Genomic DNA, 144,179 nt, shown 5'->3' with positions numbered 1-144,179 from the left:
CACAATGATTGTTACACATGGACCCTATAATAACCTCACCTTCACACACGGAAGTATTTATCAAGCGAAGAAGGGAAATGAATGGTCTCATATACACCTTTGATTTCAGTCCTCTGATTATGAAGGCCATTAGAAGGAAATAGTATTTTGTGCAATTAAATAAATGGTTCAGAAATAATCACCTGGTCCCTTGAGCTATCTCCCATTGATGTGGGTGAAATATGCATATGGGGAAGGTGGAGGCTCTGGATGAGGTTACCCCCTCTAATTAAAGGAACATGTCCACAGTGAATCTGCTGTCATGGCAACCACATGATATATAGTGAATTTAAAGGTCCAGTCAGAAACCTATAAAGGATTCTCATGGGTATGACATGAAATAATACAGTAGGCCTTGACAGAAACAAGAACAACAAAGAAATAGAAAACATAGATTCTCCCACCCAGGTCACACCCTGACCTAACCAAACATAGAGAATAAATAAGGATCTCTAAGGTCAGGGCGTGGACTCCGGCCGCAAACCTGAACCTATAGGGGAGGGTCCGGGTGGGCATCTACTCTTGGTGGGTGCTCCGGTGCTTGACGCAGACCCCGCCTCGCTTTAAGCTCCCCCCACTTTGGTGGCGCCTCCGATGCAGGGATCGTCACCGGGACCTTCGGACCGTAGATCATCGCCGGAGGCTCTGGACTGCAGACCACCGCTGGGGGCTCTGGACTGCAGACCGCCGCTGGAGGCTCTGGACTGTGGACTGTCGCTGGGGGCTCTGGACTGCAGACCGCCGCTGGAGGCTCTGGACTGCAGACCGCCGCTGGAGGCTCTGGACTGTGGACCGTCGCTGGGGGCTCTGGACTGCAGACCGCCGCTGGGGGCTCTGGACTGCAGACCGCCGCTGGAGGCTCTGGACTGCAGACCGCCGCTGGGGGCTCTGGACTGCAGACCGCCGCTGGAGGCTCTGGACTGCAGACCGCCGCTGGAGGCTCTGGACTGTGGACCGTCGCTGGGGGCTCTGGACTGCAGACCGTCGCTGGGGGCTCTGGACTGCAGACCGCCGCTGGGGGCTCTGGACTGCAGACCGCCGCTGGGGGCTCTGGACTGCAGACCGCCGCTGGGGGCTCGGGACTGCAGACCGCCGCTGGGGGCTCTGGACTGCAGACCGCCGCTGGGGGATCGGGACTGCAGACCGCCGCTGGGGGCTCTGGACTGCAGACCGCCGCTGGGGGCTCTGGACTGCAGACCGCCGCTGGGGGCTCTGGACTGCAGACCGCCGCTGGGGGCTCTGGACTGCAGACCGCCGCTGGGGGCTCGGGACTGCAGACCGCCGCTGGGGGCTCTGGACTGCAGACCGCCGCTGGGGGCTCTGGACTGCAGACCGCCGCTGGGGGCTCGGGACTGCAGACCGCCGCTGGGGGCTCTGGACTGCAGACCGCCGCTGGGGGCTCTGGACTGCAGACCGCCGCTGGGGGCTCGGGACTGCAGACCGCCGCTGGAGGCTCCGGACTGTGGACCGTCGCTGGAGGCTCCGGACTGTGGACCGTCGCTGCAGGCTCCGTGCCATGGATCATCACTGGGCGTGACACACTGTCCTTTGTGAATATTTTTCTTACATTTCTCCTGAAACAGCTTTGTTACTAGTCTAAAATTCCACAGTAAGTAAGTTACAAGCATCAGATCTAGACGTCCCACAACTCTCCCACACGGGTTTATTTTTCTTGTTGGAAAATTATATCAATAAATAATGCCAGCGATATCAGCGAGTGTGACAGAAATGGAAATGAGATTTGGGTTCCCGCTGCCTGCCACATATCGCTGTGGGTTGGGTCTTCCAGGAAGTTATTTTTGAAGCAAATTTGGGTCACGACTTGCAAGGTGTTATTTTTAAGTATCGTCCTGTTTAGCTAACGTCTGCGAGCTACAATAAATGTAACCGTGCTTTGCGTGATTTGCATGTATAAAGGAAAGCAGAGGAGGGAGAATCAATGTGCTCTGTTGCTCTTATCTTTCCTTCTCATGTTTCACTGAAATGCTCCTCATTTCTAGGACAGCGGCTGGAGCAAGCCAGACATCTCCAGTCTCGGCTAGTTTCTCTCTGTGATGGGATGAAGCATACAGTATTAAAAGCTATTCTGTACCTCTGTACTAACCCTCTCTCTCCCTGGCCTGCAGACTGAACTAGATTGGTTGACTGGATGTTTCTATTGCATTGTGCTTCACACCATCATGCTGTTATTGATTTCTAAGCTCCCTGGTGCACCTCCTGTTGTCTGCTTAATGTCGATACTCACTCTCATGCTAAAACCATTGTCTGGCGCACCACACTTAAGGAGAAGGCAGCTGTATTCCATGTTATAAACTGGGTGGTTCGAGCTCTAAATGCTGATTGGTTGACAGCTGTGGTGTATCAGACCATATACCACGGGTATAAAAAAACATGTATTTTTACTGCTCTAATTACATTGGTAACCAATTTATAATAGCAATAAGGCATCTCGATGTGTCAATGCATCGTGCGTCGTGCCTAAGAACTTTGATGCGTCGTACCTAAGAACAGCCCTTAGCCGTGGTATGTTGGCCATATAGCACACCTCCTCGTACCTTATTGCTTAATAATAGCATTTCATTTGGACATATTGTCTAGCACTGGTGACACATTGGTGGAGAAAATACTCCCAACCAAGGCTTGGACGTCTCAAGTTTGGATTTCGGTTTCATTATGGAGTTAGAGTCCAATTACTGACTTTTATTGGATTATGAGACTGCATTTTCAATCCTTTTGGAGGAATTATCACAGATATTTGTGAGAGAACTAAATAAAATTTTGTCTGTCATACATTATAGTGGGTAATAATGAGAAAAGCACAAAATGAAATGTAGTAATTGTTGGGCTTACGTTATAATTTACTTCCCAAAACCCTAACTGAAAACACTGACATATTTAACAATTCAGCTAAACCTGTTCTGACACCCCTATCCAAGTCTGCCATTCGATTCTCACTGTTTATTGGCCTCATACACCACATCTTTCTATCCTAATATTTTATCCCAGTTTGTTTCTAGATGCTGTCAGACTTTACCATGGTAACACTGTTAGAGTGAAAAATGTCATCCAATCACAGTCCAAACTCGATTGGTAAATTGTAAATTCCATTTACACTGAGATCAAATATTTATAAACAGTATTGCTTTCCTATTGCCAAGAAAAATATCAAATTAGAAACCATATTGGCAAGGACTGCCAATATTTGTTTTTCATGCTATAGTAGATTTCATTTGTGGCATTTGAATTATATATTCATGAGCGTTAACAGCAGCCTTTGTTGGAGTCCCATTCCTGATGTGCATGGATGTCTCACCTTTCTTTTGCGTCATACGTTCAATAATTTGCTCACCGAATCACACATAGCCACTCTCAGTTCAATGAGCATCCCTTAGGTTCAGTGAGAAAAATGTGCTCCTTGGAGCACGACTTTCAAGTTCACACAATGTTCCAACATTTCCTTGTTTTATTTTTTGCAAGCTGGAGGAACAACGATTTGTGAATTCACCAATCACAAACAGCATGTGACAGTGGATATTCCAGCACAGTGGCCAGATGTGTAAAAAATCTGGGAATGATTTGCTGGCTCCTCAATGCCAAGCAGAGTGATCTGCAAGTATAATGGTTCATTTCTATCCAAAGAAGGGAACAATTTAATGAATTTCAAGAACCCATTTAGTACTAAAGCGTTTGGATGGGAGCATCCATCATTCGGCGGACTATTCCTGATGGTCTTGTCTGTTTGACCATGATGCTGCTATAGTGATGCCTGAAATGGATGCAATTAGAATAATCTCATTGGAAGGCGAAGCGTTTTGTTGGCCATGCATGTGATTCTTTCCTAAGGCGTGAGTGTGCTCCTTATAGTCAAACAAGCTCAAGGTGAATCTCACTCCCAGTAGTGTTTCAGTTGAAAGTGATTCATGTTTGCTCTGGACAAGCAGTATTTCACTTTGCCCTCCTCCCACTCAATCCCTGTCTGTTGAAGCTCATTAAACATCACTGTTTTCCCCGTCGGCTCGGGAACCGTACAGACTGCATACGTCCTGCAGGAGCCGTGTATGTTGTGTTCCAAAGGCATCACTGTAGCTGAGGAGGCACTTCCTCAGGGCACATTGGTCTGTTTGCTGTGGCCATGAGCTGTGTGTGTGTGTGTGTGTGTGTGTGTGTGTGTGTGTGTGTGTGTGTGTGTGTGTGTGTGTGTGTGTGTGTGTGTGTGTGTGTGTGTGTGTGTGTGTGTGTGTGTGTGTGTGTGTGTGTGTGTGTGTGTGTGTGTGTGTGTGTGTGTGTGTGTGTGTGTGTGTGTGTGTGTGTGTGTGTATTTACTATTATTATGGGAAACTGCCCAAAGGAACAGGAGAAAGGCAGGGAGGGCAGCTATTTTTACCAGCTGGTGCTCTGCCTTGATCCTCACTCCTCCCTTCCTCCTCTCCTCCTTCCCTCCCCTCATCCTTTCCTCCTTCCTCTCCTCCTTCCCCTCCTCCTTCCCCTCCTCCTCCCTCCCATCCTCCTCCCTCCGACACCTCCTTTTTAAAGCAAGGTGTGCCCGTGCCCTGTGGTGCCATGTGCTGGCCAGGCATGCCTGCAACATCTCTCTCTCTACCCCCTGTTGTCTCTGCATCCATGTCCACTCCAGGTTTGATGTAATGCTAAAGCACCAGGTGCCAGCGTCCCTGCCTTTCCTCTTTCATTTTCCTCATCAGCCAGCATGGACGGGAACATAAAAGGCTAGGGGAATCACTGTTCTACGCGATACGAGCTATTTTAGGGCAGCACTTTTAATCAGACCAAATCAAATGTTATTGGTCACATACACATGGTTAGCAGATGTTATTGCGAGTGTAGCGAAATGCTTGTGCTTCTAGTTCCGACAGTGCAGCAATACCTAACAAGTAATCTAACAATTCCACCTAATACACACAAATCTAAGTAAAGGAATGGAATATACACATGTAAATATATGGATGGGCAATTACCGAGCGGCATTGGCAAGATGCATAAAATACAGTTTATACATATGAGATGAGTAATGCAAGATATGTAAACATTATTAAAGTGGTATTATTAAAGTGACTAGTGATCCATTTACTAATGTGGCCTCAGCAGGCTCTCTTTGTTACTGATGGCTGTTTGACAGTCTGATGGCCTTGAGATATAATCCCTTTTTCAGTCTCTTGGTCCCAACTTTGACGCACCTGTACTGACCTCACCTTCTGGATGGTAGTGGGGTGAACAAGCAGTTGCTCAGGTGGTTGTTGTCCTTGATGATCTTTTTAGCCTTCTTGTGACATCGGGTGGTGTAGGTGTCCTGGAGGGCAGGTTATTTTCCCTCGGTGATGCGATGTGCAGACTGCACCACCCTCTGAAGAGCCCTGTGGTTGTTGGCGATGCAGTTGCCGTATCCGGCCGTGACAGGACGACAGGATACTCTCAATTGTTTTAGGTGACAAGCCAAATTTCTTCAGCCCCCTGAGGTTGAAGAGGTGGTGTTGCTGTCTGTGTAGATGGACCATTTCAGTTTGTCCGTGATGTGTACGCAGAGGAACTTAAAACTTTACACCTTCTCCACTGCTGTCCTGTCGATGTGGATAGGGGGTTGCTCCCTCTGCTGTTTCCTGAAGTCCACGATCATCTTCTTTGTTTTGTTGATGTTGAGTGAGAGGTTGTTTTCCTGACACTACACCCCGAGTGCCCTCAGCTCCTCCCTATAGGCTGCCTCGTCGTTGTTGGTAATCAAGCCTACTACTGTTGTGTTGTCTGCAAACTTGATGTTTGAGTTGGAGGCGTGCATGGCCACGCAGTCATGGGTGAACAGGGAGTACAAGAGGGGGCTGAGCACGCACCCTTGTGGCCCCCAGTGTTGAAGATCAGCAAAGTGGAGATGTAGGGCAGCCCGTCAGGAGGTCCAGGACCCAATTGCACAGGGCGGAGTTGAGACCCAGGGCCTCAAGCTTAATTATGAGCTTGGAGGGTACTATGGTGTTGAATGCTGAACTGTAGTCAATGAACAGCATTCTTACATAGGTATTCCTCTTGTCCAGATGGGATAGGACAGTGTGATGGTGATGGTGATTGCATCGTCTGTGGACCTATTGGGGCAGTACGCAAATTGAAGTGGGTCTAGGGTGACAAGTAAGGTGGAGGTGATATGATCCTTGACTAGTCTCTCAAAGCACTTCACGATGCCAGAAGTGAGTGCTACGGGGCGATAGTCATTTAGTTCAGTTACCTTTACATTCTTGGGTAGAGGAACAATGGTGGTCATCTTGAAGCATGTGGGGACAGCAGACTGGGATAGGGAGAGATTGAATATGTCTGTAAACACACCAACCAGCTGGTCTGCGAATGCTCTGAGGACATGGCTAGGGATGCCTTATGGGCCGGCTGCCTTGCGAGGGTTAATAGGTTTAAATGTCTAACTCACGTCGGCCACGGAGAAAGAGAGCCCACAGTCCAAGGTAGCGGGCCGCGCAATAGATGGTATAAAATACAGTATATACAGTTGAAGTAGGAAGTTTACATACACTTAGGTTGGAGTCATTAAAACTCGTTTTTCAACCACTCCACAAATTTCTTGTTAACAAACTATAGTTTTGGCAAGTCGGTTAGGACATCTACTTTTGTAATTGTTTACAATTGTTTACAGACAGATAATTTCACTTATAATTCACTGTATCACAATTCCAGTGGTTCAGAAGTTTACATGTAGTAATTTGACTGTGCCTTTTAACAGCTTGGACAATTCCAGAAAAGGATGTCATGGCTTTAGAAGCTTCTGATAGGCTAATTGACATCATTTGAGTCAATTGGAGGTGTACCTGTGGATGTATGTCACGCCCTGGCCATAGAGAGGTTTTTATTCTCTACTTTGGTTAGGCCAGGGTGTGACTAGGGTGGGCATTCTATGTTCATGTTTATATCTTTTCTATTTCTTTGTGTTTGGCTAGGTATGGTTCTCAATCAGGGACAGCTGTCTATTGTTGTCTCTGATTGGGAATCATACTTAGGTAGCTTTTTTCCCTCCTTCTGTGTGTGATCTTGTTCTTTCGGTTGTGTGCAGGTAGTTGGCACAACAAAGCTGTTCGGTCGCTGTGTTCTTTATTGTTTTTTGTTTTTTTCTAAAAAGTTTCACTTCATTATTAAATTATGTGGAACTCAAAGAATGCTGCTCCTTGGTTTCATCCTTCAGACGACACCCGTTACAATGTATTTCAAGGCTTACCTTCAAACTCAGTGCCTCTTTGCTTGTTATCATGGGAAAATCAAAAGAAATCAGCCAAGACCTCAAAAGTCTGGTTCATCCTTGGGAGCAATTTCCAAACACCTGAAGGTACCACGTTCATCTGTACAAACAATAGTACGCAAGTATAAATACCATGGGATCTCGCAGCCAGCATACCGCTCAGGAAGGAGACGCATTTTGTCTCCTAGAGATGAACGTACTTTGGTGCGAAAAGTGCAAATCAATCCCAGAACAACAGCAAAGGACCATGTGAAGATTCTGGAAGACACAAGTACAAAATTATCTATATCCACAGTCCTACATCGACATAACCTGAAAGGCCGCTCAGCACGGAAGACGCCACTGCTCAAAAGCCGCCATAAAAATGTCAGACTACGGTTTGCAACTGAACATGGGGACAAAGATCATACTTTTTGGAGAAATGTCCTCTGGTCTGAGGAATCAAAAATAGAACTGTTTGGCCATAATGACCATCGTTATGTTTGGAGGAAAAGGGGGAAACTTGCAAGCCGAAGAACACCATCCCAATCGTGAAGCACTGGGGTGGCAGCATCATGTTGTGGGAGTGCTTTGCTGCAGAAGGGACTGGTGCACTTCACAAAATAGATGGCATCATGAGATAGGACAATTATGTGGATATATTGAAGCAACATCTCAAGACATCAGTCAAGTTAAAGCTTGGTCACTAATGGGTCTTCCAAATGGACAATGACCACAAGCATACTTGCAAAATGGCTTAAGGACAACAAAGTCAAGGTATTGGAGTGGCCATCATAAAGCCCTGACGTCAATCCTATAGAACTGGGCAGAACTGAAAAAGCATATGCAAGCAACGAGGCCTATAAACCTGATTAAGTTACACCAGCTCTGTCAGGAGGAGTGGGCCAAAAATCACCCAACTTATTGTGGGAAGCTTGTGGAAGGCTACCTGAAACGTTTGACCAAGTTAAAGGCAATGCTACCAAATACTAATTGACTGTATGTAAACTTCTGACCCACTGGGAATGTGATGAAAGAAATAAAAGCTGAAATAAATCCTTGTCTCTACTATTATTTTGACATTTCAGTTTCTTAAAATAAAGTGGTGATCCTAACTAACATATAACACAGAATTGTTACTTGGATTAAATGTCAGGAATTGTGAAAAACTGAGTTTAAATGTATTTGGCTAAAGTGTATGTAAACTTCCGACTTCAGCAGTACAGATGAGATGAGTAATGCAAGATATGTAAACATTATTAAAGTGACTATTGATCATTTTATTAAAGTTTACAATGATTTCACGTCTGTATGATCGGCAGCAGCCAGCCTCTGTGTTAGTGGTTGCTGTTTAACAGTCTGATGGCCTTGAGATCGAAGCTATTTATCATGTCCTTTAATTCAGCTCAGGCTGTAACACTGTTCAGCAAATGGACACTGTTTCTTGGCTTTTAAATAGCTTCTTGCACAGAATATGCAAAAATCCATTCATACAGTCAGTGATATATAGTCCTCATTGACATTGCAGTGCTAATGCAGGGGAGAGACATTTCTCCCCTCCTCTGCAAGAGCCAAAAGGTAGTGTGGTTGACTGAGAACTTGAGCTTAGCTTTCTTTCTCTCTCACTCTCTCTCCATCTCTCTATCTGTCTCACTCTCGCTCTTTCATTCATTTGCTTGACTTGGGTTTATCTATCCTATGCCTCCTTTCTCCCTCTTGCTTTATGTCTTTATTTGCTCTCCTCTTTCTCTCTCTACCAACCCTGTCCTTTCTTTCAGCCCAGAAAAGAGGCAAAAACCTTGTTCTAAAGCCCTGATGTAAAGCCCTGATCTCTCTTCTACCCCATTTCAGCCCTCTCCCTGAGACTTAAAGTTATTATCTTAGAAATCTGCAGATAAGGTAATGTCATTATTACCTTGATCAAACTGTTTTGGGTGTGTTTCTGAAATAAACAATGACTTGGGAATGATATGACTGAGCTTGTTCTTCAACCAGTGTATTATTTTTAGTGTTGGATGTGACAGGTATAATTATGCCACCCATATGCTATTTTATTATTTGTGCTTTGACGGGAGCCGAGAGGTCATTGCGCTAAATATGTTCAGTGGTTCAAGTTAACTGTGCTGTCAAGGCTACCACATGAAGACTGTGAACTTGGTGCATTACACATCATTTTCTATGTTTGTTGTTTTGCCAGCCACAGCCTGGGCCTTAATGTGGACCATTCCCTTCGACATGGTAAAGCATTGTTTATGGCTCTGAACTCACAATCACCCTACGAAAAGCAATATAGGAGCGAGCAGTTGTAACTTGACTAATCATTTCAACTTAATATAATTTATTTGGTGTCTCCTCCATACTGCATTGCCAAGTGATCAAAATAAGTATTCTCCGATCTCCCATGGCAGCAACTTCTGCAGTGCCGTTTGCCAAACACTCTCCCAAGCCTGGTGGCATGAGGAGTGGCAGGCAGATATTATCTAGACGGTAGCAGAGGATGTCTCCACAGAGGGGAGGATGGAAAGAGAGAGAGAGAGAGGGGGGGGGAGACTGCAGAGCTGGCATCGTGCCAAGAAATCTGTCTTGTGGGCTCACAAATCAGTTTGTACCAGTGGTTCAGATTCCAGAACCTACCTTGAAATAAAACAGCAGTAGTCATAAGGTTGGAACCCAAAGATTAGAGGGAAATTGAACACACCCAACTGAGGAAACGTAATCAACTGGTTGCTATTAGATCATGTAAAGTTTCTCTAATAAATCCTTAGCAGTGAGTATCAACAGCTTATCCATGACATGATACTGAGATACAGTTCAATCACACATCAATGACAATCATTACCAGGTCAAGAGTTCCAGTCAATACAAAATGAAAGTACCAATATTTCTCATCCTGTGGATCTAATGTGGTGTGGGATTCATTCAGTGGGTAGAGTACAGGACGTATTCAAGGTATGTCATAAAGTATGCTTGTTACCTGTCTCACTGTGTGATGTTGAGCTGCTATGTTCATCAAGTGTGCAGCAACCGTGGCTCAAGGCACAATAATGAGCTGTGTGATATTTGGTGGGTGGCCCTCCTGACTAAAGCTTTGTGACAGGTTGCATGCTACGTTGTAATTTCCTTGTTAAGAAACTCGAGTTCAATGTCTAACCAAATTAGATGTTTGAATATATCATGTACCATAATTAATTGGGTAGTAAATGTAATGTGTTTTAGCGAATGCGTACAGCCCACCTTGTGCTGTATACAGTGTGCAGCATGAATCACCTCTGCGACAAATAGCAATGCTGTCTAGTTCACATGTCCTTTATCAATGGACAAGCCAGTTCAAGGCATTACAACATGATTACAACGTAATAGCTGTACTATGTATGTGCGCAGTGCATTCAATTGTTCTGCATAAATATATGATTTGTAATTCCATATTATCACAACTTTACTTCTCAGTTGTAACAAAGATGAACGCGACTGGCATCACCCCTATAGATTCCGATTATTTGTCACTTTATCTACTTGTCCTTCAATCCGAGTCTCAGGATTACTTTCCTCAATAAGATTAGTGGTAGCTAGTTCCGAAAGCACTTTCCTGCTCTTCCTGAATTAAACGTGATTGACTTATGGAAGGACCAAGCTGACATTATCATATTTATTACTTGTGGTATTTGAATACATGCATACCAAGTTTACTTCTCCATCTCCAAGTCAGCAAGCAATTCCCCAGAGGCAAGAGGTTAGCCTCACTCCTTCTGCCTGGCTATTCTTCCAAAGAACAGACATCAAATCATTATGAATGGTAGAATAGAAGCTTTCATGGTACGTGCAGCCTACATGGAGAAGTTCCATCAGGAAAGATCAGGAAGCTCATGAATAAACTGGGGTGTGAAAAAGGAGGTTGAAAGTCAGGATGGCACTAGACTGACACCTCAAATGCCTTGGACTGAAGTTATTTGATTTACTCCAGCATCCAGCAAGATACGACCAGGGCATTGCTGCTAAACGTCCTGATTTCTTCAGGGTGGAAAATCTATAGAGATTTCTATTTTTATTTTAGTTATAAATGAAACCTGTACACAGCCCAAAGGTCAGAGCTGGCTGAGATGGAGGGGGATTTGTGTCTCTGGCCATGGACTGTAAATCAAAACTATGATCATCTGAGATGAATTTTATAATCCATATGCAGTTAAAGTCGGCTGCTCCCTTTTGGAAATATGAAACAGGACACCGTTATACTCATAATCAACTACACACAAAATCAGATCATTAATATGACATTATTTATTACACAGCTAAAAAAACAATATCTATTTTTGTTTCATATAAGTGGAGAGCAAAATAAAACAAAACTGTGACCATCCTACTGTAATCCATTGACTGTATGTCTTTGAATAAGACACACCTTAAACAGTTTGTGTAATGTTAGTCCTGCTGGGCCTTGGGGATACAGCGGAGAGAGGGGAACAAAACCAGGAGGTTTGGTGACTTCATGAATGAAAGGATCAATTGATTGATTTGTTTAAATGCCTGGATGGTAGTTGCATGTGGATGTCTGCTGTGCCCCCAGCATGATTTACAGACACCCGTGGACAATGTTACACAGTGCTAACACATATACGCCTCACAGCTTTGACTGGGGGGAGGAAACTAGAGCCAAGCAACCTTTGGTATTTATCTAAAAGCCAATGCGTATAATTGTCCAGTAGCTACATTCCAAGAGACAATGTCACAGCACAGAGAAATCCATGGCTCCTTTAACCTCTGATGAGAACAGAGTCTATTTTTAGAGCTCTGCTGATATTTTAGAGTAAACCAGGCTCACTGAGGCATGGAGGTATAGCCTTTGTATTAGAGTGCATTAAGGAACATTAAGGAAGGCATATGATCATCCATATCAAAAAAGAATCCCTGCATGCAGGATTTTCTAGGTTACAGTGTTACATTGTCAGGATAAAGGGTATCATCTTTGTGCTACATTTTTCATGTCTTGTCATTCTTCTTTGGTAGGGGCTTGTCAAAGAAATTATCTTGCTTGGCCGGACACTGCGTCAATTACGCCTCAGTCCATAGTTGCTCTGGAAAATAGCCGGGACTTTAGATTAGTTTGCGGCTAGAGGCAAGGAATTTTCTCTGACCAATAAATTCTCCCTCGTTGAAAATATATTATTTATTTTCTGATTTGGAAGGTTATTCTGCCCTAAAGCATTACCATCGTAATCCCATATCTTTTCTTTTTTTTTGATTGTTCCAAAAATGTACGGTACATTTATCCTTCGGCTCTGTGTGTCCCCTTTTTTATATTGTGAGAGGCATTGACTCTTTATTGGAATGTGGAGGTTTTACTTAAGAGTACTAACCGTAAATGTCCTTCACATGGTAGATTATGTTCGCTTTTAATGATGAAAACACCTCTTCATCCCTTCCAATAAAAAATGCAGTGGTTTTGCCAATTTAGCAAGGGACAGATGATAACATCATTTGTTTCCACTCTTGCAATTATTGAGTTGACCTTGCCTTGTGTTATCTCCAAACTCTGCCTTAATCAAGTGACAGTGTATGAGCCTTAAGAAGGATTTCCCATGAACATCAAACTGCTCTCCTCATCTCCATCTACTGCATACCCATACATTTAAACAAGAGCATCTGGAGCATATATACAGTATATTCGGAAAGTACTCAGACCCCTTGACTTTTTCCAAATTTTGTTACGTTACAGCCTTAGTCTAAAATGTATTACATTGTTTTTTTCCCCTCACCAATCAACAAACATTACCCCATAATGGCAAAGCAAAAACAGTTTTTAAAAAATTTAGCAAATTTATTAAATATAAAAAACTGAAATATTACATTAACAAAAGTATTCAGACCCTTTACTCAGCATTTTGTCGAATCACCGTTGGCAGCGATTACAGCCTTGAGTCTTCTTGCGTATGACGCTACAAGCTTGGCACACCTGTATTTGGGGAGTTTCTCCTCCTATCTCCTCTGCAGATCCTCTCAAGCTCTGTCAGGTTGGATGGGGAGCGTCGCTGCACAGCTTATTTCAGGTCTCTCCAGTCTGAGTTTGCCACAGTCTGAGGTCCTGAGAGCTCTGGAGCAGGTTTTCTCTGTACTTTGCGCCGAACATCTTTCGGTCAATCCTGACTAGTCTTCAAGTCCCTGCCGCTGAAAATCATGGTGCCAGGTTTCTTCCAGACGTGATGATTGGCATTCAGGCCAAAGAGCTCAATCATGGTTCCATCAGACCAGAATCTTGTTGGTCTGAGAGTCCTTTAGGTGCCCTTTGGCAAACTCCAACTGGACTGGCGTGTCTTTTACTGAGGGGTGTCTTCATTGTGGCCATAAAGACCTAATTGGCGGAGCGCTGCAGAGATGGTTGTCCTTCTGGAAGATTATCCCATCTCCACAGAGGTCACTCATCGGGTTCTTGGTCACCTCTCTGACCAAGGCCCTTCTCCCCCAATTGCTCAGTTTGGCCGGGCGGCCAGCGCTAGGAAGAATCTTGGTGGTTCCAAACTTTGTCCATTTCAGAATGATAGAGGCACTGTGTTCTTGGGGACCTTCAATGCTGCAATATTTTTATACCCTTCCCCAGATCTGTGCCTCAACACATTCCTGTCTTAGAACTCTACGGACAATTCCATCGACCTCATGGCTTGGTTTTTGTTCTGACATGCACCGTCAACTGTGGGACCTTACATATACAGGTGTGTGCCTTTCCAAATCATGTCCAATCAATTTAATTTACCACAGGTGGACTCCAGTCAACTTGCAGAAACATCTCAAGGATGATCAATGGAAACAGGATGCATCTGAGCTCCATTTCGAGCCTCATAGCAAATGGTCTGAATACTTATGTAAATAAGAATCAGTTTTTTATTTTTTTTATCCGTTTTTTTGTCATTATAGGGTATTCTGTGTAAACTGATGAGGATTCTTTTTGTTTAATACATTTTAGAATAACGCTGTAACGTAACAAAATGTGAAAAAAGGGAAGGGGTCTGCATACTTTCCGAATGCACTGTAGAAGTAATTCTGTAAAAAATGTAATCTCACCCACCATGACCCAATGGACAGTGTTAGTCTATAGACTTACAATATAGGGGTAGGGGATTCACATAACAGATATCAAAGGGACTTTCACCTTTACCAGGCTTAGCGTTGTGGTGAACAAACAGTTGTATTTAACATCAGCAGAGTTAGGTGCCCTCATTTAGCAGCATGATTGATGTTGACCTGTGGAGAACTGATGTGTTCCCCCCCACCTGACATATGATGCAATTGAATTTTTTTATTTTTTATTTCACCTTTATTTAACCAGGTAGGCCAGTTGAAAACAAGATCTCATTTACAACTGTGAGGTGTCCAAGATAAAGCAAAGCAGTGTTACAAAAAACAACACAGTTACACATGGGATAAACAAAAGTACAGTCATTAACACAATTGAAAAATGAGCTGAGATAAGGCGGAGCTTTATCTAGCAAAGACTTATAGATGACCTGGAGCCAGTGGGTCTGGCGACGAATATATAGCGAGGGCCAGCTGAAGAGAGCATACAGGTCACAGTGGCGGGTGATACATGGGGCTTTGGTGACAAAACGGATGGCACGGTGATAGACTGCATCCAGTTTGCTGGAGTAGAGTGTTGGAGGCTATCTTGTAAATGACATCGCTGAAGTCGAGGATCAATAGAGTAGTCCGTTTTACGAAGATATGTTTGGCAGTGTGAGTGAAGGAGGCTTTGATGTGAAATAGGAAGCCGATTCTAGATTTAATTCTGGATTGGAGATGTTTAATATGAGTCTGGAAGGAGAGTTACAGTCTAGCCAGACACCTAGGTATTTGTAGTTGTCCACATATTCAGTCAGAACTGTCCAGAGTAGTGATGTTAGTCGGGCGGGCGGGTGCGGGCAGCGATCGGTTGAAGAACATGCATTTAATTTCACTAGCGTTTAAGAGCAGTTGGAGGCCACTGAAGGAGTATTGTATGGCATTGAAGCTCGTTTGGAGGTTTGTTAACACAGTGTCCAAAGAAGGGCCAGATGTATACAGAATGGTGTTGTCTGCGTAGAGGTGGATAAGAGAATCACCAGCAGCAAGAGAGACATCATTGATATGTACAGAGTAAAGAGAGCCTGAGAATTGAACCCTGTGCAGACAACAGGCCCTCCAATTTGACACACTTAACTCTATCTGAGAAGTAGTTGGTGAACCAGGCGAGGCAGTCATTTGAGAAACCAGTTGAGTCTGCCGATAAGAATACGGTGATTGACAGAGTCGAAAGCCTTGGCCAGGTCGATGAAGACGGCTGCAAAATACTGTCTTTTATCGATGGTGGTTATAATATTGTTTCGTGCCTTGAGCGTTGCTGAGCTGAACCTGTGACCACCTCGGAAACCGAATTGCACAGAGGAGAAGGTACGGTGGGATTCAAAATGGTCAGTGATCTGTTTGTTAACTTGGCCTTTGAAGACTTTAGAAAGGCAGGGCAGGATGGATAAGGGTCTGTAACAGTTTGGGTCTATAGTGTCACCCTGTTTGAAGAGGGGATGACCGCTGCAGCTTTCCAATCTTTAGGAATCCCGGACAATACGAAAGAAATGTTGAAGAGACTAGTAATAGGGGTTGCAATAATGGTGGCGGATAATTTCAGAAAGAGAGGGTCCAGATCGTCTAGCCTAGCTGATTTGTACGGGTCCAGGTTTTGCAGCTCTTTCAGAACATCTGCTGTCTGGATTTGGGTGAAGGAGAAGCTGGGGAGGCTTGGGCAAGTATCTGCGGGGGGTGCGTAGCTGTTGGCCGGGGTTGGGGTTGGGGTAGCCAGGAGGAAAGCATGGCCAGCTGTAGAGAAATGCTTATTGAAATTCTCGATTATCGTGGATTTATCAGTGGGGACAGTGTTTCCTCACCTCAGTGCAGTGGGCAGCTGGGAGGAGGTGCTCTTATTCTCCATGGGCTTTATAGTGTCCCAGAACTTTTGCCAGGAGTTAGAGCTACATGACGCACATTTCTGTTTGAAAGAGCTAGCCTTTGCTTTCCTAGCTGACTGTGTGTAATGGTTCCTGACTTCCCTAAAAAGTTGCACATCGCAGGGACTATTCGATGCTAGTGCAGTACACCACATTATGTTTTTGTGCTGGTCGAGGGCAGTCAGGTTTGAAGTGAACCCAGGGCTATATCTGTTAGTAGTTCTACATTTTTTGAAAGGGGCATGCATATTTAAGATGGTGAGGAAATTACTTTTAAAAAACAACCAGCATCCTCCCTTCCAGGATACCCAGGCCAGGTCGATGCGAATAGGTGTTTTACATTTACATTTAAGTCATTTAGCAGACGCTCTTATCCAGAGTGACTTACAAATTGGTGCATTCACCTTATGACATCCAGTGGAACAGCCACTTTACAATAGTGCATCTAAATCTTTTAAGGGGGGGGTGAGAAGGATTACTTTATCCTATCCTAGGTATTCCTTAAAGAGGTGGGGTTTCAGGTGTCTCCGGAAGGTGGTGATTGACTCCGCTGTCCTGGCGTCGTGAGGGAGTTTGTTCCACCATTGGGGGGCCAGAGCAGCGAACAGTTTTGACTGGGCTGAGCGGGAACTGTACTTCCTCAGTGATAGTACAGTTTTAGGGAGCGTTTGACAGTGATGAGGGGTGGTTGTTTGACCGGGGACCCATAAAGGATGCAGGCAATGAGGCAGTGATCACTGAGATCCTGACTGAAAACAGCAGAGGTGTATTTGGAGGGCAAGTTGGTCAGGATAATATCAATGAGAGTGCCCATGTTTACGGATTTAGGGTTGTACCTGGTGGGTTCCTTTATAATTTATGTAAGATTGAGGGCATCTAGCTTAGATTGTAGGACGGCTGGGGTGTTAAGCATATCCAAGTTTAGGTCATCTAACAGAACGAACTCTGAAAATAGATGGGTGGCAATCAATTCACATATGGTGTCCAGGGCACAGCTGTGAGCTGAGGGGGGTCTATAACAGGCGGCAACAGTGAGAGGCTTTATTCTGGAGATATTCATTTTTAGAAGCTATTAGAAGCTCGAACTGTTTGGGCATTGACCTGGAAAGTATGACAGAACTTTGCAGGTTATCTCTGCAGTAGATTGCAACTCCTCCCCCTTTGGCAGTTCTATCTTGACAGAAAATGTTGTAGTTGGGGATGTAAATCTCAGAATTTTTGGTGGCCTTCCTAAGCCAGAATTCAGACAAGGCAAGGACATCAGGGTTGGCGGAGTATGCTAAAGCAATGAGTAAAACAAACTTAGGGAGGAGGCTTCTGATGTTAACATGCATGAAACCAACCCTTTTACAGTTACAGCAGTCAACAAATGAAAGCCTCTGGTGACACACAGGGCCTGGGGCAACCTCTACATCACCCGAGGAACAGAGGAGGAGTAGGATGAGGGTACGGCTAAAGGCTATCAAAACTGGTCGTCTAGTGCATTGGGGACAGAGAATAAAAGGAGCAGATTTCTGGGTGTGGTAGAATAGATTCAGGGCATAATGTACAGACAGGGGTATGGTAGGGTGCGGGTACAGTGAAGGTAGACCTAGGCATTGAGTGATGATAAGAGAGGTATCTGAGGCATGTTGAGTGGTGCTAGGGGCTCCACAGTAAAATAAAACAATGATAACTACCCTAAACAACAGTGTACAAGGTTTATTGACATAAGAGGGAGACATAAAGCGAGGCATAAAGCAATCACAGGTGTTGATTGGGAGAGCTAGCTCAGACAATAACGGGTAGGACAACAACTGTTAATCAGCTCAGACACCAACAACAGATAAAATGGCAATTAATGGGCAGAGAAGATCAGTTAACTACACACAGGGCCTGAGTTCGAGGCTGGGGCCGACAGATAAACAAAATAAACAAAATGGAGTACCGTGATTAATGAACAGTCCAGCAGGCATCAGCTATGTAACCAGGTGATCATAGGGTCCAGTGAACAGCAATAGGGAAGCCGTTGGGTAGTTGTTACACCACTAGCAAGCGGGAGACACAGCGTTCATAAAGTTAGCAGGCCAGGGCTAGCAGAAGCATCTTCACTGACGTCCGGCAAAGGCCGGTTGAGGGCACATCGGACGGAATTACGTCGGCAGACCAGTCGTGATGGATCGGTGGGGCTCCGTGTCAACAAAGGGTCCAGGCCAATTGGCAAAAGAGGTATTGTAGCTGGAGTCATTTTGTTTGCTAGCCGGGAGATGTGCCTGGCTCGAGGTTAACTGGAGCTAGTTTCGGAACAAGGGCGTTAACCACTATAGCGACTCGGTAGCAGCTAGCTAGCTGCAATGATCCGATGCAAAGGTCCAGAGCTTACGGCAAGAATCCGGTGATGTAGTGGCTTCTAGTCGTGTTAGTGAAGAGTCCGGGAGGCATCAGCTGTGTAGCCGAGTGATAATAGGGTCCCCTGAGTAGGCCGGAAGATGGGCCTGGCTCAAGGCCAGCTTCTGGGCTGGGCCGGGCCTGGGCAACTCAGTAGCAGCTAGCTAGGTGCAATGATCTGGAGTAATGGTCCAGATTTTACGGCAGGAATCTGGTGACGTATTGGAGAAAAGCAGTCCGGTATGCTCAGGGTTGATATAGCGCTGTGCAGACTGGTATTATCCAGGCTAAAAGTGGCTGGTGTCTGAGCTAAAGGTAAAGGCTTTGAGCAGTGGCTAACAATGACTAAATAGCTAGTATCTAATTAGCTGGTTAGCATCTTGTGGCTAGCTTCTGATGGGGGTTCTAGCTATAAGGTCTGAAAACAGCAGATCTGTATCACATTGGGTGAGGCGGGTTGCCGGACGGTATATTTAATTTAAAAATCGAAAAAGAGATTGAAATATATACAAAAAAACTCAATCCACACGGGACTACAACAAACATGTCTGCACTGCTACGCCATCTTGGATAAAGCGCCTGTTGATTTACAATGGCTCTCCTAGCTGTGGCATGCGCCTTGGAAAGCCACACATCCCTCACTTCCCATTCCCTAGATAGGGAACACTTCATCAAGGGAGGGGTGGTGGGATTGGAGAAGGAGAGGGGAGGTGGCATGACATAAGCTACTCTTCCTGGGATCTACATCATCATCCATGACCAGCATTCACATGCATAGGCCTTAAAATGCAATGGAATCAATGCCAAGGAACACATTCAAAAATCCCAGGCTAATCAGCTAATTCATGGGGTTAAAGAAAGTATCCCAATTGGTGTCTGAGGATCCTCAAATGTCTTAATAGATACATAAAGATTGTTTTCTCTTTTCCCATTAACCACTTTTGCAGGGGGAAGAGTATGGGACAGGGTTGCAATATGGTACTGTTTCTCTTTGGGAGAAACTTCCTTCCGTCAAAAGAGGCTGCCCCTGTGGAATAGAGATGAAATGAAAAACAACAAAAAACAACAGTAGCTCTTTGGGGAGTGGAGAGGAGATACTGAGCCAGGCGAGAATTCATAAGCACCCATTTGCATCTCTTAGTGTTGTAAACGGGCTATGCTAACATAGTAACATAGTTTGCAGTATATCAGTCAATATCTCTGAATTAATGGTTCACGAAAAATTAAGGACAACTTCCTAATATTGAGTTGCAACCCAAGCTTTTGCCATCACAACAGCCTCAATTCATCAGGGCATGGGACTCTACAAGGTGTCGAAAGCGTTCCACAGGGATGCTGGCCTATGTCGACTCCAATGACTCCCACAGTTGTATCAAGTTGGCTGGATGTCCTTTGGGTGGTATACAATTCTTGATACACACGGGAAACTGTTGAGCGTGAAAAACCCAGCAGCATTGCAGTTCTTGACACAAACCGGTGTGCCTGGCACATACTACCATACCCCGTTCAAAGGCACTTAAATCTTGCCCATTCACCCTCTAAATGGCACAGATACACAATCCATGTCTCGATTATCTCACGGCTTAAAAAATCCTTCTTTAACCTGTCTCCTCCCCTTAATCTACAGTGATTGAAGTGGATTTAACAAGTAACATCAATAAAGGATCTTAGCTTTCACGTGGATTCATGGAAAGAGTCCTTAATGTTTTATACACTCAGTGTATATCCAAACAATCCGTTCCCCAGGTAGGCCGTCATTGTAAATAAGAATTTGTTCTTAACTGACTTGCCTAGTTAAATAAAGGTTAAATGTAAAATGTTTAAATGTTTAAATTAACAATCAAATTAGGCTAAATGTATTTATTTGAGTAATTATGAATATTTTTTATTAAGTTATGCTTTCTGGCTATAAGAGATTGCATTTTCCTGTGCCTAGTGGTGCTGAAAATACCAAGCAATGTTGGGGAAAACAAAACTTAATGTCGTGTGCAATGTAGTGGAAATTATTTTGAAAGAGATTGATCTGTTTACCTTGAATGCACCAGGCATTATAACACCCAGTGCAGAGGAGGCTGGTGGGAGGAGCTTTAGGAAGACAGGCTCATTGTAATGGCTGGAATGGAATTAATAGAATGGAGTCAAACTTGGTTTACATTATATGTTTGATGAGCTTGATACGGTTCCATTTATTCCACTCCAGCCACTACAATGAGCCTGTCTTCCTAAAGCTCCTCCCACCAGCCTCCTCTGACACGGTGGTATATTTTACCTCTCAAAGATACAACCATGAGATTCATCATAAACAGTGATCAAATTCGGCCTTTTTGACGATAATCTTCTGACTGATCCCTTTTGATCCATTCAAGCAGCTTACGAATGCAAAACAAAACATTGGTTCCAAGTTTGGCTCTTGATTCTGATTCAGTCATTTCCCTTGTCTTTAATCAGTGCATGATAAACATGTTCCGATTTTTCGCTCCCTCTCTGATTCTCTACCATGATGAAAGCTTCATGAATAAATTGAAAAGCAGACTCAGAGTAACATCTGCTTTTGAAGTCATTGGTCCTTTAACTGCAAGGAGTGTGCACTGTTCCCCAAATAAGATATGGGAATAACAAATGACAGTGAGTGAGTGAGTGAGTGAGTGAGTGAGTGAGTGAGTGAGTGAGTGAGTGAGTGAGTGAGTGAGTGAGTGAGTGAGTGAGTGAGAGAGAGAGAGAGAGAGAGAGAGAGAGAGAGAGAGAGAGAGAGAGAGAGAGAGAGAGAGAGAGAGCCAAACATTCACTAACCCTACATAGCAGTAATTGTGGAGCAATGCACATGCATCTGAACAATCACTTTTCCTCTTGCCATGACTACATCATGTTGAGTGAGGCAGTAACAAAGGACCTTTTGGAAGAGAATACATTCATGTGATTGGATTAAAATATGATGCCTGCATGTGGATGTAAGCATCACTAAAGGCCTGGCTGTGTTCTAGTACACAGGAGGGAATGCGCTTTACTGAGCTATAAACGAACATTCAACGTGGATCAATAGGCCGAGTGGCCAATGCTGACTCGGGATGCTGACCATAAATCTCCCAGGGCCACCCTCTCCCTCATTAAATTATAAAAGATCTATGAGCCGTGAAACACTGACGGTGAAGGATCCCAGCGGTGCCTAAAAATAGAGACCAACAAAAGATATTTTCAGTCCATATTGTTACTCAAGAATCCTTTTAAGTTTGTCTACAGAGCTCATGTACATCTGTGGTGCGTCAGCTTGTCAAGAAAATGCTTACACCTCTGTGTGATGTCACGACCACGGAAATACGGTGTAAGAGCGACCAGGGAACACTCGACAGGTACGTTCTTGAGGTCCGAGCTGCAGCTCAATGCTTGTTATATTCAAATTGAAAATCCACTGCAGTACATAAGTTAGGAGTGCTCGGAACTAAAACGGAAGCCATGTTATGTCTGAAGCTTTTAAAAAAATCATGGACTTTGCACTTATGGAGATTACATTTTCATGTGGTAAAATAAAAAGAGTCCCAACACATCACCATCATCATTTTTAAAGGGGGTCTGTTCCCACAAATGGAAACCTAATGCCAAAAGTTATGCCTCATACAATACCGGCTCTGGGGGAATGAACGCAAGGACAGAACGTGGCACATTGTAATGCTAGCTCACCAATCAGTGTTGACAAGGACCTGTTTCCACACTAGTGAGTTTTCAGGGCCTGTATAAATATCAGCCATCTGCGAGACCATCTGCATTAGGGTGCTATATCATTCACTAAGGCTAAGCCACCAAACATAGACAAGTTTGCTTCCATGGCGAGGTCTGCTCCCCATTTGTGATGGATGACCTGCTGCATGACCATTAGTGTCTACCTCGCAATGTTTCATCCAACTGCATTACATTTTACTATTACAGGAGCAATTAGGGTTAACTGCCTTGCTTAAGGGCACATTGACAGATTTTTCACCTAGTTTGCTCAGGGATTCGAATTATGTCTAAATAGGACACATTTATGAATACAAAAACCGTATCCGTTTGTTAAAATATGACAAAACTGCACATGCTATAGCACATGGACAGAGTGAGACAAAGAAAAGCACTTCTTCATACCTCTCCTGGCACATTGGCTTGATGTAGATGAAGGGGAAGGGGGGGGGCATTGTTTCAAGCTATCTAGATATTGTGATGGAAATGAATGGGGGTCTTGTGCTCAGAGAGCCACTTCAGAGAGAATCAGCAGTGAGGGGAGTGGAGTGGAGGGCTGGCCTGGTGGCCACTGGAGACCCCAGACCTGTGTGTTATTTAAATAGATTGTTCAGAGACAGAAGAGGGGATTCATCTCAATGGGACACTATGCTCCTTTGTTTATTTATCTCATGGGATGCACAGTCATTACATTCCTGCTACATCCAGGGAAACCATGAATGGTTACATAAATATTATCTGGATGTGAACTATGCCTCAGGGATAATGGACACTACAAGCCGATAGTTATGTAGACAGAAACACGTTAGAATGTTGTGTTGAGTAGTGACATTTGTTGCAATTGTTTATAAATGCAAATATACAGTACATTGAATATACAGTACCAGTCAAAGGTTTGGACACGCCTACTCATTCAAGGGTTTTTCTTTGTTTTTACTATTTTCAACATTGTAGAATAATAGTGAAGACATCAAAAATATGAAATAACACATGGAATCATGAAGTAACCTATTTTTTTCTAAACAAATCCAAATATATTTTAGATTTTTCAAAGTAGCCACCCTTTGCCTTGATGACAGCTTGGCACACTCTTGGCATTCTCTCAAACCAGCTTTACCTGGAACACTTTTCCAACAGTCTTGAAGGAGTTCCCACATATTCTGAGCCCTTGCTGGCTGCTTTTCCTTCACTCTGCAGTCCAACTCATCCCAAACTATCTCAATTGGGTTGAGGTCGGGTGATTGTGGAGGCCCTGTCATCTGATGCAGCACTCCATCACTCTCCTTCTTGGTCAAATAGCCTTAACACAGCCTGGAGGTGTGTTTAGGGTCTTTGTCCTGTTGAAAAACAAATGATAGTCCCACTAAGCACAAACCAGATGGGATGGCATATCGCTGGAGAATTCTGTGGTATCCATGCTGGTTAAGTGTGCCTTGAATTCTAAATAAATCACTGACAGTGTCACCAGCAAAGCACCCCCACACCATCACACCTCCTCCTCCATGCTTCACAGTGGGACTCACACATGTGGAGATCATCCATTCACCTTCTCTGCATCTCACAAAGACACGGCAGTTGGAACAAAAAATCTCAAATTTGAGCTCATCAGACCAAAGGACAGATTTTAACTGGTCTAATGTGCATTGCTCGTGTTTCTTGGCCCAAGCAAGTCTCTTCTTATTATTGGTGTTCTTTGGTAGTGGTTTCTTTGCAGCAATTCGACCATGAAGGCCTGATTCATGCAGTCTCCTCTGAACAGTTGATGTTGAGATGTGTCTGTTACTTGAACTCTGTGAAGCATGTATTTGGGCTAGAATATGAGGTGCAGTTAACTGTAATGAATTTATCCTCTGCAGCAAAGGTAACTCTGGGTCTTCCTTTCCTGTGGCGATCCTCATGAGAACCAGTTTCATCCTAACACCTGATGGTTTTTGCGACTGCTCTTGAAGAAACTTTCAAAGTACTTGAAATGTTATGGATTTACTACCTTCATTCATGTAATGATGGACTGTCGTTTCTCTTTGCTTATTTGAGCTGTTCTTGCCATAATAGGGACGTGGTATTTTACCAAATAGGGCTATCCTCTGTATACAACCCCTATCTTGTCACAACACAACTGACTAGCTCAAAGGCAAAAAGAAGGAAGAAATTAACAATGCACACCTGTTAATTGAAATGCATTCCAGGTGACTACCTCATGAAGCTGGTTGAGAGAATGCCAAAAGTGTTCAAAGTTGTCATCAAGGCAAAGGGTGGCTACTTTGAACAATATAAAATAAAACATATTTTGATTTGTTTAACACTTTTTTGGTTACTACATGATTCCATATGTGTTATTTATTCGTTTTGATGTCTTCACTATTATTCTACAATGTAGACAATAGTAAAAATGAGTAGAATGAGTGAATGAGTAGGTATGTCAAAACTTTTTACTGGTACTGTATATTTTGAAAAGAATAAGGAATTCCAGTCATTTATTATCCATTTCAATCTTTGCCAACTGCGCTGTCTCACAATTTATTCCATACAGTATACACTATTGTAAAAAATAATGCAAGAACATTAACATTTTCTTTAAAGCACTGAAAAATAGTAACCTATTACATAAACATTTTCATGCAGACATCTGTAGGGGGAAACATTGTTAACCTTTTTTTGCACTGCTAACGAAGTGGCCACCAAGTAGCCACCTCACAGTCAGACCAGTCCAAGATGCCTTTGTGGTCATACCAGGCGATGTGAGCACTTCAGACTCTAGAGGTCTCCGTCCAGCATGCAGCAACATCCACCTTTCCAGATTCTGCCCCTCACGTTCTAGTGCAGCGGACAAACGGTATAGGAGAAGACCGCTCAGAGCCACGGAGACAGAGGGAACCTGAGGGATGCACGCTTCCCGAACGAGATAGAAAGAACGGGAACTTTGATTTGACGCGAGGCTGATAAAATTACGATAATATAGAGCTGCATTCCTTAGTGAAGGGATGCATTGACATTTCGAGTGTTCAAAAATGATGTCCTTGGTTCCCTGCTCATTGTAGATTATATTTAATGTATCTCTCCTATTTCTGATGTGCTACTTCATTGTGACTGTACACTTGGGTCACCCGCATGAATTTTAAGGCAGCCGGAGCGCATTGTTTCCAGCTTCGTTTCATGGGATTTCCAGTCATGTCGGGTGCGGTGATGTCTGCAACATTTCTTTCTTTGTTTCTGGGTAAGTGAGTTCCCAATCGCAAATATGTAGTTATTTAATAGGAGAGTATCAATGTGACGATAAGTATTTAATAGGGTTTTTGTTATGAATTATTATGATTTATATAGAGACGTTATATAAATGTGTATTGTTCACAAAAAAATGTACCATAGCGAACAGCGCTCTATTGTGCGTAATTTTATCCAGAATTATATCAAAATTAGCCTAAAAATGATGTAACAAACTATTCATAATTGTTTATCTCACGTTCTTTTTGAATAGCCTAGATCACTTTGACAAATTAGCCATTTTGTCATGTGCAATCAAAAGTAAATCAGATGAGACTTAATTGCGATAAATTGGCTAATTCAAGTGAAGAATTAGTGTTAAGAAAAAAAAGTTCACTTCGTTTAAAAGAAGAAACCCTTACAATGTGAATTGAAAGCTGTGTTAATGATCACTGTACAAAGGCTACACTTCAGGCATTCACTTGACTGGTGCTGGACAAAGACTGTATGTAGTCTGAGTGTATTCTAGGCTATTCATTAGGCTATTCATTGTCTGTTAATGGCAGATTAAACACAACTGCTTCTTATCAGAAAGCACAAAGACAGGGCACGCCACATATAATCCGAATCACAAACTAATGTGATGTGACAGATTGGCTAACAGATATTTATAATAGACCACGGCGGGTGGAGAGCGAGTGGCTCGGCTGGTGCCCTTAAGAGGAATGAGGAAGCTGGATATCGTATGCCCGCGTGTGCCGGGGTCAGAGCTCGTAAGAGTGGTGCAAAGCAAACGTTGAAGATTCTCGGGCTCCTTTGGTTAAATTCCAACAATTCCGTCCATCTTTGTGATGGTGCATTCCTAGTGCACCATCACAACGTGGTGCATTCCTAGTGGTTAGAGCGTTGGACTAGTAACCGGAAGGTTGCGAGGTCAAACCCCCGAGCTGACAAGGTACAAATCTGTCGTTCTGCCCCTGAACAGGCAGTTAACCCACTGTTTCCAGGCCGTCAGTGAAAATAAGAATTTGTTCTTAACTGACTTGCCTGGTTAAATAAAGGTAAAATAAATCAATATTGACAGTTTGTTAGCTATAGCCTTCTGTGTGTAGCCTAATGTGTCCAGCAAACGTAGACCTGTAATATACTGTGTATTTTATTTGCAATAGCACATTAAATGCATGACCTCGGGTAATATATTTGGATGTTAAATTGGGCCCTAAAGTCTTATTTTGTCCAAATTCAATGCAACGTCCACAATTCTTGCAGTAACCTCACAATGTCTAAATTGCACTGTGAGGTTTCTAAAAATTCAGGAAATACCATAGCTAGAGCTTTACATGTTCAAAGTACAGTAGCTATGGCTGAATGAGGTCTCAGCAGCCTGCCCTGCAAGGATGGGCGTATGAGTGAGGCAGACAAATGATGTGGGTTGCCGTCCATTGACTGACTTAAATAGTTGGACTGAGGATGGGACACGCCATAGCACTTTAAGCCACTCTGTCACTGGGATAATGAGGATCATCATATAAACACTGCGTTCATTTTCTATAGCCTATAGGCTGGGGATCACTGGGTTGGCAGTCTAGACATGCAATAATAGCTTTAGTGAACTGTATTATCAGCTATTCATTTTGTTAGCTGGTGGTGATGATGGTGGTGGTGGTGATGATAGTGATGATGATGATGATGGTTATGGTGATGATGACAATGATAATGGTGATGATGATGGTGGTGGTGGTGGTGAGGATGATGATTATGGTGTGGTGGTTTTGGTGGTGGTGATGTTGAGTATGATGGAATTGGTACATTATATATACAAAAGTATGTGGACACCCCTTCATATTAGTGGATTCGGCTATTTCAGCCACACTCGTTGCTGACAGGTGTATAAAATCAAGCACACAGCCATGCAATCTCAATAGACAGACATTGGCAGTAGAATGGCCTTACTAAAGAGCTCAGTGACTTTCAACATGGCATTGTCACAGGATGCCAGCTTTCCAACAATTCAGTTCGTAAAATTTCTGCCCTGCTAGAGCTTCCCCGGTCAACTGTGAGTGCTGTTATTGTGAAATGGAAACTTCTAGGATCAACAACGGCCCAGCTGCAAAGAGGTTGGCCACACATGCTCACAGAATGGGACTGCCGAATACTGAAGCACGTAGCGCATAAAAATCATCTGTCCTCGTTTGCAACACTCACTACCGAGTTCCAAACTGCCTCATGAAGCAACGTCAGCACAATAACTGTTCATCGGGAGCTTCATGAAATGGGTTTCCATGGAAGAGCAGCCTCACACAAGCCTAAGATCACCATGCTCATTGCCATGCATCGGCTGGAGTGGTGTAAAGCTCGCTGCCATTGGAACCTGAGCAGTGGAAAGCTATTTTTCATGGTTCAGGCCCCTTAATTCCAGGGAAGGGAAATCTTAACGCTACAGCATACAATGACTTTCTAGATGATTCCGTGCTTCCAACTTTGGGGCAACAGTTTGTAGAAGGCCATTTTCCTGTTTCAGCATGACAATGCCCCTGCGCACAAAGCAAGGTGCATACAGAAATGGTTTGTAGAAATCAGTGTGGAAGAACTTAACTGGCCTGTACAGAGACCTAACCTCAACCACATCAAACACCTTTCAGATGATTTGTAATTAGACTGCAATGAATTAGACTGCAGGCCAGGCCTAATCACCCAAAATCAGTACCAGACCTCAGTAACGCTCTTGTGGCTAAATGGAAGCAAGTCCCCGCAACAATGTTCCAAAATCTAGTGGAAAGCCTTCTGTTATAGCAGGAAAGAGAGACCAACTCCATTATTTTGGAATGAGATGTTCAACAAGCAGATGTCCACATACTTTTGTTCATGTAGTGTATTATTGTTTGTATTTGGCAGATTAGTGTAGTGCTGATGTTATCGTCAGATGGCATACATGTAGTTGTTACATATCCCTCTGTATGGTCTCTCATAATGTAAAACCAGGTTGAAGGACATTTCTAAGAGAGAAGAGCTTATTCTATTATGGAATGATCAATACTCATTAATAGAGCTCATTTCCTTTTAATTTGTCTTTGGCCTTGGAAGTCCTGAGACATTCTTAATTTAATATCTGTGGGAGATATAATATCCAGTGTTCCCTTTATAGATAAGTACCACAATTAAACACCACAGAAAACCTCAACTGCCTTTCATCAAGGCATACATCACAAAATGAACAGAATAGTAAAAGGTCAAATAATGTGGTAAAGCCCTTAAAACTGCTGGAAGTAGAACCAGAGTAACCAAACCAAAGTAGTGGAGCTTAATGATGGATTGTCTGCCTGTCCTTCCCTCAGCAAAATATGGTATTGAATGGAAAATGTTAAATTACTGTCCATGAAGTAATAACAGATTGTAATTCACTTGACAGAAATGTAATGGGAAAAATGAGTAGCCATTCCGTTCGAGTTATTCATTTCCAACCCCCAAACGCCCTCATTTCAAATGGAGCTTATGCGCTATGATATTTAGCAGTCTTGCATCTATGCTGCACTATTTGAGTTACATCCTCACGTCTAATCACTGTTCATCTGATCCACTATGTATGGAGATAGATACAAGGTTTAAAATGGGTTTCTGTTCCCATTCTATATTTAGCAAGTCTCCAGGGGTGGACAAAGGATCTCCCAAATGTGGATATGACAGGAGCCTCCAGAGCCAGAGGTTATGAAGTGACATCTCGATGTGTTTGCTCCTAAATCACACTCCCACACATACTAACCCCCCCTATCTCACACTAATACAAACACACAGCCATTTCAAAAAAATCAGTTGACCATAGAAAGCATTAAGGCTGTAGTTCTAGTTATTGCATATTTAGTCAGTGTTCATCGACAAGGGGCTGTATTCAATCAAATCAGATGTTATTAGTCACATGCACCGATTATCACCTTACAGTGAAATGCTTACTTACGAGCCCCTAACCAACAATGCAGGTAAAAAAAATAATAATAATAATATTAAGAAGAAGATGAAGAAATAAAAGTAACAAGTAGTTAAAGAGCAGCAGTAAAATAGCAATAGCGAGACTATATATAGGGGGGGTACCGGTACAGAGTAAATGTGTGGGGGCACCGGTTAGTCAATGTATCAAATTTATTTATAAAGCCCTTCTTACATCAGCTGATGTCAGAAAGTGCTATAAAGAAACCCAGCCTAAAACCCCAAACAGCAAGCAATGTAGGTGTAGAAACACGGTGGCTAGGAAAAACTCCCTAGAAAGGCCAGAACCTAGGAAGAAACCTAGAGAGGAACCAGGCTATGAGGGGTGGCCAGTCCTCTTCTGGCTGTGCCGGGTAGAGATTATAACAGAACATGGCCAAAATGTTCAAATGTTCATAGATGACCAGCACGGTCAAATAATAATAATCACAGTAACAGCACCTCAGGAGTAAATGTCAGTTGGCTTTTCATAGCCGATCATTCAGAGTATCTCTACCACTCTTGCTGTCTCTAGAGAGTTGAAAACAGCAGGTCTGGGACACGGGTCAGGGATCTATAGACCCAGGCAGGACAGTTGAAACTGGAGCAGCAGCATAACCAGGTGGACTGGGGACAGCAAGGAGTTATCAGGCCAGGTAGTCCTGAGGCATGGTCCTAGGGCTCAGGTCCTCAGAGAGAAAAAAGAGAGAAAGAAAGAAAGAGAGAGAGAGAGAAAAAGTGAGAGAGAGAGAAAAGGAGAGGGAGAGAATTAGAAAGAGGCATACTTACATTCACACAGGACACCGGATAAGACAGGAGAAATACTCCAGTTATAACAGACTGACCCTAGCCCCCCGACACATAAACTACTGCAGCATAAATAATGGAGGCTGAGACAGGAGGGGTCAGGAGACACTGTGGCCCCATCCGACAATACCCCCGGACAGGGCCAAACAGGTAGGATATAACCCCACCCACTTTACCAAAGCAAAGCCCCCACACCACTAGAGGGGTATCTTCAACCACCAACTAACTATCCTGAAACAAGGCCGAGTATTGCCCACGAAGATCTCCCCCATGGCACAAACCCAAGGGGGGGCGCCAACCCTGACAGGAAGATCACATCAGTGACTCAATCCACTCAAGTGACGCACCCCTCCTAGGCACAGCATGGAAGGGCACCAGTAAGCCAGTGACTCTGCTCCTGTAATAGGGTTTGAGGCAGAGAATCCCATTGGAGAGAGGGGAGTCGGCCAGGCAAAGACAGCAAGGGTGGTTCGTTGCTCCAGTGCCTTTCCGTTCACCTTCACACTCCTGGGCCAGACTACACTCAATCATAGGACCTACTGAATTCATGAGTCTTCAATAAAGACTTAAAGGTCGAGGCCGAGTCTGCATCTCTCACATGGATAGGCAGACCATTCCATAAAAATGGAGCTCTATTAGGAGAAGGCTCTGCCTCTAGCTGTTTGCTTAGAAATTCTAGGGACAGTAAGGAGGCCTGCGTCTTGTGACCCTAGCGTACGTGTAGGTATGTACGGCAGGACCAAATTGGAAAGATAGGTAGGAACAAGCCCATGTAATGCTTTGTAGGTTAACAGTAAGCCAGTGTAGAGAGGTTAGCATTGGAGAAATATGATAATATTTTTTGGGTTCTAGACAAGATTCTAGCAGCCGTGTTTAGCACTAACTGAAGTTTATTTAGTGCTTTATTCAGGTAGCCGTAAACTAGAGCATTGCTGTAGTCTAACCTAGATGTGACAAAAGCATGCATACATTTTTCTGTATCATTTTTGGACAGAAAGTTTCTGATTTTTGCAATGTTACGTAGTTGGAAAAAAGCTATCCTTGAAATAATCTTGATGTTCATCAAAAGCGAGATCAGGGTCCAGAATAATGCGGAGGTCCTTCACAGTTTTATTTGAGACAACTGTACAACCATCAAGATGAATTGTCAGATTCAACAGAAGAGCTCGTTGTTTCTTGGCACCTAGAACTAGCGTCTCTGTTTTGAGATGTTCTAAAAGTAGAACATTTGCAGCCATCCACTTCCTTATGTCTGAAACACAGGCTTCCAGGGAGGGCAATTATGGCGCTTCACCATGTTTCAATGAAATGTACAGCTGTGTATCGTCCGCATAGCAGTGAAAGTTAACATTATGTTTCCGAATGATATCACCAAGAGGTAAAATATATAGTGAAAATAATAGTGGTTCTAAAACGTAGCCTTGAGGCACACAGTTGATTTGTCATAGGACAAACCATCTACATAGACATACGGATATCTTTCCGACAGATAAGATCTAAACCAGGCCAGAGCTTGTCCGTGTAGACCAATTTGGGATCCAATCTCTCCAAAAGAATGTGGTGATCGATAGTATCAAAAACAGCACTAAGGTCTAGGAGCACGAGGACAGATGCAGAGCCTCGGTCTGATGCCATTAAAAGGTCATTTAGCACCTTCACAAGTGCATTCTCAGTGCTATGATGGGTCTAGAACCATTGTTTCATATACATTGTTTGTCTTCAGGAAGGCAGTGAGTTGATGCGCAACAGCTTCTCTAAGATTTCAGAGAGGAATGGGAGATTCAATATAGGCCAAAAGTTTTTTATATTTTTTGGGCCACGTTTTGGCTTTTTCAAGAGAAGCTTTATTACAGCCACTTTTAGTGAGTTCAGTACACATCCGGTGGATAGAGAGGCGTGTATTATGTTCAACATAGGATTGCCAAGCACAGGAAGTAGCTCTTTCAGTAGTTTAGTTGGAATAGTATGCAGCTTGAAGGTTTAGAGGCCATGATTATTTTCGTCAAGGTGTCAAGAGATATAGTATTAAAAAACTTGAGTGTCTCCCTTGATCCTAGGTCCTGGCAGTGTTGTGCAGACTCAGGACAACTGTGCTTTGGAGGAATTTTCAGATTTAAAGAGGAATCCGTAATTTGCTTTCTAATGATCATGATCTTTTCGCCAAAGAAGTTCATGAATTTATCACTGCTGAAGTGAAAGCTATACTCCCTTGGGGAATGCTGCTTTTTAGTTAGCTTTGCGACAGTATCAAAAATACATTTTGGATTGTTCTTATTTTCCTCAATTAAGTTGGAAAAATAGGATGATCGAGCAGCAGGGCTCTACGACACTGCACGGTACTGTCTTTCCAGTTTGGTGTAGCACCATTTACATTCCAATTTTCTGGAAGCTTGCTTCAGAGCTCGGGTACTTTCCCTATACCAGGGAGCTTGTTTCTTATGAGAAATGTTTTTTTGTTTTTACAGAGTGCGACTGCATCTAGGGTATTATGCAAGGTTAAATTGAGTTCCTCAGTTAGATGGTTAACTGATTTTTGTACTCTGACGTCCTTGGGGAGGTGGAGGGAGTCTGGAAGAGCATCTAGGAATCTTTAGGTTGTCCGAGAATTTATAGCACGACTTTTGATGATAATTGTTTGGGGTCTAAGCAGATTATTTGTTGCGATTGCAACATAACAAAATGGTGGTCCGATAGTCCAGGATTATGAGGGAAAACATTAAGATCCACAACATTTATTCCACGGGACAAAACTAGGTCCAGAGTATGACTGTGGCAGTGAGTAGGTCCAGAGACATATTGGACAAAACCCAGTCGATGATGTCGATGATGACTCCGAAAGCCTTTTGGAGTGGGTCTGTGGACTTTTCCATGTGAATATTAAAGTCATCAATATAGTGAATATTATCTGCCATGATTACAAGGTCCGATAGGAATTCAGGGAACTCAGTGAGGAATGCTGTATATGGCCCAGGAGGCATGTAAACAGTAGCTATAAAGTGATTGAGTAGGCTGCATAGATTTCATAACTTGAAGCTCAAAAGATGAAAACGCAGTCGTTTTTTTTGTCAATTGAAATTTGCTATCGTAAATGATAGCAACACCTCTGCCTTTGCGGGATGCGCAGGGGATATGGTCACTAGTGTAACCAGGAGGTGAGGCCTCGTTTAACACAGTAAATTCATCAGGCTTGAGCAAGGTTTCAGTCAGGCCAATATCAATATTATGATCCGAGATTAGTTAATTGACTATAACTGCCTTGGAAGTGAGGGATCTAACATTAAGTAGCCCTATTTTGAGACGTGAGATATCACAATCTCTTTCAATAATGATAGGAATGGAGGAGGTCGTGATTCCAGTGAGATTGCTAAGGCGACCACCGCCATCTTTAGTTTTGCCCAACCTAGATCGAGGCACAGACATGGTCTCAATGGGGATAGCTGAGCTGACTACACTGACTGTGCTAGTGGCAGACACCACTAAGCTGGCAGGCTGACTAACAGCCTGCTGCCTGGCCTGCACCCTATTTCTTCGTGAAGCTAGGGGAGTTAGAGCCCTGTCTATGTTCGTAGATGAGATGAGAGCACCCCTCCAGCTAGGATGAAGTCCGTCACTCGTCAGCAGGCCAGGCTTGGTCCTGTTTGTGGGTGAGTCCCAGAAAGAGGGCCAATTATCTAAAATTATATATTTTTGGGAGGGGCAGAGAACAGTTTTCAACCAGCGATTTAATTGTGAGACTGATCACTAGAGCTCATCACTCCCCCTAACTGGGAGGGGGCCATAGACAATTACTTGATGCCAACATCTTTCTAGCTGATTTACACGCTGAAGCTATGTTGCGCTTGGTGACCTCTGACAGTTTCATCCTAACATCGTTGGTGCTGACATGGATAACAATATCCCTCTACTCTCTACACTCGCCAGTTTTAGCCTTAGCCAGCACCACCTTCAGATTAGCCCTCACGTCGGTAGCCCTGCCCCCTGGTAAATAGTGTATGATCGCTGGATGATTCATCAAAGTCTAATATTGCGGGTAATGGAGTCGCCAATGACTTGGGTTTTCAATTTGTCATAGCTAATGGTGGGAGGCTTCGGCGTCTCAGACCCCTTAACCTCTTCAGTCTACCCTCTACTTTTTCGAACATTCTGTTAAAAATCGCGCAACATTTCAGCGCCCTGCTACTCATGCCAGGAATATAGTATATGCATATGATTAGTATGTGTGGATAGAAAACACTCAGACGTTTATAAAACTGGTTAAATCACGGCTGTGGCTTTAACAGAACGTGCGTTTCATTGAAAAGTGCAGGAAAATCTGATCACTGAAAGTGGAAAAATATATCCATCCGCCGCTTCAACCCATTGTTATGGGCGAAAGACATTAAATATGGCTGAGGTTGCAGTACCTACAGCTTCCACACGATGCCAACAGTCTTGTAATTTGCCTAGGATTTGTTTCTAGGTCAAACGAACAAGAGACAGCCCATTTCTTCCGGTCTCCGACCGGATATTTTGGTTGAGAAATACACGGACAGTATTTCAAGACGGACCCCTACAGAAAACACTTCGTCTCGTGATTAATTTGATCGCTTATTAACGTTTACTAATAGCTAAAGTTGCATTACAAAAGTATTTCGAAGTGTTTTGTGAAAGTTTATCGTCGACTTTTTGAATTTTAAAAAATGACGTTACGTTATGAAACGCATTTTTTTTTCGTTTATCACACAGTCTACATAGAACGATATCTAGGCTATATATGGACCGATTTAATCGAAAAAAAGACCCAATAGTGATTATGGGACATCTAGGAGTGCCAACAAAGAAGATGGTCAAAGGTAATGAATGTTTTATATTTTATTGTGCGGTTTGTGTAGCGCCGAATATGCTAATTATTTTGTTTACGTCCCCTGCGGGTCTTTTGTGGTGTTACATGCTATCAGATAATAGCTTCTCATGCTTTCGCCGAAAAGCATTTTAAAAATCTGACTTCTTGCCTGGATTCACAACGAGTGTAGCTTTAATTCAATACCCTGCATGTGTATTTTAATGAACGTTTGAGTTTTAACTAATACTATTAGCATTTAGCGTAGTGCATTTGCATTTCCAGAGCTCTAGATGGGACGCCTGCGTGCCAGGTAGGAGCAAGAGGTTAACGGGAGGAGGAGAGACCAGAGAAGGCTCGGACTCTAACTCTGACCCGTTAATGGGGAGAACTGGTTGAAAGTTTCTGTCGGCCGAATGAGCATCACCGGTTGAGCATTCCTTCAGTATTTCCTTCCAGAAGCCATGAGAAAATTGTCCGGCTGCGGGGACTGTGCGAGGGGATTTATACTACTATCTGTACTTATTGGTGGCACAGATGCTGTTTCATCCTTTCCTACACACAAATTACCCTTGCCTAACGATTGCGTCTGAAGCTGGGCTTGCAACACAGCTATCCTTGCCATAAGGTGATCATTCTCCTGTATATTATCAGTACAGCGACTGCAATTAGAAGGCATAATGTTAATGTTACTATTTAGCTTCGGCTGGTGGAGGTCCTGACGAACCATATCCAGATAAAGCATCCGGACTGAAAAAATTGAATGAAAAAAGTTGTAAAAAAAGTGTAATATAAATGTTAATTAGAAAGTAAAAACCGTAGGTAGCAGGTAGCAAAGTAAGATTAGCAACAAACTGCACAACAGCACGTAAACAAGTCTACAAGTTGTGACTGGAAATGATGCCAAAAAACAAGTCAACTAATCCTCCGAGGTAACTGAGGTAATATGTACTGTAGGTAAATCATTAAAGTGTCTATGCATAGATGATAACAACAGAGAGTAGCAGCAGAGTAAAAGAGGGGGGGGAGCAATGTCTGGGTAGGCATTTGATTAGATGTTCAGGAGTCTTAGGCTTGGGGGTAAAAGCTGTTTAGAAGCCTCTTGGACCTAGACTTGGCGTTCCGGTATCACTTGCCTTGCGGTAGCAGAGAGAACAGTCTATGACTAGGATGGCTTGAGTCCTTGACAATTTTTAGGGCCTTCCTCAGACACTGCCTGATATATAGGTCATTGATGGCTGGAAACTTTGCCCCAGTGATGCACTGGGCTGTACGCACAACCCTCTGTAGTGCCTTTCAATTGGAGGCCGAGCAGTTGCCATATCAAGCAGTGAGTGATGCAACCATGCTCTCAATGGTGCAGGACCCATGCCAAATGTTTTCAGTCTCCTGAGGGGGAATAGGCTTTGTCATGCCCTCTTCACAACTGCCTTGATGTGCTTGGACAGTGTTAGTTTGTTGGTGATGTGGACAACAAGGAACTTGAAGCTCTCAATCTGCTCCACTACAGCCCTGTTGATGAGAATGGGGGCGTGCTCGGTCCTCTTTTTGCTGTAGTCCACAATCATCTCCTTTGTCTTGATCACGTTGAGGGAGAGGTTGTTGTCCTGGCACCACACGGCCAGGTCTCTGACCTCCTCCCTATAGGCTGTCTCGTCGTTGTTGGTGATCAGGCCTACCACTGTTGTGTCTTCGGCAACCTTAATGATGGTGTTGGAGTCGTACTTGGCCGTGCAGGATGTGACTGAACACGCACCCCTTAGGGTCCCCTGTGTTGAGGATCAGTGTGGCAGATGTGTTGTTACCTACACTTACCACCTGGGGGCGGCCCATCAGGAAGTCCAGGATCCAGTTGCAGAGGGAGGTCTTTAGTCCCAGGGTCCTTAGCTTATTGATGAGCTTTGAGGGCACTATGGTGTTGAATGCTGAGCTGTAGTCAATGAATAGCATTCTCACATAGATGCTCCTTTTGTCCAGGTGGGAAAGGGCAGTGTGGAGTGCAATAGAGATTGCATCATCTGTGGATCTGTTGGGGTGGTATGCAAATCAGAGTGGGTCTAGGGTTTCTGGGATAATGGTGTTGATGTGAGCCATGACCGCCTTTTAAAGCACTTCATGGCTACAGACATGAGTGCTACGGGTTGGTAGTAATTTAGGCAGGTTACCTTAGTGTTCTTGGGCACAGGGACTATGGTGGTCTGCTTGAAACATGTTGGTATTACAGACTCAGACAGGGAGAGGTTGAAAATGTCAGTGAAGACACTTGGCAGTTGCTCGCAGTACACGTCTTGGTAATCCATCTGGCCCTGCGGCCTTGTGAATGTTGACCTGTTTTATGGTCTTACTCACATCGGCTACGGAGAGCGTGATCACACAGTCTTCCGGAACAGCTGGTGCTCTCATGCATGTTTCAGTGTTATTTTCCATAAAGCGAGCATATAAATAGTTTAGCTCGTCTGGTTGGCTCGTGTCACTGGGAAGCTCTCGGCTGTGCTTCCCTTTGTAGTCAAGAAATGACGATAGTCAGAGCCGGTGTAGTACAATTCGATCTTAGTCCTGTATTGACGCTTTGCCTGTTTGATGGTTCTTCGGAGGGCATAGCGGGATTTCTTATAAGCTTCCGGGTTAGAGTCCCGCTCCTTGAAAGCGGCAGCTCTAGCCTTTAGCTCAATGCGGATGTTGTCTGTAATCCATGGCTTCTGGTTTGGGTATGTACGTACAGTGGTTCCTTCTTTAAAAGTCAAATCCTATTGCCTCTAACTTCAATATGCTCTTCAAATAAATAAGACCTGCGCCACTTTTAACAGCATATTACTCAACATTAGTGAGACTCATGTCGCCTACATACAGTATATCGAAAAATATGACGTGACTCTCCACCAATAATTACATATAAAGGATTGGAAGATTGGAGCATATTTCTGTAATTCAGTGATATTTATTCCCATAGTAATTTGTTATGAATCCATAACTAAATAAACATTATACATCTGAAAGAGTATTTTTGTAATTATTTTATTAATGAAAGCATAAAGATGCCATTATTACTTACATTGTTTGAACGTGCAGACTGGCACTAAGAACAGAACCCCTTCCTCCCTTCCCTATGGCTAGGTCAGTCTTCTGTGTGTGGCTCTGCGGCCCATCCCGTGCCCCCTGGCCTCGTGTCTTGCGTGCTTTCAGTGGATACAGCTGAAGAACTGCAAGGCAGTCCCATTGTGCGCCACTCCGGAGCCATGACCAATATATATTGTCCTGCTAATAACAGGGTTAATAATATATATATATGAGAATTTCCAATGAGCTTTTATATCATTCTAAATTAATAATAATAATAATAATCGCTTTGTTTAAAAAATAACAATATTTTGGAGATTATTTTGTTTTCCAAAAACGTAAAATGAGCGAGAAAAAGGCCATTCTTGAACACGGGGTGAGACATTGTTACTAATTTGTAAATAAAGCCTGTTTGTTATTTATAATGATTTATTTCTGTTTTTAGAGCCAGAGAAACCAAGAACCTAGTTATCACATGGGTCTCCCAGTCAAGGGTATTGAACCAGCATCTGCAGCAACACAGCTTGCACTGCCATGCAGTGTCTTAGACCATTGTGCCACAAAGGCACTGTACAATGTCACTGGTCGGGAGTGGGCTACAGTACTACAGTAAGAGAAAAAAAAGACATTAGTGTAACAACAGTTTTAGTTAGTAATACTGAAGTCGTGCACAATTATCAGTCTCTATTTAGGTTTATGTTGCCCATTCATTGTCAGTTAGAGACACAGTAGGACCCAAAAGCATAATCAGACCTCTAACTGCTCCTTGCGCTGGTCTGGAGCAATGAACTGGTGATGCAGGGTACTGTACTAAACCACAAAGTACCTCTAAGTCCTGCGGTGTAAACTCACAATTTTTAAAGGAGGAACCACTGTGGGGTCACTGTGGGGACGCCATCATCGATGCACTTATTGATGAAGCCAATGACTGATGTGATGTACTCCTCAATGCAATCAGAGGAATTCCGGAACATACATAGTCTGTGCTAGCAGAACAGTCCTGTAGCTTAGCATCTGCTTGATCTGACCACTTTTTTATTGATCGAGTCACTGGTGCTTCCTGCTTTAATTTCTGCAAGTAAGCAGGAATCAGGAGGATAGAATTATGGTCAGATTTGCCAAATCTAAGGGAGAGCTTTGTATGCGTCTCTGTGTGTGGAATAAAGGTGGTCCTGAGTTTTTTTCCCTCTGGTTGCTGATAGAAATTTTGGTAAGACTGATTTAAGTTTCCCTGCAATCAAGTCCCCGGCCACTAGGAGCACCGCCTCTGGGTGAGCATTTTCCTGTTTGCTTATGGCCCAATACAGCTCAATGAGTGTGGTCTTAGTGCCAGCATCAGTCTGTGGTGGTATGTAGAGAGCTACGAAAAATACAGATGAAAACTAGAGGTAGATAGTGTGGTCTACAGCTTATCATGAGTTACTCTAACTCGGTCAAGCAAAACCTATAGACTTTCTTAGATATCGTGCACAAGCTGTTATTTACAAAAATACATAGTCCGCCTCCCCTTGTCTTACCAGACGCCGCTGTTCTATCCTGCCGATACAGTGTATAACCAGCCAGCTGTATGTTTATAATGTCGTCATTCAGCCACAACTTCGTGAAGCATAAGATATTACAGTTGTGAATGTCCGATTGGTAGTTTAATCTTCCGCATAGGTCATCGACTTTATTTTCCAAAGATTGCACGTTTGCTAGCAGAATGGAAGGCAGTGGGGGTTTATTCGATTGCCTACGAATTCTCAGAAGGCACCCCGCCCCATTTCCTCCGCCTTCTCTTCACGCAAATGACAGGGATCTGGGTGTGTTCCCGGAAAAGCAGAAAGCACATCGGGCTCGTCGGATTCGTTGAAGGAAAAAAAATATTCTGCAAGTTTGTGATGAGTAATCGCAGTTCTGATGTCCAGAAGTTATTTTCTGTCACAAGATACAGTAGCAGCAACATTATGTACAACATAAGTTATAAACAACGCAAAGAAACAACAAAAAAAACACAATTGGATAGGAACACGTTAAACGTCAGCCTTCTTCTCCACCGCCATCTAATCCGTATCGCAGAAGTTCAGCGTTACAGCCTGATTGAAATGTAAAGATAATGTTCCCGCATTAGCAGAGACTGCATTCACTTAAACGCTGCATACCTTTACATTTCTTTACACTGCACAATCTGTAATGCTTCAGCCCTAGATACTGATTTTCATCAACATGATTTGACATTTATTTTCCATAAAGCCTACATTTTCTACTTGGAGGTTGTTTTGGTTTTTAGGGTTGGGTTTCACTTGGCAGTTTTGAATTTGTGGGACAAAAATCACATGGTATTTAACACGCTTGGCCTGGACTCTTGGCTGGACAGTGCTTTGGACATTCTTGTGGTGTTTGAGGGAGGAAATGATCTTGATTGTTTGACTTATTAATCCTGTTGGAAGTCGCCGTAATACAAACAGAAAGTACACTATGAATGACTTGCACCTTTGGCATCAAGAGCAAAGAGAGAACAGATATGATTTACCTCCAAGGCTGCGTTTTGCTTTGGCAAAACATTTAATAATAGTGAATCCAAATATTTCAAGCTCCTGGCTGCAGAGATACACAAAGGATGGAAGAACCTTTTAGAAGACATGTGAGCACACATCTGATGATCAGCCTATTGAGAAGATGTTCGAGCACAAAGGTCTATCACTATTAGAACTATACACCCATATCGCTAACAAACACGGATTTGCTTTTCTTGCAGTATTTCTAGATGAGTTATGTGTTACTAGATTCCTATGCCATTTTTTTTTGGCTAGTACGCTTTGAATTTTTTTCTGCTGAAAGAACATTATTTAATGAATTGAGGTGCTTTTAGGAAGGTCTTTCCATCCAGAGCAAGCCTCGGGCCCGATTCAATCAGATCTGCTTTAGCCGACATCCGCATTGTGTTTGTTTTGGCAGTGTCAGAGGTGGAACTTTGTTAGAGCTGTCAAATCCACAAGCAGCTCTGTGGGTTAACGCCAGTTAAGGCTATTGCGGATCACTGCCATTGGATGCAATGATACCACACCTGACTAGAAGTTCATGCATCCGCTTTACAAGTTCAAACACTCTAATTAACTTATAGGCATAAATCCCCACATCCAAATGAACATAAAAACATGCATTAGTCTAACATCAATGGTTTGACTTTTTTATCAGTCATTATTTCTACCATCGATAGAGCCTACACTTTCTAACGCCATTTTGCACTTCTAATGCAGTAGGGATAATAAGGAAGGGAGTGGTTTGTGACACACAAGAGCAGCCACTCCACGATTTGTCAGCTCATACCCCAGTTACACCTCCAACACCATCAACACATCAGCTATGTAGATCCTCCCAACTATGGTTAACGTTGGTTAGTGCTTGATCTGATTGAATCCAGTTCCTACTTCTGTGTTTTGAATGAGAGCGACTTTAGGTGAAATAGTGCCTATTTTATACCTGTTCTTGCTCTCTCTGTGGAACATATCCACTGTGTGTATTTTTTTACACTCAAAGACATCCTCGGTACAAGTAAAGGTCATTCTGGTGGGATGAAATTGTATATTTCAGCATGACAGATTTCCTCTCTTTTTCTAAATCCTGCCTATTTTAACTCCCAGTGTCTCTCACCATCTAATTTGCATCAATACACTACATTGATGTTGGACATCAATTTCACCATTGATCAATGTTTTTTCAAAATGTATGACTCAAATACAGTATGTCTTCGTTTGAAATACGATGTAGCATTGACATGGGCCACAAACGGCTGGACAGGTAGCTTTGTGGTTAGAGGGTGGCAGGTATCCTAGTGGTTAGAGCATTGGACCAGTGAACAAATGTTTACTAGATCAAATCCCTGAGCTGACAAGGTAAAAATCTGTTGTTCTGCCCCTGAAGTTAGTTAAATAAAGGTTCAATAAAAAACAGTACTGGATCTGTGTTGTTTTCTGACCTATGAATCTCAGCCGCTTTTGAACCTTCACTGACAAAATGACTTCCAGATTATTATTATAACACATGAACAGGAACTGCCTCGTTCACTTTATGGCTAACTTTTGACAGATGTTCTGGAGAGGGTCAGATTCAAGTTAACTCAAGCCACCTGTATAGCACAGTAGGCTACGTTCATTCTTGAATACCAAGCTCTTCTTTCTATGTTATCTATCAAGCATTGCAGACCTTTCATTTTGGGTTCATAAATGGGGTTCAAACATAAGAGTGCCCTGCGGCTTTCTCTAATCTCTGCCGCCATGGTCATTTCTGCACTATTTGCTGCAGTAAATAACCATGAAAGTCAATGGAGCAAGGACAATTATTGCTTCTTTTCAGAAAGGCTTTGCCGCTAGTAAACATAAACAGTTTGATGAGGGTCTCTTTGATTGGACGCAGAGATCTGAGGGTGAACAAAACAAATAGTGATGTTTTCTGCCCTGATCTACAAAGGGCATGGTGCTGCCTTGCGGTGATTCACCTCACTAAAGCCATGGTATGATATTTTTGAAATTGCAGATAGATTGTGTGTACTATCAATTTAATTATTTGCATAATTTCTAATCCCTGTTATTTTCTCTCTATTTTTTCCATCTACCCTACCATCCCTACCCTGATTGGAATAAACTAATGGATAACAATACTTCTACTGCTACTTGTAGTTATTTTCTCTTACATGTACGGTACATGTACTTAAATAATTGTAGATATATTTCTAATTTCTTATTTCTGTAAATTCACCCACAGTGGCCAATCCACCATTAATTCTGATCTTAACTCCAACCCTCTGATGTCCAGAGATGATGCCATTTTGCTATTTCCTTTTGCAATACATCCCTCCATTTTACTATTATGTCTTACGGGGATCCTGAACCTCCCTATTTGTAAAATGTTTACCAATATTGTAAAAAATATATGTACTTTACCCAAGAGTATAATGATATTTCCCATTGACTGATTGTGGTTTTTCACATCAGTGCTTGACACTGTTGAACTTTAACCACATCTTTCAATTGATACCTAGTGTATGGGTCAATTGATACCTAGTGTATGGGTCAATTGATATCTAGTGTATGGGTCAATTGATATCTAGTGTATGGATTCAATTGATACCTAGTGTATGGGTCAATTGATACCTAGTGTATTGGTCAAGTGAATAGAGATTGATCAAAATCAACACTTCTTTTGAATACCATTTAAAATTATTCAATTATCATCATTCATTGTTGGGATGCTATCATTTCAAGCTCACTGCTCTGTTTTGCTTCTCTCAAGTATGCTCTGCCTAAGTGAAAACTGTCAGCCCAGAATAAGGCTGGCACGCTTGTCTACTCTGAGCAGAACATGCTTTTGATCTGTGTTCTCTCTTTGGAAACTAGGTATATCTGTTTTCAGAGATGCTGAGTGATCCGACGCAAGTACAGGAAAATAAATAGCTTCAAACCCCCCCAAAAATCCCTGTACCAAAGGTGTCTTTCAATTTTTTCAAGCAGCTTAGCATACTGCTTACATCAATGACACAAAAAGAATAACAAGTGCTTACCAATGTATTTTAGATGTGGTTTGCCTCCATTGTAAAGAATGGAATTGTCATTCTGTACATTCGTTCCTTGGCTGAAATTGGCCAAACCTTCTTTTTCTCAGAGGCTGTAGTGAGCGTTTCCTCTGTGTCAAATGCTCAAGCCTCCTGTCACCTGAACGACCATTAGCTTGAGCTGAGGTGATCACGCTGCAAGGCTGAGATGATGAGTTGTTATTTGACTGTTTTATGTTATTCGTCAAATGTGCAAGACCTTGCAAAATATGCAGGGAATTGTTGATTTTTCCCCAAAAAATCTGTAGGGACTAACGGATTATTATGTCCAAATAGAGGCTTTTATGTTCAAAATGCTTGATATGACTGAAGATCTGAATCATTTGGGAATATTGCTCTCAGAAGAATAGGTTCTCACTATAAAGCACTCCATGATAGGGATTATCAGCTAGGACAAGTTTTTCTTCCCTATTTAAGTGCTAATATTGTCACCCATCAGACTATTCTTGATTTAATCTTGTCTTTGCATATACTAAATAATATATGTGTGGATTTTGTTTTGATTTAGAGTGGACCAAGCACCTGTATCGAAAAAGGGGCAGCGGAAAGACATGTATGCACTTAAATAGCGAATGGAGGACACTATTCCAGTGGTTCATTTTCATTCCAGTCTGTTGCAATGAGAAGCAATGTACTTAATATTAGGAACGTTTAGAAATAAATATAGTAGGCTTAGCCTATAGAACGCTAATGGGGTCATTCTCTTTTTAATAGAGGCCATCGCTCACGCAATTGCGCAGCTTAATGTTGCGCAACATGAGCTCATGGGGTCTCATGAAGGGTTTGATTCGATTTTGGATTACATTTGCATTGATGTCAGAGTGATTAGAGGGACAATAGACATTTACATTACATTTAAGTCATTTAGCAGACGCTCTTATCCAGAGCGACTTACAAATTGGTGCATACACCTTATGACAACCAGTGGAACAGCCACTTGCATCTAAATCTTGTTGGGGGGGAGAAGGATTACCTACCCTTACTTACCCTATCCTAGGTATTCCTTGAAGAGGTGGGGTTTCAGGTGTCTCCGGAAGGTGGTGATTGACTCCGCTGTCCTGGCGTCGTGAGGGAGTTTGTTCCACCATTGGGGGGCCAGAGCAGCGAACAGTTTTGACTGGGCTGAGCGGGAACTGTACTTCCTCAGTGGTAGGGAGGCGAGCAGGCCAGAGGTGGATGAACGCAGTGCCCTTGTTTGGGTGTAGGGCCTGATCAGAGCCTGGAGGTACTGAGGTGCCGTTCCCCTCACAGCTCCGTAGGCGAGCACCATGGTCTTGTAGCGGATGCGAGCTTCGACTGGAAGCCAGTGGAGAGAGCGGAGGAGCGGGGTGACGTGAGAGAACTTGGGAAGGTTGAACACCAGACGGGCTGCGGCGTTCTGGATGAGTTGTAGGGGTTTAATGGCACAGGCAGGGAGCCCAGCCAACAGCGAGTTGCAGTAATCAAGACGGGAGATGACAAGTGCCTGGATTAGGACCTGCGCCGCTTCCTGTGTGAGGCAGGGTCGTACTCTGCGGATGTTGTAGAGCATGAACCTACAGGAACGGGACACCGCCTTGATGTTAGTTGAGAACGTCAGGGTGTTGTCCAGGATCACGCCAAGGTTCTTAGCGCTCTGGGAGGAGGACACAATGGAGTTGTCAACCGTGATGGCGAGATCATGGAACGGGCAGTCCTTCCCCGGGAGGAAGAGGAGCTCCGTCTTGCTGAGGTTCAGCTTGAGGTGGTGATCCGTCATCCACACTGATATGTCTGCCAGACATGCAGAGATGCGATTCGCCACCTGGTCATCAGAAGGGGGAAAGGAGAAGATTAATTGTGTGTCGTCTGCATAGCAATGATAGGAGAGACCATGTGAGGTTATGACAGAGCCAAGTGACTTGGTGTATAGCGAGAATAAGAGAGGGCCTAGAACAGAGCCCTGGGGGACACCAGTGGTGAGAGCGCGTGGTGAGGAGACAGATTCTCGCCACGCCACCTGGTAGGAGCGACCTGTCAGGTAGGACGCAATCCAGCGTGGGCCGCGCCGGAGATGCCCAACTCGGAGAGGGTGGAGAGGAGGATCTGATGGTTCACAGTATCGAAGGCAGCCGATAGGTCTAGAAGGATGAGAGCAGAGGAGAGAGAGTTAGCTTTAGCAGTGCGGAGCGCCTCCGTGATACAGAGAAGAGCAGTCTCAGTTGAATGACTAGTCTTGAAACCTGACTGGTTTGGATCAAGAAGGTCATTCTGAGAGAGATAGCGGTAGAGCTGGCCAAGGACGGCACGCTCAAGAGTTTTGGAGAGAAAAGAGAGAAGGGATACTGGTCTGTAGTTGTTGACATCGGAGGGATCGAGTGTAGGTTTTTTCAGAAGGGGTGCAACTCTCGCTCTCTTGAAGACGGGAGGGACGTAGCCAGCGGTCAGGGATGAGTTGATGAGCGAGGTGAGGTAAGGGAGAAGGTCTCCGGAAATGGTCTGGAGAAGAGAGGAGGGGATAGGGTCAAGCGGGCAGGTTGTTGGGCGGCCGGCCGTCACAAGACGCGAGATTTCATCTGGAGAGAGAGGGAGAAAGAGGTCAGAGCATAGGGTAGGGCAGTGTGAGCAGAACCAGCGGTGTCGTTTGACTTAGCAAACGAGGATCGGATGTCATCGACCTTCTTTTCAAAATGGTTGACGAAGTCATCTGCAGAGAGGGAGGAGGGAGGGGGGAGGATTCAGGAGGGAGGAGAAGGTGGCAAAGAGCTTCCTAGGGTTAGAGGCAGATGCTTGGAACTTAGAATGGTAGAAAGTGGCTTTAGCAGCAGAGACAGAGGAGGAAAATGTAGAGAGGAGGGAGTGAAAGGATGCCAGGTCCGCAGGGAGGCGAGTTTTCCTCCATTTCCGCTCGGCTGCCCGGAGCCCTGTTCTGTGAGCTCGCAATGAGTCATCGAGCCACGGAGGCGGGAGGGGAGGACCGAGCCGGCCTGGAGGATAGGGGACATAGGGAGTCAAAGGATGCAGTAAGGGAGGAGAGGAGGGTTGAGGAGGCAGAATCAGGAGATAGGTTGGAGAAAGTTTGAGCAGAGGGAAGAGAAGATAGGATGGAAGAGGAGAGAGTAGCGGGGGAGAGAGAGCGAAGGTTGGGACGGCGCGATACCATCCGAGTAGGGGCAGTGTGGGAAGTGTTGGATGAGAGCGAGAGGGAAAAGGATACAAGGTAGTGGTCGGAGACTTGGAGGGAGTTGCAATGAGGTTAGTGGAAGAACAGCATCTAGTAAAGATGAGGTCAAGCGTATTGCCTGCCTTGTGAGTAGGGGGAAGGTGAGAGGGTGAGGTCAAAAGAGGAGAGGAGTGGAAAGAAGGAGGCAGAGAGGAATGAGTCAAAGGTAGACGTGGGGAGGTTAAAGTCGCCCAGAACTGTGAGAGGTGAGCCGTCCTCAGGAAAGGAGCTTATCAAGGCATCAAGCTCATTGATGAACTCTCCAAGGGAACCTGGAGGGCGATAAATGATAAGGATGTTAAGCTTGAAAGGGCTGGTAACTGTGACAGCATGGAATTCAAAGGAGGCAATAGACAGATGGGTAAGGGGAGAAAGAGAGAAAGACCACTTGGGAGAGATGAGGATCCCGGTGCCACCACCCCGCTGACCAGAAGCTCTCGGGTGTGCGAGAACACGTGGGCGGACGAGGAGAGAGCAGTAGGAGTAGCAGTGTTATCTGTGGTGATCCATGTTTCCGTCAGTGCCAAGAAGTCAAGGGACTGGAGGGAGGCATAGGCTGAGATGAACTCTGCCTTGTTGGCCGCAGATTGGCAGTTCCAGAGGCTACCGGAGACCTGGAACTCCACGTGGGTCGTACGCGCTGGGACCACCAGGTTAGGGTGGTCGCGGCCACGCGGTGTGGAGCGTTTGTATGGTCTGTGCAGAGAGGAGAGAACAGGGATAGACAGACACATAGTTGACAGGCTACAGAAAAGGCTACGCTAATGCAAGGAAATTGGAATGACAAGCGGACTACACGTCTCGAATGTTCAGAAAGTTAGGCTTACGTAGCAAGAATCTTATTGACTAAAATGATTAAAATGATACAGTACTGCTAAAGTAGGCTAGCTGGCAGTAGCTGCGTTGTTGACACTACACTAATCAAGTCGTTCCGTTGAGTGTAATAATTTCTACAGTGCTGCTATTCGGGGGCTGAAGAGTAGAGTGCTGAATACCAGACAGTTATCAAGTTTGGTAGGTTACTAACGACCATCAGCAGCACCAGAGCTTGGAGATGCCTAATTACCCTGACTAATGGGTCACGTGGAATTTGACTGCCGTTATGACCCATGAACGGCGGTGTGGCGGTAATACGATCACCGTAACAGCCCTAACTAAGGATGGACTTCTTCTCCCACATATGACGTTAAGAAATTGATTACAGATTTTTTTTAAATATCAACCCATGATGCAAAAGCATATTTCACAAGGCAATGGCAACCCTGTTGTTTTTTCTCTCTCTCTCTTTGTGGAATGGGAGCCAACTGAGTGAACGGGGGAAATGTTCCACGTCTGACTATTTAGACGCCTGCTGTTCCTTTCAATTTGAAACAGTCTATTAGCTCTGCTAGCAGGCCACTCCATTAGGTGTTCTGAACCCACGTGCTCCATTGTCTCACTCCATTTCCCTCTTGCTGCTCTCCCCCAAGAGTTAGTGCCAGTAATCAGCCTCCTGTTCTTCTTGCATTCATCTTCACCCCCATTGGTCATCACTACTCCATCCGGAAAAGATCCAAAGATGGAAGGTTTTTTTGCAGGGGGTATTTGGCGACCAGTTATTAGTGCATTTAAAAGTAAGGAAGAAGGAATGGGTAACCTGCATGTAGCATCAACAACTTGAGCAACATTTGTCTTCTTACCTGAGTCCAAGTCCCTATTTGATTTGGAGGGGTTTTAAAATTGGAAGTTTGTTCATGGTTCAATACTTTTGTTTTATGTCTGTAATTAATTGATCAATAACATAACGTCCTGTAATTCAGATAGGTTGCAATTATTTTATTAGAATCATGAAACTGGCTTTATATGATAAACACATATACTGATGCTGATTCATTTATAACTAAGGATAAATGCATTGGTCATCACGACTGCAGATCTTTTATTGCTATTCAGCACAACTAACTGGAGAATGCAATATTTAGGTCCCACGGTAGTGGCTTGCTTTTATCTTGTACTAGAGGCGTCATGATGGATGGTATAATTATCAAGCAACAATGCCAGGCACTTGGCTGTTCATACCACAGCAAAAACATTGTAAACTGGATATCGCTGATCAATCGCTAGGCTGCCTGCAATTAAGTGTGTAATGCTGCTGATTACACTAGCCTGCAGTGTGTCACACTAACAGTGACTCAGCCTTTAGACACTGAGAGGTGAGATGCACTCAATGGAAGAAGTTTATGTTTGCATAGGAGATTAAGTCACTTATTCAAGTGCTTAGGCCAGGGGTGTCAAACTCATTTTGTCCCGGGGCCTCATTCGGTAAGGGGGCACTTAAAATTGGTTAGATTTCCTCGCTGCCAGAATTAGTAAAAATGTTTCCTCTATCCATCGTTTTTGAAATTTTCGATGGTCCCTGACTGTCTAGGTTTCATTTAAGTGAAAATTAACGAGCTGGACAGAGTAAAGAAACTACACACTTTCAATTTGGATTTTGGATTTTTGTTTGGATTTTTTTTAATTTTTTTTTTTTACAAATAATGGAATGTATGTTTGGCACCCATGGCTTAGAGTTAGACCATTGTGAGTGTACAGTAGATTGCCCTCCCTGCTGAAAAAGCCATTTTTTCCTCCCTTCCTGTGAAACTGTTCCAGAACAGATGGCATCACCACCTTTACTTTTACGAGTCGTTAGACTTGACTTGTTGATGAAATGGAGCCTTTCCGCTTTACTGCCCATGCAGATGTGTAGCTCTATGGTTTGATGTTATCCACCCTGTAGCATAGTGCTGTGCAGCAATAGCGATGTAATACACTGCCCAAACACCTACGAGCATTACATTTACAGGCTTCAGATATTGCCTTTCCAAAGAGGGCACATTATGTTTTCCCATGACTGAGATGGCAGCAGCACCAAGACCTGTGCTCTGATAAAAGTGTAATGTGGGGTTGTTATCCTGTATGCCTGAAATACACACACACACACACACACACACACACACACACACACACACACACACACACACACACACACACACACACACACACACACACACACACACACACACACACACACACACACACACACACACACTCCTGCCCTGGGATCGTGGGGCTTATGGTCCGGTTGTGCTCCTGCGTCTGAGGATGCTTCCAATCCACTGGGGAGTGGCAAATTAATGCCATCTACGTCCCTGTTCCCGGATGGACCAAGCTGCTACTTACATTTCCTGCAGATGCTACCATTTTCACTCCATTGTTTAGTCATCTTCTGCCCCTCCTGTGTCTCTTCTTGATTCTTTACCATGGTCCTCCTCCAGCCTAACTGTAGCTCACTACGCCACCAGAGAAGACACGGCTTAGAACTGTGTTTAAAATGCTTGTCATGGTTTTGTGTTTTTGTCAAAACTGTCACATTTAATGTATCCCATGCTGGTGCTGGACAGTTTGCTTCTGAATGAGCTGTTCCTTTTCAAATATTTGTTCATTTCGGAGCAAAGGTTCAGTTGGGAGCAAATAGAACATGACGGACACGGCTTGTCTTCTTGATATTAAATGTGAGGTTTTCAGCAGTACACATCATTTTATTGTCTGTGTCATTTCTGAAAGGGAAATCTGGGGTGTTAGCATTTGGCATGATTTGCCGTCTGGGTTCCAGAGTTACTGTGGAAGAGGAATAGCAACGTTTGCAAAATCATGCTCTTAAAATAATTAAAGTTGGCAATGATGACTGTGTATTCTAGACTAGTCCAAGCTGAAATAGTACAGCGATGGGAAGTACTGTACCATCAAATGTACGCTATGTTATACATTTATTTTAAATGGCATTAGGTTAGAATATAGAATACGAAGATGTGATTAAATGGATTGCAAATAGAGAATAAGGACATGCCTCATCTCCTTGGTTACTGGACCCAATTTAAAATTCAAATTAAAACATTTTCCCTATCTGCACTCTTGGGGGATAAAAAGGTGCTATCTAGAACCTAAAAGGGTTCTTCGGCTGTCACCATTGAAGAACGAGTTTTGGTTCCAGGTAGAACTCTTTTCGGTTCCATGTAAAACTCTTTCCACTGAAGGTTCTACATAAAGCTGTGGCAGTCACGACATTTCGCCATTGATTGTCAAGCAAATAACTGTCGGTCTCACGGTAAGTGACCGTTAATTAACATTAACACATTTAGCATCTCCTGGCTTCCACACATAGCCTACAAGCCATTTTAAAAAGTCTAATAAATCCATGTAATATAGCCTACACCTTCACAATAAGTCCATTATTTATTTTAGACAGGTCTAAAGAAGCATGATATGAAGAAAATGTAGTCTATTTCAGAAGAAAACAATGGCATACTCTGAGTTGTCCTTATGTTAGGTCCAGATGTGGCTATGCCAAATGGCTGTGGGCTACACTAGTTAATTTAGCAGACAAGATGTAACGGTTTTCTAGGTGTGGTGAAGGAGAGTCGGACCAAAACGCAGCGTGTAGATTACGATTCATGTTTAATGAAAAAAACAGACTAAACACAAACACTACAAAACAATAAACGTAACGAAAACCGAAACAGCCTAAACTGGTGCAAATTAACACCAGCCAGTACAAGGACACTAAGGACAATCACCCACGACAAACTCAAAGAATATGGCTGCCTAAATATGGTTCCCAATCAGAGACAACGATAAACACCTGCCTCTGATTGAGAACCACTCCAGACAGCCATAGACTTTCCTAGATCACCCCACTAGCTACAATCCCAATATATACACACCAAAACCCCAAGACAAAACACACCACAATACAAAAACCCCATGCCACACCCTGGCCTGACCCAATACATAAAGATAAACACAAAATACTTCGACCAGGGCGTGACACAAGATTTGCTTATTATTCTGTTGCATTATTTTATTGTATGAAGAATAGAATTGAACAAATCTGAAAAATAATATAAATATTTTCTCCAAAAGATTTGAGGAATTGTGCACATGCGGCTATTCTGTGTTGAGCGGTTAACAAAGAAATAGGTACTCCTATATCCTTAATTTAGAGTTATGAATGTAACTTCAGTTGTTCTACAAATGTTGAGCTATATGTTTAGATTTATTTTATTTTTAACACATTGTAAGGCTGCATGATGAGACTCTAATGATGATTTGAAAAAAGTTGCATGAGTTCTGTTTTTGTTTTTTTGCGCAGGCTGTACACACTTCAATAGTCTCTCATTCACAATTTAACAAGCACCTGATAATGCCTCGAATATCACGGCGGCATCCCCTTTGTGGCCGTAACGCACCCTAAAAAAATCCATGCCTTTTGCGGCCCAGAGTGCTACGTTGTGCCCTTCTCTCTGAGTGTGCTGCGCAATCCGAAGCGCCTCTCACTCACATGGCTCTCCGTCACATGATCAGGTCTTTCTCACAGGCTACAAGTGAAGATGAACACATCAGGGATGCAACTGCGGATGTCCTTATACAATTCCAAGGTGCATGTTGAAGATATTGGAAGAACTGTCCATATTTACTTTTCGTCAGCCAACAAGAGTCGGAGTAGGCCTAACGAACAGCAAAATCCCTAGCCTATGTCAATCTACTATCCCCCATAGTACAAAAGTTGACCTATTCTATTCTGTGCAATAAATAAATATTCTAAACATAGTCTGGGACAGTTGTGGGATGCAATAGATCCCAAATTAATACAACCACTAGCATCAAATAACCTTTTTTATGCAATGTGGAAGTACGTTTAACTTAAAATGTTGATAAACTATTATGATATTTCTTCACATTAGAAGCGCAGCAATGTGTACATGGTAGTAGGCTATAAGCATGAATGTTACATTAGCAGAAAAAAACATTATCAAAAGTGACCGCAAATGCAATTTTGCATGTAATGCTTTTTTATAAAGGTGCATTTTTGTTGTGAAAATGATCTTTCCCAAACTCATGCGCTGCTTATATATTAGTTAGGCTCTACGCTGTTTGTAAATTAAATTCATTTTAAGAAGCTATTTGGCCACCTTAGTTATGATACAAACCTTATTAAAACATATAGGCCTATGGGCTAGGCTACATGAGGTGTGCGACTATGATTCGAAAAAGTTTTTTTTAAAAGGCATTGTTTCTTATGCTTGGCATCATACACAAGTGATAATATATAATCCACAAGTGATAGGCTAATATTGTCACCCATCAGATTATTCTTGATTTAATATTGTCTTTACAAATACTAAATTATATATGTGTGACATTTATTTTGATTTAGAATGGACCATTATCATGCACCTGTATCGAAACAGGGGCAGCAGGAAAAAATACATGTCATCTATGCACTTAAATAGCGAATGGAGGACGCTTTTCCCTGTGGTTTATTTTCATGCCAACCTGGTAGGCTCTACTCCTGTTGTAAATAGAAGCAATGTGCTTAATATTAGGAAAGTTGAGAAATAAATATAGTAGGCCTAGCCTATAGAAAGCTGATAGGATCCTCCTATTTTTATTAGTGGCCATCACTCTGTTTTCTCCCGCAATTGCATAGCCTTTGCATAGAAATGTTGCGTAACATGAGCTCATGGGCTCTCATGAAGTGTTTGATTAGATGTTTGAATGCTTTTGCATTGATGTCGGAGTGATTAGAGGGACAATAGAGTGCTGAGTACCAGGCAGTTAGCAAGTTTGGTAGGCTACTAATTACCAGCAGCAGCATCAGAGCTTGTATTTTTTATTTTTTTTTACCTGGATAACACTCGCCAGTCCAGCCCCCCTGCCCCATCCACCGCTGCCCCTGGACTCTGATCACTTGGCTACATAGCTGATGCACGCTGGACTGTCCATCGATCACGGTACTCCATTCTGCTTGTTTGATTTATCTGTCGGCCCCGTTGCCTAGTCAATGCCATTTTACCTGCTGTTGTTATGCTAGCTGATTAGCTGTTGTCTCACCCACTGTTTTAGCTAGATTTCCCAATTCAACACCTGTGATTACTGTATGCCTCGCTGTATGTCTCTCTCAAATGTCAATATGCCTTGTATACTGTTGCTCAGGTTAGTTATCATTGTTTTAGTTCACAATGGAGCCCCTAGTCCCACTCCTCATACCCCTGATACCTCCTTTGTCCCACCTCCCACATATGCGGTGACCTCACCCATTACAACCAGCATGTCCAGAGATAAAACCTCTCTCATCATCACCCAGTGCCTGGGCTTACCTCCGCTGTACCCGCACCCCACCATACCCCTATCTGCGCATTATGCCCTGAATATATTCTACCATGCCCAGAAACCTGCTCCTCTTATTCTCTGTCCCCAACGCTCTAGGCGACCAGTTTTGATAGCCTTTAGCCGCACCCTCATACTACTCCTTCTCTGTTCCACGGGTGATGTGGAGGTAAACCCAGGCCCTGCATGTCCCCAGGCACCCTCATTTGTTGACTTCTGTGATCGAAAAAGCCTTGGTTTCATGCATGTCAACATCAGAAGCCTCCTCCCTAAGTTTGTTTTACTCACTGCTTTAGCACACTCTGCTAACCCTGATGTCCTTGCCGTGTCTGAATCCTGGCTCAGGAAGGCCACCAAAAATTCAGAGATTTCCATACCCAACTATAACATCTTCCATCAAGATAGAACTGCCAAAGGGGGAGGAGTTGCAGTCTACTGCAGAGATAGCCTGCAAAGTAATGTCATACTTTCCAGGTCCATACCCAAACAGTTCGAACAACTAATTCTGAAAATTACTCTCTCCAGAAATAAGTCTCTCACTGTTGCCGCCTGCTACCGACCCCCCTCAGCTCCCAGCTGTGCCCTGGACACCATTTGTGAATTGATTGCCCCCCATCTAGCTTCAGAGTTTGTTCTGTTAGGTGACCTAAACTGGTATATGCTTAACACCCCGGCAGTCCAACAATCTAAGCTAGATGCCCTCAATCCCACACAAATCATCAAGGAACCCACCAGGTACAACCCTAACTCTGTAAGCAAGGGCACCCTCATAGACGTCATCCTGACCAACTGGCCCTCCAAATACACCTCCGCTGTCTTCAACCAGGATCTCAGCGACCACTGCCTCATTGCCTGTATCCGCTACGGTGCCGCAGTCAAACGACCACCCCTCATCACTGTCAAACACTCCCTAAAACACTTCTGTGAGCAGGCCTTTCTAATCGACCTGGCCCGGGTATCCTGGAAGGACATTGACCTCATCCCGTCAGTTGAGGATGCCTGGTCATTCTTTAAGAGTAACTTCCTCACCATTTTAGATAAGCATGCTCCGTTCAAAAAATGCAGAACTAAGAACAGATACAGCCCTTGGTTCACTCCAGACCTGACTGCCCTCGACCAGCACAAAAACATCCTGTGGCGGACTGCAATAGCATCGAACAGTCCCCGCGATATCCAACTGTTCAGGGAAGTCAGGAACCAATACACACAGTCAGTCAGGAAAGCTAAGGCCAGCTTCTTCAGGCAGAAGTTTGCATCCTGTAGCTCCAACTCCAAAAAGTTCTGGGACACTGTGAAGTCCATGGAGAACAAGAGCACCTCCTCCCAGCTGCCCACTGCACTGAGGCTAGGGAACACGGTCACCACCGACAAATCCATGATTATCGAAAACTTCAACAAGCATTTCTCAACGGCTGGCCATGCCTTCCGCCTGGCCACTTCTACCTCGGCCAACAGCTCCGGCCCCCCCACAGCTCCTCGCCCAAGCCTCTCCAGGTTCTCCTTTACCCAAATCCAGATAACAGATGTTCTGAAAGAGCTGCAAAACCTGGACCCGTATAAATCAGCTGGGCTTGACAATCTGGACCCTCTATTTCTGAAACTATCCCGCCGCCATTGTCGCAACCCCTATTACCAGCCTGTTCAACCTCTCTTTCATATCGTCTGAGATCCCCAAGGATTGGAAAGCTGCTGCAGTCATCCCCCTCTTCAAAGGGGGAGACACCCTGGACCCAAACTGTTACAGACCTATATCCATTCTGCCCTGCCTATCTAAGGTCTTCGAAAGCCAAGTCAACAAACAGGTCACTGACCATCTCAAATCCCACCGTACCTTCTCCGCTATGCAATCTGATTTCCGAGCCGGTCACGGGTGCACCTCAGCCACACTCAAGGTACTAAACGACATCATAACCGCCATCGATAAAAGACAGTACTGTGTAGCCGTCTTCATCGACCTTGCCAAGGCTTTCGACTCTGTCAATCACCAGATACTTATCGGCAGACTCAGTAGCCTCGGTTTTTCGGATGACTGCCTTGCCTGGTTCACCAATTACTTTGCAGACAGAGTTCAGTGTGTCCAATCAGAGGGCATGCTGTCCGGTCCTCTGGCAGTCTCTATGGGGGTGCCACAGGGTTCAATTCTCGGGCCGACTCTTTTCTCCGTATATATCAATGATGTTGGTCTTGCTGCGGGCAATTCCCTGATCCACCTCTACGCAGACGACACCATTCTATATACTTTCGGCCCGTCATTGGACACTGTGCTATCTAACCTCCAAACGAGCTTCAATGCCATACAACACTCCTTCCGTGGCCTCCAACTGCTCTTAAACGCTAGTAAAACCAAATGCATGCTTTTCAACCGATCGCTGCCTGCACCCGCATGCCCGACTAGCATCACCACACTGGATGGTTCCGACCTTGAATATGTGGACACCTATAAGTACCTAGGTGTCTGGCTAGACTGCAAACTCTCCTTCCAGACCCATATCATACATCTCCAATCGAAAATCAAATCAAGAGTCTGCTTTCTATTCCGCAACAAAGCCTCCTTCACTCACGCTGCCAAGCTTACCCTAGTAAAACTGACTATCCTACCAATCCTCGACTTCGGCGATGTCATCTACAAAATCGCTTCCAACACTCTACTCAGCAAACTGGATGCAGTTTATCACAGTGCCATCCGTTTTGTCACTAAAGCACCTTATGCTACCCACCACTGCGACTTGTATGCTCTAGTCGGCTGGCCCTCGCTACATATTCGTCGCCAGACCCACTGGCTCCAGGTCATTCTAGGTAAAGCTCCGCCTTATCTCAGTTCACTGGTCACGACGGCAACACCCATCCGTAGCACGCGCACCAGCAGGTGTATCTCACTGATCATCCCTAAAGCCAACACCTCATTTGGCCGCCTTTCGTTCCAGTACTCTGCTGCCTGTGACTGGAACGAATTGCAAAAATCGCTGAAGTTGGAGACTTTTATCTCCCTCACCAACTTCAAACATCAGCTATCTGAACAGCTAACCGATCGCTGCAGCTGTACATAATCTAATGGTAAATAGCCCACCCATTTTCACCTACCTCATCCCCACAGTTTTTATTTATTTACTTTTCTGCTCTTTTGCACACCAATATCTCTACCTGTACATGATCATCTGATCATTTATCACTCCAGTGTTAATCTGCAATATTGTAATTATTCGCCTACCTCCTCATGCCTTTTGCACACATTGTATATTGACTCCCCTTTTTTTCTACTGTGTTATTGACTTGTTAATTGTTTACTCCATGTGTAACTCTGTGTTGTCTGTTCACACTGCTATCTATGCTTTATCTTAGCCAGGTCGCAGTTGCAAAGGAGAACTTGTTCTCAACTAGCCTACCTGGTGAAATAATTAATTTATTTTTTTAAATGCCTAATTACCGTGACTAATCGGTCACGTGGAATTTGACTGCCTCCATAACTCGCGGCGGTAATACAGTCACCGCAACTGCCCTATTCAACATAGAACCCAAAAGGGTTCCCCTATGGGGATAGCTGAATAACCCCTTTGGAACCCTTTTTTTTAATGTAGAGGAGAAGACACTATGTACCCTATTAGCATTTCCTCTTGGATGCACTCTTGGCATTGAACAATGTGGAAGAGCCGACTCGTGACTAGCCCTTTTGCTAATCAGGCAATTAAGTCTAACCTGTCGTAGTGCGGCACTGGGCTGAGTGTAGGGCCGAGAACTCATCTGCAGTCTCAGCAAACACCAAGCGTCTCATGCCCCCTGGGCATGAAGGGACAGAAGGGACATGCAGGCCTGTTTGGTGGGATTCACTCCCCATCCATCCCCCTTCCACTCCTCCCTTCTTCTGTGGCCATCCCTCTCCAATGTGACCCTCACTCATCGTTTCAGATCACAAGCAAAGTCAGGCCACATTGAAGCCTTTGGTGTCCAGCTAGTAGCTTCATAGAATCACGTTATCCATGATTGATGCTTGTGCGCTTCCTGTTTGGCGATGGGATATGAAACAGTACATGGTCTTATAGTGTTGCTTCAGAGTGTTGACTGCTACTGCTGACCTGACCTGATTATAACATGGTGCAGCAGCAGAGTTTTCCTGTCCTGGCGCCTCGGCCATTTGTGGAGTATTTACCATGTTTCCTTTAGTCCATGAGTTATTCATGCCACCAAAAGCTCCTCCTCAGGGAGGGGACCTTGTGCTGCAGCAGTGTGGATGGAGGGATCCTACTGCAGCTGGAGGTAGCGTGGTGCGAGGGTGCTTGTTTCTACTTTACCTCCCTCTCACATGACGCTCATAGATAAAACAAGGCCCACCTCTCCTTCACCTGCTCACTCATTACTAGATAATCCTGTGTGTTAGTGTGTGTATGTGTACAGTATGTGTATGTGTGTGTGTGTATGTGTGTGTGCATGCGTACGTGTGCATCATGTGTTTCTTTAGATTGCATCTTCCTAGTGTGTTATGGGGATGTCTGTTAAAACATGTAAATTCATTCACCTCAAGGCTGTTTTGCTTATTCCCAGGCTAACGTTGATTGTTTAAAATTGATACTCCGCATTCCTCCTCTTGCCCAATTAAATTATAGTGACATCAGTTAGCATGCTTTTTCCTCCTCTATAGCTTATTGCTGCTGTGTCATGTACAGAATTAGAGCCTAAGTTAATGTGTTTAAAGGCAGTAATAATGGCAAGGCTTACGGCTGCTCAGAAAAGGATTACTGGACATCGTTTTCTGTCTTCAAATAGCTGGTTTATCCATCAGATTACTTTCTTCTTCTCTGGTAATGAATCACTGGTGTTGCCTGACAGACGGCATGAAAGAAAACATCTCACTCTGCGGAGAAAGAAGACTGCTGCTCATTAGCGCTGGAAAGGTATACTGCACCGCACAGTGCAGAGAGAGAGAGGAGACGTCCTGGAAGATTTGCTTGAAGTCTCTGAAGTCTCCTCTTTCACGGCTAGTTGGCTAATGATTGATCAGAAACATTTGAGAAGCGATCCATATGTGATTTGTAATGATAGTGTTTGTGTGGATGTACAGGAATGTCTTCATGCATATACTAAAGCAATTGTACATGAGAGGGTGTGCTAAATGACTTTTTTTAGCATGGCCGTCCTGCAGATATAGATACGAGGCAGAGCGGAGTACAGTAGTAGCTCAGCACAGCCGTGCTAAAAAAGTAGGTTTGCGAGTGTAAAATTGCTTTTCTCCAATGGGTTACCAATGAAATAAAACACATTATTTTGATCAATATATTCATAGGCTACTATTTTATCTCTCAATGAAAATATTGGCCTAGTCCCAACACATTCTATAGGTTAGGTTGCCAGAGACGTGACACAGTCGTTAAGTCTTTTTGTTCTATATCTATGGACGCAACCCAGTCATTCTAAATGTTCCATTGCCTTGCTGTCTGGCAACACTCTTATCCCTTGCTTGCTAGCTATCCAACTACGGCTAACACAGTCATGTCAAACCGTGCAGCTAGAATAATAGCAAAGTAGCTGCATTTCATTTGACTTGTTTTTCAATAGATGTTTCATTGTATATACAGTATCCATAAAAATGCTCATTATGCTGATTCATGGTTTCGACTGGCTGAGAAAAGATGTCCGTCTCGTCCTGACACGTTAATTCTCCATATGACAGTGGATTTCGAATTTCAATATTGAAGCAATGTTGCAAATGTCGAGAGACAGATAACAACATTTGTACAAACCCCTGTTATTGCAAACCAAATGTTAGGCTAGAAGCAAGGGGAAATAATGTCTAGATGTTTTTTTTACAGTGGAGATCAAGTTAATTCATTGGCTGACTGAGCTGATGGACACTGGATGCACATGAAATTCTCAGATGGAACAGAAAACAAGATGCCCATTTTCGCAGCATAGCCTGATCCGTGCTAAATGTTTTTTAGTATGGCTTACGATGCATCTCAACTAATCACAATGCTTGTTTTGACCAACCCGTTGTAGAAAGTAGATGGATGTACATGTATAAAACAACATGTTCAGTTGATTCCGTTTTGTAGAGAAAAGTCTATCAAGTCTATCCTCTCCAGTTCTGAGAACAAACCCACTAAAGGGTGACATATTGTGTGTCAAGATCCATCTGCAGATCACGTGAGCGGATCAATAGCCAGAAACCACTCCTGCGAGCGATTGGCGCCTGTGAGGCAGCTGGATTGGGGGGTATCAGTTACAGGTCACCTGGAGGGTAAACTGACAAGACCTTACGAAAGTGCCCTATGAGCAATGGCCGAACGCGTCTGCTCTATCATTGGCCGAGCGGAGTGACACCAGATCCAGAAGGAGACGTGCTTGACAGCACAGCAGCATGCTGAAGGATAAGTAATTCCCTCCCTTGCAGACGTAATCCTTTCCTCCAAATGCACTGCTTACAGGACCTTTATAAAGACATTAGACTGGAGAAATGACTCCGTATTCAATATTCAACCCACATAGCATGGCAGGATGAGACAGTGGTTTCTTACTTCCCTTGTTAGAGGAAATGTATTGAGTGTGCACCCTGAGGACTCACATCCCAATGTAATGCTGTCTGATGTTGCAGGCAGTGGCACTCTGCTTATGGCTGGAGCTGCACTGTGTTGTGTGTTTCGGGAGGCTAGCTAACGAGTGCTCACCAATAGCCCACGGTAACTGCACTGGTTATTGGATTGTCTTGGGCACGCTTTATCCTGAAGGCATGTCAATAGCTTCGGTATACCCCAGCCTATTCATCAACTGACTGGTTAGCGCCATTTTGTAATGAGGTTTTTGTCTCGTCTCCGTTACCTCTGAGGAGAAGCCATACAGTTTGAGGTTGCATCAGTGGTTAATGAAGAGGGTTTATTCTTGCACTGTACTATCAGTATGACCCAGTTGCCTCACTAGTATGTCGCTCTCCTTCTATCTCCCATCCTCTCCTTCAGACCATCCTCCCACCAAGCTAAACACCTCCTGCAATTGATTTCACAGAACATTTGTGCAGGAGGGAGGGGGAAGGCAGTTAACATTCGTGCAGGAGGTGGTGGGGCAGTTAACACATCCTGTCTTGGGGGCGGACATTTTGATGTATCACGCCATGCATCATCATTGGAATGCATTAGCATGCCTGGCCAATGGCGAGGCTACATGGGTTTTGAAAACCACCATTATTTCAACTTAGATCTTTCAGCAGCACGGTATTGAGATCTGTTAAAGTAATACAGTATATCTTCCCTACATGTATCATTCTTTTCACTGACTTATTCTAATTGGATTAGGGAGAAATAAGCAATGATGCCTTTTTATACATCCCAAATGTCTTTTGTGTTAGTCTCCCTGTGTGCAGTTTGAATGGAACTGAAGGATGAATGTTTCACTCAGCTGACCCTACCAGACCATTCATCTTAGTGTAGCCACCACATACTCTCAGCCTTGGTTTGACTACAAGTCATCATAGCCAGTATCTCTGTGTGTTGTGCAGCAACAGAAACACCACACACGCAGAGCCATAGTCCATCAATCTATGGGACACTGCCATTAGTTTCCACCTGTATTGTTTTTGTTTCACGCCTCACCCCTCCCTCATCTTTTAACGACCTGTTTTTACTGTCCTTTACTACTCTCTGAGTAATGGAACTCGCTATGTACGGCTAGAGCATCATGGACACGTAGCCACTGCAGGGTGTGATGGTTAAGGGTACGGGCTATGTACGGCTAGAGCATCATGGACATGTAGCCACTGCAGGGTGTGATGGTTAAGGGTACATCATGGGCTATGTGATGGTTAAGGGTACGGCTAGAGCATCATGGACATGTAGCCACTGCAGGGTGTGATGGTTAAGGGTACTGGCTATGTACGGCTAGAGCATCATGGACATGTAGCCACTGCAGGGTTTGATGGTTAAGGGTACTGGCTATGTACGGCTAGAGCATCATGGACATGTAGCCACTGCAGGGTGTGATGGTTAAGGACATGTAGCCACTGCAGGGTGTGATGGTTAAGGGTACTGGCTATGTACGGCTAGAGCATCATGGACATGTAGCCACTGCAGGGTGTGATGGTTAAGGGTACTGGCTATGTACGGCTAGAGCATCATGGACATGTAGCCACTGCAGGGTGTGATGGTTAAGGGTACTGGCTATGTACGGCTAGAGCATCATGGACATGTAGCCACTGTGAGGGTGTGATGGTTAAGGGTACGATGGCTATGTACGGCTAGAGCATCATGGACATGTAGCCACTGCAGGGTGTGATGGTTAAGGGTACTGGCTATGTACGGCTAGAGCATCATGGACATGTAGCCACTGCAGGGTGTGATGGTTAAGGGTACGGGTTATGTACGGCTAGAGCATCATGGACATGTAGCCACTGCAGGGTGTGATGGTTAAGGGTACGGGCTATGTACGGCTAGAGCATCATGGACATGTAGCCACTGCAGGGTGTGATGGTTAAGGGTACTGGCTATGTACGGCTAGAGCATCATGGACATGTAGCCACTGCAGGGTGTGATGGTTAAGGGTACTGGCTATGTACGGCTAGAGCATCATGGACATGTAGCCACTGCAGGGTGTGATGGTTAAGGGTACTGGCTATGTACGGCTAGAGCATCATGGACATGTAGCCACTGCAGGGTGTGATGGTTAAGGGTACTGGCTATGTACGGCTAGAGCATCATGGACATGTAGCCACTGCAGGGTGTGATGGTTAAGGGTACAGGCTATGTACGGCTAGAGCATCATGGACATGTAGCCACTGCAGGGTGTGATGGTTAAGGGTACGGGTTATGTACGGCTAGAGCATCATGGACATGTAGCCACTGCAGGGTGTGATGGTTAAGGGTACGGGTTATGTATGGCTAGAGCATCATGGACATGTAGCCACTGCAGGGTGTGATGGTTAAGGGTACGGGTTATGTATGGCTAGAGCATCATGGACATGTAGCCACTGCAGGGTGTGATGGTTAAGGGTACTGGCTATGTACGGCTAGAGCATCATGGACATGTAGCCACTGCAGGGTGTGATGGTTAAGGGTACGGGCTATGTACGGCTAGAGCATCATGGACATGTAGCCACTGCAGGGTGTGATGGTTAAGGGTACGGGCTATGTACGGCTAGAGCATCATGGACATGTAGCCACTGCAGGGTGTGATGGTTAAGGGTACGGGCTATGTACGGCTAGAGCATCATGGACATGTAGCCACTGCAGGGTGTGATGGTTAAGGGTACGGGCTATGTACGGCTAGAGCATCATGGACATGTAGCCACTGCAGGGTGTGATGGTTAAGGGTATCATGGGCTGTGATGTTAAGGGTACTGGGCTAGAGCATCATGGACATGTAGCCACCTCAGGGTGTGATGGTTAAGGGTACTGGCTATGTACGGCTAGAGCATCATGGACATGTAGCCACTGCAGGGTGTGATGGTTAAGGGTACGGGCTATGTACGGCTAGAGCATCATGGACATGTAGCCACTGCAGGGTGTAGCCACTCAACCATGTGCATCCTGCTCACCAGAGGCAGCTTATAAATTATGCTCTGAAGTAGGGTTGGGTCTGGGGTAGACGAGGGGTTGAGTTGGGTTGGCTGCAGGAGCATATTGGAGGCTTTTGCTTGGTAAAGGAATGCTCTGTAGGGAGACACTGGAGGACAGAGCCCGAGTGCTATAGGAAGAGAGAGAGAACCATTGAGAGAAATATAGAGAGACAGAAACAGAAGGAAGGAGTCTGGGATAGTAAGCGAGATGGAGAGGGAGAAACAGCACTTGAGAGAGAAAAAAGAGAGCAAGAGAGGGGTCTGGGGTAGGAAGGGGTTGAGAACTGCAGAGAGAGAGGCTTTTGGGAGGATCCTGTCACTGATCTTGTGGCATTAGCAGAAGGAGGGTCTGGGATAGTAAGCAGATGGAAGGAGGCCTGTGCTGTGTGGAAGGAAGTGTGTGTGTGTGTGTGTGTGTGTGAGGATGTGTGATCTTGTGTGTGTGTGTGCTGTGTGTGTGTGTGTGTGTGTGTGTGTGTGTGTGTGTGTGTGTGTGTGTGTGTGTGTGTGTGTGTGTGTGTGTGTGTGTGTGTGCTGTCTATGCGTGCGTGTGGGTGTGTGCACGCTGGGCCACAGTGGAGGGAGGCAGCACGACTCATCCATCATGTTTCCCCTTGGCCTATGGTGCCCTCAGAGGAGTGCGGCGCTGTCACGGTGACATTGGGCTCATTTTCAACCAGAAAAATGTAGAGTACACAACAAACGCCGCAGCCCACACACCCCAGCTCCAGCACCACCTGAACCGCCTCAGACACCACATTAATAATCCCTGTCTTAGTGGGTCTGGTTCTCAGTCTCTTCTTTGTGGCTGCATGTCCGCCGGGACAAATTGCTAATCAGAGATGTGTGAGGGTCTCCTTTGTCCTCCATTTAGACACCGTTTCAGGTGGGCTGTCCGCCGTTTAGACACCGCTTCAGGTGAGCTACTCCCTCAGATAACCTTGGGCCTGACTGAGAAAGGCTGAGGAGGGAGGACAGGATTAGGGTTGTTTATGAACACGGCACATTCCCCCCTTGTCTCCCCCTCACCCCCCTGCTTGCAAATGTAACGGGTGAGTCAGCATGAGCTATCCAATCAATCTGTTTATGCTCGCCTCTGAGGGGACAATGTGAGCGCCGTGCTGCCTGCCGACTGACTGCTGCTTCGTGACTCAGTAGCTTGCCAGTCCCTCCCCAACCTCAGTATGTGTGTGTGTGTGTGTGTGCGTGTGCGTGTGCTTGCGTGCATACATGTGTGCGTATTTGTATGTTTGCATTCTGGGTGTATCTGTGTGTGTGTGTGTGGGAGAGAACATAACTTCCATCAGAAGCTGCTGTACCGGGAGAGAGAGATAGATAGTTGTCAAGGTCAGGTGACATGTTGGGTAATGAATATACAATTCACTCGTCCCCGGGAGAGAGGGAACGGAGAGACGGGGAAGATGGAGAGGTGTGTGTATAGGAGGAAGGAAGTGAACACTGCCTGGTCTCAGGCTTTATGGAGAGTGGTGTTGGGTCTGTTACCCTCTCTGTGACTGCTACTCTTCTACGTCACTGGGCCTGTCATATACAGTATCTGCGGTCCTTGTACCACTCCATGGACAACCTTTGAAGTGGGCCCTGCTAGGATAAACAACCCCCCTCCCCAGCTCCCCCTCTGCCATTATGGAATGGCAGTCACCACATTTTAAGGTCATTCCTACAGAAACAGCACATCACACTGCTATCATCCATCTCCTGCATTTCTGGATGGGACGTATATGGGGGTAAGGTGTTGGTCAGGGGACAAGGGAAGGGAAGCGGGGATGAATTCACAGCACGTTTGCCCTGCCACTGCCCCGTGGCTGTGGTTATTTACAGTCCCTCATCGTCCCTACCCCCATCCCGCCTCACACACAGACACATACTGACGGACACACATACATTGACACACAGTAACCAGTCCCCAATCAGCCTATTTTACAGTAACGTATACGCTATCCCCATCCAACTGACATGAAATAACAGCACACCAATCCCAGTCCCTACTGAAGTGACACACACGTCAACAGAGAGAAACAATGTCCTTCACTGTCCCAAGTCAGCATGTTCCTCTCTGTTCTGTTCTTTTGTTTTGAAACGGACAGATCTATTTCCAACAGCATGGTTCATTTAGAAGATGCTTGTGCATGGTGATTGATTGTTCCCTTGTCACCAGAAATCCATGGTCATCCGTCGTCTTCATCACTGATCTCATTCCTCCATTTGCATTGAGCTCCCGGTCCAGTGACCTCAGGTTTCATTGAAGTGAGGATAAATGTGTACGCGTGTTATTAATTGTGTGACCCCTCTCAGTTGAATGTACTATTGAACAAAACCCATGGCAGTATTGTATTTCATACGGCCCCAGGAATAACTTCAACTGACTTCCTTCGTATGAATCAATAGTATGCACCCTAAGAAATATTATGCGATTCAGTTTACAAAGGATATGAGTTCTTGAATACACCAACCGTAGCCCTAATGGACATCCCATTGCAGATAAAAATGTCGCTGTTCCCGCTTTTGTAGCTGTTGTGGATCCCGCATACTTTTGTTTTCAGTGAAAGTGGATTCCTTTAAATTCAGTGTTCGCTGCACCAGAGGCTTTTGATGTGTACAAGTATCATGCTCTTTTCCCTGACGTATCTGAGAGGGTTTGTTCTGTACTGTATTGCATCTTATCCTACTGTATTTGTTCTGTACTCTATTGCATCTTATCCTTCTGTAGCCCGTCACCGTGAAGCTATTTTGAATAGCACATTTCAATAATTCTGTCACTGGAAAACTTGAGTCTTTCTCTGCTGCATGGCATATGTCCTCGACTTACCCTAATCCCTATTATGGTTGAGAAGCGAAGGTCATTGTCAAAGCAGATGAGTGATTAAGTTAATCCACTTGTTTAGTGAATCCGATTTACCTCATTTTCCAATCTAAGAAACAATTTTCTAGTACAAAGACATAAAAATGATAGTAGTGCATAAAGGAGGCCCAGGATAAAAATAATTATTTTATCTGTCTGCATTATCTGCATCCCTTCTCCTGTGTTTCCTAGTTATAGCAACCCAGTGGAATTTAAATGAATATATTCAAAGCTATCTGTGTCATGCATGCGAGACAGACAGACAGACAGACAGACAGACAGACAGACAGACAGACAGACAGACAGACAGAAGGACAGAAGGACAGACAGACAGAAGGACAGACAGACAGACAGACAGCAGAGAGAGAAAGAGAGACTCTTGGGGCGGCAGGTAGCCTAGTGGTTAGAGCGTTGGGCCAGTAACCAGAAGGTTGCTAAATCGAATCCCTGAGCTGACAAGGTAAAAATCTGTCATTCTGCCCCTGAACAAGGCAGTTAACCCACTGTTCCTAGGCTGTTATTGTAAATAAGAATTTGTTCTTAACTGACTTGCCTAGTTAAATTTGAAAAAGTAAGTCAAACTCATAATCATCAGGGGGGCAACACCTAATATCTGGTTCTGTGTAAATTGCCTGACAACCTGATGTTTCTGGATTCTACTGACCTGCTGAGGGTGCCTTAAACAATAGACATCTAAAAACCATGTCAGTCACTCTTTTGCTATGTTATGGTTCTTCTCTTGCCACATGTTGTTCTCTTGATTATAGTGTTGCAGGTCTTTTGGATTCCATCGGTGGTGCCGTATGAGTGTGTTTGATTCGGATGTGGTGTGAGAGGAAGGCTAGTTGTCTGGCTGTATCAGAGAGAGTTCACCAGTGGAGGCTGCTGAGGGGAGGACGGCTCATAATAATGGCTGGAATGGAGTCAATGACATGGTATCAACCACATCAACCACGTCTTTGATGTGTTTCATGCCATGTCATTGACTCCATTCCAGCCATTATTTTGAGCCGTCCTCCCCTCAGCAGCCTCCACTAGAGTTCACCATTAAAAGCCCTTTCTCTTTCTTTCTTCTCTGTTGTTCTCAATCTCACATATCCTCGACTGACAGCCGAGGTACTTTGTTTTCTGCCCTGCCTCTGGAGATTGTGTAAAGCACAGTTATCTCACTGGGGGTATCACGTAAACTGCAGAAGTTCATTCCCTTTCTCTATGTATTTTTTTCTCTCTTCTTCTCCACCACTCAGGGTTTCCTCCTGTCAGTTTCAAACGCAGAATGGAACTCAATAAACAAGCTCAATCTTCTGAACTCTAGTTGACTCCAGCTCATTTGAGGGGGGAAAAGAAATAAAGAAAGTGAAGTCCTTGGTCTTCCAGAAATCCTGGTTGGTTTCCTATTCCCTCCTGATTCCGGGAATCCCCTCCTGATTCCGGGAATCCTGGTTGGTGGATTTCTGAATTCTTGCCTATTCCCTCCTGATTCCGGGAATCCTGATTGGTGGATTTATGATTTTTTTCCTATTCCCTCCTGATTCCGGGAATCCTCCAACTGGGATTTTGTGAAAACCAGGGAATTGATTGATTGTTCCTGGAATTTTGCAACCCTCAGCATACCCAATCTAAATACTTCATGATCCACATCCTTTAGATGACTCTTTAGCGGGGAAGTTATTTTCCCCCACTCATTAACACTCTTTCTCTCTCGCTGGGGTTTAACAAATCCCACGGTCTGGGGTTTAACAAATCCCACGGTCGCATCTGTCATAATTAAGTCCAAAATGAGTTATTGCCTAGCATTTCATTAGGAAAAGGTGGACGCCAGCAACAACTTAATTACATGCCATTCCCCCACTTTATTATTTTCTGAAGGACCATTTGTAATGATGAAGAGATAGAGAGGGAACTGTCTAGTGGGGGAAAGAGAGATGATGCTTATCACTTTAGTTCTCATGGCACCAGCCAAATGTTGCCTTGTGGGGAGACGTAGTTAAGAGCACCCTCTCGCAGACTCCGGGTGATCGCTGTGTGCTATACTGGGATGTACGTGCTAATGAAATGCTACAGATGTAGGATCTTCATTTGAGACATTTTGCTACAGCAGGAAAATAATCCTGCAGCAACAGGACATCTGAATTATTATGTGGATTATAATTAATAGATCATTTTTTAATTTAGGCAAATCAGTTAAGAACAAATTCTTATTTATGATGACAGCCTACCAGGGAAAAGTGGGTTAACTGCCTTGTTCAGGGGTAGAACAACAGATTTTTACCTAGTCAGCTCCAGGATTCCATCCAGAAACCTTTGGCTTACTGGCCCAACACTCTAACCACTAGGCTACCCGCCGCCCCAGGGGGTGATACATTTTTCGTAAGGAAAAATAAAGTCTGAAATGACAAACTTTTGAAGTCTTTTTAAAACTCGAATACACTTCAAGTTTTCATTTCCTGCTTTCCAGGAAAATTCTCATTAACAAACGAGTGATCAAAATGAAGATCCTACATCTGTTCTTAACAGCCCTTAATGGATTAACTGTTAAATGCATTGTCTGCCTGCCCATTTCTTTGTGTTAGTTCACTGTTAACAGCCTGGGTGACCTCATTCAGTCTGTCTTATTCAAATTCCCTTTGATCCTCACTCGTACTAACCATCTCAGGTACATCAGGGATGGCTGGGAGTTTGAGTTCCTAAAGTAGTGAAATAGTGAGAAATTCCAACCCCTGGGGGATTATTTAAAAGTAGCTTTTTTTCTAATGATGTGTTCCAGAGCTGTTAATATAGGTCTGGTCACACCATTTTTATATTCCTTTTTCTTTACCTTCAAATAACTCGCCAAGCAGCCAGACTGTCTCAGTCCTCCTCTAGACTGCATGATCAGTGTCTGCTTGGAGACCTACCTGCCCATTCAAATTATCTCCTTGGAGCTTAGGCGCAATGACCCATTTGAGCAGGAGACACTCCCCTATTACTCTGAAATTGAACTTGGCACACCTCAGCTAGTCCTGATGGCCACAGGCAGGGCAGGCCTCCTCTCATTGGTACAGTAAATTGCTTTTAAGAGTGTTCATCTGCACTAAATGAGTCTATCTGGGCACTTGAGCTGTTTCACCTGCTTTCCAATCATTTACAGCCCCTATTTGGTTTAGTCTCTATTTACAAAAGAGATAGTCACAAAGTTCTGTAAGGTTTGCCAGGGAAAATTCAAGGAGGCAAACTAATAGATAAAGTAGCATTTCTCCTGATTCAGGCTAATAAGAAAAATACTCTGCATCGGAATTTCATGGACTGAGAGAACCATTGATAGTCTATAGGACACATTTATTTAACCTTTTTTTAACTAGGCAAGTCAGTAAAGAAGAAATTCTTATTTTACAATGACGGCCTACCTTGGCCAAACCCTCCCCTAACCCGGACGACGCTGGGCCAATTGTGCACCACCCTATGTGACTGCCAATCACAGCCGGTTGTGATCCAGCCAGGGATCAATCCAGGGTCTGTAGTGACGCATCCAGCACAGAGATGCATTGTCTAAGACCGTTATGCCACTCGGGAGCCCAATAACTAATAGAGAAAGTCTCCCACACTGTTTTATGATGTTTCTTCCTATCCTGTTCTCTGGAGGAAAGGGAGGGAGAGGGATTGAAGCTGGCTCAGCCTGAGGTGTGTGCTAAGTGCTCTGTCACTGTTTCATGAGGACAGGAGGAGATCAGCTGAGACTCCAAACAGAGTTAGAATCTTGACTCTCATCAGAGAGGACCATACACTTCCTCCATCTCTTTCGTTCCCTCTTTCCCTCTCTTTTTATCTCTCCATCTCTGTCTTTCTAGCTCTCTCTATCTCTCTCTCTCTCTTAATTAATACTTTACTCTCTAGCTCTTTCTCTAATAAGAAGTAGTATTATAGTGTATCAAGAAATACTATTATTATTCATGTTATTATTCCTGTAAGTGTAATTCCTGTTATGTACATGTACATGAACTCAGCAAAAAAAGAAACATCCTCTCACTGTCAACTGCGTTTATTTTCAGCAATCTTAAAATCTGTAAATATTTGTATGAACATAAGATTCAACAACTGAAACATAAACTGAACAAGTTCCACAGACATGTGACTATGAGAAATAATGTGTCCCGGAGCAAAGGTGGGGTCAAAATCAAAAGTAACAGTCAGTATCTGGTGTGGCCACCAGCTGCTTTAAGTAATGCAGTGCATCTCCTCCTCATGGACTGCACCAGATTTGCCAGTTCTTGCTGTGAGATGTTACCCAACTCTTCCACCAAGGCACCTGCATGTTCTCGGTCATTTCTGGGGAGAATGGCCTTAGCCCTCACCCTCCGATCCAACAGGCTCTTCGCTGGCCATGGCAGAACACTGACATTTCTGTCTTGCAAGAAATCACGCACAGAACGAGCAGTATGGCAGTCATGTCAGGATGAGCCTGCAGGAAGGGTACCACATGAGGGAGGAGAATGTCTTCCCTGTAACGCACAGCATTGAGATTGCCTGAAATGACAACAAGCTCAGTCCGATGATGCTGTGACACACCGCCCCAGACCATGACAGACCCTCCACCTCCAAATCGATCCCGCTCCATAGTACAGGACTGGCAAAAAGTGCTCTTCACTGTCATGGTTTTGTCTCACCAGGGGTGATGGCGGATTTGCGTTTATCGTCGAAGGAATGAGCGTTCTGTCTGGTCTAGTGATGGTGGGTTTGTGCCCATAGGCGACGTTGTTGCCGGTGATGTCTGGTGAGGACCTGCCTTACAACAGCCCTACAAGCCCTCAGTCCAGCCTCTCTCAGCCTATTGCGGACAGTCTGAGCACTGATGGAGGGATTGTGCATTGCTGGTGTAACTCAGGCAGTTGTTGTTGCCATCCTGTACCTGTCCCACAGGTTGATGTTCGGATGTACCAATCCAGTGCAGGTGTTGTTACACGTGGTCTGCCACTGTGAGGACGATCAGCTGTCCGCCCTATAGCTCTGTAGCTCCCTATAGCTCTGTCTTAGGCGTCTCACAGTACGGACATTGAAATGTATTTCCCTGGCCACATCTGCAGTCCTCATGCCTCCTTGCAGTATGCCTAAGGCACATTCATGCAGAAGGACCCTGGGCATCTTTCTTTTGGTGTTTTTCAGAGTCAGTAGAAAGGCCTCTTTAGTGTCCGAAGTTTTCCTAATTGTGACCTTAATTGCCTACCCTCTGTAAGCTGTTAGTGTCTTAACGACCATTCCACAGATGCATGCATGTTCATTAATTGTTTATGGTTCATTGAACAAGCATGGGAAACAGTGTTTAAACCCTTTACAATGGATTTTTACAAATTATCTTTGAAAGACAGGGTCCTGAAAAAGGGACGTTTCTTTTTTTGCTGAGTTGATATGTTTGTGAATCAACTCAAATGAGCTTTTCTCTGTCACATTCTGATGAGTTGCTCTCTGTTTCTGGTCATTGTAACAATGGTGTGGTACATGAGGAAGCCCCATTAGAGGGAGGGAGGGAGAAAAACTGTCAATTATCAATTTATGTGTGACTAGACCAAAATGATCTCTCTCTCTCAGTCTAAATATTAGAAATCTAAAAACCATGTCTGACAGTCTTCAGTCTCTTAAAGGCTGACATGATTGTTGTTATATGCTATGGTGTAGAGTGGCAAGTATCCTAGTGGTTAGAGTGCTGGTTTTGAAAGGTCACTAGTTTGAAGACCATACACCTCCTCTATCTCTCTTTCTCTTTCCCTCTCTCTCTATCGCCTCCCAGGTGGCGCAGTGGTTAAGGGCGTACTGTACTGTACTGCAGCGCCACCAGAGACTCTGGGTTTGTGCCCAGCCTCTGTCGTAACTGGCCGCGACCGGGAGGTCCGTGGGGCGACGCACAATTGGCCTAGCGTCGTCCGGGTTAGGGAGGGTTTGGCCGGTAGGGAAATCCTTGTCTCATCTCGCACCAGCAACTCCTGTGGCGGGCCGGGCACAGTGCGCGCTAACCAAGGTTGCCAGGTGCACAGTGTTTCCTCCGACACATTGGTGTGGCTGGCTTCCGGGTTGGATGGCGCTGTGTTAAGAGGCAGTGCGGCTTGGTTGGGTTGTGTATCGGAGGATGCATGACTTTAAACTTTTGTCTCTCCCGAGCCCGTACGGGAGTTGTAGCGATGAGACAAGATAGTAGCTACTAAACAATTGGATACCACGAAATTGGGGAGAAAAAGGGGTAAAAATTAAAAATGAAATAAAATAAAGAAATGTGTATTTGTCACATACACATGGTTAGCAGATGTTAATGCGAGTGTAGCGAAATGCTTGTATAGCTTCTATAGCTGCTATTTGCTAATCACAACAAAGCTGTTGGAAACACTGAACATGAAGTAAATGAGTGTCTCAAGACAATCTACAGTGTCTCTCTCAATGTGAATCCTCTGGCTGGTAATCAACAGTTCACACTGCTGGATGTTCCCAGTGCTTTAACAGGTCTGTCTGTCTGTCTGTCTGTCTGTCTGTCTGTCTGTCTGTCTGTCTGTCTGTCTGTCTGTCTGTCTGTCTGTCTGTCTGTCTGTCTGTCTGTCTGTCTGTCTGTCTGTCTGTCTCTCTTACTCAGCTCAAACTATTTTTGTCTATCCTCTGTGACAGCTGAAATTCAATGTGTATCCCTATGAGCTCCAAAATACTGGAGTTACTTTGACACAATTGTGACCATTACAACTAAACTGAACAAGAATATACATTTTACATTCAACAATTACAAAGACTTTACTGAGTTACGGTTCAGGGTGGGCCTGGGAAGCCAGGCCTAGTCAATCAAAATTATTTTTTCCCCACAATTTAGCATTAGAGAGAAACAAATAAATAACAATTTGGGGATAAGGTAGTTGTGCTATTTACAGATGGGCTGTGTACAGGTACAGTGATCGGTAAGCTGCTCTGACAGCTGATGCTTAAAGTTAGTGAGGGAGATATGTCTCCAGCTCCAGTGATTTTTGCAATTTGTTCCAGTCATTGGCAGCAGAGAACTGTAAGGAAAGGCATCCAAAGCAGGTGTTAGCTTTGGGGATGACCAGTGAAATATACCTGCTGGAGCGCGTGCTACGGTGAGTGTTGCTATGGTGACCTGTGAGCTGAGATAAGGTAGGGCTTTACCTAGCAAAGAGTTATAGATGAGCTGGAGCCAGTGGGTTTGGCGACGAATATGTAGCGAGGGCCAACCAACGAGAGCATGCAGATCGCAGTGGTGGGTAGTATATGGGGCTTTGGTGACAAAACAGATGCCACTGTGATAGACTACATCCAATTTTCTGAGTAGAGTGTTGGAGGCTATATTGAAATGACATTGCCGAAGTCAAGGATCGGTAGGATCGTCAGTTTTACGAGGGTATGTTTGGCAGCATGAGTGAAGGAGGCTTTGTTGCGAAATAGGAAGCCAAGTCTAAATTCAATTTTGGATTGGAGATGCTTAATGTGAGTCTGGAAGGAGAGTTGACAGTCTAACCAGACACCTAGGTATTTGTAGTTGTCCACATATTCTAAGTTAGAACCGTCCGGAGTAGTGATGCTCGGCGGCAGAAATTTAAAAAATCTGGAAACGCTCCCTCAAAACATGAGACATCTGTGACAAAACTACACATTTTAAAGTGGCCTTTTATTGTCCCTTGCACAAGGTGCACCTGTGTTATGATCATGCTGATTCATCAGCTTCTTGATATGTCACAACTGTCAGGTGGATGGAGTATCTTGGCAACTGAGAAATGCTCACTAACAGGGATGTAAACAGATTTGTGCACAAAATTAGAGAGAAATACGCTTTTTGTGTTTACGAAATATTTCTGGGATTTTTTCCCCCAGCTCATTAAACATGGGACACACACTATACATGTTGTGTTTATATTTTTGATCAGCGTAATACGCCACTTGCAGTCATAAATGGATGGATCTTTATGTATTATTCACATGAACCTCATAAAAGACTCATTCAGTATAACATTTGGCTCCAGTGAACATTTCTACCATGATATTTTTTTTCACATTCTTTGGTCTGTTCCATGGACATGGTTAGCAATAAAGCCTTCACAGAGCCACCCTGTTCTGGTGTTATAGGGTGGGGAGTTAGTTTGTGAGTCTGCATCCACCAATCCCTGTGACTATCTGGTTATAGTAAACGGGAGGCCTGGGTTCTTGGGATCTGGTTTCATAGTGCGGGTTGGATGCCAGATGTCCACGGATGTACAAGGCATAGGCGGGTCCCTGCTCCCAGATGTAAGAAAGCTTGGCACGACACAGACTGTTTTCTCCTTGGTATTATACAGTGTGGACGCCTCACCCTCCTCAGCCTCAGTCCTACAGTACTCCCAGCCCCAGCAGTGCAGTCAGCAGCAAGATGCCAGAGTGACCAAACACTGATTACATTACTGAAATCTTTCACTCCTCCTCTCTTTCTCACCACAGCCTGCTCTTTACAACAGAGCACTCTTAAAAATAAAGCAGTCGTCTGAAAAGAAAGCAACACCAGTTAGTCTAAATGGTGCTTTTTTTCTACCTGTTTAGTACAGTAAACAAGCTTTGCTGAATGTAATGACAGAAAAGACGTTAGCTAGCTAATTACGCCGATTAGCAATCATTGTTTTGATTACGTCTCTTCCTGATCATTTATTATAATGACATTCAGTTGCTGTGTGATTATAATTATCACCCCAAGTGTGTTTTCCAGTGGTCCTGATTGCCTTGGTCCCATTTCATTTGGAGAGCAGACCATGGATGAGCTGAGGCCTCACAGATCATCATGTGATTGAGAGTCCCTGATCAATGAGGGAACAGGGCCAATGTCTACTGTCTCCATCCATCACACCCCCATATCCCAAGATTGCTGATTCTCTCGGCCTCAGATAGCTCATCCTATGTTTATGGGCTTGGCTAAGGAAATATCATCCTGATAACCCTCTGAAGGGGTCAACCGGATGGTCTCTCCACCTGACAATATGGACCAATGTGACCAATCCCCCTGCTGAAATAATGAAGGAGGGTCTGTTAACGTGACGGGGAGCACCCATGTGTCCCTCAGGCTGATTAAAACATGATGCTCTGTATTTACTGCCACAAGCCAAGGAGGCGCAACACAGGAGGCTCTAAACTCCCCAACCCCATCACATTACTGCCTTGTGGGGGGTTGAGCTAAGGACCAAGATGGCTGCTGCTGCTCTCCACCTCTGAAGGTGTATTTGTATTTATTAACGATCCCTGTTAGTTTCTGACAAGGCAGCAGCTATTATTCCTGGGGTCCAGCAACACTAAGGCAGTTATATACAATTTAAAATACTACTATGACACTTTTCACAACACATTGTGTTCCCTCAGGCCACCACTCTATTACCACATACAGTATCTGCCATACAAAATCCATGTGTACATGTGTGTAGACTGCGTGTCTTATCATGTGTATCTGTGTCTGTGGCTGTGTGTGTGTGTCTCTTCACAGTTCCCGCTGTTCCATAAGGTGTATTTTTATGTTTTCTTTCAAATCTGATTCTACTGTTTGTATCAGTTACCTGATGTGGAATAGAGTCCATGTACTGTAGCCATGGTTCTATGTAGTACTGTGTGCCTCCCATAATCTGTTATTGACTTGGGGATTGTGAAGAGACCTCTGGTGGCATGTCTTGTGGGGTATGCATGGGTGTCTGAGCTGTGTGCTAGTAGTTTAAACAGAGATCTCTGTGCATTCAGCATGTCAACACTTCTTACAAAAACAAGTAATGATGAAGTCAATCTCTCCTCCACTTTGTGCCATGCAAGATCTACATGCATATTATTAATGTTAGCTCTCCGTGTACCCCCAAGGGCCAGCCATGCTGCCCTGTTCTGGGCCAATTGTAATTTTCCAAGGTCCCTCTTTGTGGCACCTGAACACATGACTGAAAAGTAGTCAAGGTGCGACAAAACTAGGGTGACAAAACCTGCCTTGTTGATGGTGTTGTTAAAAAGGGAGACTTCTCCCCATCTTAGCTACTGTTGTATCAACATGTTATGACCATGACAGTTTACAATCCAGGGTTACTCCAAGCAGTTTAGTCACCTCAACTTGCTCAATTTCCACATTATTTACGTATTACAAGACTTAGTTAAGGTTTAGGGTTTAGTGAATGATTTGTCCCAAATACAATGCTTTTAGTTTTAAAAATATTTAGGACTAATTTATTCCTTGCCAACCATTCTGAAACGAATTGAAGTGTTTGTTAAGTGTTGCAGGTATTTCAGTCGCTGTAGTAGCTGACGTGTATAGTGTTGAGTCATCCACATATATTGACACACTGGCTTTACTCAAAGCATGTCTTTGGTAAAGACTGAGAAAAGTAAGTGGCCTAGACAGCTGTCCTAAAAGGTCAAAAGCCGCACTGAAATCTAACAAAACAGATCCCAAAATCTTTTTATCATCAATTTCGCTTAGCCAATCATCAGTCATTTGTGTTAGTGCTGTGCTTGTTGAATGTCCTTCCCTATAAGCGTGCTGAAAGTGTGTTTGCAGTAAAATAGCACTGTATCTGATCAAACACAATTTTTCCCAAAGGTTTACTGAGGGTTGGTAACAGGCTGATTTGTCAGCTATTTGAGCCAGTAAAGAGGGCTTTACCATTCTTGGGTAGCAGAATTACTTTTGCTTTCCTCCAGGCCTGATGGCACACACTTTCTAGCGGGATTAGATTTAAGATATGGCAAATAGGATGTGGCAATATCATTCGCTATTATCCTCAGTCATTTTCCATCCAAGTTGTCAGACCCCAGAGGCTTGTCATTGTTGATAGACAACAATACTTTTGTCACTTCTTCCACAATCACTTTATGGAATTCTAAATTACAATGATTGTCTTTCATAATTTGATCAGTTATACGTGGATGTGTAGTGTCAGTGTTTATTGCTGGCATGTCATGGTTAAGTTTGCTAATCTTGCCAATGAAAAATCATTAAAGTAATTGGCAATATCAGTGGGTTTTGTGATGAATGAGCCATCTGGTTTTAGGAATTTTTAAATTCCTCATCAATCCAAGGGGATTTAAATTCCTCATCAATCCAAGGAGATTTAACAGTTTTATAGTTATTTTCTTAATGGTTGTATGCGTATAAGTAAATGAAATAAGCAATTTCATAAATGTGTCAAGTGCGACATTTGGTTGCTCCTCATTACACACCACAGACCAACAAATATTCTTTACATCAACAACATAGGAATCACTACAAAACGTATTGTATGACCACTTATACACTATATTAGGCCCAGCCTTTGGAACTTTGGTTTTCCTAGATATGGCTACTATATTGTGATCACTGCATGATCAATACATGTTGATGACTTCAATCCTGTGCTGTTTGTACTGTAACTACCCTGGTAGGTTGACTGATCACCTCAACCAGGTTGCAGGCACTGGTTACAGTTGAAACAGTGGGCAGCTTGATGAAAGCCAGTCAATATTTAAATCACCCAGAAAATACACCTCTCTGTTGATACGTCATCCAGATACTGACTGTTAGGACTTGGTGTCAACCCTGACAGAGTGGTGTCTAGGATTGGCGATGGTGAGTGTTTTTGTATCGTGAGAATTTGATGTATGGTTTGTGTGTCTGTCTGTGTGTGTGCACTAGTTTGTGTGTGTGTGTGTGTGTGTGTGTGTGTGTGTGTGTGTGTGTGTGTGTGTGTGTGTGTGTGTGTGTGTGTGTGTGTGTGTGTGTGTGTGTGTGTGTGCGTGCGTGCGTGCGTGCGTGCGTGCGTGCGTGCGTGTGTGTGTGTGTGTGTGTTCGTGCCTGCCTCCCTGCCTGTGTGTGCTTGTGTGTGTATACTCACTGTGTCACTGCAGCTGAAGGCTTGTCACTGATAGTGGCCCTGCTGTGAAGTGAAGGTCACTGTACTCTGTGGCTTTCATCTGGCCCTATCCGAGGGACACCTCTGTGCATGTCAGCTAATGAGACAGGGGAGAGAGAGGTAGGAGGGGGAGAGAGAGAGAGAGGTAGGAGGGGGAGAGAGGGAGAGGTAGGAGAGGGAGAGAGGGAGAGTTAGGAGGGGGAGAGAAAGAGGTAGGAGGGGGAGAGAGAGAGAGGGAGGAGGGGGAGACAGAGAGAGGTAGGAGGGGGAGAGAGAGAGAGGTAGGAGGGGGAGAGAGAGAGAGGGAGGAGGGGGAGAGAGAGAGAGAGGTAGGAGGGGGAGAGAGGGAGAGGTAGGAGAGGGAGAGAGGGAGAATTAGGAGGGGGAGAGAAAGAGGTAGGAGGGGAGAGAGAGAGAGGTAGGAGGGGGAGACAGAGAGAGGTAGGGGGGGGAGAGAGAGAGAGGTAGGAGGGGGAGAGAGGGAGAGGTAGGAGGGGGAGAGAGGGAGAGGAAGGGAAGAAGTAGTCAGGGGTGCGGTAGAGATTACTGCAACAAACAAGAAGATGGAGAGAAAAGTGGGTGCAGAAATGTGGGAGTCATATGGAGTGTGGTTGCAGAGGGAAGGCCTATCCAAGGCACAGTGGGAGAGGCCTCCTGCAGTCTCACCTACCATGGCTCACAGCACTGCTCCTATCCCACCGAGCCTGCTGCTCTCTCACTGCACACTTCTACAGCAGGGAGAGAGAGAGAGCTCCCAGACATCGTCAGGAATGATGGATTGGGGTGGGATGGGATGGAGGGGGGTGCACTGCAGTGGATATGACAGATGGAACATGCATTATTTTCCCGGTGGGTTTGGCTTGGGCTAAAATGTATACCGCGAGCACAGTATGGAAAAGCCTCCAGTCTGTAGGATGAGGGCTCTTTTAGTGGTTGTTTTTTACCACTGAATCACAACCAGCAATTCATACGGTATGAATTACGTCATGTCAGAGGCAGCAAGAAAGGGGTTGGCAGACAGACAACAGTTTACACAGCCATAGACGGTTGTTAGGTAGGCAGGAGGTTTGGATAAAGGAACTGTTTTAGAAATCTGGTCGAGTGTGCTAACTCAGTTAGCACACACAGACCAGGCAGATTTTGGCTTCAACATGTGCATAAAACTGACATTGTTTACAGGACTATATCCCAGATTTAGGCTTCAACATGTACATAAGGTCAGTCGCCATGGCAGAAACACAGTTTGGCTGCCCTAATGTTGATACATGACTCATCAGCCCTGTGACATCATTACACAAGCTTAGCCCCTGCTGTCATTCATTTACATACAGTATGCATATGGAACTCCAGCCACAATCCACCATTTCCATTGAATTTTCCTCATGTTATGTGTAGTTTGTTTAACAGCTTAATTTACATAGTCATTAATGGACAAAACTCTCAAGCTGGTCACACGTCAATTCCCAATGCTTTCATAACATTTTACTTTGTGCATAAATCAATAGGCTTGACCATAATTCCCATGACTAGTTAAAAATAGTTCTAAACGCCCTCCATTAAAGGATGTCAGTTGTGATGTGCATGTACACTGTATGTAGCAGTAGATATAGCTCTCTTCATTCATTTAAAATGAGCCTGTTATGACTCACTGGAACCACAGTGGAGACTGGAGTCTTATTGTACGCTGAACTGAAACCTGTTGGACAATGTATGCAGAGCATATACAGTGGATAAGGCCTAATCATAGCAAGGAATAGTGTTGTACTATACTTATGTACACTACCGTTCAAAAGTTTGGGGTCACTTCGAAATGTCCTTTTTTTTTAAAGAAAAACACATTTTTTGTCCATTAAAATAACATCAACTTTATCAGAAATACAGTGTAGACACTATTAATGTTGTTAATGTTGTAAATTACTATTGTAGCTGGAAACGGCAGATTTTTAATGGAATGTCTACATAGGTACACAGAGGCCCATTATTAGCAACCATCACTCCTGTGTTCCCAATGGCTATTTGTGTTAGTTAATCCAAGATTATAATTTTAAAAGGCTAATTGATCATTAGAAAACCCGGTTGGAACTGGAATTTCATTCGGAACAGAACCATTATGTTTTTGTTCCGTTCCACTATTCCGACCAGCAAAATAAAATTCTGAACCAGTTCTAACAAAAAACAAGTGATGGATTATATTGTTCCTTTCCGTTCCTTTTTAAACCTCTGAAATTGACATTTTGTTTACAATTAGCTTAACATAAAATTATTTCAGATAGAACACCTTGTTATGGAGCGGCTAGCTATTTACATGCATTGGACAGACAAGTGTAGGACGCGAGATGCGACTGAAATGTTGTGGGTGGGGAGAGAACGAGAGGGGGTGGAGGACAATGCTTGGCTTGAAGTGCTGGGCAACTTGTTATTTGCATTATCTGAATTAGGCTCACGGAATTATACCTACAGAAGAGCGGTTTCTATGAAGGAACTTTGAATGTCTTTGAACTTCAGAATGTGCGTTGGACCAGCTAGCTAGCTAACAAGCTGGTGTGGGCATACCGGCACCAGAATTAAAATATACATTTTAATAAATCCAATGTGAAATGTGATAACTATAGTGTCCTTAACTAGCATCAAAAAGGTTAACTTCTTACGGCTGAAATCCCGCTAATAGGATCAATATGACAACAGTCAGTGAAAGTGCAGTGCGCCAAATTCAAACAACAGAAATCTCATAAATAAAATTCCTCAAACATACAAGTATTTTACAGCATTTTAAAGATAAACTTGTTGTTAATCCCACCACAGTGTCCGATTTCAAAAAGGCTTTACGAAGAAAGCACACCATCTGATTATGTTTGGTCAGTACCTAGTCACAGAACAACACAGCCATTTGTCCAGGCAAAGAGAGGAGTCACAAAAAGCAGAAATATAGATACAATGAATCACTAACCTTTGATGATCTTCATCAGATGACACTCATAGGACTTCATGTTACACAATACATGTATGTTTTGTTCAATAAAGTTCATATTTATATCCAAAAATCTCAGTTTACATTGGCGCGTTACGTTCAGTAATGTTTTGCTTCCAAAACATCCAGTGATTTTGCAGAGAGCCACATCAATTTACAGAAATACTCATAATAAACATTGATAAAAGATACAATTGTTACGCATGGAACTTTAGATAAACTTCTCCTTAACCAGTTGCGACGAGCAAACCTGTATCCGGGAGCGTGATCATAGCCTCAAATGCATTAGCATAGCGTAACGGACAATAAATAGTCCTAGAAACTTTTCCTATTCATGAAAATTGCAAATGAAATGAAATAAATATTTTCAAACACAAGCTTAGCCTTTTGTTAACAACACTGTCATCTCAGATTTTCAAAATATGCGTTACAGCCAACGCTAGACAAGCATTTGTGTAAGTTTATCATGGCATAATGCTATGCTAGGCTCTGCTGGCAGCAGGCAACATTTTCACGAAAATAAGAAAAGCAACCAAATTACATCATTTACCTTTGAAGAACTTCGGATGCTTTCACTCAGGAGACTCCCAGTTAGATAGCAAATGTTCCTTTTTTCCAAAAAGGTTATTTCTGTAGGCAAAAAAGCTCCCGTTTCTTCACCATGCTTGGCTGAGAAATCGACCGAAAAATGCTACAACTATAACGCCAAACTTTTTTCAAAATTAGCTATATAATATCGACAGAAACACAGCAAATGTTGTTTAAGATCCATCCTCAAGGTGTTTTTAACAAATATATTTGATAATATATCCGTCGAGGCAGTTGGTTTCTCATAAGAAGCTATTGGAAAAATGGCTACCTCAGTATTTTACACAAGGTTTTCTGCGGGAGACACCATGTGATCACATGCCATATATGGTCCCTTACAGCCATTCTTCAAGGGGAATGCCTAAAAAGATGTCACAATGCTGTAGATACCTTGGGGAAAACGTGGAAAATGTAAGCTCATTTGTAGCTCATTCACAGCCATATAAGGAGTCATTGGCATGAGGCGGTTTAAAAAAATGCGACACTTCCTTCCTGAGTTTCGCCTGTAACATCAGTTCTGTAGCACTCACAGACAATATCTTTGCAGTTTTGGAAACGTCTTCTTTCCAAAGCTGTCAATTATATGCATAGTCGAACATCTTTTCGTGACAAAATATCTTGTTTAAAACGGGAACGTTTTTTCATCCAAAAATTAAAATAGCGCCCCCTAAATCCAACTGGTTAATGCAACCGCTGTGTTAGATTTTTTTTAAACCATGCTATAATCTGAGTACTGCATTCAGAGACCAAAACAAGCCATATGGATATCCGCCATGTTGTGGAATCAACAGAAGTCAGAAATAGCATTATAAATATTCACCTACCTTTGATGATCTTCATCAAAATTCCATTACAGTTCGTAGAAACATGTCAAACGATGTATAGAATCAATCTTTAGGATGTTTTTAACATACATTTTCAATAATGTTTCAACCGGAGAATTCCTTTTCCTTTAGAAATGCAATGGAACGCAGCTACCTCTCACGGGAGAGCGCGTGATCAGCTCATGGCCTTCTGGCAGACCTTTTACTTAATCAGCTCTTATTCTCTCCTCCTTCACAGTAGAAGCCCGAAACAAGGTTCTAAAGACTGTTGACATCTAGTGGAAGCCTTAGAAAGTGCAATTGGACCAGATTTACACTGTATCTTGGATAGGCAAAGAGTTGAAAAACTACAAACCTCAGATTTCCCACTTCCTTTTCTCAGGTTTTTGCTGCCATATGAGTTCTGTTATACTCAAAGACATCATTCAAACAATTTTAGAAACGTCTGAGTGTTTTCTATCTAAATCTACAAATAATATGCATGTCTTAGCTTCTGGGTCTGAGTAGCAGGCAGTTTACTCTGGGCACCTTATTCATCCAAGCTACTCAATACTGCCCCCAAGCCATAAGAAGTTCATCCATTCTTCGCTAAAGAAAAATCTCACTCCCTAATTTCTGAATCACGCTTATAACGTCATTAGGCTACTAGAAGGAGCTTCGGAAGGAGCTGCCTTCACACGCACAGGCAAAAAAATTCCATGGCAGACAGGCAGACACTGGAATACGTTTCAGAGTGACAGAATGAGGGCTTTGCATAGGCACTTTGTAGAATTTTTTGGGGGACTGAAAAAAAATGCCCGGAATGTAATGAACCTTTTTAACCGGTTCCCATGCGTTTAAAATAACGGTTCTGATCCGGAACAGTATAGATCACTTTCGTTTGTAGTTCTGATTCAGTTCCTTGAAAAATGCCATTATTTTCCGTTTTTTGTCTCTCTTCCCTGAACCGGTTCCAATCCCTGATAAGGATATCATTGGGGTCAATTCCATTTCAATTCAATCATTTCAAATCATTGAAATGCATTGAGGAAAATTGGAGTTTCAGTTTACTTTTTGAAACCCAACCCTGATATGTACTTTGGAGTAGAATATTCAGATGTATTTTTGTTTATTCATCCACACAGTATAACCTAATGTTGCTTTGGAAGCAGTGAAGCAATGCACCAGAGAATCAGTCCAATTGCATAATGGCTCGTGGTCAAAACCTGTCAGGTTTTGGCTCTGATTCCCCCATCATCGAACAAGTCTCTGAAACCACCGTCACCTCATTTGTTCCTTCCCATCCGTCGCTCCCAGTCACAAACAACACTGCCATTTTACTGGGCCAATTAAAAGGCAGTGACATTCAAGCGTGGGAGACGGAGTGACATTAAGATTAATTTCTGGTAAAAACCCAGTGACATTACTCTGCTGATCAGCCGGCGAGCACATAGGCACGCTTGTACCTACTGGCCAGGAGCACTACTACAGCATACAAAACCGCTGCTGGGGACCCGTTCTCAATATGAAGCCCTTCGAATGTCATTAGACATTTTATTCCATGCTTTTGGCAATTAAGCTGCTTTTCATAAAGTGAAAGGGAGGGATGGTCTCTTGTGCTTACCTCAGCAGCGATTATTATTCAGTATGGTTTGATATACCGAGCAGGCGAGTCTCTCTCTCTCTCTCTTTCTCTCTCATCCACATTCATGTAGATATCCGTCCCCCTTTGTGTTTGAGTGACAGGGGACCTAGCTTGTCATGAAGGACATCTGGGGGAGGAAGGACATTGTGGCTAGAAGGTTGCGCTATGGAGTCTGTAGCACTTCGCTAAGGGCAGCCTTACAGCTCCAGTTGCCTCCGTACTCATGTGTGTGTGTTTGTTTGTGCATGCGTGCGTGTGTGTGAGCATACGTGTGTGTGTGCGCCCTCCTAAAACCCTACTCCATGCAAATATCCACTGCTCATTAAATCATACAGAGCATTTCTCCCTCTCATCTACACCAGACTCATCAGCATGCACTCCCACCCTGAACCTCCAAAACTACTGTATGTCTGCATTAAGAACCAGGCACATATCTCAGACAGAATGAAGTCCTGCACCTGCCTGACCTCCCCTCCACCCCCTATTAGAGGAGTCTCTCGCGCAGAGCAACTTGTGTCGCAGCACATCACTAGAATGCAGGTGGGGCTAATATAAATATTAGAGTGAGAAAGATGGTGAAGGTTTTTATCTGAGTTGACCAGATTAGACTGGACTAATCCGCCCGACGATTGGGAATATAAATTGTGCGCAGAGCCTGTGTGATTGACCATGGTGGGATAAATAAGCTTGGAGCAGAGCAGGCCGGTCTGAAACAGATCCTGCTAACTCCAGCGCCGCCTGGCTCGCCTCTACTCAAATATGCTGGCTAGCTGCTCCAGCTGAAGACATGGACCGGGCCACTGCATGGCATCTGGGCCGGAACCGAAGCTGATTGAATCAGTTCTTGTTTATTGGATGCCTGGGAGAATATTGTTATTGCCCTGGCATTGGCCCATCCATGCATGGCAAGTGCATTATTCCCCTCCAACAAACAGTCGCCTTGCAGTTTGTGTTGTGGTGTGTGTTCTGTGTGTGCACTGTGGGCTTGTCCACATCAAGGCAAAAGGGGTGGGTGGAGAAGATTTGGAGGAAGAAACGGTTGAAGGATGTGGGTTGAGATGAATGAAAGAAAGAACGGACGTCTCACTGCAGGCTCCTGAAAACATTCCCTCACACTCTTCCCCCCAGAACCCTCCACCCTACCCTACCTGCATCACCCCCAATGCAGCAAAGAAGCCAGACAGGGATGGTGAATCTGGTTTGAGATGGTCATGTTCCACACAAAGGGAGTAGTATGAGAGTGAAGTGTACCACCACTAGTGATACAGTGCCTCTTAGACTGGGATGGGTGGATGGCAGTCAGACAGACAGCATGACAAAGTCTCTTTATACAGTCTCACTTTGTCTGCCTCCAGAACTCACTCTAGTTCTGAATAGGAGGATGCTGCAGTTCACTGTTTGACACAATCGTCTTTGAAAGGTATGTTTGACAATGATAGGATGCCAAATCGTTGTGTTATAGGCTTTAGTACATATTCTCTGTGATGTTTTATGTGACCAGATGATGATGGGATCCGGCTCTCAACGGTTCACTGTGTTGTGAAGTCATGACACCACGATGTACTCATCACACCCAGAAAGCAAAGCCCACAGTCTGCTGCTGTGGGATAGGGCTTATCTGGCACGGACATGGTCAAATGCAGAATTATATCAAATGGATGCCATGTGGTTATTATGTTTTACGAATATGGAGTACTTGAGTCTAGATATGTGTGTGTTGCTGCATGACGCAGGGCGGCATATAAATGGCATATAAATCAACTCCTGCCCCTTGAACTCAAGTCAGCTCACAGAAACATAAAGGACATACAGTCCCAGATCAGCAGTCGTTTGTCCCTTTTAGATCAGATGATATTCTATTCTAACGTGGTTGCTGCCCTTCAAAAACATGTTAACGGTATTATTTGGGGTAATGGTTTTCATTTTCCTGGTTGAAATCCGATTTGTCAGCAGGGGACAGAGAAAAAGTAGTCATTTTCAGATAAATTTGAGATCCACTTTTTATTTATTTGTTAGGAGGGAAAAAATGGGAGAGGAGGAGAGAAAGAATTGCTTCACTGAGTGAGCAGAACGTTCTGTATAGTGTGGGGCATAGTGAGGCTGTTCTTAACCTCTGTGTAGGATCCAAACGCCAAAGAGCCAAACGTCTTTCATTAATCTTGAGACAAAGTCCCTGCATCAGCAGAACTGCAGACTCCACGGCAGAGTGAGGATCATACCGAAAACTTTGAGAAGAAATACAACAAGAAACCCACCCACCTCAACAGTAGCTATCCCTCCTCTGCTCCTTGCCCCCTTTTTAATTAAGAAGAAGAAATTACCCTAAGGGTTGATGCATAAGAGACAAAACACTTAGCATGTCTGGCCTTATATAAGATTCTACATTCTGTTGCCTAAAATAAATCAATTTATTCAGACCTCCAGGGTACGCTTTTTCATGGCTAAAAGGGTCCTGTGTTGATTCTAGTTTAGCTGCCACACCACTTAAGCACTCATCTAGGGCTGTGTGGCTGTATTTAAACGAAGGAATGGGAGGTATGAATTTATATAACATACCAAGAGAGGGAGGAAAGGGGTAAGACCAGGCTTGACAAAAGAGAAGAGGACGAAAGCTCTAATTTCAGTCTCTGAAAAGCAAAAATGTAAGCTTTTGCCAAATGCTAAATTAATATCTAGAGTCCTCTGACATATCCTCAGATACTGTACCTTCTTGCACATTAATCATAATTGATACCCATTTGAAATTAGAGAGAGATCGAGGAGAAGGAGAGAGAGAAAGAAGGAGAGAGAGAGAGTGGTTAGGGAGGCTGTGTTTCCTTTGTGTTGCTCACTCTGTCTCCCGTGGTGATGTCATAGGGGATCAAGTCATGGAGGCTCGGGCCAGGCTGATGATTCACACAGATAGATGAGGAAGCCAATAGGGACAGGGGAAGACCCAGGAGAGACAGGAGACCGGAGAGGAGTGGATAGCAGCAGCAGCTCCCTCCCTGCCACACGAAGGGAGCCAGTTGATTAGGAGGAGGAGAATAATAAGCTTAGCCTGCATGTGTATTGTGTCAAGGCTGGCTGAGTTTAATAGGGGACTCACAGCAGGTAAACCACAACTAACTAAACTCACACTGCATCACTAGGAGCACATGTTCAACCACAGAACTAGCCTGTCCTGTGCCAGGTTTACCCCATTGTTCTGCTTTTGTTCTTGTTTGTGTTTGCAGTGCTGGGTATTTTGTCATCTAAGTGGTTTGCTCTCTACTGGCTGAACTGTCTCCGGAATGTATTATGTATGTTCAGTAGGTCCAGTGTCTTTTTAATGGCTCTCTTAATGAACTAACTGTAAAATATTAGTCTCGTCAGAGAGGATGCTCAAGCATGCCATTTAGCCCAGGGTAATGAGATCAACCTCTTGTTGCCCAAGCAAACACAGATTAAACATTTCTTATTAATTAAATAGGACTTTCTTTACTCGAGCCTAGTGCAGGGCAGCAGCCAGCGAAGCTGCCACAATTCTTTCAGCTGCCACAATTCTTTCAGCAGAATTTCACAATTCTTTCAGCAGTAACTCAGCATAGCTGAAATGTCATGGGGATATGGAGTGTGCTTGGCGTTGGGTTGTGAGTGTGGCCAACCAGCTACATGTCAGAGGGAACAGGGATGGATCCTGGAGCAGTGTCTGGAAAATAGTATGCCACATTACCTCGCTCAGGAGGACCATTGTGAACAACCAATGAAAGCAGACCCTTAATCACTCACACACACCCTCTGCCCTGAACACGCACACACTCACACTCATACTCACACACACACAGTCTGAACACATGAACTGGGTGAGACAGAGAAACAGGGACACGTGGCACGTTTAGCAGAGTCCTCCGCTGGCCAACAGAAAATCACCTCCAAGCTGGAAAAACAAGCCTTGTGCAGTTTGTTTGTTTTTTCTCTTTCTTCCCCAGTCCCCTAAACCACAGTCAAACACCCTACAAGTTGCTCAAATTCTCTGTGCTGAGCACATCTTATGTCCTGGACAACTGGAACATGGACTTTATACCACATTGCTGTAAAACATTCAAATTTGAGGGAAAGGCTTGAGTTATTGTATATTGATTGCATTTAATTGGACTTACAAGTCTTACATCCATGTTACACAGACAGTAGTTGCAGACAGCAGTATTAATGTGTCATTTTAATAACTCAACTATGCAATTATAATAAACTCTAAGGTATAATTAGTAACTCCAGCAATAACTGTGTCAGTTATTTTCACTTTTTTCACATGATCCATATAAACTCCTGGATTAGACGGGGATGTTTCTAGTCCTCGCTGTCTGTTTGCGCTCATTTTCTTTGGCACCGTCGGTCGTCACTTTCCACCCCATGGCTTACTTTACTGTATCGCGCGACTTCATTTCACACAAAAACACAACGTAAGGTGACAAACCCCTTTTAGGCAGAATCTCATTTCATTACATTCATCAGCGCTCCCATTTAACTGAAAAGTCTGAATCAGGGTCGATCAATTATTTTGTCTGAAGGAAATTCGCAGTGCAATCTTGATGTGTCTGAAAAGAACTCCTGAGACTACGGTGACAAATCAGAGAGACTGTAGGTCTGCCCTTTACCCTGTTGTCGCATTGAGCCCACGCCCTGCTCTGAGCACTGAGCTCTCAGCCTTGGCCCAACGAGCTCCACATCTCGTTTAATCAGGCTTTGGGGAGTGAAATATGGGCCTGGCGAGCCTGCTGCACCAAAGTCCCATTCATCTGGTTTCAATCTCCTCTCCTCCCTCGGATGTGGCCGCGTGGGAATTCCTTATCTGGCTGACGGGCCGGGAGGGGCCACCCTGCACTGAGACTGAATGGGCTGAGCAGCCCAAAGGCCAGCCTTATTTATTGGGGGAGTGTGTGAGAGCTGTGAAGCTTTTGCCACATATGGATGCATGGGGACCTCTGCTTTGCTGCTGACCCCTAGTGATGGGAGAAGGTTTTTGGCCTTTCCTGGAGCTCCATCTTTAAAGGGCTTTTTAGGCATGTTGTTAACTGGTGCTGTAAGATGCCTGGTTGCATCACACGCATTATTTTAATGGATATCAAGTATATGGCACATTACAAGTGGACAAAGTACAGTAATGATTCTAAATAGTTTACTATTGATAGGCTGCTCTATTAGGCCTACTGAAATGCTGCATTGCTTTCTTATGCCAGCATTTAGTAAGTAAAGAGATGCCTGTACTTTATATGTGAGTGATTGTGTATTCTGTGTACTCATGAGACAGAGTGTGTGTATGTGTGTCTAGCAGGCACTCACTGTCAGTCTGCTCCATTGGACCTGAGTAGCCACCAGCACAGATGGTAACCTGGGCCATTAGTGATCCTCTGAGCATAAATGGGACCTTTCCTGGAAGCTCTGGCTCCTGTTTGCCCTCGACAGCAACAGGAGCACTTTGTCTTTGTCAGATACCTCACAAATCAACACATTTCACAAGCCGTGAAAGTTGCCACGGCACCTCTTCACCTCAGGGGATATCAAATCAAATCAAGCTTTATTTCTACAGCACATTTCAGACATGGAATGCAGCACAATGTGCTTCACAGGAAAAAACTATGAAAAACAATCAAAATAAAAAAATATATATTTACTACACAACCAACATAAGAAGATAAAAAAACTAAAGAATAACAATGAAAACTGAAAGATTAAAAAGCACCCTAAGGAAAAGCAAAGCTAAAAAGGTGTGTTTTAAGATCTCTTTTAAATATGTCCACAGTTTCGGCCCCCCTCAGGTTCTCTGACAGGCTATTCCAGAGGCTGTGGGCATAGTAACTAAAATCTGCCTCCCCATGCCTCTTGGTCCTAGGCTTTGGGATAGTTAAAAGGCAAGTTCCAGAGGACTTGAGGGACCTACTGGGTACATAACTTAAAAGCATGTCTGACATGTATTGGGGTGCACAATTGTGGATTAATTTAAAAAACAATAGAATAATCTTAAAATGAATGATAAAACTCAGCCAGTGCAGAGACCTTAAAAATAGTGTAATGTGTGCTCTCTGTCTTGGTCAGTACCCGGGTTACAGTGGAGGCTGGTAGGAGGAGCTATAGGAGGACGGGCTCATTGTAATGGCTGGAATGATATAAATGGAACGGTATCATACACATCAAAGATATGGAAACCACATTTGACTCCGTTCCATTTATACTATTCCAGCCATTACAATGAGCCCGTCCTCCTATAGCTCCTCCCACCAGCCTCCACTGCCGTGCTGCAGCATTCTGTATGTTTTGCAGTTGACCAATGGCTCTCTTGGGTAGACCAGACAGGAGAACATTACAGTAGTCAAGCGTGACTCAAGCCTGCTTGTAATAAAAGCCTGAATGAGTCTCTCTGTATCAGCCTGAGAGAGAAATGGCCGCACCTTGGCAATGTTCCTCACGGCGGTAAAAAGCTATTTTGGTTACATGTGCGATTCAAAATTGAGTTCAAAATCTAAAATAGCACCTAGGTTTTTTACCTGGTGTTTTATCTTTATTGGCCTTGAATTAAAATATGCGGGCAGATTATTTCTCTGTGCTTTGGCTAAAACAATAAGTACCTCGATCTTGTCTTGATTTAGCTGGAGAAAGTTGTGAGCCATCCAAGTATTTAAATCACTAATACAGTCTAATAATATATCAAGTTGTGTAGCAAACTCATCACGTGGAGGAAAGCTCATATAGGTGTGCCATGGTAGGATTTATCAGGCCATCAATGGTTGAGAAGAGCACTCTCAAATTATTCTGATTATTAGTCATCAAGTTAGAAAAATGGAGATGGGTCCCTCGACGTGCCCTTCCCAGTCATCAGACAGGATGGATAGGGTGACTCCACTCCCATGCAGCAACAGCAGCATCCTGTATACACTCCTGGTTTCATGTGTCGTGTATTTGTTATGTTCTGCTTAGTCGATCAAGTAAAAGGATGAATCAGATGCATACCATAATTCTGGAGACAGTGCGAATATGTTACTCTTGCTGGCGAGCTATCAGACTCGGATGAAGGGGAGGGAGTTAGTGTCCCGTCTGTTTTCAATTAGCTTGTTAAATGTACAACATGGAACTCACTCTGCTCTGTTGTTGTTCAGATCCTATTCTTCCATGGACAACAGCCGAGCTCTTCAGTGCCTTTGCTCAGATATGCTCCATCTAACCCTGGGTGAACTCAAGGGCTTCGACAGTGACAAACAGTGGCAGTGGACAGACTAATGGAATTAAATGTGTGTTGAGAGGAGAGGGACCACGAAAGAGGCCCAGCAGCATACTCAGGCCACAAAATGTAACATGTCCAAACCCAGGCCGTTTTACACCATCTAAAGTCATGTTTTAGCGTTAGCATGTCCAAACCCAGGCCATTGTACACCATCTAAAGCCATACTTTAGCGTTAGCATGTCCAAACCCAGGCCGTTTTACACCAACTAAAGTCATGTTTTAGCGTTAGCATGTCCAAACCCAGGCCGTTTTACACCATCTAAAGCCATGTTTTAGCGTTAGCATGTCCAAACCCAGGCCATTGTACACCATCTAAAGCCATGTTTTAGCGTTAGCATGTCCAAACCCAGGCCGTTTTACACCAACTAAAGCCATGTTTTAGCGTTAGCATGTCCAAACCCAGGCCATTGTACACCATCTAAAGCCATGTTTTAGCGTTAGCATGTCCAAACCCAGGCCGTTTTACACCATCTAAAGCCATGTTTTAGCGTTAGCATGTCCAAACCCAGGCCATTTTACACCATCTAAAGCCATGTTTTAGCGTTAGCATGTCCAAACCCAGGCCGTTTTACACCATCTAAAGCCATAATTTCGTACAGCTCTAAATATAGTCCAGGCTTTGATGTTTTTTTTTTAATAGCCCTGTTTTCACGTACCACCACTAACCTTTGTACATACTCGTGTGTTTTATTGTCTTACTTGTAAAAGGAGTTAGGAGACTCCTTTAAAACATCATCATCAAAATATTGAGTTGCATTTAATAAAAGTTAATGGTACAATACTTAAGGCAGACAGCATTTGATGTTTTTTATTGGTCGTACTGTATGCTGATATAGAGCATCCATCACCACAGAGACTGGGCAACCACCATGCATTCCACTTCTTGGTCATCCACCTAGTCAAATCTATTTTCCACCTAATTGACATAAAAAATGACAGATTGCAGCTAAATGGACTTGGCAGCACCGTAGCATATTATTGATCTTCGGAGGTCAATGCACAAGTCCAGGCAGCACCGACAATGTGAGCGGAGTTCAGCAGCCAGCCACAAATGGAGATTAGATTTATAAATAACAGGGAAATAAACATTGTCCATTTTGTGTCCTGGATAATGGAGAGACTTGCACACAGGTGCCTGTTGTGCCAGGTGAAGTAGTATACAAAAAGGTTATTGATATGAGTACTGTGGCAATTCTGTTTGGTCTCAGTGCTTCTCTATCTGTCTGTCCATAGCATAATTTAGTTTCTATCACACCAATACCCAACATGACAGCTCCTGTTTATCAGCAGCAGGTGAGGCAGTATTAAACAGTGCTTTAATTCATAAGGCCAGCTTCCAAGTTGACTGCACCATCTGTTTTGATGGCAGGGTCAAGCCGAGCCTGAACCCCATGGAGGCAAATGTATGACTGTTTTTCTTTTTCTAGGTATCATTTCTTGTTTCTTCTCCAGCTAACTGTTACAGTATAAGTCCTCTGTTATTAATATTTCCTTTCTGTTTACACAATCCTGGAAAATAACCTTTCTGTTTGCCAAGAAAAATAACTTAATGCCACTCAAAGCGAAACATAGGTCGGGCTCAGAAAACAATAGTTTTGCTGAATTCTTGGAGAAACTTTCCAAGTGCTTGATAAACATAAATGTTTTCCTAATAGAGGTAAATTCATATAGTTTCTATGAAAATACATGTAATTTCTTAACAGGATGTAGAATTGTTTTCTTTGAATATCACGAATTGCTGAGTCTTTCAATTATTGCCATTGTTTTTCATCCTCACTTATTGTTTACACAACCACCTCACTGGGCAAATGATTTTCAGCAAAGTTTTCTAATGTTTTTATGGAAATGGCAAAAAGCGGTCTATTCTAGCCTGTTTGGAAATGTCTAACCTTGTCAAGGGATTTCAGTCCCCTGTCCATGAAATATGGATACTCTGCACTGTACTCAGTGGGGGTGGGGCATTGGAGGCTAGTAAAGTTTGAGAGCGAGAGAGCGAGAGAGAGAGAGAGAGAGAGAGAGAGAGAGAGAGAGAGAGAGAGAGAGAGAAGAGAGAGAGAGAGAGAGAGAAAGAGAGAGACAGCGAGAGAGCGAGAGAGCGAGAGAGAGAGAGAGAGTGAGAGAGAGCGAGAGAGAGAGAGAGAGAGAGAGAGAGAGAGAGAGATGACCAGCACATTAGTCAAATCTTTTTGAGGGGTAAGTCTATACCTCTATCTCTTTCTATCATTCCCTGTCCTGGGAAGAGAGAACTAAGCACATATTGTATGTAGACACTCTGGTCATGTGTAGAAAAGCGAATGCACACACATGCTGGTTTATTTTGGAGCGGCCAGATGTGGGGAGGATATATTGCCACAGCAAAGCAGAGGGTCTTTCTCCAAGCCCCACAATGCAGCTGACGCATGTAATCTTGCGCAAGCCAGACCATTTGATATTTGGGAGGCTTGTTCATTTAGAACACATCATGGAAATGGGAGGTCCTTTACATGGTGTTATTTCAACCTGAAAATAACCCCTTAAAAGGTTGAACACCATACAGACTCCGGCGATTATCCTGTGAGGGAGCCTGGAGTCTCTTAAAATGCATTGGGTTTGAATTAAAACTCAACCAATGACTGTCAGTTGTGTCTTTGTGTTTGGGCCCTTTTAAGTCCTGTGCCTCTTTTTCCACTCTATCATATGTTGGAGCTGTGGTTTTACTGAGCCACATAAAGATAAAGGGAGGAAGGAGGAAGTGGGGCAGCGGTGGCTGCTTACTGGAACGTCTCGAGTACCACATGTGGTACACTCTGGAGCCCTGGTCGTTTAAGCTAACGGCTAAGCGGCTGATGGAACATCCATAGGATCTTGGATAACACCCGTGCATACAGTATGATTCCAACAGATGTAGGGTTTGGAAGATGTAAGCAGGTTTTAGTGACTTGGCGTTCCTTTGGGAAAAGTTGTAATTAGCTTTTTTCTGCTGAGAGAGTTTATCGAAAACTTTTGGGGAATTAAAAGCCCTCTGCATGAAACCAATTTAGCATATATTTTGGGATTCTGTCAGTGGGATGGCGTCCGTTCTTCGCTTGATGTGACATAGATGACAAGCCCCTGAAATAGATGCTAATGAAGGCAACAAGCGAGCTTGAGGTGAAAACGTACCACAGTGTCCTACATTCTTCAGACCTTAGTGGAATTTCATCTCCCATTCCGTATTTCCCATAGGCCCTCTCCCTTTACCTGTTCCTCTCTTCCAGGTCCAACAGATTATCCTGGAAGTGATTCCATTCCTTCTTTGCACTCGCCTGCTCTAGCCAGGCTCTTAGGAATCCATCATTGCAGACGAGTGCGGACATGACAGGGCCCTCATTTGAAACGTTTTTCCTTTCAAGCCCCGGCTCTCTCTCTCCATGCTTGAAGTGGCCCTGATCTTTAATAGTGCTGCAAGTGGCATGGAGAAAAGTTCCATGTCAGCAGAAGGGGTGTTGGTCACCGAGCGCAATGCAGGGAAGGATTATGGGTACTTTATCCCTCCAAAAAGCAGCCTCCAGTCAGAGAAAACACAGCCCTCTTTGATTCCACAGGAGGAAAATATTCATGACTTGGACCAAGAATTAGGGAGTGCCTGCGACACGTGCGATTTAATGTTTGGACGTGATCTCTGGGAGCGTTTAAAAAGATTTACCCCCTTCAGAAGAACTAATTAAAAAGAGGCTGTATAAGAGGCAGTATAAATAAAGGAGTCTCTTTGAGAGCTCTGACGAGGGTTGTTTTTGTAGCCTGTCAGTTTGTACTACCGTCTCAGAGCATGGCTCTTGTCTGGGGAGCCATCAGAGATGTGAGAGGATTTCAGTGTTTCATGCCTTCCGTCTCTCTGGAAAGCCTCAGAGATGGCAGTAAAAGAGAGAGCATATGCTTTACCTCCCTCTGTGCCCATCTCTGTGATAACTCTGTTTCCCTGTGAAGAAAGCACCAATATACTGTATTTACCATTTGTATAGCCACAGCAACAGGAGGTCAACAAACCCACTGTGATGCAGTGTTCATTTCATTGATCTTTCTAAAACACCAAGCTGCACCTCTGGCTGTGACCTCTGAATATTTCAATGTTTTCCATCATCTGAATGTTTCTCCAGCTCAACTAATACGTATGTCAGCTGTCACTTCTGATGCACTTCATACATATTGGTCAGAACAAAGAGAAAAGCCAAATACAGTGCACCTGGTAACCTAGGAGGCTATTGTCTATGTTCCCAGCCCAGTGTTCTCTGAGTAGTTCTCCCCTCTGTTCTCTCCTCCTGCCAGAGGAGCCTGTCAGTGGTGCAAGCTAAAACGTTTAGTATAGAGTGGCAGTGCTGAGAGATGAATGCTGCAGACCTCTCTCCCTGTCTGGACCCATACCTTGTGTGGAGCAGCTGGTAACTCCTATGCAATTTGAAACTCCATATGCCCCACAACTGCTATACTCTAATTCACATGTCTGCACAGAGGCATTGATTTACCGTCAACATGAGATAGCCTTGTTTTTCCATTATGCAGATAGAGGAGTATGGAAGGGCATTTCTGAGACAGCATATGTTCACATAAAGCATGCAGCACACACATACTGTTCACTCTCACACACAGATGCACTCTTATTACAAAGACAAATACTGTACATATTCTCTAAAGGACTCTAAAGGAGTTAGTTCTGCATCCTCCACTTTTCCCCACTGCTTGTTCCTATAGCTAAGGTAAGATTAAAGCTCATTGTGGCATTTTCCTCTCTTCTTTTTCCTCCACTGATCTCTTCGGTCTTAAGAGCCAGAGGTCAGGAGCTTCAGCGGTGCTGAGGCCCCAACCAAGCCAATGTGCTGATGGGATGTGGGGCTTGACTTTGGTAAATGTGAAAGATCTGGGGCCGCTGCCTGCCTGCATCCCACTGGCTGCTCTATAATAAGATTGTACCGTTCTGTGGGGAGGTGGATTTACTGGAGCACAACTCCCCCTAGGGCATTTTTATAGAAATTGGATCCTCCACTACAGTCGCCCCAGCTCTCCCTCATTCGCTCTGTCTCTCACTCTCTCTGTCTCGCTCTGTTTCTCTGTCTCTCTCTGTTCCTCTCTCTGTTCCTTTCTCTGTCTCTCTGTCTCTCTGTTTCTCTCTCTGTCTCTGTTTCTCTTATCTCTCTGTCTCTCTCTGTTTCCCTGTCTCTTTGTCTCTCTGTCTTGCTGTCTCTCTCTCTCTGTCTCGCTGTCTCTCTCTGTTTCCCTGTCTCTGTCTCTTTGTCTCTCTGTCTCGCTGTCTCTGTCTCTCTCTGTTTCTCTGTCTCTCTCCATTTCTGTCTCTCTGTCTCTCTCTGTCTCTCTCGGTCTCTCTCTCTCTCTCTCTGTCTCTCTCTGTCTATCTGTTTCTCTGTCTCTCTCTGTTTCTGTCTCTCTGTCTCTCTTTGTCTCTCTGTCTCTCTCTGTCTCTGTCTCCCTGTCTCTCTCTTTGTTTCTCTGTCTCTCTCTGTTTCTGTCTCTCTGTCTCTCTCTGTTTCGGTCTCTCTGTCTCTCTTTGTTTCTGTCTCTCTGTCTCTCTCTGTTTCGGTCTCTCTGTCTCTCTCTGTCTCTCTCTCTGTCTTTCTTTAGCTCTTTTCTTTGCGAGCTCCATCAAAAATGACAATGTGCAGCCGCGTTGATCACAGTCCAGAGAGTAGAGGAAATGAGGGGGTGTCTAGTCAGAGCTAGAAGTTATTAACATAGTTATCTTATCGCAAAATACCTCTTTGACTTACAGCTCTCAGTTTAGATGGCCTCCTTAACATGGCATTTCCCAGGGCCCTATGGAATGTCAAGAAGACGTGAATGAATAGATGCCTCGTGATCAGACATGGGTTCAAGTACATGTGTATTAGAGTATCTGGTATTTAAAATACTTTTTTGTGTATTTGAATATTTTCAAATACACAGCCCAAAACAAGTAATTGTATTTGAGTACTTGAATGGTTATTTGTAAAAACCAAATAGTATTGTATTTCAAATACATTGACTCAAATATACTCCCATGCAATTAACCCAGAAATTTGAAAATAGTATTTGAAATAAGTATTTGAAAATACTGTAACATAATTTCCAAGTGGATTTTCAAATATATTAAAATATTCAACCACACCACTGGGCAAAGACATCAATTCAACATCTATTCCACATTGGTTCAATGTAATTTCATTGAAATTATGTGGAAATAACATTGATTCAACCAGTGTGTGCCCAGTGTGACTTTTTTTCATAAATATATTTGAATACTTACTTTGAATGCATGTGAAAGTATTTTATATATTTGAAATAGTATTTGAACCAAGGTCTGCTCATGATGGAACATGTTTCGAGCAATTATGCTAGCAGAGCTTAAATGCGCCAAAGCCACAGGCCTGGATAATATTCCAGCAAGGTTTCTTGCAAATTGCCCCTTGCATTACGCATATCGTTAATCTCTCTCTTGAACAAAGCATCTTTACCAAGGACATGAAACAAGCTAAAGTTATACCTCTGTATAAGAAGGGGATAAAGTCTGACCCTGGGAATTGTAGGCCTGTATCTATCCTCATTATTACATCAAAGATCCCGGAGAGAGTTGTACATGAACAAATGTATGAATATGCCAAACTAAGTCAAATGTATGATTTTCAGTCGGGATTTAGAAAAACACACTCCACTGATACTTTACCTGACTGACTTCATCAGGAAAGAGTTTGATGAGAGAAATCTTTGTGGAATGGTACTCCTTCCTCCTAGGGAAGGTTCCTTCCGGGACCAAGTTTCTGGCTAGAAAGTCCAAGCAGCTTGATAAGGACTCCGTGAGAGTGCTAGCCACTGACCTAATTCAATTCCATTTTGACTACGCAAATACTTCCTGGTTTGGGGTCTTGTCTAATCTTCTGAAGGGGAAGCTCCAGATTGCCCAGAATGAGCTGATCAGGACAGTATTGAAGGTGAGTCCACGTACTCACATAGGCAGGAGCTGCTTTCAGGAACTCAACTGGCTGCCTATTGAGGCTAGGGTGTCCCAGATTAGACTGAGTCTGGTTTCCAGGTGTATTTATGGTTCTGCACCCAGATATCTGACTGATTACTTTCCTCATGTTAGGGATGTACAAAACCACAGCACCAGATCAGGTGTTGCTAATATGTGCTTAAACAAATTCAGGAGTAATGCTGGGAAAGGTACTGTCTTGTATACTGGAGCCTCAGGGTGGAATGCCTTAAAAATAAAGTAAAAAACAGTTTGATGTCTTCTGGGCCCATTTGAATGTACCCTACGATGTAACTGCAATGACGAGATAGATGTTGTTCTTCTTTGTTTTTATGCTTTATTATCTCGCTGCCATACTCTGTCTCTTGTCTCAAGAGGACCACAGTGGATATAAGTTCCTGACTTTATTGTGTGTCATCCTCAATGATTTTACTGATGTGCATGTATGACTTCTTCAAGTTTTATGTGTGCTTGTTTTTTTAAATGGTTGAATTAATTAACTAAATTAAAGTATGCTGAAATATCCCACTATATTAAAACATTAAAGCCAATGTCATAAAACTACAGACTACTGGATGTTCCTATACAGAGTCCCCATAGTCTGCTTTGACACCCCGGTATGCCGCATACTGGGCATCTCACAAATGCTGGTTCCCATCGGTCCAAACTGCCACAGCTGTGCACACTGTGAATGAGGCCAATCCAAATTTGAGTGCAAATAGATTTCAAGGCAGGCTTATTTTGGACCACTTTGTTATCCATTCCACAGCACAAAATCCCCTCTCCAAGACCATAAACTGTGGATGTAAAAGCTGACTGTAATGTCACTATAAAGACATTGACATCTTTGTCATGTTGTTGGCTGAAAGTTAGATCATTTCATATGTGGTAAATCTATTGACAGGTGATGAAGTGAAGCCTACTTCCAAACCCAAACTGTCTTTATTGGCTCATCGTGCTTGTTGGAAGGTTGTTGAGAGTTGGCAAAAGGAGTGAACGATATACAGCACAGTTAATTGCACATACAACACACAAACTTCCATATACCCCCTTTGATAACTAGCCCTACTTGTATTGCTCAAATGCAATACTCTCCCCTGCCTGTGAGTCCTCCTTCAAAGAGAGGGAGCAGGGAGGCGTGGGCGGGCTGGCGGTGGAGAGGTGAGCCTACTAGCTGTTATCAGGCCAAGCACACAGAGCAGGGAGTTCAGCCCTGGGGTGACGAGTGTGGGGCACTGATTAGACAGCACGGCTTAAACAGGCCTTGTCTAGCAGCGGGCACTGGGCTCCCAACGGAATATCACCGGGCCCCAACACTCACACTCTCTCGGACACACACACTCCAGCCAACCTCCTCTTACCTCCTCCTCCTCCTTAAAGTGATTAGGAGCTATGCTGAGAGGATACCCAGTGTCCTCTGTGCTGGCTGGGTCCTTCTCTCCTAGGCTTCTCTCCATAACTTCCATCCAAAGTAATATCTGCGGGGAGCCCACAAGATGAATGGCTCTGCAAATGCTGCATTAAAAAGTCATGAACGGGGACACCTTCAGGGGTGCTGGGAGCTCCTTGGCTGGGAAGAGGTGGCCCTTTTTTCTGCTGAGTAGTGATTTGAGCAGAGCAGGGGAGCGCAAGAGCAGTAGGAGGACCTCAGTAATGTGTCCTGTCAACAGGGTCGTATTCAGCAGGGCCCTGATGTACTGTAATATGGCTTCCTCTCCTGTGTTGCTGGGTGCCAGTCAGTGAGTGCATCTGGGGTTGTGTCTAAGTGGTGACTCAGATGGATGTGAGTGATTGGCGTAGAGCCCAGGGTTATTGCAGCAGGGAAATGTGAAGTGAAGGAAACTTAAAGAGCTGCACACAAAGTTCACAGAGTAATGATGTCATCACTGTGAGTCAGTCAACCAATTCTGAATAAGCGGTTTACAGTTAGGATACCTTCCTCCCCGTACCAAATCAAATCAAATTTGATTTGTCACATGTGCTGAATACAACTGGTGTAGACTTTACCATGAACTGCTAGCTTACGACTCGTAAGTTGTCACCCATCTCCAATGGCACCAACTTTAACACAAACTTACACCAAGTCACATGTTTTATAGGGCCTACCAGCGACCATTCTCATTGGCGCTGACAGCTCATACGTGTGCTGTTCCTGAGGGGGTGGCAGCTGAATAAGAAGAAAGGTGCCTATGACTGATGCATTGACCACATTAGGTGATCCATGGAACATTGACAACGTCATTGAGGGTGATAGGGCACAAAAGCATTCTTTAAACGAGTCGCTGTCTGTTGAATCACTCAAGCCCAGACATAACACACTCAGGGCTAGGCAACAGGCCATACAGTGTTTGTGTAAGTATGTATACCACACTGTATATTTAGTGATTTTTTTGAAACACTCAGCACCTAATCAGCAACATACCACTGAGTAATGAAAAGGAGATAATATAATGTTCACATGACCAGGACATACGGCATCCGAACAAGCATTTGGATAACTTTATTGAAAGCTATTTGAAGCCAGGCTCTTAGCCCGCTCTCTGCAGTGACTAAATTAAATGTGATAGTTAGGTTAATGCTGAGGCACCAAAAATATATCTCGCATTTGAGCGAGTAAGCCCAGTGGGGTTGTGGAGCCTGTGCATTGTTTTCCCCATGCCGGGTCTACCAGGTGGAGGGAGTCGTAAGTCCCCTTGGCCCCCCTACGGCCCCCCTAAGCTTCATCCCTCTGCAAATCCTCCCGACGCCTCTCCCTAATTCCCTTCAAGCCAGTGGGGCTGTCCAGCATCCTCCAATAAATTAGCCCAGCGGCCCCCGCTGCGTAATAGGCCCTAACAGTCTGACTTCTGGCCAGGGGCCGAGTCACAAGCCCCATGTATGCTACTGACTGAACCTAGTGTACCCCATACCCTGTCCTACAGCAAAGAACCTGACAGCTAGGTCGGCTTGGGAGATATTGACTAGTTATAGTCTTTGTCTCATTGTGGTTTGGATGGTTTTTATTGTTTGATTCTGTTTCTTGTACATATTATGTCCTAGTAATTTTGATTCTGTTTCCTATCTCACTATGTTTTTTACTCCAGCTATATTCTGCCTGTGGCTGCTGTCTGGCGGTGTATCTGGTTCTAGTTGTCTGACAGTGTCTCTGTTCTCTCTCTCTCCAGCGCTGCTGAGCCTGCTGACGGCTGGCGCCCAGACAGAAATGAAGAGAGTTGTCGGAGACAACGCCACCCTGCCGTGCCACCATCAGTTCTGGCAGTCCAACGCGCAGTTGCTCGACATCGAGTGGCTACTGCAGAAGCCCAACTCCAAGCAGAGAGTGGTGAGGAAGCTGCTCTCTCTCTCTCTCTCTCTCTCTCTCTCTCTCTCTCTCTCTCTCTTTCTCTCCTGTCTTTCTTTGTCATTGTCTCTATTTCCTTCCTTCTCTCTCTCTTTTTTCTCACTCCTTTTCTCTATACCCCCCTAATATCTTTGTTGCAACCAATATGGTATCATTTGAATAGCTTTTTCAAAGGCACACTTACACAACACAATGTTCCTCCAATTTGTTTCCTTCCCATCTCAACCGTTTTCTACTTCCTGCAGTTTACTCTTACTCTCTCCCAATTCCTCTATTCTCTATTTATTTAATCTGCTCAGGGTTTTTTTCATAGGCTTTTTCAGATTCCCTGAAGTGTTACAATGTCGACAGAGATACAGTAGTAAACAAATTACTGTGGCTGAAAGTCCACCAGAGACACAGTTAATAAATAAAGCCTATACATCCTACCAGCTGTGAAAATAGAATACCTAGACCTTCCAGTCCCTGACAATTGAATTAGACCACATCAATACTGCCAGCTCTTAATAGGATAAAAATGGATCCATCCTATCACCTACCTTGAATCATTTACCCGAGTCTAAAAACAGCCCTAATCTAATTACTTGTGTTGTAGCTCTCAGATGATGTTAGAGTATCAGTTTCTGTTTTGATTTGTTCCTGTTATTTCTTAATGAAATGCAGTATCTGATAACAGTAAGACCATGGCATCTCAACAGTCCTCGTCAGAACAAAGAGATTTCTTCTCTCTTTGGAAGTCATTCGTTAACAAACTGATCTGTTGATTAGCAGTGAGAGATTTGGTTCCACAAGAAAATGGAGACAGGACAAAGGGGAGGAGGGAGAGAAGGGAGGAGCGAGAGAAGGGAGGAGGGTGAGAAGGGAGGAGCGAGAGAAGGGGGAGGGTGAGAAGGGAGGAGAGAGAGAAGGGAGGAGGGTGAGAAGGGAGGAGCGAGAGAAGGGAGGAGGGTGAGAAGGGAGGAGGGAGAGAAGGGAGGTGGGAGAGAAGGGAGGTGGGAGAGAAGGGAGGAGGGAGAGAAGGGAGGTGGGAGAGAAGGGAAGAAGGGAGTTGGGAAAGAAGGGAGAAGGGAAGAAGGGAGTAGGGAGATAAGGGAGGAGGGAGAGAAGGGAGGAGGGTGAGAAGGGAAGAAGGGAGTTGGGAAAGAAGGGAGAAGGGAAGAAGGGAGTAGGGAGAGAAGGGAGGTGGGAGAGAAGGGAGTAGGGAGATAAGGGAGGTGGGAGAGAAGGGAGGAGGGTGAGAAGGGAAGAAGGGAGTTGGGAAAGAAGGGAGAAGGGAAGAAGGGAGTAGGGAGATAAGGGAGGTGGGAGAGAAGGGAGGAGGGTGAGAAGGGAAGAAGGGAGTTGGGAAAGAAGGGAGAAGGGAAGAAGGGAGTAGGGAGAGAAGGGAGGAGGGAGAGAAGGGGAGAAGGGAGTAGGGAAAGAAGGGAGAAGGGAAGAAGGGAGTAGGGAGAGAAGGGAGGAGGGTGAGAAGGGAAGAAGGGAGTAGGGAAAGAAGGGAGAAGGGAAGAAGGGAGGTGAGAGAGAAGGGAGGAGGGAGAGAAGGGAGGTGGGAGAGAAGGGAGGTGGGAGAGAAGGGAGAAGGGAGAGAAGGGGAGAAGGGAGTAGGGAAAGAAGGGAGAAGGGAAGAAGGGAGTAGGGAGAGAAGGGAGGTGGGAGAGAAGGGAGGAGGGAGAGAAGGGAGGTGGGAGAGAAGGGAGGAGGGAGAGAAGGGGAGAAGAGAGTAGGGAAAGAAGGGAGAAGGGACGAAGGGAGTAGGGAGAGAAGGGAGGTGGGAGAGAAGGGAGGAGGGAGAGAAGGGAGGTGGGAGAGAAGGGGAGAAGAGAGTAGGGAAAGAAGGGACGAAGGGACGAAGGGAGTAGGGAGAGAAGGGAGGAGAGAGAGAAGGGAGTAGGGAGAGAAGGGAGAAGGGAAGAAGGGAGGTGAGAGAGAAGGGAGGAGGGAGAGAAGGGAGGTGGGAGAGAAGGGGAGAAGAGAGTAGGGAAAGAAGGGACGAAGGGACGAAGGGAGTAGGGAGAGAAGGGAGGAGAGAGAGAAGGGAGTAGGGAGAGAAGGGAGGAGAGAGAGAAGGGAGTAGGGAGAGAAGGGAGAAGGGAAGAAGGGAGGTGGGAGAGAAGGGAGGAGGGAGAGAAGGGAGGTGGGAGAGAAGGGGAGAAGAGAGTAGGGAAAGAAGGGAGAAGGGACGAAGGGAGTAGGGAGAGAAGGGAGGAGAGAGAGAAGGGAGTAGGGAGAGAAGGGAGGAGAGAGAGAAGGGAGTAGGGAGAGAAGGGAGGAGAGAGAGAAGGGAGGAGGGAGAGAAAGGGAGAAGAGAGTAGGGAAAGAAGGGAGAAGGGACGAAGGGAGTAGGGAGAGAAGGGAGTAGGGAGAGAAGGGAGAAGGGAAGAAGGGAGGTGAGAGAGAAGGGAGGAGGGAGAGAAGGGAGGTGGGAGAGAAGGGAGGTGGGAGAGAAGGGAGAAGGGAGAGAAGGGGAGAAGGGAGTAGGGAAAGAAGGGAGAAGGGAAGAAGGGAGTAGGGAGAGAAGGGAGGTGGGAGAGAAGGGAGGAGGGAGAGAAAGGGAGAAGAGAGTAGGGAAAGAAGGGAGGTGGGAGAGAAGGGAGGTGGGAGAGAAGGGAGGAGGGAGAGAAGGGAGGTGGGAGAGAAGGGAGGAGGGAGAGAAGGGGAGAAGAGAGTAGGGAAAGAAGGGACGAAGGGACGAAGGGAGTAGGGAGAGAAGGGAGGAGAGAGAGAAGGGAGGAGGGTGAGAAGGGAGGTGGGAGAGAAGGGAGAAGGGAGGAGGGAGAGAAGGGAGGAGAGAGAGAAGGGAGGAGGGAGAGAAAGGGAGAAGAGAGTAGGGAAAGAAGGGAGAAGGGACGAAGGGAGTAGGGAGAGAAGGGAGGAGAGAGAGAAGGGAGTAGGGAGAGAAGGGAGGAGGGAGAGAAGGGGAGAAGAGAGTAGGGAAAGAAGGGAGAAGGGAGAGAAGGGAGGAGAGAGAGAAGGGAGTCGGGAGAGAAGGGAGGAGGGAGAGAAGGGAGGTGGGAGAGAAGGGAGGAGGGAGAGAAGGGGAGAAGAGAGTAGGGAAAGAAGGGAGAAGGGACGAAGGGAGTAGGGAGAGAAGGGAGGTGGGAGAGAAGGGAGGAGGGAGAGAAGGGAGGTGGGAGAGAAGGGGGAGAAGAGAGTAGGGAAAGAAGGGACGAAGGGAGTAGGGAGAGAAGGGAGGAGAGAGAGAAGGAGTAGGGAGAGAAGGAGAAGGGAAGGGAGGTGAGAGAGAAGGGAGGAGGGAGAGAAGGGGAGGTGGGAGAGAAGGGAGAAGAGAGTAGGGAAAGAAGGGACGAAGGGACGAAGGGAGTAGGGAGAGAAGGGAGGAGAGAGAGAAGGGAGTAGGGAGAGAAGGTAGGAGAGAGAGAAGGGAGTAGGGAGAGAAGGGAGAAGGGAAGAAGGGAGGTGAGAGAGAAGGGAGGAGGGAGAGAAGGGAGGTGGGAGAGAAGGGGAGAAGAGAGTAGGGAAAGAAGGGAGAAGGGACGAAGGGAGTAGGGAGAGAAGGGAGGAGAGAGAGAAGGGAGTAGGGAGAGAAGGGAGGAGAGAGAGAAGGGAGTAGGGAGAGAAGGGAGGAGAGAGAGAAGGGAGGAGGGAGAGAAAGGGAGAAGAGAGTAGGGAAAGAAGGGAGAAGGGACGAAGGGAGTAGGGAGAGAAGGGAGGAGAGAGAGAAGGGAGTAGGGAGAGAAGGGAGAAGGGAAGAAGGGAGGTGAGAGAGAAGGGAGGAGGGAGAGAAGGGAGGTGGGAGAGAAGGGAGGTGGGAGAGAAGGGAGAAGGGAGAGAAGGGGAGAAGGGAGTAGGGAAAGAAGGGAGAAGGGAAGAAGGGAGTAGGGAGAGAAGGGAGGTGGGAGAGAAGGGAGGAGGGAGAGAAGGGGAGAAGAGAGTAGGGAAAGAAGGGAGGTGGGAGAGAAGGGAGGTGGGAGAGAAGGGAGGTGGGAGAGAAGGGAGGAGGGAGAGAAGGGGAGAAGAGAGTAGGGAAAGAAGGGACGAAGGGACGAAGGGAGTAGGGAGAGAAGGGAGGAGAGAGAGAAGGGAGGAGGGTGAGAAGGGAGGTGGGAGAGAAGGGAGAAGGGAGGAGGGAGAGAAGGGAGGAGAGAGAGAAGGGAGGAGGGAGAGAAAGGGAGAAGAGAGTAGGGAAAGAAGGGAGAAGGGACGAAGGGAGTAGGGAGAGAAGGGAGGAGAGAGAGAAGGGAGTAGGGAGAGAAGGGAGGAGGGAGAGAAGGGGAGAAGAGAGTAGGGAAAGAAGGGAGAAGGGAGAGAAGGGAGGAGAGAGAGAAGGGAGGAGAGAGAGAAGGGAGTAGGGAGAGAAGGGAGGAGAGAGAGAAGGGAGTAGGGAGAGAAGGGAGGAGAGAGAGAAGGGAGGAGGGAGAGAAGGGAGGAGAGAGAGAAGGAGGAGGAGAGAAGGGAGGAGAGAGAGAAGGGAGGAGAGAGAGAAGGGAGGAGAGAGAGAAGGGAGTAGGGAGAGAAGGGAGGAGAGAGAGAAGGGAGTAGGGAGAGAAGGGAGGAGAGAGAGAAGGGAGTAGGGAGAGAAGGGAGGAGAGAGAGAAGGGAGGAGAGAGAGAAGGGAGTAGGGAGAGAAGGGAGGAGAGAGAAGGGAGTAGGGAGAGAAGGGAGGAGAGAGAGAAGGGAGTAGGGAGAGAAGGGAGGAGAGAGAGAAGGGAGGAGGGAGAGAAGGGAGGAGAGAGAGAAGGGAGGAGGGAGAGAAGGGAGGTGGGAGAGAAGGGAGAAGGGAGGAGGGAGAAAAAGGAAGAAAATGGAAAACAAATGTAACACTTTTATTCCTCTGAAGGGGCTGGCACATTGCATTGACTATTTAACGGGGAGATAACATTGAAGGCACCATTAATTAAAATCAAATGTCTGATAATTTGGTTAGGAATGAGACTGTGCCTGTGGCGGAATGAATAACTAATTATTTTATTTCCGCTGAAAGGCCGTGTTGAAATGGAAAAGAGCAGCTTGTCAACATTTAGCCTCTGTTGCCGAGCGTACAGGCTACATGTGTCAGGAGCACAGAGGGGAGAGAAAGCCTGTGCAAGGGCAGAGTTCACTTGTGCTAACCTGGGGATGCGTATGCTAATGATAATGGTGGTAACCACCCATAGGCCCATATACTGAGGCCTTCCACAGACACAGAAACAAACAAAAATTTGACCAACTGGGGACATTTTATTAGTCCCCACCAGGGATTACAAAAAACTAGTAGCTGTAATCCGTTACATTACAGCAAAAATACCAGCAATAATAAAGTAATCAGATTACAGATACTTTTGAAAAACTAGATGATTACTTCGAGGATTACTTTTAAATTCAGAAATTTGCAAAAAAAAATCTTTGACACTTCTCGGTTTTCTCAATGACATTCAAATCAGTTTGTTCACCTGAGTGAGTCTGACCACAAGTCAGAGACCACTATGATGACACACCAAATGTGGTTTATGGATTGTGGGAAAAGAGCAGGGATAGGCTTTTGTAGGCTACAGCCAAGCTATGTCTTCCAATGGTGCAACTGCTGTCGGCATCCAAATATTATCCAACTTGAATAAACACTTGGAGGTAAGGATGACAGCAGTGTTGTAGTCTACAGCGATACGGATATCACTTATTGATATCTACATAGCGCATTGATGTAAATCACACTGCTACTCTCTGATTTAGCTATTTGAGCTTTACAGATTGTGGTTGTTATGGATGGCTGTTCACAGTTCAGAGTGAAAGAAAAGCAGCCAACGGGTGCTCAGCATATGTGGGCACTCCTTGGAAAATCATTTCAGGTGAAGCTTGTTGAAGGAATGCCAAGAGTGTGCAAAGCTGTCATCAAGGCAAAGGGTGGCTACGTTGAAGAATCTCAAATCTCAAATATATTTAGATTTGTTTAACACTTTTTTGGTTACCACATGATTCCATATGTGTTATGTCATAGTTTTGATGTCTTCACTATTATTCTACAGTGTAGAAAATAGTACAAATAAAGAAAAACCCTTGAATGAGTAGGTGTGTCCAAACTTTTGACTGGTACTGTCTATTAATGTAAAGATATAATTTAATGTAGTGGAAAGGGATGGGATAGAAGAAACCAACATAACCAACCCATAAAGTAAAATTGAACATCTTATAGGGCCATCTATGTAATCTCTAACATTGATTTATCCTGCAATAGATGTCGTTCAATTGGTAAAATATATTTTTGAATTTTTCTAATGCCTCTTAAGGGGAAAGTAATCTAAAAGTAACAGCATGTAATCAGATAATGTTACTGAGTTTGTGTAATCAAAAAGTTACATTACTGATTACAATTACAGCTATCTAGTAACTGTAGCGAATTACATTTAGAAAGTAACCTACCGAACCTTGATCCCCAAAAGGTCAAATGCTATTTCTAGGGGGTTTAGGGTTAAGGTTAGAATTAGTGTTAGAATTAGATTCAGGGTTAGATTCAGGGTTAGGGTTAAGGTTAGGTTTTAGGGTTAGGGTAAGGGTTAGAGTTAGGGTTAGGGGAAATTATTTTGAATAGGACAGAATTTTGTCCCCACACGGTTAGTTGTACAAGACTGTGTGTGTTTGTGTGCGTGTTTGTGTGTGTGTTTGTGTGTGTGTATACTGTAAATGGCCAGTTGTCACCTGCAAGCACAGCAGGTAAACCCCGCTCCTGTGGCACTGATGTGCTGTGGCACCAGCATTTAGCAGTCACCATCTGCAGGCTCTCAGTTGCCCTGAGTAATAGGCTGCTGTGACAGCTGTGTTTGATAGTGTTGTTGTAGTGTGTGTGTGTTTACAGGGGAGAGAGAAAAAAGACAAAGACAGGGTACATGTCTGTACTGTATGTGTATGTGTCTTTATGATCAAGCAGTGTCCAATGCATGTGTAAATCCAGATACAGATCTGATGTCTTTACATATGTCTCTGCATTACAGCTCTCTCAGTGTGTCTCATTGTCTCTATCCCCAACCCAGATCATTACGTTTTTCGGGGGCCAGGTGTACACCAATGAGGTGACCAGTGAGGCCAGTCGTCTGTCTTTCGCAGGGGACTACCTGAAAGGAGACGCCTCCCTGCTCCTCAGTGACCTACAGCTGACGGACTCTGGAGAGTACTACTGCAAGGTCAAAACGGGGGGAAAGTACCACTGGAGCCAGGTTAACCTCATAGTGCTGGGTGAGTCTGCTCTCCAGCTCTGTCTCTCACACACGCTAATCAATAGGGAATTAGCAGGCACATTTCCTCTCTCATGCTAACTGATCTAATGATTCAATTTGATTTAGACGGAGTGATTCGATTTAGATTTTTTTGTTTGGCCTTGTTTCTCTGTTGCGAGGTTCTCTGAGATGTGTGGTTGTTGAGGCATATACAGTAGAAGTAACATGTCATATATAATATACTAAACTCAGAAAAAAAGAAAAGTCCCCTTTTCAGGACCTTGTCTTTCAAAGACAATTCATAAAAATCCAAATAACTTCACAGACCTTCATTGTAAAGGGTTTAAACACTGTTTCCCATGCTTGTTCAATGAACCATAAATAATTAATGAACATCCACCTGCGGAACGGTCTTTAAGACACTAACAGCTTACAGACGGTAGGCAATTAAGGTCACAGTTATGAACACTTAGGACACTAAAGAGGCCTTTCTACTGACTCTGAAACACACCAAAAGAAAGATGCCCAGGGTCCCTACTCATCTGCATGAACGTGCCTAAGGCATGCTGCAAGGAGGCATGAGGACTGCAGATGTGGCCAGGGCAATAAATTGCAATGTCCGTACTGTGAGATGTCTAAGACAGCGCTACAGGTAGACAGGGCGGACAGCTGATCTTTCTCGCAGCGGCAGACTATGTATAACAACACCTGCACAGGATCGGTACATCCGAACATCACACCTGCTGGACAGGTACAGGATGGCAACAACAACTGCCCGAGTTACACCAGGAATGCACCATCCCTCCATCAGTGCTCAGGCTGTCCACAATAGGCTGAGAGAGGCTGGACTGAGGGCTTGTAGGCCTGTTGTAAGGCAGGTCCCCACCAGACATCACCGGCTAAACGTCGCCTATTGGCACAAACCCACCGTCGCTGGACCAAACAGGACTGGCAAAAAGTGCTCTTCACAGACGAGTTGCGGTTTTGTCTCACCAGGGGTGATGGTTCGCGTTTATCGTCAAAGGAAGGAGCATTACACCGAAGCCTGTACTCTGGAGCGGGATCGATTTGGAGGTGGAGGGTCTGTCATGTTCTGGGGCTGTGTGTCACAGCATCATCGGACGGAGCTTGTTGTCATTTCAGACAATCTCAGCACTGTGCGTTACAGGGAAGACATCCTCCTCCCTCATGTGGTATCCTTCCTGCAGGCTCATCCTGACATGACCCTCCAGCATGATAATGCCACCAGCCATACTGCTCGTTCTGAGGGCTAGGGCCATTCCCCACAGAAATGTCAGGGAACTTGCAGGTGCCTTGGTGGAATAGCGGGGTAACATCTCACAGCAAGAACTGGCAAATCTGGTGAGGTTCATGAGGAGGAGATGCACTGCAGTACTTAATGCAGCTGGTGGCCACACCAGATACTGACTGTTACTTTTGATTTTGAACCCCCTTTGTTCAATGACACATTATTACATTTCTGTTAGTCACATGGAACTTGTTCAGTTTATGTATGTTGTGGAATCTTGTTATGTTCATACAAATATTTACACATGTTAAGTTTGCTGAAAATAAACGCAGTTGACAGTGAGAGGCCGTTTCTTTTTTTGCTGAGTTTATGTCTAGAAATTACATTGGGGATTGACCTCGTCAGCTTGAAACAGATAATGCAGAATTTAGTTGTTAAAGCGGAAGTTCACCCATTTTTACAGGTGGCCTTATTTTCACTTTTTTTGTGCTTGTAGTTGATACCCCAAACCATTTTTCAGATTTTGTTTCGTTACAGAGAAAATTGACTGTCACATTTTGCTGAGTCATTACTTGCCTTAGACTACAATGCATTATGAAAATGTGTTTAAGCATGTTATAAAATGCTCCAAATCCCCATTACATCAGAATCTCATTCTGGATAACACCTCTGTACTCAATTTTAGAAAACATTTCCACTGTCCCATAAATCCATATTTGCATATTTTTGTTGTTGTTAACAGCATCATTCAAACATGGATTTATTGCATGGTGGAAAGACAATCCCAAATTGAGTGCAGAAACATTATCCAGAATGAGATTCTGATATAATATGAGGTGGTTTGGAGTGTTTTCGAACATTTTATAACATGTTTTAAACACATTTTCATAATGCATTGTAGTCTATGGCAGGTGATGACTGTGACAAACAATTTTCTCTGTAACAAAACACATTTTTAAAAACTGTTTGGGGGTCAGCTACAAGCACAGAAAGAGAGAAAATGTGTGAACTTCCCCTTTAAACATTAGGACAAAATGTTGCTACCATGATAAGAAAATACTTTTTCTGTCATTATGCGGCAGACAAGCTCTTTATGATGATTTAATATGTGTTATATCTGTTTTTAATTATTAAACACCAGACAGAGTTCTGAGCCGTAATTCAGCTCTCATAAGTATGATGGCAAAGCCAGTTGGGCTGCTTTAGCAGAGGCAAAGACGCCATTGTTGTTTTATTCTCTGTTCGGTTTAGTTTCTTCATTGCCCCAATACACAGAGGCTTGGCGGATCTGTTTTAAATGGTTTAGTTTTAACTGTCTCTGTGGTAAATATGTCTCTGTATATCATCGAATAGACAAACAGCTTTGAAGGACAAACAGGCAAATGGAGAGCAGCAATACCACAAAGCCGTCTAGTAGTCCAATGGGGGAAGTGAGATCATTCTCAATGTCAGAAACTATGCAATTTATTAAAACATCATGGGAGATTAGTTCAATCGGCGGCTATTGGTTCTTTAATGGAACAGTCTCTTAATCCTTTCTCTCTTTTCTCTCTCTCCTCCATAAAGACATTTCATTGAGTTAACGCTTAGATTTTTACAAATTGCCATCAGCTTTGCAGTGACACTTTCGATTTTGAGAGACGAACATTTGCATTTTTCTTTCGCAGTCCCAATGTTAATATAATGGGTTGGCAGAGGAGCTGGCTGCTGGCTGGGTCTGGGCCTGGGCCTCTGTGTCAGTGTGTGTCCTCGCTCTGGCTGCTCCTGTTGCAGAGAGAGCGGCCTAACTGGCCCTGACAGAGATGTGAGATGAACTGCAGAATCCCCGGCACTCTCCTCAGCTCCCTTATTATATCCCTTACTAAGTGTGTGAGCAGCATGTTTGTTCACCAGGCCGGTTAGACTAGAAGGGAAGGGATGGAGGGAGAGGATGGACGGATGGAAGGAGGAAAAGATTGAGGAATGGGTTGAGGGATAGAGGGATGGGTTGAGGGATGAGGGGGAGATATAGGGAGGACTGGAGAAGCTGCTGTGAAGCAGCCATAGAGCTTAGAGCAGGGCTGGCCATCTAGTGACCTCCAGGCCACAGAAACTCAGGAGCACAGCGCTCTCTCCTGATCTGTCTCTGTTTGCAGGCTTTCAAAACCAACTCACAGTCACTTATTGATCTTGGCCTGGGCCTTTAATACTACTCTTAATCCCAGCATTGACTTCCATGAGAAACAAACAAGCTATTGTTACACTCAAGAATCTTTTTTGTATTAATTCACATTTACACATGCTGCTACAGTATGTCATACTCTGGGCTAAACAGCATATTATATGAATTAATCATTATCCATATTAGGTACCATCCTGTTTTCTTTTTTGTATAATAGTGTCATTATGTTATGTAACTACTGTTCTGTTGTTTCTACAGTGAAGCCCTCTAAGCCACGATGCTGGATGGACGGCAGGCTGTTAGAGGGCAGTGACGTTAAACTGAGCTGCAAATCCAGTGACGGCTCAGACCCTATCAAATACAATTGGGGGAGGGTGCTGGATAAGGGAAAGAGTGTTGGGAAACTCCCCCTACTGGCACTGAGAGGTAAGTAGATTGTCCACAAGTACACAAGTACACATGTGTATGTGTAACACGGGTCCCCTAAAGAGGATATTACATAGTATATGTTACTTTGATGTTAGTATTTCCCAGAAGAAATTTGATCCCCAAACACCTAAGTTCCAGTCTGCCTCCGAAACACCAAAATGTAATGGAGATTCAATACAACACGACAAAACTTCCTCCACTTCCAGACCAGGGTTCCCCAACTGGTGGCCGAATTTGGCCAGCAGGCGATTTTATTTGGCACCCCAAGTTAAAAAAAAATATATAAACATATTAAAAAATGGGGACATAAATGACTGTAAAAACACCAGCAAATCAGCTCCAAGTGATATTTATTTAGAACATTTGTCCAAAAGTATTCCCACGCATAATAGAGGGATATATGTGATCGTATACAAATGTAAGCAAGGTTTTATATCTGTTTGGGCTTCTTGCGGTCAATTTGCATTCTAAAAATTATTAGTAATTATGTTCCTGAACCCGAACAACAAGCCTTCATTACATTTCATTTTTACCACCTATTTTCCCCACTCAACTCGCATTAGCCATGGCACGTGCCAATGCCAAAAGCCTAGAAGTTAATGACCTCCATGAAACAACACCTGTACAGTCTAATTCGTTTTCAGTGGCCGATAAAACAAATCGGCATGGGCCATTATTTATTGGTAGTGGTGAATGTTAATATTACGTGGCTGTTGTGACGGGGATGACTAAACGACTCTTAACCCAGTAAAGCTCAATCGTTCTCTCAGACAAACTCTTTCAACTCCCCTAAATTCCCCCAGTGTCTATGGGCCGCTCTTCAATCACCAGAGCCACTCTTGAGTCTGAGTATACTCAATCTCTCAGAGGCCAAGATCAACATTTGCGAGTTCATCTCCTGCTCTGTCCCACAAAGTGTGATACATCAGAGCTGACACACTATTACAGACAGGAATGGTTAGCCCAAAACCGACCTGAGTCAGATCGAACTAGGCTCAACACTCATCAATACAATTTCACCTCAATACTAGATTATCATAGAATGGAGTGGATCAGAGCTAAGTAGACTTTGATATGAAGTACAGTACATAACTGCAAGGATTTACTACATGCTGTTAATCAAATTACTCTTCAAGGTCATGCTAACTGTAATTGTAATGTTGTAAGTGTAAATACATGTACAAACTGCACCACAGACAAATCAAATCAAATTGTATTGGTCACATACACATGGTTAGCAGATGTTAATGCAAGTGTAGCGAAATGCTTGTGCTTCTAGTTCCGACCGTGCAGTAATATCTAGAATATGTACATATAAATTATATGGATGAGTGATGGCCGTGCGGCATAGGCAAGATGCAGTAGATGGTATAGAGTACAGTATATACATATGAGATGAGTAATGCATGGTATGTAAACATGATATAAAGTGGCATTGTTTAAAGTGACTAGTACATTTATTACATCCAATTTTTAATTATTAAAGTGGCTAGAGATTGAGTCAGTATGTTGGCAGCAGCCACTCAATGTTAGGGATGGCTGTTTAACAGTCTGATGGCCTTGAGATAAAAGCTGCTTTTCAGTCTCTCTGTCCCAGCTTTGATGCACCTGTACTGATCTCACCTTCTGGATGATAGCGGGGTGAACAGGCAGTGGCTCGGTTGGTTGTTGTCCTTGATGATTGTTTTGGCCTTCCTGTAACACCAGATGGTGTAGGTGTCCTGGAGGGCAGGTAGTTTGCCTCCGGTGATGCATTGTGCAGACCTCACTACCCTCTGCGGAGCTTTGCGGTTGTGGGCGGAGCAGTTGCCGTACCAGGCGGTGATACAGCCTGACAGGATGCTCTCGATTGTGCATCTGTAAAAGTTTGGTGACAAGCCAAATTTCTTCAGCCTCCTGAGGTTGAAGAGGCGCTGTTGCACCTTCTTCACTACGCTGTCTGTGTGGGTGGACCATTTCAGTTTGTCCGTGATGTGTACGCCACTACTGTCCCGTCGATGTGGATAGGGGGGTACTCTCTCTGCTTTTTCCTGAAGTCCACAATAATCTCCTTTGTTTTGTTGATGTTGAGTGTGAGGTTATTTTCCTGACACCACACTCCGAGGGCCATCACCTCCTCCCTGTAGGCTGTCTCGTCGTTGTTGGTAATAAAGCCAAACTTGATGATTGATTTGGAGGCGTGCATGGCCACGCAGTCATGGGTGAACAGGGTGTACAGGAGAGGGTTGAGAACGCACCCTTGTGGGGCCCCAGTGTTGAGGATCAGTGGGGTGGAGATGTTGTTTCCTACCCTCACCACCTGCGGGCACCCGTCAGAAAGTCCAGGACCCAGTTGCACAGGGCGGGGTGGAGACCCAGTGTCTCGAGCTTTATGACGAGTTTGGAGGGTACTATGGTTTTTAAATGCTGAGCTTTCATCGATGAACAGCATTCTTACATAGGTATTCCTCTTGTCCATATGTGTTAGGGCAGTGTGCAGTTTGATTGCGATTGCGCTGTCTGTGGCCCTATTGGGCGGTAAGCAAATTGGAGTGGGTCTAGTGTGTCAAGTAGGGTGGAGGTGATATGATCCTTGACTAGTCTCTCAAAGCACGATATTCATTTAGGTCAGTTACCTTAGCTTTCTTGGGAACTGGAACAATGGTGGCCCTCTTGAAGCATGTGGGAACAGCAGACTGGGATAGGGATTGATTGAATATGTCAGTAAACACACCAGCCAGCTGGTCTGCGCATGCTCTGAGGATGGTGCTAGGGTTGCCGAGGGTTAACACGTTTAAATGTTTTACTCATGTTGGCCGCGGTGAAGGAGTCCTCAAAGCGAGCAAAGAAGTTGTTTAATTTGTCTGGGAGAAAGTCGTCATGTCCGCGACGGGGCAGGTTTTCTTTTTGTAATCTGTGATAGTATAGAGACAAAGTAGAGTCACAATTGTGACTCTACTTTGTCTCTATACTGACGCTTAGCTTGTTTGATTGCTTTGTGGAGGGAATAACTACACTGTTTTGTATTCGGTCATGTTTCTGGTCGCCTTGCAATGATTGAAAGCAGTGGTTCGTGCTTTCAGTTTTGCGCGAATGCTGCCATCAATCCACGGTTTCTGATTGGGGAAGGTTTTAATTGTCACCGTGGGTACAACATCACCGATGCACTTGCTAATAAACTCACTCACCGAATCAGCATATACATCAATGTTGTTGTCTGAGGCTATCCGGTCCTCTCAGATTTCTCTGGTTGAGCAGGTTCTTAAATCACAGCCTATCTATCTCTCCTACAGATCTGAAGAATCCAGAGATCGTCACTCTGCGGAACCTGACGAAGGACAGTACAGGTTTTTACAAGTGCACCGCCAGCAATGATGTGGGCGAGGAGAACTGCATCATCGAGGTCACCATGCAGTGTGAGTAGCGAAAGCTGCTCTCCGGCTCCGCACCACACCGTGCTACAATGGTGATGAATGACTGTAGTTTCCAACAGCACCTGAAAATTGGTTTCCCCTCCCTCCGCTGCCCTCTGCCTCAGTAAACCAACACTGGGGACGGTACCGTTTAAACATTGGCCATTGGTCATCAGCTTCACCCAAACAGCCATGTTTCAATGTCACAGTAATAGAATTCCAGAAAGGCACATGAATTGTAGGGTCACAACAGGGTAAACTGTTGGGGACATGATTTATAAGTTAACACAGCAACATAAATGGTTTGATACCATAGCTTTGTAGGGGACTGAACACATAATACACACAACACCAGCAAAATGTATGATCTACAAATTTACAGGATTTACCTATCGGGACTAAACCATTATTTTCAAATGGATTGTTTATGTGAGAAGCATCAATATTTGCATGTGTGCACAGTACGGTATGCATACTGTATGTGCAGGTGCATTTGTGGTGGTTTTTCTCTGCCTTTCTGATGTCACAGATGTGTGATGTTCCACAGATGTTCGAGGGATGGGCGTGCTGGCAGGTGCTGTGGTGGGCGTCTCCTTTGGTGTTCTCCTCATCATCCTTATCATCTGGCTCGTCTTCCGCAAGAAGGAGAAGAAGAAGTATGAGGAGGAGGAGACTCCCAATGAGATCAGGTCAGTTATTTTTCTTCTGGTTCCTCTCTCTTCTTCTTCTTCTGTTCTTCTTTTGCTCTTTTTTCTGTCTAACTAAAGTACTAAAGCAAATCACCCACTTCTGTGCATGTGTATGTACACATGCGTGTGTGTCTGTAATAAATCCCTCATTGTCAAGTGTAGTATTGATTGGTTTCTGAGAGCCTTCTTTTCACACCTCTCTGCTCCCGTGCCCAGAGCTTCTCTCCTTTCCAGAGCAGGCCTTAGAAGGCGGCAGGGCCTGGGTGTGGATTGAGGCTGTGTTGATCTACAGTAAACTGGGGCCTCCGGGCTGCTAATGGCACGGCTAGTTACAGCAGTAAAAAACAAATGCCACAGCTTGGAGGCTGTGTAGCTGCTTATTTGTTGGTGTTCAGATGAATAATGCAGCTTGGTTGGGGATGACTGTGTAGTAAATAATGCAGACTCCGGGGAGGTGTTTCCTGTTTACATGCCATGTTTAGCCACTGAGCGGGCAGGAATGGATGGAGCTCGCAGGCTAGGTGATGTAGTTTTCTGAAGTGGGCTCGATGACGGTGGTGCCAATGTAATGTGGTGGATTTAGACCCAGACGAATTAGACTATATTTAGTTAGACACTGTGTCAGACCCAGATGATAATGCAGTGCAGTGGAGCATCACCAAACCCTTTTCCCTGATTGTACAAGACAGTTTTCTCCACTGGCTCTCCTCAGAAAGGCTGTAGAGTTTGTCTAAGTTTATGTTTGTCTCTGTGTGCATGCTTGAAGTCGCGATTGGTCGAATCTAAGTAGCTCTTGTTTGGTTTTGCTGTGTGTCTCCATACAGGGAGGATGCAGAGGCTCCCAAGGCCAAACTGGTGAAGCCCAACTCCCTGTCCTCATCCCGCTCTGGCAGCTCCCGCTCCGGGGCCTCCTCAACACAGTCCATGGTGCACAACACCGCACCCCGCGGGCACCGCCCTCGCCTCCCAGCCATTGCTGCCCTTAAGGAGAACGGACAGCCCCCTGACTTCCCACAGTCCCCCCCAGCCTACACCACAGTGGTACCACCCAACAAGACCCCTGAGCCCCCCGGCACCCCCAAATACAACATCAACTCCAGGAACCAGATCTCTGGGCCAACTCCCCCAACTCTCATGGTCCCTGCCCAGAACAAGGCCTTTCAAACTGTGTAGGAAGTAGAAGAGAGTCCATCCTGGCTGTGTTGAAGCATAAGACCCACCCCTCCCCCCACCCCTTCAAAGACACAAACTCTTCTGTTAAACAACGAAATGCAACTAGTAAAAGGATGTAATTAAAATAATAAATAATAGAAATCCCAAAACTTTTAATGAATGCATACTTAAAAAGGGAAAATAAGAAATGCTTGCCCCTACTGAATAAAAAACAACTAAACTAAACTAAAAACCTGAGACAGAACATTTCTGTTTATGTCTCTCGGCTAAAGAACTTATTTTTACACTTTTCTTTCAACTTTGAAGGTATGGGAAGCAGTGAGCGAGCACAGCGCTGTGTGCGGTGAGGTGGAAGGAAAACCAGAGTGGAGCTTTTATTTATTTATCAAATCAAAAGGACGGGAGGAGTGCAGAGAAAAAGGAAGAAAGAAGGGACGGGATGAGAAAAGAGAGATCCAAAGTCAGAGCCAGGTGCTGACGGAGGGATGAGGGCATGGAATACTGAGAGAGAACAAGCCTCTTTATTTTGGCCTTGTGGTGTCTCTGACTCATCCAACCACACCAATCCAAGCAGGCAGACACATTGGAGCTTCCCGCTACAAACCACACACCCAAAAACACCCCTAGCCCTCTGACAGATAGCCGACTGTTTTCCCTGTGAGGAGAGAAACCGTTAGATCACCCCTCCAAACCACAGGTGGCCGGTGGCATCTTATTTGAGGAGGACGGGCTCATAGAAATAGCTGGCATGGAATAAATGAAATGGTATCGAACACATCAAACACATGGGGAATTTCTCAATATGTATACTACCGTACTCTACACTCTCATGCTCCGAGTGATGTTCTCTCAAGTACGTTCTTGTGAGGACGAGAGTGTGGAGAACACATAAAACATTATATTTGAGAAGCACTCCCACTCCCCCTACTGTATTACCTCACACTGCATCTCCCCAATCACTGAACCTTTTCCAGCCAGGACAATGGCAACAATAGACGCAACAAGATATAAATAAAACAAACGTTTTACCTAATAATTATCAACTAGATATATGTGAATCGTAGTACTCTAGTTAGCCACATAGTTTAACAGGCAAAAATGACCTAAGACTAATGTTATAGCTAGCTCTATTAAATTACTATGGATTTACCCATTCACTGAACCTTCTTCCAGACAAGACAATGGCAATAGAGATTAAACAAGATATACACAAAGCAAATGTTTTACTTCATAACTATCCGCTAGCTATATGTGAATCGTAATAATGTAGCTAACCACATAGTTTAACAGGAAAAAATAACCTAAAGCTAATGTTATACAAGGTAGATGTCAATTCTTTGTGGGTTGCTAAGCTAACAATCTTTGTGGCTATCTGGCGAGCTAACAGTAGTAGCTAACCAGTTTGCCCTATTGACTTATTATGGGCTTGCATTCTACGATACGTAGGCAGGTAAACATGCCAAAAATAACACAGCATGTATTTATTAACCTATCAAGATAAAATATTGTAGTCATGCAACATATGAGATGAGAATAGGCAACATTTCATACTGAAGTCAGAGTGTATTTTCTCTCGATTCAGCTCAAATAATGGATTTCAAGAAATGTTGTGTCATTTTTTACGTGGTTGCGTCATATTTCTTTGCATCATTTCTGTTGAAGCTTGCATCGATGCACGCTTCCAACTATGTACAAACTCATTTGAGAAGTGCCCTCTGTGCTCCATTTCACATACTTTGATTTGGACTCATACTCCGACTCTCCCCTTCTCCAATTTGCGTGCTCGAAGCATGGTAGTATGTATTTTGAGAAACACCAATGCTTTCCATGTGTTTGATACTATTGAATTCACTCCATTCCAGCCATTATTAGGAGTCGTTCTCCCCTCAGCAGCCTCCTGTGCTGCAGACGGTCTGTGATGCTTTACGGACTCCACGACGACATCTAAGACACACCATGTTCCATGGTCCTGACCCCATTCAGAGAACAGCTCATCTGCTTTTCTCAACAGGAGAAACGTTAGCCACATTCATAGGATGTATCACTGACATGGTAGCTTGAGTTCTGCTGAAACTTTTATTTTTCTCCCCACATCCTCTCTCTCAGCTCTGTGGATATTCTACATCAGTGATCGACAATTCTGGCCTCCCGGGTCTGTAGTGGTGTCACACTTTCCCCCCATCCTTAGCAAACACAGCTGATTAAACTATTTGCATGTAAACTGAAGATCATGATTAGTTGATTATTGAAGTCAGGTGTGTTGGCTGGGGCTGGGGAAAAAGTGTGAGGACTGGAGTTATCATCCCATATAGTATGTAAACTCCTCCCCAAATTAACATATGGGTGAATTAGGTGTTAAAGTACAGTACATAGAGATACATGACTGAATATACTGGATAAGAATAGCTTTAAGACAAGGGGGCATAGTATCTCTTCTATTTCTATTTTACTCCCCCCACCCGGGCATGTCTGGACAGGTTGTGAAGGGTGACACAGTTTCAAATAAATCAATCAAATTGATTTATAAAGCCCTGCTTACATCAGCTGATGTCACAAAGTACTGTACATAAACCCAGCCTAAAACCCCAAACAGCAAGCAATGCAGGTGTAGAAGCACGGTAGCTAGGAAAATCTCCCTAGAAAGGTCAGAAACTAGGAAGAAACCTAGAGAGAAACCAGGCTATGAGGGGTGGCCAGTCCTCTTCTGGCTATGCCGGGTAGAGATTATAACAGAACATGGCCAAGATGTTCAAATGTTCATAGATGACAAGCAGGGTCAAATAATAATAATCACAGTGGTTGTCGAGAGTGCAACAGGTCAGCACCTCAGGAGTAAATGTCAGTTGGCTTTTCATAGCCGTTCATTCAGAGCATCTCTACCGTTCCTGCTGTCTCTAGAGAGTTGTAAACGGCAGGTCTGGGACAGGTAGCACGTCTGGTGAACAGGTTCCATAGCCGCAGGCAGAACAGTTGAAACTGGAGCAGCAGCATGACCAGGTGGACTGGGGCCAGCAAAAAGTAATCGGGCCAGGTAGTCCTGGGGCATGGTGATAGGGCCCAGGTCCTCCGAGAGAGAGGGAGAGAAAGAAAGAAAGAAAGAAAGAAAGAAAGAAAGAAAGAAAGAAAGAAAGAAAGAAAAAAAAAGAGAATTAGAGAGAGCATACTTAAATTCACACAGGACACCGGATAAGACAGGAGAAATACTCCAGATATAACAGATTGACTGTAGCCCCCGACACATAAAGTACTGCAGCATAAATACTGGAGACTGAGACAGAAGGGGTCGGGAGACACTGTGGCCCCGTCCGATGATACCCCCGGACAGGGCCAAACAGGCAGGATATAACCCCACCCACTTTGCCAAAGCATAGCCCCCACACCACTAGAGGGATATCTTCAACCACCAACTTACCATCTTGAGACAAGGCCGAGTATAGCCCATAAAGATCTCCCCCACGGCACAACCCAAGGGGGGGTGCCAACCCGGACAGGAAGATCACATCAGTGACTCAACCCACTCAAGTGACGGTTGTGTCTCAGCCTGAAGAAGTGCCACCAATCCCCAGGATGGGTCATCATTGCTTTTTTAAACTATTTTATTTACCTCCACTGTTTAGCAATGTTACTGAAATCAAAGCCTGTCAAAAACACCATGAATGTGTGTTGAACAAAGATGGTCACTACTATTTGCTTTGCTTTATAAGGTACTGAATGGAAGGAAGTCAAAGATCGGTACAGAGGCACATATTACCTTGAAGTTAATCCCCCAAATACTGTGGATGAGGGAATGGAGGAAGGAGTATGACTTTAGTGACTTGTATTGTACAGTATGCATGGTTCCACCCATGGAAGGTACTCTCCTTGGATCCACAACAACAGAGTGGCACTCAATTACTGTCTCATTGTGTTTATGGCTGCTCAGTACGTTGGCCAGGCTTTGGCATCAGCCATCCCATTTGTTGTACAGTGTAGTTTGAATGAAAGTTTAGAAAAAAAGGACAAGTAGGCAATTTAGTGTGCCTTTGCAATCCCTATCCCCTTTGACGGTTTCTTTCTCTGTCCTTATCGTGAATGCACAAGTGGTTTGAGTTATCTGTGTTAATCCAGCTTTGGGAATCTACAGCCAAACTAGAGGGGCCTAAGCCAAACATGTGTGATTATATGTAACCCAATCACAATGCAGAGAGTGTACATCTCCTTAACGAGACAACGATCTATGCCAATGGAGTAATGTACATTATGTAGTCATAGTGTTGTTTTATATTGTACATACAGATAGATATACACACATGATGTCATTTAATTTAACAGACAAGGTGGTGGTGGTGTTGCTGGTGGTGTTAAGATGTCCAATGAGGAAAGAAATGCCTTTTCAAAGAGAACAAGATGGTTTGTATTGGGCCAGGGAAGCTGATGTGTTTTAGTTCGATACAGACCTTCAGGGCCTCACCCACACATTCTCACGTTAGCCGCTCATTCAAAGGAGTAGGATAGGGGGACCAGCCAGGCATATCCTATCTGAATGGATAAGGCATCAGTGCAGACACAGTGTTTATTTTAGTTTCTGTGACAGTATAGTATATGCCTATTATTGAATTCAATTCAGTTTCACAGGCAGTAATCTTATTTTCGCTAGTGCTAGTGGTGTCTCGAGACAATGCCTGTCCATAATTCATACTCATCTAGTCCTCTGGAAGCCGCTCGCATGCTATCTGCCTGGTAATGCTGTCTTTTAATATAGCCATGCACTGGTCTATTTGTGTAATGACAGCTTCCCATCACACACACACACCACACAGTACACAGTGAACCGAAAGCCGAAATAGTCAGACTTGTTATTTCTGTTCCTTTAGAATAAATTTGATGGAGGGAATGTCAGGGGGCATTATGACTGACTGATGGTCCTGCCCATCAAAGGGAGCACAAAAATAACCATTGCATAGCCCAGGAGACAATACACACACACACAAACAGTGCTATGTGTCTTATCATTCTCAAAAACAGATGCTCTTACACAGTTTTCAAGGGAACCTTGGAGAGGAGGGGACGTACAACAAGATTAAAATCGAGCCAGAGCTCTAGGCTCCTCCATTTAAACTCCCTCCACTGCCTACAGGAGCAGCCCGGTGGAGGATAGAATACATTGTCTTAAATTCCTCCGGCTTTTTGATTTGCCTTCCAGCAACTGGAGGTCTCAGGTGGCAAATTCCCCAGTTTACGAGCCCTCACGTTGCTTCTCCTCATCTGTGCCAGCTTTGTGGACTGTCAAACCTACTTCACCAAATGAATCCTGATAGGCTTTTGTCTGAGCAGTCGGGAATTTAAACTAGGCTTTCTCTCCACCCCAGATTTGCAACACACTCAAAAATGGTTCTTAAAGTGGCACCACTCTAATGTTATCAGCATTCAAATGTAAGGGAAATGATTCATGATTCTGATTATCCTGCATTATATTATATGAATATCATGTAGCCACCATGTTTGTGTTCTTTAGCAGTTTTTGGGACAAGCAGTCCAGCATGACAGATTGAAGCTCAGACTGTGTTTGGCCAGCCTCTGGTACAGGAACATGATGCATTGTGACAATCTGAAAGTGGAGGGGTGGAAGTCCATCACAGAAAGGAGGAACGCTAAGGGAGCTGCATGTCAAAGGTCATCGAGCAGATGAGGGGAATGCTTTGCTTTGATGTAAACGTATACCTGTATTTGGCTAAAATCATGTTATTGTAAATATATATCACAGAATGTTTTATGAAGCTTTATTTTGTTTTCTGTTTTGGTTCTTCTGAATCCATGTACTTTTCACTTTTGTGTGCTGTGCTCATCGTGGTTGAGGGTTGGGGGATGGGGGGTTTGGCTTTGTCTGTAACGACCTTGTCTGGATGTCAGACAGACAGCTCAGCACGGCATGATAAAAGGAAATATAAACCTCTCTTTACTTTTCACTCATCTGTCATCTTCTTCACAGTCGCTTCTCTTTGGTTTTTTAAAGCGGTACAGTTTGTTTGACAAAAACAATCCATGTAAATATCACAAGTAAAAAATGTATATTTTTACGACTTCTGAGTTATTACTATTTCCTTTGCAAATAAAATATACAATGACAAGTTATATGGCTTTTTTTGCTTCAATCAAGGCAAACGCTAGCAGTGAAACTGACATTCGATAGCAGCTGCCTCTCATGTGTGTGACATTGTAATGTTATTATACTGGTGACTCAAGGTGAGAGTGCTAGGGACCACATTTCTCTGTGTTGCTAATAGGGCTCATGATCTCCAGTTTCCCAGTGACAGAATGGTAATCGACGGCCGTAGCAGAGGCTTCACCCTAAGTGCTACTCTCCAGGCCCATGGATGTGACAGTTATGCCTATTGCAGGAAGATCCAAGATATCTATTGACCTGTCAGCCTTTTATTGACTGACATTTATCATTTTCCCTCAGAAAATGTCTTCCTATGTTAACAATTTATTGAACTGCCAAAATGAAGTATACATGTCTACCGGATCCATAGATAATGGGTGAATTTTATATATTATTCATAGAACACAGGTATCGTACAAAAATATGTCTGCTAACAAATCACGACAAACAATGATTATGGAATATATTCCTCAAGTAAATGGTAAGAGATATAAAAGTGAATGTACTGTAGATATGAGAGCAATAAAATGGGTATTGGTTTGGCTACATACCACATATTAGACTGTGTTATCTGACATCTGCTTGTAGCTGATCCTATTTGTTTAAACATTAGCATAATCCAGAGCCCCTCATGCATATCCAACAAGATTGATTCAGATTTTCAAGCCGACATCACATTTCTCTACTCTGCTCCATGCCTCTGTGCTCTTTGATTCCACAGGATTAACCGTGTGTGATGACACTCACACACCCCATCAGACACAGAAAAACATATGTACACATTATGTAAACACATGTACACATACATACACATACACACTTCAGCATCAAAATCAAATTATCTGGCGTAAAAATCAATAACACAAGCACTGGCCATTGTATGTCTCTCATTTTAGAAAAATGTTGAAATTGAAAAAGGCGATTCCAGTCCTAGTGTGGAATACTATAATGGATTACCACGGGAATAGAAAACACAATGTTACTCTAATGGGTTCTAACATAACTATGATAAAGATGAGTCCTTGTGTCCTTATCTCGATTTTGCCATGGGAAAATGTTATCAAACCTTATTTGGCTGTTGAATAAGATTGGATTACATTTTCTTATGGCAAAAGAAATCGGAATAAGATATTCGTCATCGAGATAAGGACACAATGACTCATATTTATCATATTTATGTTAGAACCATTTAAAGTAACATTGTGTTTTCTATTCCTGTGGTAATCTTGAAAGTTAATGTATGTAGATTGCCATAGTACATAATTGGAGCACCGAAAATATGTTTCTGTTAATCAGTTATAGAATTGTGCCCCCTGGTGTTGATTGAAGATCTCAGTGAAAACTGCTCCATCTGTGATGATGCTGCTGGACCCTAATGTGATAACAGCCATGCACATTTTAAACCAAGAAATCAGCCAATAACATAAATGAGCCACTTAATTAGTTTATCACAAATCCTCAAGGTGATTAGTGACCACATATTACTATGTGGACTACAGTATGGTGGTGGTGGGAATTGGGATGGAAACAGTGACGGCATGAATAGCTTTGGTTGTGGCTCCCTCTGGTGGTCCATAATATGGCCACCTCCAGAGGTATCATGGTTGTCACAAACCACGTTTCCATCCAACCATTTCATGCAGATGAATTACCTGCCGCATGAAAAAAGTCACGACCGAGCTTATCGACATATGACATATGACATATGCCTGTACAATTTTATAATAGAATGGCATTGATAAGAGCATGATGATATAGGCCAAGTATGTACCCACTGGGCACACACATATACTTTGACAACCCACATGCAACTATCATGGTCATGTATCTATCTGGACCAGAATATCTTCTTCCTAAAGGACAATTGGTAGCCATCTGCCATCTGCCCATTGATTCCCATCTAAAATGGTAACTGCTGCTGTATAGAAAACAAAGCCTCGCTCACCAGGGTTACAGCTCTGTATAAAAGCCAAAAAGGTGGTGAAAGAAGACTATTGAGCAATTGATACATTTGTCTGAAGGTTGTGTCAAACTTAACACACACATCGTAGACTTTTAACGATGTCTGTCTGCCTCTCAGTTCTCTCAGTGATTCTCAGTGGATAATGGGTATTGCACTGTGACCCGCATCTCAAGCACATTTCACTGTCTGACGACTACACTAATTACAGCGCTGCCATAAAGTCAAATGGAGAGGTTAATAGGATGCTATTTTTAACATCCACATGGCATTATAATTCCCTTTTTAAATCAAGAGTCCCCAACTCCCCCTTCATCCAGATGAACTGTGCAGACAACATTCCAGTCTGAAGACACTCAATTGCTCACAATTTACTCCTTGATACTATTCTTCTTGATTTTGCCCTGCTCATAGTGCTAAAAGGAAGATAATTACTTGACTTATTCCTTTTAGCTCTTAGTGGAGTAATGTGCATCAATGGTGCATCTCCAGAAAACTTTGTTCTCGGTAGTTTTCATGACCTTATTCCAGGTGGTTCCTGCCTTCTCTTCCTCATTCGTCCTTCTCCTTAGCTTCTTTGGGTGGCCAACATTCCTTTTGACCTGTGTGTGAACTGCACAATATCGGGGAATCTTTTCCAGCTACAAAAGTTTTGTTTCCCAATATGTTCTTTTGGGAAAAGGATTGCCCATGGGACTTTTAGGAGCCATTGGTCAAACATAAATGTGCTTTAATTAAGCCATTGGCGTTAGGCTTCATCTGTGAGATTCTAATTAATTCACAAAGCCTTATTGATGCTAAACAAAAAAGTAGAGCACTTGTTACATTAAGATCTATAAAGTAAAAAAAACATTGTTTGTGTGGCCTAATTATACATTAAAGCAGTGAATAAAATATCCTAATGTGGCAGAGTGCAGAAAAGTAAGAGTAGGCCTAGGCCAAATTGGCATGCCATGCGGATTCATAATCAAATTATTCTGGGCCCTTAAGACGTGTATTTGGCAGATGCTGAGCTGACTCCATGCAGTTCAATGGAGGAGAGCTAATTGAATACAAGTGATGACCAGGCTATCCTCCCACAGTAAAGTAATTGATCTGAGACTCCTCAGGAAAGCTACAAAAATCAGCAGAGCTGTGAGGATTACACTATTAGTGACAGACAGCAGAATTCTGTATGAGAAGTATTCTATTTTCTAACCATAGGCTAGTCTATGACAGATAGCATACAGTATGTCATGTGGGGTACAGCATGAGTTGATTCTGGGTGTATGTACAGATGTAGGATCTTCATTTGATCACGCTGTTGCAGGAGAGCTTTCCTGCAAACTTGTAGTATATTTGAAGTTTAAAAAGGCTTCTGAAGTTTGTAATTTCCACTTTGAAATTTCAGTCCATTTATTATAATCCACCAAATAATTCACATTTCCTGCTGTTGCAAACTGGCTCAAATTAAAATCCTACATCTGTTGGTCCACCCATGCTCACAAACTGGACAAAGCTAACCCTTGGAGAGTGAGGGTCATGCTGACTAGCAAATCAGGGCCTGAAGAGACAGCATGGCTAGTTCATATACAGGGGTGAGGTGAATGGGGACAGTCAGATTGGCTAAGGCTAGGAGCTGATAGCAATTTCTTACTTGAGGTGGAGAAGAGGTGAGGATGGGTGAGAGCTAGACAAACAATCAACACGCACACTGGAAAAAATGTCCTAAAGCAGCCAATTGGATTCCATGAAATTTCAACACCTACAGTAGGATTGGGGTGAGTACCAGAAGTGTTGTGAAATCCAATATGTTGCTTTCGAATTATCTAGCCTTGCATGAGGACGAAAACGCAAGTATAATGAAAAACTAGCAGTGTTTCAATCTTCTCGATTTTGCATTTCAGATAATGGGATAATTAGGAGTACAGGGACACCTTCCATCCCTGGATTGAGGTACATTTTCTAGCCAAATCCCGCGTTCATTGACATGGTGCAAACATAATGGGCGAGAAGCATTTAGACCTGAGGGGATTCAGATGTATTTAGTTAGAGTCATTGGCTGAATCTCAGGTCGAAACATAAAAGAAAGTCTGTGGTAGCCTACCCTGTGTCAAGTTTGGGGTGACAGACAGCATCAGGTCAAGCAAATAAGAATTGTTTAAATAAACATTCATTTACGTTTTCAAAGTTCTAACGAAATCAACATATTTGAAACAGGGACTCATCAGATCCATTATCAAACAAACAAAGAATTCTCACTCTACAGTGGCGCGCGGTCCTCTATAATGATTCTGTCTCATCATTTGGAATAAGTGGTTGCTCGACTCCAATGAAGCGTTTTGTGTGACGCGTGGCACCAACTGCGCCTCAGCGTCCCAATTATACTTTTCGGCAGGGAGTAGAGCGTATAGGATGCTGTGACAAGGAGCTTGGATGGAGGGGGACCACAATATAAAAGCGACAGTACCAACACTCATTTTTATTAGTCCTTTATAGTGCGATAGGCTTGTCTCTCGAAGTGCGCCCTCGTCATCAGTAGGCTGTTTGTAAACACAGTGTGCATGTGTTGCGATAAACATCATGGCCTTAGGACACCTCATCCCGCAACTGAGGCTGGAGGAGTCGGCTGAGGAGGGTTTGTTCAAGAGCGTCTCCTTCCTTCTTTCAGCAGGGACAAAACCAACGTGGGAAAACAACCTCTCCTTCTAGTGACAGAAAACAACACAGGTAGCCTAGTTTTGATTCCGTAGAACACTGAAAACCTGAGGTTTCCAAACATGCATGGTATTGTGAGTGAAGAGCCGAATATGTGATAATCTAATATTTAGTTGGAGTTTGAGGTTGGCTTTGTGTTTTAAGTTATTGGAAAGAGTTGCATAATTGTGCTGCATTTGATAAACTGTGGATATAGGGTAGAGTGGGGTAAGTTTAGCCAACGTAAAGGTTGAGCCACCCCTTGTTTGTAGGAAACCATACACACTACTTCACAGGAGCACCATTTCAAAGTAAAACATTTTTTTTTAAATCAAAATGCGTTTTTTGGCAGAAATGCCTTTTGGAACATGTTAACTTTCATATGCCTTGATAAACTTCTATTCCTTCCATACATAAATATGAGTAAAATTGTACAATTACGAGCCTAGTTGGTTGAGCCACGGAAAAAGTAAGGAACCTTCCCGCTAGCCATGATTTGCTAAGATAATCGATGGGCTGGACTTGCCGGGAGATGAGTTTGGATTGGGTCTGCCATGTAGCATGTTTCTGTCTATAACGTGAGCTGTTCAGTATGTGTTGACAGTGCTTACTACCGCACCATGTTTGAAAGATATCACGTTAACGTTAGCCATCAAGAACTACAAAAGATTTGCTACTTTTCTCAACAACATTGATGCCCTGAATTTAGCAGGCGCTATCAACAGATCAGTTGGAAAAAGCGATGGGCTAATTTCTGCACACGCCACGGTCAGTGTGAACCGGAGTGACTTGAGACAACGCTGGCCAATCAAGAGGTAGCTACAAACGAGTCAAATGGTTCCAGTCTACCGTTAATGGTTCATCCATGTATATGGGTAAGAGTCTGTTAGTTAGCAAACGTTAGCTTGCTGTTTCGCTAGCTAACGTTACATGCATGATCTGTGTAGTAATATTATTAGCTAGCTAACATTGAACTAATTTGTTTGCTTTAGCTACCTGCAGAGTCTTTCTACAGCAATGAAAATGTTTGTATTGGTAGTAGTATGAGTTGTGATTATGCCGGTTCATTGTTTAGCTAGCTAGCTACCTAGCTAGCTACATGTCTAAACAAAAGACTCCACTTCGGACAGATTATTACGTGACCCATCAAATTAGCCAGATGTGTCTGGGTGTGATTACGGCCATGACACAAGTGTGTCAGGTAACAATTATCTAATATTCATAAAATATCTTTATCTGGACACTGTTTTTGATATTGCTACTATGCAAGTAACCATTTCACTGTACCGTTTACAACTTCTGTATGATGTGCATGTGACAAACATTTTGTTTTATTTGATATAGCTTGTATTTACCACATTGTGGTAACCACAATCCTTGCAAAATATGAGTGGGGCTAACACTGAACCCAAACCTGTCACGCCCTGGTCGTAGTATTTTGTGTTTTTCTTCATGTATTTGGTCAGGCCAGGGTGTGACATGGGTTTTTTGTATGTGGTGTGTAGATAGTGGGATTGTAGCTTAGTGGGGTGTTCTAGGTTAGTCTATGGCTGTCTGAAGTGGTTCTCAATCAGAGGCAGGTGTTTATCGTTGTCTCTGATTGGGAACCAAATTTAGGCAGCCATATTCTTTGGTTGTATTGTGGGTGATTGTCTTGATGTCCTTAGTCTGTGTTAGTTTGCACCAGTTAAGGCTGTTTCGGTTTTCACTACGTTTATTGTTTTGTAGAGTTTGTGTTTTGGATTCGTGTTACATTGTGTGATTAAACATGGATCGCAATATACACGCTGCAGTTTGGTCCGACTCTCCTTCACCACATGAAAACCGTGACAAAACCGGCTGCGCGCGTGCACCATCGTGCGCTATCGTGCATACATTTATTTTGTCCCCCAGCATTAAACATGTATGGCAATTTAGCTAGTTATCTTACACTTGCTAACTAATTCGTCCTATTTAGCTAGCTTGCTGTTGCTAGCTAATTTGTCCTGGGATATAAACATTGAGTTGTGCATTTCAGGTAAAATAACAAGGTCCTCTACTCCGACAATTAATCCACACATAAAACGGCCAGCCGAATCATTTCTAGTCATCTCTCCTCCTTCCAGGCTTTTTCATCATTGAACTTATATGGTGATCGGCATTTAAACTTTCATAGTATTACCACTACGACCGGCAAAACAGTTTGTCTTTCAATCACCCACGTGGGTATAACCAATGAGGAGATGGCACGTGGGTACCTGCTTCTATAAACCAATGAGGAGATGGGAGAGGCAGGACTTTCAGAGCAATCTGCGTCAGAAATAGAAAGGAGTTCTATTTTAGCACTTCGCATCAGACGCTCGTTGGTACGCGTGAGCAGTGTGGGTGCAATAATTGAATAACATGGATTTCTGGTCAGCATGTAAGGCTTAAGATAGTGTGAATGATGCTGAATGGGTGTAGACAAAGAAGAGCTCTACAGTAGGTTTACCAAAATATTCAAGGGCCATTTTCTCAAAAGTGGGGTTACAAGTTGATCAACTTTCAAAGCAGAATTACTTTCCCATTGTTCCTCAACTGCAGTGTATGATACACTATTTCTTTGCGCTGAGTCTCTACTTTTATCCAATGTGAGGCAATGTGGTAAACACAAGCAACATCAAATAAAATCTAAGTTTGTCACATGCACAGGATACAGAAGTTGTCAACTGTACAGTGAAATGGTTTCTTGCATAGTAGCAGTGTCCAGATAAAAATATGGTATAAATATTTAATCATTATTAGATAATTCTTACCTGACACACTTGTCTAAATTGATGGGTCATGTGAAGGATGTTTGTATCTAAACCAAAGTACTGTAGATTGTTTTATACATCAGTTTGGGTCTGTATAAGCTACAATAATTGAGGTCCTAAACCAACATGAAAGGTCATCCTTGCATCTGTGTGGGCTAATATAGTCCAAATGTTTGCCTTAGGGTAAGTTGAGCCAATGGCCACCATACCACATACAAATGATGATTACATTTAGTCTGTTTTGTGCATAATATGCATAGTATTTGTGCAATGTGTCATTTATATGAGCATTTTTATTATTACAGAGCAGATATCATCGTGTGTATAAAAAATGTAATATAAGCAGGGATCCAGCCCCCCTTGAGGTTGTTGAAAGGGCAACCAAGGAAGTGAGAGACAGAAATGAGTCCATTCAAACAGCAGCAAGGGATGAAACATTTTACTGAATGACACTGAAGAGGTAAATTGGCAAAAAAGAAAATGAATGTACCTGTGTGAAAGAGAGCCTATGATAGAGTAGCAGAGGCACACAAGGTCTTATCTGATGACATGGAGTCTGAGCTTGCTAAGCATAGATCACATTATATCAAGAATATCACCTTCCAGTTTCATGAGCTTAGTAGCCTCAAATGCAGAGAACTAGCCTACGAATTGGTACATCGAAACAGCATCCCTGTCCCAGACCATGAATTCAACTGACTTACCAGCACCATCTCCCACTGTCACAGGACACCACCAACTGGAAGGATGTCTTGGACTTACCCCAAGGCGGCTCAACTTATCCTGTCCCTATGCTCAACTTATCCCATACCTGGGGTATGCTGTGCAAAGAGACCACTTTTTTGTACAAGCTATGTTTTCAAAACTGTTATACGTTTATGAATTCTGATTATTTCCAGAGATGCACAACATCCTAAAATATGTAGATATCTTTGTTAGAAAGACTTTATTTCCCTTGACGTAGTGATGCTGAATGTAATAAATGGCCCAACATACCCCACTCTCCCCTATATGTTCCTTCAATCAGAAATATCAATAAATTATTCTTAACCTTTTACTGCAGTGGGCTAAATCAGGGTCACACAGAGCATTTCTCAGTAGTCTTAAACAAATCTACTTTGGGCTTTAGAAAAAGATGGCACCTGTACCATGTCAGATATAGAGTTGAAATGTATTACATTTTTGAGTTTGCATCCCAATATTGCAATTTTATATATGTACATCAAATCGAATCAAATTGTATTTGTCACATGTGCCAAACCCACAGGTGTAGACCTTACCGTGAAATCCACAGGTGTAGACCTTAACCAGCAATGCAGTTCAAGAAAGGATGAAGAAAATATTTACTGAATAAACTAAAGTAAAATAAAAAGTAACACAATAAAAGAACACTAATGAGGCTATATACAGGGGGTACCGGTAACGAGTCAATGTGTGTCAAGCATAGGTGTAATAGTTGGCAGGGAAGTCAGGCGCAGGAGAGTCAAATGGAGTGTAAATATGGAGTCTTTTAATAAAGTTCCACAACAATAAATGTACAAACAAACAAAAATGGGTACGAAGACCCGACGCGCACCTATACAAACAATAACACTACACTGACAACAAATCAATCTCTGACAAAGACATGAGGGGAAACAGAGGGTTAAATACACAACAGGTAATGAATGGGATTGAAAACAGGTGTGTGGGAAGACAAGACAAAACCAATGGAAAATGAAAAAAGGATCAATGATGGCTAGAAGACCGGTGACGTCGAACGCCGAGCACCGCCCGAACAAGGAGGCAACGACTTCGGCAGAAGTCGTGACAGTACCCCCCCTGACGCGCGGCTCCAGCTGCGCGTCGACACCGGCCTCGGGGACGACCCGGAGGGCGAGGTGCAGGGCGATCCGGATGGAGACGGTGGAATTCTGATAACATGGAAGGATCTAACACGTCCTCCACTGGAACCCAGCCTCCTGGAGCGGGCCAGCCACCATCGGCCTGAGGAGAGGCGGAGGAACACATGGGAACGGCCTGAGGGATTAATACGGTAATGAGTGGGTAGTTGTAACCTATAACATACCTCGTTCACTCTCCTCAGGACTTTAAACGGCCCCACAAACCGCGGACCCAGCTTCCGGCAGAGCAGGCGAAGGTTTCGGGTCGAGAGCCAGACCCTGTCCCCTGGTTGCGAACACTGGGGCCTCACTGCGGCGACGGTCTGCGCCAATTTTCTGGCGCCTTATGGCACGCTGAATGTGGACGTGGGCTGCCTCCCAGGTTTCCTCAGCGTGCCGAAACCTATTGTCCACCGCAGGGGCCTCGGTCTGGCTCTGATGCCAAGGAGCCAGAACCGGCTGATACCCTAATACACATTGAAAGGGAGTAAGGTTAGTGGAGGAGTGACGTAGCGAGTTCTGAGCCATCTCTGCCCAGGGCACGAACTTCGCCCACTCCCCCGGCCGATCCTGGCAATAAGACCGCAGAAACCTACCCACATCCTGGTTAACTCTCTCCACCTGCCCATTACTCTCGGGGTGAAAACCTGAGGTAAGACTAACCGAGATCCCCAGACGCTCCATGAACGCCTTCCAGACCCTTGATGTGAACTGGGGACCCCGATCAGACACTAGATCCTCAGGCACCCCATAGTGCCGGAAAACGTGTGTAAACAGGGCCTCTGCAGTTTGTAAGGCCGTAGGGAGACCGGGCAAAGGGAGGAGACGACAGGACTTTGAAAACCGATCCACAACGACCAGGATCGTGGTGTAACCCTGTGAAGGTGGAAGATTAGTCAAAAAATCCACCGACAGGTGCGACCATGGCCGTTGAGGAACAGGTAGAGGTTGTAGCTTACCTCTGGGCAGGTGTCTAGGAGCCTTGCACTGGGCGCACACCGAACAGGAAGAAACATAAATCCTTAGCTAAAGTGGGCCACCAGTACCTTCCTTCAAGACAACGCATCGTCCGACCTATCCCAGGATGACCAGAGGAGGATGACGTGTGATCCCAATATATCAATCGGTTCACGGACAGCAGACGGAACGTACAGACGACCAGCTGGACACTCAGGGGGAGAAGGCTCTGCACGTGACGCCCGCTCAATGTCCACGTCCAGCTCCCACACTACCGGTGCCACCAGACATGAAGCTGGGAGTATGGGAGTGGGATCCATGGACCGCTCCTCTGTGTCATACAGCCGAGACAATGCGTCTGCCTTAATGTTCTGGGAGCCTGGTCTGTAAGAAAGAGTAAACCCAAAACAAGTGAAAAACATGGCCCGCCTTGCCTGGCGAGGATTCAATCTCTTCGCCTGCCGGATGTACTCCAGATTGCGGTGGTCAGTCCAGATGAGAAAATGGTGTTTAGCCCCCTCAAGCCAATGCCTCCACACCTTCAAGGCTTCTACGACAGCTAACAGCTCTCGGTTCCCCACATCATAGTTTCACTCCGCTGGGCTGAGCTTCTTCGAAAAGAAAGCACAGGGGCGAAGCTTCAGTGGCGTACCCGAACGCTGAGAGAGCACTGCTCCTATCCCAGCTTCGGATGCGTCCACCTCCACTATGAATGGCATAGAGGGATCCGGATGAGCCAGCACAGGCACCGAGGTAAACAGAGTCTTCAGGTGCTCAAAAGCCCTGTTCGCCTCAGCCGACAACTGCAAGCGCACCAGGCCCGCCTTTAGCAGTGAGGTAATGGGAGCTGCCACCTGACCAAAACCCCGGATAAACCTCCGGTAGTAATTGGAAAATCCCAAAAAACGCTGCAACTCCTTTACCGTGGTTGGAGTCGGCCAATTACGCACGGCTGTAATGCGGTCGCTCTACATCTCCACTCCTGAAGTGGAAATCCGATGCCCTAGGAAGGAGATAGAGTGTTGGAAAAACAAGCATTTCTCAGCCTTGACATATCGATCATGCTCCCACAGGCGACCAAGCACCCTGCGCACCAGGGACACATGCTCGGCGCGTGTAGCAGAGTACATCAGAATATCATCAATATACACCACTACACCCTGCAGGTCCCTGAAGATCTCATCTACAAATGATTGGAAAACTGATGGAGCATTCATCAACCCATATGGCATGACCAGGTACTCATAATGACCTGAGGTAGTGCTAAATGCCGTCTTCCACTCATCACCCTTCTTAATACGCACCAGATTGTACGCACTCCTGAGATCCAATTTTGTGAAAAAACGTGCCCCGTGCATTAACTCAATAACCGTATTGATCAGAGGTAGCGGGTAGCTATATTTCACTGTGATTTTATTAAGACCTCGATAATCAATGCACAGGCGTAAACCGCCATCCTTTTTCTTCACAAAAAAGAAACTAGAGGAGACGGGTGAAATGGATGGCTGAATGAACCCTAGATGCAGGGATTCAGAGACATATGTCTCCATAGCCTCCGTCTCCGCTTGCGACAGGGGATACACGTGACTCTTGGGATATGCAGCGTCTACCAGGAGATCTATCGCACAATCCCCCAGTCGATGGGGTGATAATTGAGTCGCCTTCTTTTTACAGAAGGCGAGAGCCAAATCGGCATATTCGGGGGGAATGCGCACGGTGGAGACCTGGTCTGGACTTTCCACCGTAGTAGCACCAACGGAAACCCCTAAACACCTACCTGAGCATTCTCGCGACCACCCCGTGAGAGCCCTCTGTGGCCAAGAAACAGTGGGGTTATGACAAACTAACCAGGGTAGGCCTAGCACCACAGAATACGCAGGAGAATCAATAAGGAAAAGACTAATCTTCTCCTTGTGACCCTCCTGCGTTATCATACACAAAGGTGCGGTAACCTCCCTGATAAACCCTGACCCTAATGGTCGACTATCTAAGGCATGAATAGGGATAGGCATATCCACAGGAACAATAGGGATCCCTAAACTATGAGCTAGACTTTTATTAACCTCTTGCTCCTACCTGGCACGCAGGCGTCCCATCTAGAGCTCTGGAAATGCAAATGTGCTACGCTAAATGCTAATAGTATTAGTTAAAACTCAAACGTTCATTTAAATACACATGCAGGGTATTGAAATAAAGCTACACTCGTTGTGAATCCAGGCAACAAGTCAGATTTTTAAAATGCTTTTCGGCGAAAGCATGAGAAGCTATTATCTGATAGCATGTAACACCACAAAAGACCCGCAGGGGACGTAAACAAAATAATTAGCATATTCGGCGCTACACAAACCGCACAATAAAATATAAAACATTCATTACCTTTGACCATCTTCTTTGTTCTTCTTTGTTGGCACTCCTAGATGTCCCCATAATCACTATTTGGTCTTTTTTTCCGATTAAATCGGTCCATATATAGCCTAGATATCTTTCTATGTAGACTGTGTGATAAACGAAAAATAGCGTTTCATAACGTAACGTCATTTTTTAAAATTCAAAAAGTCGATGATAAACTTTCACAAAACACTTCGAAATACTTTTGTAATGCAACTTTAGATATTAGTAAACATTAATAAGCAATCAAATTAATCACGAGACGAAGTGTTTTCTGTAGGGGTCCGTCTTGAAATACTGTCCGTGTATTTCTCAACCAAAATATCCGGTCGGAGACCGGAAGAAATTTGTTCGTTTGACCAAGAAACAAATCCTAGGCAAATGACAAGACTGTTGACATCGTGTGGAAGCTGTAGGTACTGCAACCTCGGAGACCTATCCACACATACTAATCATATGCATATACTATATTCCTGGCATGGAAGAAATTTGTTCGTTTGACCAAGAAACAAATCCTAGGCAAATGACAAGACTGTTGACATCGTGTGGAAGCTGTAGGTACTGCAACCTCAGCCATATTTAATGTCTTTCGCCCATAACAATGGGTTGAGATGATAGGCGGATGGATATATTTTTCCACTTTCAGTGATCAGATTTTCCTGCACTTTTCAATGAAACGCACGTTCTGTTAAAGCCACAGCCGTGATTTAACCAGTGGCGCTGGAGAAACTCCCAGTCTCTCCCAGCGATCCATTTTCTGGACAATGTGCTCCATGACAGAGCTGATACACTCAAGCTCCCTCGCTTGTTCCTGAACGCGTTCCTCCAGGTCCATGGGTATAGTGTCTTCTCCTGCTGACTTCATATATATTGGTCAGAGATTCTGTCAAGCATAGGTGTAATAGGTGGCAGGGAAGTCAGGCGCAGGAGAGTCAAAATGGAGTGTAAATATGGAGTCTTTTAATACAGTTCCTCTCCCCCGGGAGATTCCGGTTTCTGGTGGTGGTGGCTAGCTGACAAGTATGCTCCATAACAATAAATGTACAAACAAACAAAACATGGGTATGAAGACCCGACGCGCACCTATACAAACAATCACACTACACTGACAACAAATCAATCTCTGACAAAGACATGAGGGGAAACAGAGGGTTAAATACACAACAGGTAATGAATGGGATTGAAAACAGGTGTGTGGGAAGACAAGACAAAACCAATGGAAAATGAAAAAAAGGATCAATGATGGCTAGAAGACCGGTGACGTCGTACGCCGAGCACCGCCCGAACAAGGAGAGGCAACGACTTCGGCAGAAGTCGTGACAATGTGCGGGAGTACAGGTTAGTCGAGGTAATTTTTACATGTACAGTTGAAGTCGGAAGTTTACATACACCTTAGCCAAAAATATTTAAACTCAGTTTTTCACAATTCCTGACATTTAATCATAGTAAAAATTCCCTGTCTTCGGTCAGTTAGGATCAGCCTTTATTTTTGTTTAACTTGGGTCAAAACGTTTCGGGTAGCCTTCCACAAGCTTCCCACAATAAGTTGAGGGTAATTTTGGCCCATTCCTCCTAACAGAGCTGGTGTAACTGAGTCAGATTTGTAGGCCTCCTTGCTCGCACACGCCTTTTCAGTTCTGCCCACAAATTTCCTATAGGATTAAGGTCAGGGCTTTGTGATGGCCACTTCAATACCTTGACTTTTGTTGTCCTCAAGCCATTTTCCCACAACTTTTGAAGTATTCTTGGGTTCATTGTCCATTTGGAAGACCCATTTGCGACCAAACTTTAACTTCCTGAATGATGTCTTGAGATGTTGCTTCAATATATCCACATAATATTCCTTCCTCACGACGCCATCTATTTTGTGAACTGCACCAATCCCTCCTGCAGCAAAGCACCCCCACAACATCATGCTGCCACCCCGTTCTTCACGGTTGGGATGCTGTTCTTCGGCTTGCAAGCCTTTCCCTTTTCCTCCAAACATAACGGATGTCATTATGGCCAAACAGTTCTAATTTTGTTTCATCAGACCAGAGGACATTTCTCCAAAAAGTACGATCTTTGTCCCCATGTGCAGTTGCAAACCATAGTCTGGCTTTTTTGTGGCAGTTTTGGAGCAGTGGCTTCTTCCTTGCTGAGCGGCCTTTCAGGTTATATCGATATAGGACTCGTTTTACTGTGGATATATACTTTTTGTACCTGTTTCCTCCAGCATCTTCACAAGGTCCTTTGCTGCTGTTCTGGGATTGATTTGCACTTTTCGCACCAAAGTACGAACACGTCTCCTTCCTGAGCGGTATGATGGCTGCGTGGTCCCATGGTGTTTATACTTGTGTACTATTGTTTGTACAGATGAACGTGGTACCATCAGGCGTTTGGAGACTTGTGAGGTCTACAATGAGGTCTTGACTGATTTCTTGTGATTTTCCCATGATGTCAAGCAAAGAGGCACTGCGTTTGAAGGTAGGCCTTGAAAAACATCCACAGGTACACCTCCAATTGACTCAAATGATCAGAAGCTTCTAAAGTCATTACTTAATTTTCTGGAATTTTCCAAGCTGTTTAAAGGCACAGTCAACTTTGTATGTAAACTTCTGACCCACTGGAATTGTGATACAGTGAGATTATTTCACTGTATCACAATTCCAATTGTTGGAAAAATTACTTGTCATGCACAAAGTAGATGTCCTAACCGACTTGCCAAAACTATAGTTTGTTAAAAGACATTTGTGGAGTGGTTGAAAAAACAGTTTCTAATGACTCCAACCTAAGTGTATGTAAACTTCCGACTTCAGCTGTGAGTATGGGTAAAGTGACTATGTATAGATAATAGACAGTGCATAGCAACAGTGTAAAAACAAATGGAGCGAGGGGGTGTCAATGTAAATAGTCTGGGTGGCTATTTGATTAATTGTTTAGCAGTCTTATGGCTTGGGGGTAGAAGCTGTTAAGGATCCTTTTGGTCCTAGACTTGCCGTGCGGTCGCAGAGAGAACAGTCTATGCCTTGGATTGACTGGAGTCTTTGACAATTTTTTGGGCATTCCTCTGACACCGCCTATTATATAGATCCTGGATGTCGGGAAGCTTACCCCCAGTGATTTACTGGGCCATACGCACAACCCTCTGTACGGCCTTACGGTCAGATGCCGAACAGTTTCATACCAGGCGGTGACGCAACTGGTCAGGATGCTCTCGATGGTGCAGGTATTCCAATGGCACCTTACCAGTCAGCTTGGCTACCTGTGCATATATAAAGCTTTACAGGCCACTTACTTCTAGGTTTACAAAGGGAGGGTATATTACTGGAAACGTTCAAGTATACCAGTAAACTACCAGAATGTTTGTATCTTTCAAGTATTTTATGTAATCAATCACAAGACTAGTGACCCCTTTGGGTACTTCAGATTATCACATGCTTGTGTAATTATCTCTGGCCCTCTCTCTGGCCTTATCAAATGTAAAATATATTAAATAATTAAATAAGCTGATGGGGGGGGGGAAGTGTATTGACAAAGATGTAAAACATTATCCTAAATATAAATCATCAACTTAGTGAATACCCTCTGTTTAATATGAGGGTTTCAGAAGGAAATAGCATTTTATATATTTTTTGCAGACTTGTATTTATTTTGCTATGTCAACATGTATTTTCTGTCAGGGTTTTGCTGTCAAACTGGTGGCAATAGTTGGACAAGTTGCAAAGATAATTTAAAATAATGCCATTGTTGATTAGATTTTTTTCTTCATTTATTTAGGCTATTTTCTTGAATCATATGGTCTATCTATTAGAAACTCATGGACAATATGGACACAGATTATAACAAATGTATATGAATAAAAAAGGTAAGTTATTCAAGTATAAAAGTTACGATAGATTACCATCGATCTTCTGTTAATTACTGAAGATTCCGGTAACTTTGGTAAATTACCAGTAGCTTTGCAACCCTAGTTACTTCATACAGATTGATTACTTTCTCACTGTCTGTAATGTAGGATGTTATCGTAGTAAACTTTATGTGGGGAGAGAGGTTTTAAGTCTGGATATATTTGTAAATGTTTTCATATGGATAGAACACCACAGAACCTATGATGTAGCTGCTGCTTTAGATACACGTCTGATAACACTGCAAAGTAAATGCCGGCCAGAAACAGGCGTTGCAAAGACGATGGAGATGTTTTAAAACATGAATCATGTTAAAGCCAAGGTGCAGTTCAGTCATTGATAGGCCAGAGATGGATGGGATTCCCATACTCGCTCAGGTCCCTCTCTTTATCCAGTTGCACCAAGTACCAGACTATATAGCGTATTTGGCACTTGATGAACAATTTAACACCATGGTATAGCAAGATTTCTTTATCAGAAGTAATACAGTATTTCTCTGGAATTGCAGTCGGTGGTTGCTAAATGTTGTCCATTATTGGCAGTGGTGGTTAGCAGGGTGGTGGTCTCTGGATAACCTAACTATTAAGAATCCCTCCCCCTCTGTGGCCACGTATCACACCTCTAGGCCTACTGCAGCCAGTCTGTCTGTCTGTCCGCTGACTCTCAGAGCAAAAATGATGTATGACAACTGTCACAGCCCAATTGCCCAGCCCTGTGTTACTGTGCTAAAAGGCATCATTCTAATAGGAATACTAAAGAAAAGGCTTCTGCTGAAAAATAGGGTCCCTCTGTGGCCATCCAGTTGTCATTCATACTCACTCAGACACGCGTAGACATTCGAGCTACAGTAGGAAAGTGCTTGTCAGTTGTCAGGCTTCTGTACTCCTCTGTATTAACAGGAAACATTTGGGTGTCATGTCAATTTAAACTGTAGCCACAGACAAATGGCAAACCTTTGTGCAGTTATTCTGGCTATTAAATTAAAAGGGTGTCGTCCTCCTGACCTCGTTTTGGCTTACAGTTCTAGTGGATTTCTGCTTGCTTTTTTTGGCATTCCAAGCTTTGACCTTTTTTTCTTCTTCTATTTGATTGGTTAACAGACCTGTTGACCATAAGACAGACTGTCAAATACATATAAATAACTGGATGAGATTAGTTAAATGCGTTAAGGCAGGTTGGGGTAGAAGGAGTACATGATAACAGTGAGAGAATAGATCATCCTTCCCATACATTGACTATGTTTATATGCACACTAATCATTTGATATTAAACTGATTATGGCAGTAGGCCGAGTATGGCATTAGTCATATAAACACCTTACTCTGCTTATCTTAAATCGGCAAAAGGTCATAATCGAAGTAAGTATTTGCTGATTAAAACGCCTGGTTTTCTGAGCAATCCTTCATATGATTAGGACGTGAACACCTTAATCGGCGTTTCAGAGGAATATTTGATTTGCACATGTGCTAGCACCAGCCGAGAGCCTCGCTCTTTAGCGTGAAGTTAGTTCAGAACAACTGAAAGTATGCATCTTAGAAATTATTTTCACATACAAACATTATATGTCTGAACTCAGAATCAAATAGGCTTCCCAAAAATAACATGGACGCTGTGGTAGAACGTTTATTTTGATTTGCGATTTTCTGCATTTATCAAAGTCCCATCAGGAAGCCTGATTTCAGATGTGTTAGGGAAATCGTTCTACTTGCAAAGCTTGTAATAGTTTTAATCAAATTAATATATTAATATATTATGTAACAGTGTGATTGAATCACTCATTGATGCACTCATTGATACACCATTACTGTGGCCAACCAGTGGGTGTGGCCATCTCTCCACTGCTCTGCTTGGTCGTCAGTTTCATTTTCACTGGCCTTTTCCAGCTCGCTGATTTATATGCTATAGGGAAGCAGTAATAAAGAACTCATCTGGCTCTGCCATCTAACACTACTCTACTCCTGGCTCCCATCCAGATGGATGAATATGTATGCATTCTTTATTCCAGCGGCTCATTTAGAATGGGTGGAATCAAGAGTTACTGCAGCCAAGGGTGATGTAATGACTGGTGTGGATGCTGAAGATGTGCAGTATAATTAAAAGCTTTTTGGAGCTGTGATCCATTAAGTTTTAGGCCTTCATAAGTTTTATAGTCTGCTAATATTATTCTCCTCTTTTCCTCTACTATTAGTTACTGCTTTGTCTTATTGTAGGTAGTCATGGAAGATATAATAGTATACTGTGTGCATTATTTACATTTTCCAGCATGCTTGCTGATATGTGGACTGATGTGTAAGGTATGACTATATTTAGACTAGAGCAATTTATATTCATGGCAGTTTGATACGTTTCCAGACAGCTCAGTTCCCTTTGAAACAGCAAGAGGCTGATTGGAAATATGAAATCTTGTTCCCAAAGCGCACACAATAATGGAAATGATAGAAATGATAATCTCTCACAAATACCCACCATCTCCCCTTTGACCATCCATTCTCACTCTCCATCCATCATTCAAGCCCCCTGTTCATTATGCTGGATGCCATCAATCATCCATCATTCAAGCCCCTTTCCCAGTTTATAGAGTAGTCATTATGCTGGTTATGCCATCAATCATTTGTTAGCTAGCATACTGATGTTTGTATGGTTTGTTAGCCTCACTGATGTTTATATCAGCTCTTTCCCAGTTTATAGAGTAGTCTGTAGTTTTTTAGCCTGATGTTTATATCGTAGTTTGTTAGCCTGATGTTTATATCGTAGTTTGTTAGCCTGATGTTTATATCGTAGTTTGTTAGCCTGATGTTTATATCGTAGTTTGTTAGCCTGATGTTTATATCGTAGTTTGTTAGCCTGATGTTTATATCGTAGTTTGTTAGCCTGATGTTTATATCGTAGTTTGTTAGCCTGATGTTTATATCGTAGTTTGTTAGCCTGATGTTTATATCGTAGTTTGTTAGCCTGATGTATATAGTGTATTCTGTAGTTTGTTAGCCTGAGGGCTAACCATGTACATACTGCATGTGGATTGTGTACTCTGTCTATATATTCTGCTTGTTTATTACATGTTTAGTACATGCAAATGTATTTGGCGAATGAAGGTGTCACGTTCTGACCTTAGTTCCTTTGTTTTGTTTTTATTTTAGTATGGTCAAGGCGTGAGTTGGGCCGGGCAGTCCGTTTGTTTTTCTATGTTGGTTTTTGTGTTCAGCCTAGTATGGTTCTCAATCAGAGGCAGGTGTCGTTAGTGGTCTCTGATTGAGAATCTTACTTAGGTAGCCTTTTCCCACCTGTGTTTCGTGGGTGTTTATTTTCTGTCTTTGTGTATGTCGCCAGACAGGACTGTTTCGGTTTTCGTTCATTCACTTTATTGTTTTTTGTATTTCAGTGTT

General features: G+C 44.0%; 1 protein-coding gene across 2 annotated transcripts; it reads left to right on the top strand.

Moving 5' to 3' along the window:
- The first annotated feature begins 24,941 nt into the window (after positions 1-24,941).
- On the top strand, positions 24,942-124,240 carry LOC118397517 (CXADR-like membrane protein). Of its 2 annotated transcripts, none has more exons than XM_035792368.2 (7): positions 24,942-25,513; positions 101,716-101,873; positions 108,854-109,055; positions 112,705-112,872; positions 116,148-116,270; positions 116,815-116,956; positions 117,781-124,240. In XM_035792368.2, exons 1-7 carry the CDS (start codon positions 25,408-25,410, stop codon positions 118,127-118,129), a joined length of 1,248 nt encoding a protein of 415 aa, XP_035648261.1. In that variant the 5' UTR covers positions 24,942-25,407; the 3' UTR covers positions 118,130-124,240. The 2 variants fall into 2 exon arrangements, with proteins under 2 accessions (XP_035648261.1, XP_035648262.1); XM_035792369.2 differs by lacking the exon at positions 24,942-25,513 and adding an exon at positions 101,350-101,491.
- Positions 124,241-144,179: the final 19,939 nt, after the last annotated feature.

The sequence above is a fragment of the Oncorhynchus keta genome, chromosome 18 (assembly GCF_023373465.1).
Source record: "Oncorhynchus keta strain PuntledgeMale-10-30-2019 chromosome 18, Oket_V2, whole genome shotgun sequence".
Lineage (NCBI taxonomy): Eukaryota > Metazoa > Chordata > Actinopteri > Salmoniformes > Salmonidae > Oncorhynchus > Oncorhynchus keta.
The sequence above is the reverse complement of the archived record's forward strand: the minus strand, read 5'-3'. Positions and strand labels throughout refer to the sequence as shown.

What these genes read in the sequence shown, in the direction of transcription:
- LOC118397517 (XM_035792368.2), top strand. Translation starts at nt 25,408, where the DNA reads ATGAATTTTAAGGCAGCCGGAGCGCATTGTTTCCAGCTTCGTTTCATG. An exon ending in ATTTCTTTCTTTGTTTCTGG is followed by an intron (nt 25,514 to 101,715) that starts GTAAGTGAGTTC and finishes CTCTCTCTCCAG; the next exon opens with CGCTGCTGAGCCTGCTGACG. An exon ending in CCAACTCCAAGCAGAGAGTG is followed by an intron (nt 101,874 to 108,853) that starts GTGAGGAAGCTG and finishes TCCCCAACCCAG; the next exon opens with ATCATTACGTTTTTCGGGGG.